The sequence below is a fragment of the Branchiostoma belcheri genome, unplaced genomic scaffold, assembly GCF_001625305.1.
Source record: "Branchiostoma belcheri isolate BF01 breed outbred unplaced genomic scaffold, Haploidv18h27 scaffold7, whole genome shotgun sequence".
Taxonomy (NCBI): domain Eukaryota; kingdom Metazoa; phylum Chordata; class Leptocardii; order Amphioxiformes; family Branchiostomatidae; genus Branchiostoma; species Branchiostoma belcheri.
Genome location: NW_017804353.1, coordinates 4,575,960 through 4,699,972, shown reverse-complemented (window position 1 = coordinate 4,699,972; position 124,013 = coordinate 4,575,960). Strand labels below are relative to the sequence as shown.

The window sequence follows — 124,013 nt, the reverse complement described above, 5'->3', positions numbered from 1 at the left end:
TTTGGGGGGGTGAAGCAGTAATCTTCCAATCATACTCCCCCCCCCCCCCAGTGGCCACTTGTATAAATTTTCAAATAGATTTTCAAGGATCATTTTGTAATAAGATGTGAAAGCAGTTCAATTTCTTTTATGGAGCACTCAAGGGAAAAGTGTACATGTACTTTAAAGATTAAAATGAACGACTGAAAAGAATAATCAGCTAATCAAGGCATTATGACTGTCATGTGTATGGACATATATAATAACTTTTATGGTCCATCATATCAAATGAGCAGCTGATTAACCTATGATTCATATCTGCTTCACAAAAGGGCCTCAAAACAGGTGTTTGTTGATTTTGGTACAACCTGTTATATGTTATACACTATTGAGTTAGTATATAGTCTTGTAACTTAGTTCTGACAAATGTTCTTCTAGGCAAAATATTGTTTGTGTGTTTGTGGTGTATATAAAAACCTGAGCGTTCTCAAGATTTCAAAGGAAAGAGCACAGCTGTGTGGAATGATACATTCTGTAGTGTATAAGATATACGAGGAGATTTGGATGCTAAATCGTTTCCTCCAGCCTGAACAGATGGCAGCAAATGTATTGCAATCAAGAAGGATGAGCACTTACCCATAAGTCACTTAATCCTCCCAGTGTTCCTAATTAAATGTGTACCTACTTATAAGACTGGTATTAATGGTTCGTTCGTGTACGGTGCTTCGTAATCTTACCTGGGAAAATTAGAGAATATTAAATAGGTCAAGGTGTTCGCAGCACTGCTTTTGTCGATACTGGATGGCAATGTTGCCTTATTTTATTGGCAACTTTACATTTTCATCAGGTTAATCTGTCTTTGACACTCAGGTCACCCATTTAAACAAGATTTACAATTTTATGATGTTATTAAGACATTTTTATTACCTTCCCATCAATCCTCTATGGTAGGGATTGGCTATTAAAGTGCAGAGAAAACTAGAAGACCTTTGCTTTTCTGAGGAGTTTGTGAGGGTTGTTCTTTTGGCCTTTGAATCATCAGTCAAGTCACCTATTCTAAAAAAATCTGCAGAAGTCAAGTTGCAGCTCCCGTGTTAGTATGAGTGATTGAAGTGTCCTTGTATTGGCAGAGATAAGAGCGTTTAATCTCCCCTCCTGGCCTAAAGCTCCCAGCATAATCCTGTCCAAAGCTGGCAAATCCTGTTTGACAGACGACGGGTCTTGGCGAGGCGGGCGACCCTCGTGGCCCCCGGGTCAAGAGCACAACCACAGCAATTGTTTCGGCTGACAAGCACCGAATGTGGCATTACACATTGTTTCAACAACCCTCCGGTTCCAATATCGACTTCCCATGGAGAAAGGATACTAGCAGGGGCAGCCGCAATTGCGATCAATTGTTCATCAGTCCGCGTATTGACAGCCCGAGCAAAGTGCCGGCTTGGGATGGGAATTTTCGATGTTCCCGAGTAATTCCATCTTCAGAGGAGAACGATTATCAAGATGTTGGAAGAGATCTCCGTCAATTCAGCCGGGTCGGTTATGGGAAGTCAAATAAATGATGTAATTTGAATTTTAGGAGTACCCAATAAACTCAATTGTTGTTCTAATTTGCTGGTATTGACTATGCATGGCCGGTCAAATTGCATACGCATCCATTTCTTCCACATGGCTGTGGTCATATTCTTTTCATATTCTCCACTTGAATATTTGATGACATTCCTTAAAATTTGCAGAAACGTCTTAAGAGAAATGAAATACCCATCGGCATGCTATTAATACCATAGCTAGTCAAATGCTATCACCCCTTCGGCCTTTTCTATCGGATATAAATGTTGAGGTCGGCTATCCTTCGATGCCAATTTTGTTTCGCAAGTAATTTGTTGCAATGACTGCTGCCCTCCTCGGTGATCAAATGCATAGAGGGAGGGCGTTAAGCTCTGTTCACTTCCAAGTTAATTAAGACCTCGATCATTTGCTGCTAACGAGGGCGAGGGTAACTCTCAATATGGTCAGGGATGTCTCCAAGTCCAAGAGGCCAATCCGCACAAATATTTTCACTGTTGATTGTCACCAAGCGTCAATATGTCGAGTTTGATTGCTGGCATTCGGTGCTCCTCTCTGTCAATAAAAATAGTGTGCGGAGTGAAGCGTTCCATATCCTTACGCAAACAGCACGCCAGACGGCGGTTAGAGAAGCATGGACTTTAAAGTGGGCTTCAACGGCAATTAGAGCCGTGAATATTGTAGGCCATGACTCAAGGCAGTGAACCGGGGCAACGATGGATTACCGTAAACCTGGAAATGCCTTCCAGCAGTGGCTTAAACTTAAGTTGTATCACAAAGCCTCAGCTACACATCCTTGTCTTATGTGGTGGAACCAGACTCAAGAACTGGGGCTTGGGTTAAGCTGCGATCAACAAGAAGGTTTAGTGTGGGAATCAGGCGTTGGAATTAAAGTGTAGATAAAATTGGACGACTTGTAAGATGAAGACTCGCCATGCATCCTAACTAGGACTCACTAATTATTTTGTGAGCCAGTACCTTGAAATTCAGCCAGTACATAAATGATGAAACTACTCGTACTTGACAGGAAGGATCTGTACTGCTATTCCTTCATATATGTCATGTGTGCATCTAGCATAGTTTAAAATTACACTATCAAAAAGTTGTGCAAAACCAATAACGATAGATACAAATATATATAGAATACAACACGGGGTATTCCGTATCGCCCGAGGTATCGGCCCGACCGCGATCCGACTCGCGGGAGGGCCGGGACCGAGGGCGATGCGGAATACACCGTGTTGTATTTTATTTATATCATACCCACCCAAGAAAACGCGCCTTTCAATGCAAGATTAGCCAAAAGTTGGGGCCCCTAAACCCTCAAATGCAACAACATCAGTTCCAACGTCCGGATTCTGTATTCGAATTTTCGAAAGGGGTACAAGCGGGTAGGGCGAAACGCGTTCGAATCGTTTTATGGAAGCCATGGCAGCATTCGATAACGGGTTCCGGACCGGGTATGATATAAATAACATAGCAGTAAAACAAACTCAAATATAGCTAGCATCTCAAATTACATAATGTATACAGATAAAAGTGTAATGCTGCATACAAACCAGGGTTGGACAAGTTTTCAAAAATCCTCTTGCCCTATCGGGCAAGTACATTGTCATTACCACTTGCCCTTTTCATGCATTTTTACTACCAGCATCTTATTTTAGAGATTATAATACTGCATACTTTATTTGTCAAAATAATGTGGTTTGAGACTTGCAATGGACTTTCTGACGAAAGGACATTAATATAATATCAATTTGGCAAAAGGATGTCGTAATTTTGCTCCAAACACCATAGCGGTTATACTTTGCATCCAAAAAAAATTACTTGCCCAATCGGGCAAGTACAGGGGGATATTCACTTGCCCGAACAGTACTTTTACTTGCCCTGGGCAAGTGGGCAATGGGACTTGTCCAGCAAATAATTACACACAACATAAACACAAAGCTTTTAGAAAAACTGTAACTTGTACACACATTAATTTAGTGCCTTTTAGTCCCATGTAGCAATTTTGGATGTGAGTGATTGCCTCCAGATTTGATTATATCACCGGTGTGGAAGGGAGATACATTAAGGGATTACTGTTTATGGCTCATTGGTAAACAATTGCTTGTCTGAGCTTTCCCTATCTCTGAATGACATGAAGGGGGGTGCAGACGTGCACATATATTTAACAGCAATTGAAGCATGCTTTCTACGTATGTAATCATCATTAGCATGCTGTATTGCTGCTGTGGGAGTATGAAAGTGTATTTGAGCGTCAGGGTGACAACATGTTACATAATTTGCTTGACAGAAACGGCACTGATCCAAAAATCCAATCAAAAATGTGCTCTAAATTATGTCAGCAATTTAGGTCTCATACATGTACATGTGCCTAGGTAATGATATCATGGTAAACTTACAAATGTAACATGCATGTCTGGGTATATGATGAAGCTTCAGGAATAAGCCTCAAGCGCCAAACCTTTGCACGTTAAAGAACCCAACACACTTATCGACAGGAGTAGGGGTGACCTGGTGTGATTGTAAATGCAAGCTGTAAAATGCACTATAATCATCATGCTTCACCTCATGATTTGAGGAAGACTGCTATAATAACATTAATTGCCTTTACCTTCCTGGTAATATTTCTGTTGAATCCGTTATGCAAAATTATTGCAAACAGGATGAGTAGTTGTTATGTACAAATCACAGGAAAAACAATGTGTATAATTGCAGTGTGACATGATATGGGATTTGTTCGATGAGTTCTCTCTAACTGGGTTATAGCCCGTGTAACAATTGTTTGCCATATATTGGTCTAGTGGTGACAGTTGTTTATACAGTGGAGTTCAGCATGTGTTGATCCTGTCAGCAGACTGTTGGTTCTGTGGAGTCAACCAGCCTGGTTTGGTTTGGGCGGTTCAGAGGGTCACTAGTAGCAACCAGGGATAAATTAACCTTCATCCTGCTGTCTAACCACAGAACCAATACAAATTTGGTGCCAGACAGCTACCTTGTCAGGCTAATGAGTGAGATGAGAAAATAGCAAGTTTATTTCTAGATTCTCAGAAAGTGTAGTAAAAAGAAGAACTAACGTTAACAAGTCAGTGACTGCACTTGCAGAAAAAAGGTCACATGCAATTTTTAACATTACATCCCACCATGGTTCAGTTCAAATCCTCTTGTTGTCCTTCAATTTTCCAGCACTTCTTCTTTTCTTATTTTCCATGTGAGATCCTGTTTCCCACTATAGATAATATTCACCACAGTGGAAGAGTTGCCCATTACATCATAACACAATGCACTCGAATTCCCAGAATACAGCCACAGCGTGTTATCATATCTGACGTGCTCCACCAAGCAAAGTTATTGCAATTACGGTCCCCTTCCCTGCCTATTTTCTCTACCCATGGAGAAATGGAGTTGAATTTATTGATCTTGGGGCCAGTCCAGAAGTAGCTAATAGATGTTCTTGTGTCTGGGGGAACATCGGAGCTCTTCATGAATTAGTAACTGCTCATCAAGGGATGATGTTTTCCTGTAATGCTAAATTGAATGCCTCTCAATGGTATTACGGCAGGAATATAAATTAGTCGTATCCTTGTCTTTCAGCTTCAAAGTCATTCAGACATAATCTCCTGTTATGTAAGGTTACAAATTGCTTTTAACCATGATAATAAGGAATAAAATTATCATCATTTTTCTTTAAAGAGCATCCTGCCTCATTCACGCATTATGTAAGACTTAGTAATAATTTTAAACTTAAAAATGTTACAATTAATATTTATGTATTTGCCACATTATAAGTTAACACCTTCTAATTGTGCATGGCAAAAAACTAATTAATAAAGCTAGCTGCTCCATTTTCTATAAATCTGTCATTTAATAAAAACCTATCTTCTTTCCTCAATGTGCAAAACTATGCAACATTAAAAGTTCCTGGTAAGTCGGCCAAGTATAAACTTTGACTTACTTACAATTTTCTCAGTATTCCATCATACCCTTGAGGTATTGACTAAGCCATAAAAAACAGCTTTTACTCTTCAAGTTCAAGGCTGAGTTTCGTAATGACTCGTTTGTGCACGGAATAAAGAAACGTGTCTTATCTTGTAGTACAGTCTGTATGCTACATGTTTTATGATGTATCATGAGACTGTACTGTACAACTTTTACATATACATTACTAATCAAGTTTCAGTTTATTTTTCCAGCAGTGTGCAACTTGCACACAGGCTATTCATTACCTTGTCTGTTGCATGATATACTATCCCCTTTGCCATTTTGCTAAAGTACAGACTGACATGTAATACAACTTCTTGACAAAAGACTATGGTATTACAGGATTTGGGTGTCAAATCTCTGTGTACATCTTTAATAAACTGTCCAGAATGTCATCTCGTGATCCAGACAAATTGATCACCTATTACATCTTCTTAGACTTATTTAGATGGATGGATTTTTGGATTATAGTATGTTCAAGTATTTATATCATGACAATATCACATGAAAAGTCATATTTTTTTCCCTGTCAAAATGTAGAGTTCTGTATAAATTAATGTACAAAAAGTGGAATGAATAACAAGTTCATGTATGTTCTTTTTTGTTTTTTCTTATGCAGTATGAGTTCAAAGCCAAGGCCATCAAGAAGAAGAAAGTCAACATCACAATCTCAGTAGATGGTGTGAAGTGTGCATTGAGGAAGAAGAAAAAGGTGAGAACTTTTATCCTGTACTTGTTGTATTGTTGTTGTGCCTTAATCTTAATCCCAAGAAGGTGGTGGTCATCTTGAAAACCTTATTTTATGATTAACCATTTTGGTCTTATACATGCCATTTTTATCTGCCAATATCAGTGGCTACTCTGAACATGTCTATTTTCTTCTCTCCTTTTTGAGGCGGCCTTTTGGAAGAAATTTGTATATATTATTAGTTAGAAGAAGGGAAGGGAAAAAAAGGTTAAAATACCTTGTGTAATGCCAAACCATCTTCAGCACCATGAAAACATATTGGCTGATCAAAAGTTGATGGTATTCATACTCCAGGCATCATTACGTGTATGTGCTGTCACAGATACATTTGTATTTGAAGGTATTATATAAGTCTGTGGGGGAGCATACATATTGCACATTTGTATCATCCACCTCTAATAACTACCAGAATGCTGGATTACCCAGACCCCCCATCTCTGGCATCTGCTAGACTCAGACGTATATCCCATGTTTGAGTAATGCCTTGCCATCAATTCTCTTTAAAGAACGTACATGTGCATGTAGTCTTATACCTCCTTCTCCGGGATTAAGGTCAGCAGGTGCAATAACTAGACAAGGTAAGGTATTCTGAGCACATCTTGTCGTTTATATTCATGCCACAGTCATGTCAATTGAAGAATACAAATATGTACACATGTATGTCTGCAGTCACGGTTTATTATTGCATTATATTTTCTCCACAAATTATAACGCTTTAGCAATATGAATGTTGACATGAAGCCTTGCAAGGTGAAATTCATTACAAACTTATTATCAGAACTTGAGCTAACATTTATAACATAACCAATGGTTAATAAATGCCATGGCTGGATGCATTCGGTGGCATATTCTCATAATTTCTTGCCTTAGCTTCTTTGTTGGGATTTTCTTTGCAATTAGAACTGATGGTATCTTTCTTACAGTTCTTGACACCGATTGTATATCAACTAAAAGCACTAAACACTTTCATTAAGCTTACACTTGGGTGTTAGAAGTTCATTATGGTTGTAGACCATTTAGAATGAGAAAATTTCCCATAAAAAGCAAATGTTGCCTCCTGTCTTTAGTTGTTGCATTTTCTGCATAGCATTGTTAATCCTTTTTAACTTTTTCCTTGTAACAGTTTTACACAGTTGCAGGTTAAAAATTGATTTGTATTCGTCCACAAGTTTTCAACGTAATCCAAATTTTTATCGAAATTGGAAAGCAAGTAGACATTAATAATGACTATAACGTATTAGAGCACACATTTTCTGGCCCATGTACCAAAACGTCAATAACTAATCATGGTGGGTGTTGCTGGCCATAACAGGAGCTCATCTCTTTTGTGTGTGTGACTATTTCTGATTCACTTCTCCTCTTTGTACTAACATGTTTAGTATGCTCCTGTAACTCCCTGCGAAGCGCACTGAATTTCATTCTCCTACTTGGTGAAGTCTTTAAATTCTGTATTTGCACAATCATTGATTGCAGGCTGCGAATGTAATGAAGAGTGTAATTGATGATGTTGCTTCTATGTCGGCTTCATGCCTCGGATATTGATCAGATCAATAAAATGTACGCCGTCATTTCATCTTGGGTAACCAAATTCAGCCTGGTGTACAATAGAGCATTGTCCGCAAAATACCTGACCAAGGATTTACATTCGGTAATTCTATCAACCAACCCCCCCATGTGGAAAGTTGGCCCAATCCTGCCGAATTTGGTTACAAATGTGTGACTAACTTTATCTTCTCTCTTTCCATGCTAATCTCTTCGCTCCTGGGCCAGCATCTATTGGTTTGTATACACCTGCCTTATCTGTTATCATGGCTTTGGTTGTGTAGTTGTCAGGCATGATAAGAAAGGAAAGTGGTGATGGTAGATTTTATTTGATGGTGAAGAATTTGAGCAGTTAAAGGCAAAAGGCAATACGTCATGATCATGAAATACAAGACAGTTTTTATGTTTATGACTCTCCCAACTCCTGTACATAAAGATAAAAGCCCTATTCTAGATGATTCAGATTGAAATACTTTACTAAAGCACTCGCTTTCAGGATACATCAATTACTAAAGAGTTAACACTGGTCGCATCAATTTTGGAAAGTCACAAGGCATTTGGAAACTCAAGTAAAAATTGATTTTCAACATTCAAGTTTCACATCAGTGTGTAGCTCTTGGTGTAATGAGCACAGTGATATGAAAATTATTGTTCTGCAGTGTTCATAACTTAAGATATCATTAATAATAAATACAAGCAGACCAGTGGTCTTTCCTAACAGCCCGTCAGGCCTAACAATTAGCCCGCAAGTTTTAATTACAGGACCTTCGGTCTAAAGGCACTAGACCACAGGTGTAGAATCCCAGCCCGCGGGCTGATTTACTCAAAAACCATTCAGACCGTCAGCCTAACTTCAGCCCGCGGTCTGGAATTTCTGGTCAAAGAGGTGCAAAAAGCCCAAAACAATGGCATGGAAGGCGTGAATTGATTGATGTTTGCAGACTGTCTGTGCCAATTTCAGCCTGGTGGGGTAAGGATTCAGACCTCACGGACTACATCTCAGCCCGCGGTCTGATCCAAGTGATGTGTAAAACTTCATTCTCAGAGCAGAAAATAAGGAAGGAGAGCATAATCCACACCCATCTGTTAACAGTGTTGTACATTTTTGCCGCTTTCAACCTCATTCACTCACTCAATCACTCAGCTTTGCATGCTCTTTCCACTACATGTAGACCACAAAAAGAAAGAAGAGCTTACAAACACGTTCTGTACCAGCTAGGGGTAGAAAATGAAACAATTTTTTCTCATGAGCATCCTGAATGTCATTGAAGTTCAGTTCAGTTCAGTTGAAACATTGGGAAAATTATGTTACAGACAGTTTTGCCAGACAAAATTCTAGTACTATATAATATGAGCAAGAAGCCTAATACATGCATTGCAACTTAAACCTGCTTTCAAGCAATGGAGTTATAAAATCCTCAGTCCATTTCTGTTCAACCATGGTTCAACAGTTCTCAGGTAATTATTCTGATCAAGGAACAATTGTTATGCGGGATGAAACTAAGTTTAGCTATTGTTCTTGACATGCAAATGCCACTGTCCAATTATCAAGTTGGACTATTGTTGAGTTACACGTCGAATTACAGTACCCCTATCTGGGCAGCTTGACTACTGGGTCACCCAGTAGGAGCCTGAAAAGATGACCGACTATCTTAAAAATAAAACTAGGATTCTCATCATTAATTTCTTGTTCATAATCTAAATCTAATCTAATCATAATACTACAAACTAGTTGAGGGATAGAAAGATTTGGCCAAGACATGGTTCTCAACGTGTGAACCCAGGCCATCTGACACTGTCATTATATACAATGTCATAAGGTTTTCTGATTGGATATTTTTTCGGGCTATTGAGCTACCCAGTGCAAGCTGCAAAGACCATGTCACCCATGTCTGGGTACTAGTAGCCCGACCAGACTCTCTAATTTGATAATTGGACAGGTATGAATGATAACATGCATGGAAATTAATTTTGAAAATTTTCTTCCTGCAGGAAATTTCTGCAGGAAAAACCTACTAAGACATTGTAGATTCCTGCAGATAGAATCCTTCCTAGAAATTTCGGCAGGAATGACTGTATAATAAATAATATACAACTGTTAGGCCACACCAATATACATGTAATGTAGTCTCCACCAGACTCCTTTGCAGGCTAAATAAATAGTAGCAATCGGCTAAGGCATGGAGGTAGCTCCATGACTAAGGGGAACATCATTGGCCAGAGGAGTTGGCCGGCCATAGAGACTAAATATAATGCCATTACTTTAGTACTTGTTTCTCAGACTCATTCACTTGAAGAAGAATCCTGTTCTATAGAATTACAACATTACATCAATATTCTCTCAAGGTCACCTTAGTAATTGATCAATGATCATCTGATTTTTTGTATGTCATGACAATTCATGCAGTCTGATAACTCAATGAATGCTTTTGCTTCGGAAGCAAAAGCATCCCCTTTCTTCAGCTGTAAACACGTCTAACATTGATCAGATTCTGACTGGAGACTAACTTCAAGTTGTTGCTTGGAAGTTAGAACTTGTTAATTTTATCATAATCACCTCCCCTCCCCTTTTGTCACCCATTTTTAAAGAAACTGTGTTCTTTGTGTCTAGGGGATAACAAGCCTTTACAATGTAATTCATGGGCTTATTGAGGGATGTCTATTATCACTCTATGGTGACATTTCCTTGGGCAAATGTTGGCCCTCCAGGAGCCAAGGAGCTAGCCTGGCAGCAGTCTGGTACCCATGTAACAGTGGGGGGGTTATAGGCACTAAAGCTCGCCCCTGTTTCTTACACCCAGGCTACCTGGTCTGCTATCATACATGTACATCCTGCGTTGTACAAGCATTTTACGTTCTGTTCCTAAATTTTTGGGAAATATCCAAACTGAATGAACAGCTCTTTTCATTATATATATAACCTATTTGAGATGTTTCACAAATATTGTAACAATTAGAAAATTTTCTACTTTTTTTAAATCATACTTTGAAATTATCTACTAGAAACATTGTGTTTTTTTTCAAAATGGTTACAATTTGTAATGTGGAATATAGCAATATAGAATTGACTCTAGGCCTTGGGCAAGCACTTCCAATTAAATTGTAATTACTTATTACAAATCCTGTAAAGATTCTCATCATTAATTTTTTGTTCATAATCTAAATCTAATCTAATCATGATACTACAAACTAGTGTGGGATAGAAAGATTTGGCCAAGACATGGTTCTCAGCGTGTGAACCCAGGCCATCTGACACTGTCATTACAATGTCATGAGATTTTCTGATAGGATATTTTTTCGGGCTATTGAGCCAGTGCCAGTGCACCCATGTCAGGGTAGCCCAACCAGACTCTCTAATTTGATAATTGGACAGTGGTCATTTGCATGCCTGGAACAATAGGTGACCTGAGGTATGACCCGCATAACAAAGGTGCAGGAACAGAATAATTACAAAAGAAAATGTAACATGAATTTCCTAAAGCATTGTACAACTCCTTGCACTGAAAGCAAGTTCATGTTGCAAATTGAGGATCGATTCCTTGCTTTTTATGTTTTCAGTGTACATCGGCTGAGGCTTATACATGGCAGGATTATGGCACACAAAACTCCAAATGTTTTCCTTTTGATTTAAATGTTTCCATGGAGTTATTGTTTATCTGTTAACCATGTCCATTCATCTTGTTTTGTTGTGACCTGTACTTAGCCAAGTCTTCATTCTTTAAAAAAAAAGATAAATTTCTACCCCCATGATGTTTCAAAGGGATTTGGCCAGGGGAGTTGCCCATCCATAGTAGGACAGATTGGACTATACCTGCCAAACAGAAACTGTAAGTGACCATGAAGTGTCCTCAAAAGTTGGCTTCCAACACCACAACCAATCAGGTCTAATATGAAGTGTTCTTGCTGAGACAAGGGTCTTTTATGATGCTATCTGATCTTTTTTAGTCATAACCGTTACACAAATGTTACACCCCGCCCAGGTATCAGCCCAGGTAGCACAGCAGGAGCAAAATCCACCTCCTCAAACATGTTCAAAAAGCTTTCTACTAGAAAGAGACTTTTTGCAGTCTTAATAGCAGAACAATTATTCCCATGTACAGGAAAAATTCTTCCAGTAGAAATTTCTGAAGCTTTTGCAGAAAATGTTCAAAATGAATATTCATGAAAGTTATCATCATTCATACCTGTACATCATACTTGTCAATAATATGTAATCACTTATTGAAAATATTAGCTGAAAATGTGAAGGGTGTTTATTAATATGAAGTGATATGAAGTGAAGTGTAAACCATCATCAATCTGGAAGCATCAATTTGGAAGCATATTTTTGTTTCCCACTTTCTGTTTGGTGTTTAAAGTCTGAAGGTTCTCTATCATAAGGCCTAATCATCAGCCCAGCCTGTCCACAGACCGACAGGCCTGTTCAGGCCCGCGGGCTAACCATTGAGCCCAGACCTCTCATGAATTTATCACAAACTTGTTAATTACACAGGTGTGAAAATGTGAATTCTCATTAATTCAGTGGTTTTCATGGGGTGTTCATGAGGCTAATTGGATGCGGTCTGGATGTGGGCTGGCTAACTCAGGCCGCGGGCTAAAGTTTAGGACTGCCAGGCTAAGCTGCTGGGCATGACGGTGTGTGTTCTAGACCGCCAGGCTTGCAATTTTTAAAGTCAAATATCTTGATAAATTTGTACATTCTGACCATAAAAAAAGCAACCTGGTACTGAAGATAGCATGATCTTTCCAATGGCATGCAAAAGTTCACTGTACATCCAGGAATAACAAAGTTGAAAATCAGGGGTTTCAACATAGGTGTCTCAAAATTCGGAAAGTGACATTCCAAAATTGAGGTGACCAGTGTTAGTTAGTTGTATGCACAATGTGTACATTGAAGCAAGTACATACATACAAATACAATGTTGCAAGTGCTTTGCAACTATTCAATAATGATCTTCCTTACCCTTTTCTACAATCATACATGTCCCTTTAGATTTGTATAGAAATACTCTGAAATGCAAATAAACCCACTGAAAATTAAGGATAAAAAGATACCTGTTTCTAGTTTATTACATTGTCATTGGGACCCATAACTCCTCCAATACACACGTATGCCTACCATTTTTTGCATGCAATTCCATTGCATTTTCAACTGCTGTCCAGACTTGACCAAGCTAGACTGATTGACGTAGATTTGGTGTTGCATGTATGAAAGTCTGGTGTATTACATATCAGGTCTGGAGGTCAAACCACTTAGAACCAGCCAGATGACCTGTTGGTGATGGGAATGCCCTTGCATGCCCAAATATGTTGATGCAATCAAATTTCTCAAAATAGTACTAGTCAAAACCAACTTATTGCAATGATTCAATACCACAATATATTATATTTGCCAATAAATGCATGCTAGTGGGTGAAAGGTAGTGAACATTGAAACAGATTTTTGTCTTGTTTTACACATGTATGATTTGAGATAAATTTTCACTAATGTTATGACAACTTTTCTGATGAACTTGTACCTGGACGTTGCACCCATGATGATTCTCCCTTGTCAATCACCCAGAAAAAGCAGTGGACCTGGGATGAGAGCAAGCTCCTGCTGATGTCACACCCTATCTACAGGTGAGTGGTAACATCTGGATGATATAAGACATCTATAACAGAAACTACCTGCAGTACATGTACATTGATGAATTACAATACAGTCATAGGCAATTCACATTTTACTACTGGATAGAGTAGTAAAAGCCATTTAGTGAGATGCTGAAGAAGAGTGATGGATGTCACTGGAATCATCCGAAACTTGACCGAAAGTTATCTCTGTAAGTGTAATATATCCAGGAGTGTGAATTGCCTATGAACACCTACCATACTTCAGGGCTCCAAATAGTTTTTTCTGGAAACCTGCACTGGTGCAGTGACATGCAAAATTACAAATCAAACAGTGATGAAAAAGTGAATTTCATGAAGCATGGATCAAACTCAATACCTGAACTGGTGAAGGTTAGGTGCAGGTAGACATCAGAAATACCTGCACAACTCCAAATGTACCTACACTTACCTGTATATGTATTTCGAGCCCTGTACTTGGTAAGAGAGATGTGCACACCCAACAGTGAAATAAAGAGAGATTCACTGACTTGAAAGAAATGTAAGTTCATAAAGAAATACCACAAAACCAGCAGTGTACCATTCCTACCACAGACGGACATAAATAATTCAATGCAGCACAAAGCCACAGGCAATTTTATCGACAGTGTTCAAATGAAAATTCCTCACATAACTTTCAGGATAACAGGTATAATGTAAAGGGTCTTGGTTTTATTTCACAGCACAATTAAATCGGATGGCACCACACTGACAACTAATTATATGGCTATCGACTACGCGTCTGTCATAAAATTTCCCAATTCCCGTTCATCCTGAAACGGTGCGTTTAACTTGTATCTCAGAGTGGTAAAGCGCTCCCGAATCAGCAGCACTATTTTATGGGTGATTAACATCGTGTATCGCATTTAGGATGAATAAATCGGTCTGCAGGGAAAAGATGTTTGTACCCATTTAGCATTGGAAATAAATGACTTGCAGTTTTCTACCCTATTAGTTCTCGGTAGATATGTCACAACAGGACAATCACCAAGGGTTCTAAATTTTAAATAGTATGGAAATGTGACATATTACTCTTACACTTGTTACAGTGATACGCTGATATAGAATCATGAGTCAAGCCTCATTTTTGTGTTGATTCAAACTGTAAAATTTCATTTTGGCAGGTCCATTTCATTTAGATTTTTATCGCTGTTGGGTAAAATAATTGCTTTTGAATTAAAGGTTACTCACTGACCTAAGTTTTACGTTGCCTTACGATAAAAATGAGGCACTGGTTGGGACATCATTAAACATGTTTCCCACCGGATGTCATAAAACCATGTGCTATGACCTTGCCAGGTGCTGCAGTCTTGTTCCGTGATTGGTAAAGTCCCTTGTGCAACTTGTAATGGGAAGATGCCTCTCTGATAAAGCCGACTAAACCCTCAACCCCACCATTGGGTATTGTCTTTGACATTTGCATGGTCATTATTTTAAGATGGCCGGGGTAGTGATCACCATTTTATGATGTACCTATCCTTGGCCGTAAAAAAGCTGGAGACAAGCAAACTCCCATTTGGATCATAAAAGAGCAGAAGCAATACAGGACTTGATTGCTACATGCATCCCCGATGGGTCCTGGGATGATTATATTTGCATTTGATGAGCCGAAAAAGCACGGAAGGAAGGCTAGAGAAGAGCTTATGATCACGTCCAGTCTGTACCAGTGAGCCTTGTCGACCCCTGGTCACCTTTGTCGTCCCGTGGACACCACACAACTGATCAGGATGTGCAGAGAAGCTATTGATTGCGTGATTACTTTCTGCCCATGTCAGACAGTTGTCTCAGTTTATCGCTTGCGTTTTCTCCGTGCCGCTAATCGAAAATATTGCTGTCTGTGATGAGCTGTCGGAAGTGTGATAAAACGTGACAGCGGGGTGTCTTCGGGGAAACTAGCGCAGCTGAGTTTGAGATTGGAGGAGGCAGGAAGGTGACCCATCCAAGGTTAACCTATTGATTGGTTGAATGGAGGGTATGATTGAGAACTCAAGTTTCTGTGTCATCAAGACTTAGTGTTTGAAAGAAACTACATCTTTCAGTAAACTTAAAGTTAGTGTATCCTTTTATGGAATCGACCAGCAAGGATTCTGTCAAGTTGCATGAAAATAAAGAAGTAAACCTGCACAACAACAGAAAAGGAAGAAAGAGAAAACTTTGTACCTTGAACTCTTGACTTGAAACTCTTGAAATTCCACCAATATCTTCACCAGCCCACACACAAAGGCACTTTCATAAGTCAAGGCATATCAGGCCCAATATCTGCCCACTTGCCCATAGAAGGTCTGTGGATCAATCCCAGTAACAGACTTCTTGCAAGCCATACCGTTTCTAATAATAGGCAGACATCCATTTTGAATGTCTGTGTGATACGAAGTAATGTTGCTTTTCCGAAGTGGCAATGTGAGAGCGAAGTGCTGGATGTAACAGTAAAAGGCATTGTCATATTCTTCACAGGCCCACTTTTCCGCACATTTTCCCCGTGCAAATTGTGATAACGTGTCTGCTCCATCAGTCTTGTAAAAGGACCGGCGCCTGCCTTTGTTTGCTAAGGCTTAAAACTTTGCTCAAGATGAATGAAACTAGCATATCTACCTCCAGCAGATACAACGCAGTCCTACATTGTAAGTATAGTTGAGCTGTACATGGTGCTAGCTGTTGATAACAGTTTACATGTAGAGCAGAACAATAGTATAGATAAATGACAAAATGGGGGGAAAGTGATGGCCATTTCTTTTATCAGTGAAATGCCGGGACAAAGAAGATAAAGATGAAGTGTTGTTTGTTCCCTCTTGTGTCAGAATAAAAAGGGTGGTTCTGGTACATCAACCATCATTCAGTGTTGTCCAGACACAGGAAATGGGGTGGAAACCCTGGCACCCCACAAATGAAACCATTTATCCTTGGAGAACTGGTCTCCCTCAAGTGGAAAACTGTCCAGAAACTTGGGGAAGATAAAAGGGACTGACAACTCTGAGTGGGCTGCTGATAGGCTCAAGTGTTCCATATTCACCCACCTGTCAGAATGAGTGATAATGGGGGAGGGGGGCTGTAATCTGGGGGAAATGACTGTTCACCTTTGGTGTTCAAGGTCACAGCTTGAGGTTGGTTTGGGTTTGAGAATCATGCATTTAAACATATACTATACTCTTTTTAGCACACTTCAAGGCCTTCTCATAATTACCTGAATTTATTTTCTGGTAAAGGTCACCTGCCAATGACCTTTGTGGTATATTTTTGCCACTGCAATTCTTCTTACATCATGTCTGATGACTTATTAATGCATGCTTCCTTCAAAGTTCTGAGAGGTTTACTTTCTTTTATCATTGTACTGTGAAATGATATGTTTCCCAAATTAGAGGTTGTTTCAGGAAGAGTGCCATTGAAAAATCACGATGGTCAGATTTGGGCCCAAAAGTCCCACTCCGCTACTATGGAGATCGAATCCCCCGAACCCGCGAATCTTGTTCGATATGACGTCATTCGAATAGAGCGGGCGTTCGATCTGGGGTTACCCGCGGTCATTTACAGTAAAGTCGCTACAACCGGCTACTTCAAGCTCTTTTTTACTTGGGAACCACGGAACAGGAAAAATCCACCTTTCCACAAACATTAACCGTTTTCAAAACATTACATCTATGCCGTGATTTTATTGTGGATATGTAACATGTAACGAAGCTACTGCCGTCGTCATGGGTGACCTTGAAGGTCAGAATTCTTGTTGACGCTGTTATAAAATCCAGGTCCCCATAACCAAGTGGCATAGCATGCGTGCAAACATGGTATTTTAACCATTCCCAAAAATCGCTCAAATTACCTCATTGAGGTCTTGTTTGGAAGAGGAACGATTTCCGCAGATTTCTGTCTTAGGGATTTTTTAAATATGGCCGCGATTACGAATTATCGGTATTTAAAGTTAAAACACTGCGTTTTTAGCTCTTCTTTTGACTGTAAGTCGAGTTTTAGTTAAAAAATAAAAAAATCCTAAGACAGAAAGTTTAAATTTACTGTAATATTTCTAAAAATCCAAAAATCTAACCTTATTTTTAATTTTCGGGGCCTCTTAAAATCAGTTGTTTGGTTCTCGTGAACCCTTTTTGAAATCCGAAATTGATCTCATTTGGAAGCAAATGTACACAAAGTGGAGCAAATGCAGTGCAAGAATAACATTTGAGGTAAACAAAATCACTTATTACATTTTATTTTGACGAGTATTTACTCTCCAATTACTTTTGTTTATTTTCAAATTTTACCCGTTACCCCCGGGCCGGCCTGGGACTCCCGCGCGGCCACGTTCGAACACGTTCTGTAACCCGATACCTCCCTAGTAATGCGACTTTTAGCCTAGCAACCGACCGCCGTGAATAGAGAGCTAGTTGACCTTTCGGCCTTTTACCTCACCAAGTTGAATAAGATTTGGTGAAGAAGAAAGCTGCAATTTGAAGAAAACTGCAAGGGGGTAAAACCAAACTTTTTTCTTTCTAAGGGTTTGACTTTTGAACAACCAATTAAATCCTAATTAAACCAAAAAATTCTAGTAATGAAATTATACATTTTAGCCTCCCTGCTGAGTTGCCTAGATAAAAGTTGTAAATGAATGTGTATAAAGAAGACTACATATGATGGTTTTAATTTCATGCTTAATCAAAACCAACCATGGAACAAGAGTGACAAGTGTTGACCATCATCAGTTACAGCTTGACCCTTTTCCATCTACAGGAAGAGATATGATGATAAATCGGTAACTTTATCTCTTCAAAACATGGTGATAATAAATTTTTTTGTCACAGGTTGTTCACACACACCAAAGTGATTTTCTCAGTATCACTAATGGAATGTTGCCTCAGATTCCAATGGCCAGGTGTTAATTAAAGAGCGGTTTACTAGTAATGATTTAGATCATTACTTCAAACCTAACCGTAGAGAAGTGTGGGGAAATCTATCAAAACAGCAACAGTGAAAGAAAGAACAACATCTTAATATCAGTTCCTCCCATCTTATCAAATCCAATCAATCTTAATGTGTCAGTTGGCAGGGTTTGTTGAAGCTCATAAGACTGTTGACAAGTTAAAGCAAGTAAAGTGTACATACATTACATAGAGTCTATAATCAGCATTCTAGACTAACTATACATTTGTCTAAACATTGTATGATTCAAACTGGCAGAATATTACATGTAAATCCTAGGCTTTAGACAATCTGGAGTAGATCATACCAAGATGTCTGGTGAAAGGTCCAACCTTTGGGGACCAGAATAACTTCCATATGTCTTGTATCTGCCACCTGAGACCCTCCATTTCCTGTGCCCCAGGCTGGTGGATCAACTGGGAGAAGGTTTGGGTTTATCTGCAACAGACTGTCCACCCACTCGCTCACTAACAGGACTGTCTGCACCTAACAACTTATCAAAAACAAAGGTTTTCAAACAACAACACCTTGGAAATTGATATTGTGGAGAAAATTTAGATACTCCTTGGGATTTCGCTGAAAGCTTCTGGTGTGTGTATATAGTTGTAACTTCTACATGACATTGTATTATCATACTATTGTACACTTATCGACCCACTCTGTTGTTCAACTCATTGTTGTTGACTTATGATCTCTCGATGTCAGCAGATGGTCTCCTGATTTCCTTCGTGCATCTCTCCTTTTCTCTTTTTCTCTCTCTCTCATCTGCTTTTTCTCCTCCTTTTGTGCTCTTCCATTGACACTGTCTACACTTCATGTCCGCCCACATCACATACCTCCAAAGGTTTTCAAATACCTGCAACAACACTTGCAATTTGATATTGCTAGATTTTCCTCTGGGAAATGCCCTGGAAGTAAACTTCTGATATGTAGTTGTAATGTATCACTCACTATCAGGAAAAACAACAGCCACCTACACACAGCGTCTGTCTACCTGTTTTCTACACCCACTCCTTGTGTATTGGGTGGCTCCAACATCTTGATAGTGCAGTCTGCACCTGCCACACACCCACACCTCATGCCCTAGATTGTACCAAAAACAAAGGCTTTGAAATAACAACACATTGATGCTGTGAAGAAAGGAAAGATGCCTACATGTAGTTGGTTTTCCACAGCCCCCATAGTAGCCTCTAACAAATGTATGTATAGGAGAACACTTCTCCATGAAAATGAAGTCAGCTCAGACACAAATTTCAAATTTTAAAGTTTGATGTTGATCAGTATCACCATAGCTGCTACATTACTAATGTTGCCTGGGGTAGCATTGCCATCTTTCATATCTCAGCCTTTCAGTTTCTATCAACCTTTGAAGGCGCCAGAATTAACTTTGACTTTAACGGTTAGGGAATTGATTTCAGTTCTGTCTAAAGAGCGTAATGGACATTGATTTATTCGGTTTTTGCCAGGCTGTAAAATATTGCTGTCATGTCTACTTAAAGCAGCTCCAATGCCACGGGGTAAGGTTGGTTCAATGTCAAGTTCAAATATGTAAATGATCCTTGAGTATCTGCCAAGGGCAGGTGAGTAATGGGACTCTTTTCACCAGTGAAAAGCTTTTAAACTTATCTGAAAGTTTTATCTTTTCCATTCCATTGGAACTTGGACACTTGATCTCAGTCCCTGATTTGGGATGATAGATGTACAACTGGAGAGCTGAGCAGCTATACCCTTGGCAGTGATGTTAAAAGCTTTGTCTTGTGTACCATTTTCTCTTTTTGGCAGTGTTCCTAGTTGGGATTTGGGGTTACAAATTCCTTAACACTACATGTGCATGTACATTTGTAAATGTATACATGTACAGATACACATACAGATACACATTGGCCTGAGGGGATGAACTTTTGCAAAGTTTTATGGAATTGTTTCCCAGTTGGAACCTAATACAAATGTTCATACAACTTTTTCCCCATCGATTCTTCAGCTTTGTGTTGTTGCCAGTATACTGTACAAATCTATTTCTAACTGATATGATGTCCATTTTAATGCCTGATTCCATAACCTCTTTTGGCAGCTTGCAACTTCTTAATTTTTTATACATCCAGATCAGATGTAATTGAAAGAGACAATGTGCCTTCCTTGTAAGTAACGAAGATTTTCATGTCATCAGCTTAAAGTGCTTTTGGATAGGACACTTCAGGCCGAGTCCTCAACAATCAGACTTTGTGACATTCAAAAGGATCCCAGTAAAGTTTGGATAATCGGTAAATGGTTTCCTTATCAGGCCCTGTTTTTCTTGCCATCTGCCTTCCACAGCAAATTGTCTAGTAGCCCTTATCCTTTATCTGGTCGTCTGCAGAGGATTTTTGGAGTTAGAGTTATCAGCGCAGAGGTTGGTTAAGAGCCTGGTTATCTGATGGTCCCTGTCTGAAAAGCTGTGCTTTCATGTAAATTGCAATGGCCAGTTTGTTTACGATAACCCTGGTCCTTTTCTTGACAGCCATGTTACATACACACTACTCTAACAGTAAAGTAGAGATTCCCAACTACTAATCTCATTTGTTAGAAGGCACCCATGAGTTTCAGCTACCATGGAGAAGGTCACAATATTTCTATTCCATTTCTTTGTTTGCGGACATTAAATTTAATGTCTCCTATGATGATACATGATATAATGTCCTTGTGTGCGGTATTACTGGTACCAAAAGTAACAGAAGTCAGCAACACGACTTTACTCAGTCCAGGGGTTTAGTTGAAGCAGGAAGTCATTTTCTGTCTGGCCATCAAGGAAAGTCACCAGAATGGCACTCTAACATCAGATCACCTCTGATGCGTCCCTAACTGCCAGTCAACAGGGGGGCTGTTGTCCCTCTCAAATGGTGCGGAATGGTTAGACTGCAATGTCATGCCTCGTGACCTCAACGCATCCAAGCGTTTTGAGATATTGGATAAGATTTAATATCAGGCCACTGGGCCGGACTTGAATTCATAAAATTTAAAAGTTAACGAAGCCCTACAAAGTCAGTGAACAAGTAACTCAACACGGTTGCTTCTTTACAATATAAGCAATGTCAGGGGCACAAAGTACATGTACAAACATGTAGTACCAACATACAGTTTTACACGTAAACTAGAGCCAGGCTTTGAAGTAGTAGCCACTCTAGTGTAATGTCTTCTCTGATGCGTTCCTAACTGCCAACCCAACAGGGTGCAGTTGTTCTCTCTCAAAATGGTGCCTAATGGTTGCCTGTATGCCTCATGACTACAATATTTGTGAACATTCAAGATATTGGATAACTTTCAATATCGGCTCTGAATATGATATTAATATTAAGGCCACTGGGCCAGACTTGGATGTCATGAAAACTTGACGAAAACCAAATCAATAAAACTTGACAAAAAAATCTGTGATTAATGATGCAGTAATGGCAAGTAGAAACAATGTATGCCTATCATATGATTATCAAAGCTCCCAATCAATAGAAATGAAATAAAGGATTTGTTGGCATCCGTCCATCTCAAAAGATGCCAATATGACGAAATATATGTAACAGAAGTTTTCGGCTAGATAACAGGCACAATAAGAGTATGATAAATCAAATAGGACAGGTAAATTTATCTTCCTGCTTCACTTCATTGCGACAGAAAAGTCAATACAAAATTTCGCCATGCCAATATTGTTCATATGAGATAGGCAGCCTATCACCACCATTATTTTGAAGTTATTGCGTTTGTCCCCATTTTCTGCTGCAACTGGTATGCCCAGTTTGGGGCAGGCAGATAGGATAGTGGTACATGAACGTTGACCTACAGAATGATGGTGCAGGTCATAGCCAATAAATGTCATGGCTAGTAGAAGTAGAAGAAACTTTTTGTGACTTTTCAGGTCATGGTAGCCGCGAAGAAATTTGATCAAAAGTTTACTTCGTCCTTGCAGGGAAAGTTTTATATTGTCAATTTGTTATTAGCAATTTACCCATTATTATTCTGTATCAGTACTGCAGTACAGTAAGTGTTGCAATCTTGTTACAACGAGACAGTATGTTTTTACATACCTGCTAAAGCTAATCCTTTATAAAAGAACATGTAATCCAATCCACCTGTTCATGGATAGTAAAAAGGAATCAAAATCTTCAGAATCAGATTACAGAAGCTAATGAGAGTGCTTTCAGATTAGGTACTTCTTAATCCTTTGATGCAACTGACAGAAACATTGCCATAAAAAGCATGAAACTTTTTCAGCATAAAATGTGGTCGTCATTTTATGTGGCTACTTTACATGAATGTTACATTGAATCACAGTTTGCTAGTTTTGAAGAGCTTGCATATGTTCATCTGTGAGATTTAACCTTGTCAAAACCATCTGCATTGAGGAGGAAAAGATGTGACAACCACAGAATCTTCCAATTTTGTAGAACCAGAATCAATCCCTCACACTGCTTACATATAGGAAAGATGGCCTGGATTTGCCGCTCGCAATTTGTAGCTACAAATAAAGATCCCAGTGAGGAAATGTGACAACTGCAGACAACCACAGCATCCTCCAATTTTGTTGAAGAAGAACCAATCCCTCACATTGCCTACATATAGGAAAGATGGCCTGGATTTGTCCCTCGCAATTTGTAGCTACAAATAAAGATCCCAGTGAGGAAATGTGACAACTGCAGACAACCACAGCATCCTCCAATTTTGTGGAAGAAGAACCAATTCCTCACATCACCTACATGTAGGAAAGATGGCCTGGATTTGCCCCTCGCAATTTGTAGCTACAAATAAAGATCCCATCGAGGAAAGATCCAGGGAAGATCAGAGGCTTCTCCGTCAGGAGGTGTCAGCCGGGCAGAACCAGTTTCCAACCAGCCAGAACCGGCAGACAGATGCGGTCCTGCTCCAGTGGGTTCCCCCTGTGTCTCACCAGGGATGGAGGCAGTCTGTCTTCCTTACAAAGCATGAGAGAGTGTGAGATCAGCATGTACTATACATTTGTATCCTCTCCCCTACTGCTCTGCTGGTCTAGATAAGGCAATGCATGCCAGGCAGAGGTGTTTTTTTATTGGTTGTTGGCTAGACAAGATTCAAAGAGACTGCTTTCAGCTATTTTCAATCATGAAATGTATTCAAGTATCCAATGATTTGTATTATATTAATCAAGTAAGAGGGACAAAAGATTCTTCAGCATATTCTATAGAGGTAGGATTTAAAGATTTTATTTGTTTAACAAAGATATCCTTATGAAACTAGAAAGAAATTTATCTGACTGTTCTGTAATGAATAAAAATTACAAAATTACCACAAAAACGTGGCTGCAAAATTGTATCACTCATCAAACCAGGGAACGGAATTGATGCTGCCTACTGATACACCTAATGACGCACAGGTCTGCTAGTGCTATCTCTACGATATGCCTTTGACCAAAGGCAGAATAAATGCCCGTTGAGTAGAGATTGAAAAGCCATTCAGGAGCTTTGCGAAAAGATTGCTCACCTTTAGCAGTAATGGAATGTCACCTCATGCCAAGCACAGAATAATGTGTGAAAAATTGGGAACATGTTGCGGATAAGGAATGCCATTAACATCGTAATGATACATAAAGTGCAAGCCATATACGGTGTTCTTTATCCCATAATGTTCCCCTTTGCATTGGCCAAAAGTTTCACCACTGAAAATGTCTTTTGTTTTATCAGAGTCCTCATAAAACCAAAGACGATTTTCAGGCAATGGTACGATGAGTTTGAAAATAATGTCTTAAAAATCTCCCATTAGCTTGAGGCTGGTTGGATGGTTAACAACAATACTTGCACGGCGTAAGCTGATAAAATGAAGAATTTTTGCTGAAGGGTGCGGTATGTTGAGCAGCAGTTTGTAAATATCACTGCATCAGCCATTTGTTTTATTGTGATGCACGGAACATAAGTTTATATGATAATGGTGGAGGGCTTTATCCCGTAAAGTTTCACATGTTCCATTCGTCAGTCACCTTGTGGATAGGTCACACCTGGCACGGTGTAATAAATGCAGATGCACTTTTATGAAATGAAAGGCAATTATATAGAACTTCTTAAAGCATATGCTGCATCTACATGTCCCCCGGTAGGTAAAATGTGAGAAGAAAGGGTGGTACAGGAAGACAGTTTGAAGAAATATTACTAGGAATACCCTTGGTTCTTGCTGTCAGAAAAAGCATTACTCGGCTGACCATGCAACATATTTTGGCCTTGCAAGCAAAGGTAGGCATTGTTACATCTAAAAAGTAAAATGATCGGAATCCGTGGAAAACCAAGTGTGATTTATTATTTTCTGTGGTTTTATTTGATGGCGAAAGCGTATATTTTCTGTGGTTTTATTTGATGGTGGAAGCGTATATGTACGATCAATATTCCCCCCATATTAGCTCACCTCAGCATAAAGTGTCGGATGGATGACAAACTTATGTCTGGTCAAGGAAATGATGTGGCCTCACATGATTCTTTCACTCCTGTGGCTGAGGCAATTTATTTGGTGGTTTGGTTTTAAGTTAGCGGCACGGTTTAAAGGTAATGTAGTGAAAGAAGTGCTAGCTGTAAATTAGGATTTCGTCAGCTTGGGTGGTAATGATTTGAAGCATATTAAATAGAAATGACTGGAAATTTAGATGAAGGGTTAACAAGATCTTGATACTGATAGCCTGCATGTAAAATATGAGCTAGACATCAATATCACAAGGTCATGTATTCCTAGCATAAAAAGGCGGCTGTATTAGAGGCCAAGTACGGAATCGTTTGTAAATTGCTGCTGAAGTAATTTTTCCTCTTTTCCTGTGAATATTGTAGAAGAAATTAGATGCTTGCACATACATTGTACTCTATGTAATCAAGCAGTCATGAATCAAAAATCCATCGCATCAAAGGGCTGAGGTCTGGAGATTGAATTGCCGGATCACTACTCACAGAAAATAAGGGGCCTGAGTCATTTACAGAGTTGCTCCAAATCTTCATGGCAAGATAAAGTAGTGGTCTATCAGATTTATGGCTGGGTCAGGCTTTCATCAGTAATGAAAGGACAGGAGGATGAAAGTATGGAGGGCAGCTCTCTCCACACAGAAGGAAACTTGTAACTAAGGCTCTTATTACTGCTTTAATGGTGGTTTCCTCTCACTGAATTGCTTCAGCACTGTACTTCATAGATAAAGTTGTCAACTTTGATAAGGTGTTATTACCACAGGGAACATTGGGATCAAAGGAGCAATCTTTTGATGTACAAATTACTGGAAAAAAACTCTTCCCACAACAGAACTGAATGGAAACTTTATATATACGTTGACCATTTCCCACTGGTGTGTTCTAATTTGCTCATTTTAATTTGGTACATGTTTATGTTACAATTTTTTGGATATCATCAACAAAAAAGTTAGATATACATTTGTACTCTACATGTATATTACCTTGCTTTAGGTGTGCCATAGTACAGAGCATGGCTATGGAAATCTAATGATGCAGGTAGACACATTGTGCATATACTTAAAATTGCCATGTATAGCTTTTAAAGTGGGGAAAATTACCTTCTTTTGGTGATTGACATCCAGCTATATTGCTATTGATCCACTTAGCTATGAAATGTTTGAAACAGTGCCAATGAAAATATTATGCTTTTATGTAACTGTCTCATGCTATCAAGGGCAGTGACAGGATTATAGTTTGTGTAACACAAACTTTAACTGTTCAGGGTTTATGGATTGCCCACTAGGGCTATGGCCGCAGTGGGGGCGAGGGGTACTTCTGTCATACGTCATTGAGTGATGGGTCAATGGAGTCATATTCTTAGATGAAATTGAGAAAGTTACCATGGCAGCTATGATATCAATTTTCATTCAAAATTTTTGCATTCAATTTTTGCTTCAAGACAAGACTGCAAATGACATAAGTCACTAGCGGTAAGTCAGAGGGATTTGAGGAAGCGAAACGTGGCTGACAAAACACAAAAGACCATTGAATCTGTACCACAAGAAAACAGGAAGTGTGTGAACAGACTTAAAGGAAATATTTTACATTCCAAGGGCACAACAAGGTCACCAGGAGGTGACTGGGTCATTGCCAAGTATTCTTTTCAGGAAGCTACCGTGCCCTCCCATGGTGCAACAGGCCTGACCTATGTCAGCACACTGTCAAGTCCAGCTTAGAAGATGTGGTCAGATCCTGGCCTAAGGAAATGATCTGATTTCCCCTGGAAAATGGAGAATTCTGTCTTCTGTAAGACGTGTTGACACACAGACAGGGACAAGAGGGGGCGTCTGAACTTGCTGTCAGGTTGAGAAGTGTGAATAGTTTTGTTTGGTGTTTTATTTTCTCATCTGTCTTGTAGTTTGAACTCTCTCTTTTCCATCAAACTGAAAGAAAAACACAAGGCAAAATGCTATTTTGGAAGATGATACTGATAGTGCAATATTGCTTTGCTAAAGCACAGTGGATCACCCCTATCCATCTACATATAGAGTGCTGGGTTCTTTCACCTGTGGAAATTTGACACCTGAATCTTCTGCCAGAAGCTCCCCCATACATCCCCACAACTTCAATATCCAAACTGATAAGTGCAATCTAAGAAACATATTACCAGGAAGCAATTACCAAATTGAATGTTGAATGATAATGGAGTGTTGCTGTCAAAAACCTGGAGTGTACCTTTGTCCTTGTATTGAATTCTGATATTCTCACAGTAGGAAAGCATAATTACCTTGGCAAAGATTTCCTTTGACCATTGATGGACTGTAGACATTTCACAAACGACACGTAGAAGTGGCACGTTTCATCTTACTCCTCTGCGGTAATTGGTTTCCGAGGGATCGGGTAATGACCTTTGTAATTTCTAGAATGTGCCTTTGGTTGACAAGGATCACCCAAATTAGGGCTGTTGATTTATTGGTTCGCCTGGGGTCAGGGCCACATGGAATATTCCATCCCTGAATTTCTGCCGAATCTTGACAATCTTTCTGCAAATGCAGAATGCAGACAGTATTTTGAACACTGGCCCCACTCCACAGAGACTGAAATCGTGACCAAGGGAATCTTTGGAAAAAGTCTTGTCACATAGATTTCCAGCATTCTTATATGTTATGTACATTATGGGATCTTCCAAATACTCTCCAGATATACTTCACTCACTCATCATTTTTGGTTTTGCAGTAAATCTGCCAGCAAATGTTGGCTTAACCAAGACAAAACTCTTCTGTTTAAGTGCTTTTGAGGCTAGCCACATTCCACTTTCAAGTTCATTGTCCTACTCCCACCCACCCTTGCTTGGCAAATGCTCAGTTTGACTTGCTTAAAAACTTTGTGAAAAGTTCGTAGGAACATATTGCTGTGTCATCAATTGGTATTACAGCACAAAAGGATTATAGAACTTCTGTTCAGGCGGAGGTCACCACTTTTACCTGGACACCAGCTGGTGGTATTTCCTCCAGCAAGTGGTTATCAATCCTACTTCACTTCTACTTCACCATTGTCGCAGTGGACTGGACAATTCCATTACAAAGTCAAGGGGACAAGATTGACCTTGAAGCAAAGAAGTACCAAGGAATCAAGAATGAGGGATACTTAAAAGTGCAATATGTATTTCAACATTCTCATTATTTTACAATTGATGGTTGAAGAGGATTTGTGGGTGCTGTGGACCGAATATCTCAATTACAAAACTTTGCTGACAGACATGATGTCAGTGGCAGGAAAAGGTTAGGGAAGTCAGGAAAATGTCATTGGGACAAAAATTGAATACACAGCTGGTTTAGTCTGTCTAGATCTCAGACACCAAAATTGATTTCCATATCCTAATAGTATGGTCTACCGTAGTTTTTGTTGCCTTTTCCAGGTGCTAGACTGGAAGTCTATACAGAAAATCCCTGTATTGTAATACCAATCAGTTGGACTTTCCAAGGAACTAGATACGTAATTACTGCGTTCTGGTCAGCTGGCAGGTTACGTATTCGAAGTTGATGACAAAACCATACTGCTCACTTGGCCGGCATTTCCTTCTTTCCTGGCAAGAAAGTATGTGGTTGGAATGTTAATAACTGAACGTCGTTCCAGCCAAGTGTTGAAGTCATAACAACTATGAGAAAAAAAAGATGTCTGTAAACTTTTGGGTCATTATGCACAGAAAACTTAAATGAATGTGCTTGTAGACTTGAGCATGGATAATGATGCTTATGGGACTTCTACTTTGGATGTGAGTCAAGGGTGATTCCGTAATGAGAATTGCACATTTTTTCAAGAGATCCCCCATGACATCTATTCCTGTAGGGCACCAGGTGGTTGGATTTGCGGGAGGCAGGGGTTGCAAATTTGACTTCCTATATTTTCTTAATACACGCAATATTTCTTAAAACAGCAACATCTTCCCCAAGTGGGCACCCCAAGGTCATGTACAAATGACACGAGGTAGACGGTGGGTCTTCTTAAGGAGGCTTAACGATGCGATATTGTGCACACACCTGTTCCGAATATGTCGCTGGGTAGCAAATGGTTTGTGAAGGTCGTTTATTTGGGAGAGAGTTTCTTGGAGGCACGCCATGTCAAAAGGTGGAGACGGAATATTGCCTGAAATCCTGGCTCCTTCACATTTTGTATCTGTGGAAGATTAATAAGAAAGGAAAGGAAAGGATGACTCGAATGAATATGTGGTGGTTGTACATTTTGTAGGCTAGACACACCCAGAAGTTTTGAAAAGTTACAAAGAAACTTTACAAAGTAGACTAATTTCTGATGTAAGTGAATATTTCGATCTTTTAGACTTGTCCTTGTGCTGGAAATTTTGTTCAAATGTATTATTGATTGGCAGTCCATGAACGTTATGATTATGTTTAGAATGGCACCAGATATCTACATAGGCTTTTCAGTAGGTAACCAACATAAGACCATGGAAGATAACATAAATGTAGAAAGACCCTGGTTTGACGCAAAACAAGTTTTATATACACCGTAGAAAGATGGCTGGTACAACACTCGTAATTCATTGGCCCGTCTGTAGCAAGAGATAAGAAACTGGTTCAATTCATTTTAGTTAGATTAGAATCTATATAGTTTCTCAACAAAAAGTTTGTCTAGACCCCTTTAAAGTTTCATCAGTGTCAGTCCAGACTGGGTCCAATATACATGTAAAAGTGCATTGTGTCAGCTTTAGCAGATGGGCTCAAACTACCTGTTTATGCTTGAGGGCTATTAGATAACACAATTATGACATCCATATAGATTTACAATGTAGCTGTAAAATATCTTCACCCCACACATAAATGTTTACTGCTTACATGAGGCCAATCAAACTTGTTGTAGATTTATTCATTTTTAGTGTCAAAGTTTGAAAATTATAGGTGGCAAATTCAGGGGCATTTTGACATGATGCCCTTCAAACCATATAGAAACAGAATGCAGAAATGTAGGTGCAATCTGCGGAAACAATCTACAGACACCAGGTGACATGGTGATCAGTTATGCACAAATTCCCATGTTCCCATTTGTCAGTCTCCAACAACATGAGCACTAATTATTGATGTCTCATTCCCCATTTGGGCAGCTCCTGTTCAAGGTAAAGTCTATCTGCTTTGCCTGTGGCAAGCATCCGTTTGGGTGTACTACAGGGCCCTTGTTTTCCTCAAACTCAAAGCGGCTGGCATTTTATGCCTGAGTGGGCAGCACCAACTGCACAACCCAGATAGGTAATTCAAAATTCACCTGCGACACAAGACTGACAAGTAAAGTACATTCAACTCTACTGGCGGCAATGGAGTGATTCATACAGCCACTTTTGTCCCAAGTTCGTGTCTAACTTTGAGACAAGTGCCAGGCTGTCATGAAATATTAGGTACAAAAAGTCAACATCGTGTGTAGAATATACTTTTTGTCTTTGAAAGGTATGAGTTCCCCTTATGCATGTACATCTGCAGGTGTAGTGTTTTAGTTCCAAGTACAAACGTGATGAAAGTGTACAATTGTCTGGAAGTGCTGGCTCAGCTTTTGCCTTGCATTTTGATCTCAGCACGCGACATAACCCCTGCTGATTTTGATGTACTTTGATATTGTTAGAGTTAGAAAAAGTGCAAAATTGCACTGTTGATTGAAGCCCCGGGGAGGGGGCTTATAGATTTCCTATAATGACACGCATTATCGCCATTCTGACAATGTGGGAAAAAATCAGACAGGCAAAACAATGTAATTTTCCTGACAAGATTGAAAATTGGTTGGGCAAATTGTCCTAACTATCTCTGCACCGCAGGCGATATTTTAAATTTAAGCTGTCGATAAATGGATTATAATGTTTCCTGGAGTTTCAATACCCCAGAGATAAATTACGGAATAATCAAATGCCAGTATCCATCACTTCTTCACCTTTCTGGTCCCTAGGAGACATTTACAAAAGATGCTGACTTCCAAAACCCGACCTTTTTATTTATAGTGTTCTGTCAATATTCATGGAATTGACGGGCTCTTTTAAAAGGTCATGTCTTCCACTTGCAGTATTCTTACGGTGATGGCTCAAAATAGAAGTTTTTTTCTTTAGTTTGATTTTGCACAGGTGTATTTAGTTTCTGTTATCTTTAAAGTAAGTTTATCCACTTTTCAGTTGCTATGTATTTTTGGTTGCTCTGCTAACTTGTGTTGCTGATGTACATCCCACATACCTGAAAACAAGTTTTGATAACATCCATTTTCAAGGGGTAATTGGTGGGTTCCAAATGCTTAGAAAATAACTACAAACTGTTATCATTTGATGCTGTTCAAATGCATGTAATCTAAGGAAACATGTTTGTAGTGATGTAATCAGAAGAAACATCATTTCTGATGAGGGGCATATTTTTCCTCCCTTACGTGATATTACATGTCAGCACAGAGGCATTAAAAAGTTGACCTATCTAAATGGTTTGACAGGTTTCTGAATGGAATTCCTCTCCGCAAACAATTAAACCAGCTTGTGGTTGCTCAGTTGAGGCTGGAAAAACCTTTTAAGCTAAAAGCATCTCTGCGGCTGGCAGGTGGGTAAATGGGGGGCACTCAAATGTCAACATCTTTAAGCACCTGCCCCTTCCCTGCATGTCTTGCTGTGTTTGATTACATGTATTACAGGTGGTGCCGGAAACTCTGAAGTGTCACCTCTGGCTCAGGTTCCCGCTCCGACAGACATCAAAGGCTGGACGTTTTTGTTCTCCTACGATAATTATAAGAGCGGTTGTCTTTTAAATTGTGTGGTGTTAAGTGGTTTATTTCATCACAACTTACTAGTACAATTGCTACTGTGACTTTTCACTGATGTTTATCTAGAAATAACTCTTCTAGTAAGTTCTACAGCTCTTAGGAGAAGCACTGAGTAGCAGTAAAGTTTACTCAAAGCTTTGCCATCACAAAAGCAAGACTGATTAACTTGTTTGATTAGTGATAATTACGACCCCCAGAGGCTTCCGCAGTTGTAATGACTACCTGAGAAGTGGCATCACTCAGAATTGTTCATAATGTAAACATTCCCCCTCCCCATGCCATGAACACACACTCTTGTATTAGTGTAAATGTATAATCCTCAAGCAGTTCCAATCATTGCAAGACAGTATACATGGTCTAGAGCTGTGAGTGACCATTATCCTCCCTGTAACCATTAGCCACTGGTGATTAGTAAGTAAATGTATAAAACAAAATATTTCTTCTCTGAAAGTCATCCAGTCTACTATTGACACAGCACATACCTTAGACTAAAATGTTTCTCCCATTCCTGTACCTACATGTAGGTGGCCAAGACAAAGATAAGCAGATAAAGTAGCTTAAATTTAGGAAGGGACTCCCTTCAGTTATGTTGTAGACATAAAAGACATCCAATTGCTCCTCAGGTGATCCTCCTGGAGAGATTCCCAGCCCTGAAAGTTTCATCATAAAGTGAAGTGCGAACGAGGAAGCTTTCAAGATGGTCTCTCTGGTGACAAACTGTACTTACGCACGGGGAAGGGACACTGGAACATAAATTTGCCGTGCAATTTGCTGTTTTATAGACGCGTGTAGGATTCATGTTGAGCCAAACTGCTCCATCCGCGATGGACACATCAAAAACGAATCCACTGTGAATGGAGGTCCTTTCTAGCCTGGTGGATTTACGGCCCAATCTCACATTAAGGGTGGACAAATGATCCCCATCACGCCGCATCCCGGCTGACAGGTCCTACACAGAAGTATGAGTTCTATTTTGGGTCAGCTGCTTCAAGGTGACCTTGTCCAATGTGTGAGAACCAATGCCCGGGCTTATTACCTGCAGGGAGGTCTTATTGTCTATGGATGGTATTACGACGGCAGAATGTGAGGCATCCGTCACTGGCACTGTCATTATCAGTACCAGTAGTCTTGCCAGTATGCTGCATCCAAGGGGGTTATATCTCCCCCTATAACCTCCTTGCTGCATTTTTGTAGTGTGGTATGCCTTTTACCTTGCACAAAGTACTTAACCATCATAAAAATTACCCCGATGATGGTAACAGAAAGAAGTTCAATACTGATAATGGTAACTCTGCCGTAAACACTGGCAGTGACATTGATACAAATAGTGATGCTTTAGGCAGTGACAGTGATAAGTTTACCGCTTGTTACAAAGTGACAAGTTTGTCGACTCTGATGACATTTAGCGATGGAAAAGGGAAAAGAGACAATTTGTCAAGTAATGGTTGGTCTTCAAACCATGGAAACAGTGTCACAGCACTACAACTTAATCCCAATCAAACTCCATTGAAAAAATGGTGTGCACATACTCTCTCTATAGCCTAGGTACAGTTACATTAAAGATTTTGTTAACAAAATTCACAAAAATCAAGTCTTAGCCTTAATTGTTGCTACCAGCATTTCGCTTTCTATATACATGTACATATGACCATACTTTGTTTTTTGTTATATTGACCGGAATTTCCCAAGGAATCATTTGTAATCACCAAATGTTCTTTTGTTATGTTTTCCAGAATATTCTACGTGTCGCATGACTCCCAAGACTTGAAGATTTTCAGCTACATCTGTCGAGACGGCCCCAACAATGTCTTCAAGTGTAACGTCTTCAAGGCTAACAAGAAGGTGAGTGATCGATGGTCACACTAAGGCTCTTCCTGCAACAACTGAAATTGTAAGAGAAAATGACAAATTACATTTCCCTTGAGTTGAGAAAAGCTCAACTGATTGTTTTAGGCTTTTAGACTCTTCTCATAACAGTTGAAACCAACGGAAGCACCAGCGGAAATGTTTAGGTAACTCAATTTTTAGACTGTAAGTATTTTTAGGCACACAATTGCTGGGAGCTAGGAAGCTTTTAGATCTCAGGAAATGAATTGATTAAGGACTTCCTGGATAAATCTGTTCACATGTCCAGATTCGGGTACAGAGTGACACTGAATGATCACTACGTTTAACCTTGGAAAATGACAGTACAGAGGCTCTAAAAGTTTAGTTCTAGACTAAGTGAAAGAACCTCTGCAGTTCTGATAATGCATGCTAGGGGGACATGCCCATCCTTTCTCCATCAGCAATACCCATCCTCCCAGCCAGCTGTCTTGTGCCATTTCTCCTGAGTGCCAAAAAGGTTGTGCATGAGGAATCGGGATATTGAGATGAAATGACCCTTAAAGGACACCGTTTGGGGATGGAGTAAAAGCCTATCGATCGTGCCTGAACCCCCAGTCAGCAGTGTCTCTTGCATGAAACATTGTGGGATTGGGAATACTTATCTATAGGCTCGGGCCAATCATAATGGCATGAAGGCAGCCATTATATTGGAGCGTGTCAGGACATGACTGGTACAGCAAGTGAGGCAGTTGGTCATGCATGACCTAATTTTATGGTGTCAGGTTGCATCATACATTAAAAGTTTGGTTACATCGATAACCTTGACTTTTTTGAATGGGAAAGAAAGTCAAGGTAAGGAAGCTAGACTTTTAACCAATAGGATGATATTGTTCATATTGCTGGCTAGTAAATATGATTTCATCAAAAATATAGGACAAAAGTGTGATAAAAGTTTTACTGACGTACTGATGTTTCTTTGGGCATTGCTGCAACTTTTTTGTCACATGCAGGCCCTCCCCTTTCCACCTACAACCCATTAGGACAGCCAATTTATTCCTTGATTTTCGGACTTCAAAATCAAGTCACAATAGGAGAAAAGCTTGCATCTAGAGATCTCGATGACAAATTAGCATTACCGTTACATTACTGACTTCTACTCTGAGACTCTCTTCTTTTCCAAGGGTCAAGGCCTTCCCTTTAGACTCTTTTTCTTGTTGATGTTTGAGTTCAGCCATATTGCAGTTTTTAGTCTCAAATGAAAGAACCATCATATTGAATTGGCACAGGCTTAATATGGTCTATTTCCGTGTTCTCTTCAGGAAGGGCAGGGCATGTATTCCCTGTCTGATGAAAATGAACCTCACATGTTCTAATCTTTGCCGGCCAGCCAACGTAATTGTGTCCATTTTTCTCACGTCGGCTTCTAACCTTTTTCATGAATGCTGATGCGAGATCCATCCTTTCAAAAGCCCATTTTTCAAACTACCAACCTTGAGAGTTTTCTTGTAAGGCCACACCGACTTAATTTTATGGATGACATCCTCTGAAGACCCCCAAACTAGTGCGCGCGGACGAATAAAATAAAATTCCGGCCAAAAATAAAAATGCTTCAAAACCACAGGAATACACAGCTGGTATTGTGAATTTGCGGCAGTACATAGCGACGTATACGACAAGCCGGTACATGCTGGCTTTTTGCGGAGTTAATGAATCGGCACTGTACGTATGCACTGCGTTGTTGAGTTGTGGAGCTTCGGTAGCCTATGTGCCCGGCTCCGAATTGTCGCTAACTACCATGGGCTACCCAGGCCTAGAGCTAGGCCAGAGCTTCGGTGGACGTGATCTTTTTTTTTTTTGAGAACAGGCGAAAATTAATGCGCGCGCGGATGTCATCCATAAAATTAAGTCGGTGTAGCCTAATAAGATGAATGAAACTGCCAAAATCTGCTGCCACAAATCGTCTCTGGTTGGGAGGGGAGGGCGGACATTAAGTCAATTTGCTGTAGGCCCTTCTAAAGGTTCCATGTTCTTCCTGCCCATTATCAGATAAGCTAGAAGGCAGAATATCAGTCTTGGGCAGATCGCTGTAATCAACATTGAGTCTGTTACAGGTATTGTACCTGCCGGGGAGGGGGGATTGCTATTAGAGGTCGCGAGGTCACAGCAAAGGTCAGACTTGCAGGTCAGGGTGAGGAGCCCCTGGAAGAGAGGGTTCTTGTTCAATTAGGAAGTATTGACGCACTAGATTCCAGGAGGAATGAGGGATATTTCAAGTCAGGTAATGGAAAAAAAGTTAGTTAAGCTCTGGATGTTTTTGAGAGGATTCAGTTTATTAAATAAAGTTTTGGTAATTTTCACTTTTGGGTATTTATGATGAGCTTTTATTGTGTATCAGACAACAAATATGTAGTTACATCATAATTGAGGTTGAGGCCTTGATTTTGCTCTGGGGAACTGGGAATCATCTGGATTTGGTTTAAGCATAACTACAATGCACATGACTGTACATGTGGCCTTGAAGTTATGGAATGGCCAGACAGACGGTCTAGTCATACATAATGGAGACATTCTCCCAGTTGATGAGAGACTCCATCCTCTCCCTTGGTCTTACATTTCCCAAGACAGATTGCTCTGTAAATAGCCAGGAGCCTTCCAGAGACTTCTAAAGGTGCCCCGGGGAGGGCTAAGGAGTATGGAGGGGAAATTAAGGACCTCTGTCAGGACATTTGAGAAGGTGTATTTACCAGACCTGAACTCTGGCAGGTCGAGACCTTGTGGTCAGAGTCAACACCCTGGTTAGACTCAGTTTGGTGAGAAAGCACTAGAAAGGCAGAGGGCTCCACACTGCCAAAAATGGAGCCGTGTTTTGGCACGCCGTGGAACAAGCAAAATAAAGAACATAGTACGTCAACACTCAAGTCTTATTGGCACTGTAATTCCTGATTTTTTCACAGCACATTAATGTTTTGCGGTCACTTCTGTGTACCACGAACTTATGTTAACAAATAATTTGGCGACCTCCATTTTACTAATGGCCACAAACTTTTGCTACCACTAACAGCGAACATGGAGTGAATTACAGTATTCCTCTCCAGTCTTGAGATGACCTGAAGAGAGATGGAAGAGGTCAATGTAAAATCTTTACAAAATTGGACCCTCAGGCCGCTCGATGCTTGGGGGGGGGGGCTTAAACGGACTTCCAACAGAGATAACTAGCCAACTGGAAAGCTGACGCACAAATGATCACCGTGCCATTAAGGATGGGGTAGTTTAAATTTGGTAAACTGGCAGGCTTTACCATTATGGCAAAATTTGTCTGCCTGTAATTTGCAGGCATTATAACCAGAATGGCCATGTGGTGTACATGTATTCTCAATAAACGACAGGCATATATAGGATATGCGTGCATAGATCCTATAGGTGTGAGTATTTCCCATGTGTTTCATTAAATTTTGACGCACGACTGAGTCCAATACAGAACAAGTGCCGGAATAGCTGCGTACCCAAAATGTACAAATCTGGTCTGCTCAGCATATTTTGCAATTTGTTCAAAATTATCGAAATTTGGTACACACTCCACTCCAATACCTGAAATATATTGTTACTCCAAAGCCAGGAGAATATCATACAAGAGGCCTTTATTGGAGAGCTTTACATAAAGAATTAACAGTAAAGTACAGATGGGACCTAAGCTGGTCTATTTTGTCAAATAAAATCGATAGCAACGACAATATATCTGGCTTAACGGACTCTGCCTTGTCGAAGATGATGGATAATGGAGAAAAATAACAGAGTTTTAAAATACTTGGTTCATAAATCTCGTAGGAGCCATAATGGGGGAAACATATTGCGGCAAGAAAGGGCCAATTAGTGCCCTGGATTGATTTGATTCGTTGTCACTTTAAGAGATTGTTGCATGGGGTCGTAGGATTGTGGCTTCGGGAAAATAGCGGCCAAATGGCAGTTTAGTGCCATGAATCAAGCGTGGCCAAATTTTAGCAATAGGAACCTCTTGTACTGTATGGATTTTGCCATTAGCCTGAGCATATCTTGTACAGTACAGCATCAGTACCTGCTGAAAATTAGGTCAGGGATATGTATAGATTGGAGATTGGGTTAAAGACTCGAAAAGGAATGAGGGTCAACTCGAAAAGGAATTAGGATCCGAGACCTTGGAAATGTAAAAAAAATCCGCACCATTTTTTTAATTACTAGTATTTACTATACATCGTAAGATTGAACCAATGTATTGGCACAAAATTTTTGTATCATATTTTTGGACATTGATGTGTTATCATATTCCATGAGTGGTACAGTCTTCCCAATGAAAAGCTCTTGAAAATGTTGATATTACAGTAATTTTAGTGTATTTGCCAGCAAACTATATCAATAGCTATACAATTCCTTTTGGTAAGAATAGAATTCCTATGCCCTAAGGTAGATCATGGCTATAAACAGGTGCCGAATTTTCACTGATTCAGATCATTCATCTTACATTTAAACAGTATTAGTGATTGGCCAGGCTGCACAATTCAACATGCTGGAAGTGCTATTGGGAGATGTGTATATAGTTGGGTGATGAATTGCCCTACAGTGATTACTGTTGAAACTGCAAAAGCCACTCTGCTTTAAAATATTGACGTTTCCAGCCTGAAATACATTTGTATTGTTGAGCTTTGCAGGATTGACTTTTTCCGATCCCTGGCAGCTGCAGCATATGTGTTACAGTATGGATAGGTCCATTCGTGTATTGAACTTTGGTTTGCTCACTATCGGAGCTACATGTATATTTCACTAGAGGATGGCAGAAACATCCATATTGTTTTCTTGAATTTATTCCAAGTTGCTATCATATGCTGGTAATTGAATGATGATTGGAATATTTTGGAAACATACTGGTAACGGTTAAACTATTCTTTAAGTTTCACTCATTGGGTAATATCGAAAATGTGTCCAAAAATTCACTTGTTCATGTATTATACTGTAATACTACTACTGTTCAAAGAAGTGCAGTACAAAAACTACTTTTCAATAAAATTCAGGGAAGTTGTTGTTGTCTAATACATGTGCTGCAGATTATAAGGTGATATTGACGAGCGTATATGTGTCTAGTTTATCAGAATGAAGTGTCACTCTATCTGTCATCAGCTTTCCCCCTGATTCTCTGCCTTCTGTCCTGACACAGCCAGTGGTGATGACCAGCTGTGCTACAGGGGAACATAAAGCACAACTGGGGTCACAACTGGGCTACTGTGTCATCTAGGGGCATGAGGGATGGAGGGGAGGGGGGGTAAAAGAATTTCTTTGGACAGAGAGCTACAGATGTGATGGAATAAAAAGAATCCAAACACACTGCACAATTTTGTGATAAACTTTCATAAAGGCATCTTTTGGCTCTGTATTTATTATAGTTTATGCAAGAAATAGAAAGATTTCTTTAGATTCTGTGAGTTCTTGAATGCTAGCAAAATTAATCTATCTAGCGTGAACTCATACCCCTGTACATTTAGTCCAAATTCATGATTTGAAAGGTAACTAACACTCACCAATAGCCTTACTCTAGTCTTGAGGAACTCATATTTCATGCAGTGTCAGCACCAGTCCCTGCCTTTATGATGGATAACGGCTTGTGATGAAACATGTACTTTATTTGTTCCATCTGGCAGCCACTTAGGCTCCAGACACCTTGTAGATGTTCCATCTTCATTGATTGTGTTCTGCCTGTTCAACTGACTGTGAAGGATCGCTTTTTCATCTTCTCAGTATTTCTCTCTTATTAAGAAGTCGATATGCTTGAGTTGAAATTACATGTAAAGGTTAGCATCTTGGAAAGAAAGGTTGAAGCGGTCGATACAAATCTTCTACTGATGTAAACCACTACAATTTTCGTTTTGGATAAGTGTAAGCACATGTTATAACAGAATTTTATCTGTACCAAAATTTTGCCAACTTACATACATATTGGAATTTTCAGTATAGAATATTCTCAGTATCTAGATCATTAGTCAGAAGAAAAGATAAAAGATGGGAATTGACAGGAGAGAAAGTGTTTGACCCCTACTGATGAAGTGACAAATGGAACCATATGATTGGCTGCTCAGCTAATCACATCATGCCTCCATTTGTGGTATCTGCTGACTACCATGTGTCAGGTTATCTCCAAAAAGATAAATCTGCCATTTGGCCAGACAAGGTTCCTCTTTTCTTAACTTCTCCCTTGAGACTCAATCTCTCAGTCTGTTTGTCAACCAAATTTTCTGGTGGACTTTTTAAAACTACCAGGTACATTGTACAGTCAAACCTGTCTATAGTGGTCGCTCAAATGTGACCACTATGGACACACCATATATTTATTTTTTTGGCAATAGATATCTTAAAATGTTGTAAATATCTTCCCTGAAAATGCTAAGCTGTAATGAGCTCAAATGTATACAGTATATTTGAAACATGTCAGTCACAAACTTCAAAGTACCTGTACCACATTCTGACTGACACCTTCCAAATCATTCCTTTGATCAGTACCCTATGTGTCACAGATGCCTAACTTTGTCAGTGTGTGTTGAAAGTTAGGCAATATGTCACACTAAGAGCAAGATGGTCACAAACGTACTGAGTTAGGCAGAGGTTAGTGTATTGTGCCCCTGTAATGTTGATCCGTATGATTCAGACATTGGTGCACAACACTGCACATGTTTGCACATTTGCCACACAGGGCCAGACAGTGTCGTAAAAAATGCCTCCTTCCTTTTTTGCTGGTATTTATTTAACTTTGATGACACATCTGCAAAACAGGAATTTTAGGCAGTAGGTGATCTCTGGATTTTTCCTTCCTGAAATACTACTTACACACTTGTGTGGTCCATCTGTTTAAGCATTGGCAAAATGTCACAAGTTCAGTGGGGGTTTTTTTGCAATTGTTTGATAAGTCTATAACTAGACGTACAACAACAAGAACAAGTCAGTGAGCATCTCAGTTAATCTTTGATGTGCACTGACATCTCTAACCTTTTCCTTGCTGCTGGGTTACCGCCTAATCCCATATCCAACAGAGAATCAAAATTTCTGCCAATCCTATCTGGTACACATACGTCATGTCACAGTAAATCACACTACTTTGTGTTTCCACAGAGCCAGGCCATGCGTATAGTGCGGACCATCGGGCAGGCGTTTGAGGTGTGCCACAAGCTGAGTCTGCTGCACGCCGCGGCACAGGGCGACGGACAGGCGGACGGGGAGAGTGACAAGGCAGAGGAACACAGTCCAGGTACGCAGGGCAAGAACGCTCTACCTGTTGTTATCTATTGAAAGACGTGTAACAGCGAGTATATAAGTGTCACTAGCTGCCCAGCCCAATGGGTCCTAGACCTTTTGATCTAGTGGTTGTGTGCTCGGTTGTGGACTGACACAGCCCTTGTGTCTTTCCCTCTTTCTCTTGTGTTACAAATGTGAAACTTCTCATAAGCTAGCACATCAGGGACTTGAAAAAGAATACAAAGGATACCAAGTGCAAAGGAGTCCTGTGACAAAAGAGATAGCACCCAGGCTATGAACAAAAGAGTGCACTATCATGTCTATATACAGTGTGTTGTAGATTGTTATAATGGAACATGACCTTCTTTTGCATCTCTAGGTCACCGAACGGTTGACGGGAGCAACGCAGTAGACGAAGATGAGCATGTCGGAGAGACGGACATCGATGCTGAGGAGATACCAACCACAGATTACGCCACGCCAGCCTCGCGGGGGGTCACCGACCTGGACAAGCACTTCGAGGCCAGGAAAGTCTGCGGAGAGGTCAGTCTTCAACGCTTTAATCTACTAGTATTAGCATCAACTTCTTCACTAACCATATATATATTTATAGGAATATGCATTTATGATAAATTGAATTAGTATTTTTATCTTGATGAACCATCAACAGTCACTAGGTCACTGATGACTTTTTTGAGGGTTGACAAGAGTATCACTGCAGTTTTGTCAAAATAAACATATTACTGCTAAGCGGTCTGTCACTCCTCTTTTTTTGCTCTTCTTCTTTTTCTTCTCGTGCTTCTGTCTTTACTTTCTTTTCTTCTATTTTCTCTTCTCTGTGTGTTTTCCCAACTCCTCAGATATATGAGTTCTTCTTACCAGAGGTGAGATTAGCTTCCAGCCAACCTTACTTTCCTGCATCTTTTCACTGTCATTTGTCTTGTCTCTGTAATATTTTTCTATAATTTCCAGCACAGTATGCTTCTAAACTCAGACGTACTTCTGCCAGGCCGATGCTACAATAACTTGAAATTGACACACCCCAATGCCTGTCCCTACAGGAGGGTGCCACCTTGTCCTCTCCTCTCCATACCCCCTACATGACGCTGCCCCAGGGGGCAGGGGACAGCCAGGCGTCATCCACCCCCCTCAGCATGCACCACCAGGTGCAGCTTCTCCAGCAGCAGCTGCAGCAGCAGCAGCAACAGACGCAGGTGGCCATCGCGCAGGTGCACCTGCTGAAGGACCAGCTGGCAGCCGAGACAGCAGCCAGGATAGAGGCTCAGGTGTGCCCCCTAACAACTATCTGTGGTAGTGCAGGCAGGCTGGATGATGTTGGATGTTGCTGGCTATGTCTGTCTGGAATAAATCTATTAAAACTGAACTTATGATGTTTACCTTTGCAGAAGGAAAAAAATGTTCTTTTTATTCTGTTTCTTATTCTCCAAACAAATGGAGTCAACAACCTAGACAAGACATCTGTCACCATGGACACACTGTGGTGTTAGGCTTCATTATGTAGCAGTACAGATCTGGAGGGATGATCAATATATACAACAAATGTTTGAATAAGAAGAAACTGAGTAGTACTTTGTTAGGCTAGGCCATGTGAAGGTAAACATGATGATGCATTTGCTTTCCTAGTTGATTTATTTATTCATTTTAAGTTGAAGATACAAAGTTGCATAGGATGCTAATACATCTATTTATCGTAATCCTATTGTCCTACAGGCACGTACCCACCAGCTCCTCCTGCAGAACCGGGACCTGCTGCAGCACGTCGGCACGCTGGTCGCCAACGTACAAGAGCTGGAGACGCAGCTCACGGGACAGAGCTACAGCGAGACCATCCCGCCCCTCTCCAACCCCCACCCCTCCAACATCCCGCCCCTCCCAGACACAAACACCCCCGCCCCGGGGGTCGTCATCCTCCCAGAGTTCCAGGATGTTGAGGATGCTCAGCAGGGCGGAATCTCGTCCCACGTACCCGGGATGTTCGAAAACACCAGCTTAGGTATTCAACCTCTTGTAAAAGAGCACGCTAGTAAAGGTACAGCATGCGCAAGTTGTCTTTTGTTTGGCCCCTCTGCTGTGTCTCTCTTCTGGTTTGTGTTTGTGGTGTTTCTCCTCTAGCTGTTACGTGAAGGCTGTTCCATTCAAACAGTGGGCAAAGGACTGGAAAAAAACAACTTTTGCGTATGAATATCAATCTGAAGATAGTGTTAGTGTGCAAGCCTTTTGACTGGAATAGCCTTGATGTTTATTCTGATCATTTTAACCCGCTGCCTTTTTTTGCTAAATACTTAAAAGCTGCATGCTTGTGCTGTAGATAACCATGCAATATATATATATATATATATAGTCTATTAGGCAAGTTATCTGTAAGAATTACATGTAATGCATCATGCTTGTAACTACATGTATGTTACTCAACTTTTAATTTCATCATCTTACAGAGTGCTGTTTGAATGATCACTAGATCACTACATTTCAATAACAGTTTTGAAACCATTTGAATGTTTGTTTGTGTTTGATTAAACTTTCAACCCAACACAAACTGCACTTTAGTATGTCGCTTGTATTTTTCTTTTTATTGGCTTGAGAGTTTATACATGAGTGGGTACTGAATAGATGTCTCATGTGGCTAGTACTGACTGTTCTCTCTCCCTGTGCCCACAGAACTCCTTTGTGATGGTGACTCCAGCCACGTACCCTCCAGTCCTGTCAAGGGTGGTGCGAAAGACGAGTCTTCCTTCCTCCTGGACTTGGACAGTGATTCTGGGATCAACGGAAACACGTCGGAGGTCGAGAGTGACAGGAAAGAGCTGTCTAATGAGTCCATCTCCAAGCCGAGACCGGAGCCAAAGAAAACCGTGTTGCACACCTCAGCAGGGCCTGATGGGAAGGTAAAAGTCCTCGTACCCCTTCCACAAGAAGGGTCGATAGACGGCAGTCAAGAGTTCAATATCACGCCCAAAATAGACCCCCCTCCCAAGTCCAAACGCAGCAGGAATTCTTTAAAAACCACGCAGGATCTGATGGTACCGGAGGGTGAGCTTGCGGCGGAGCAGCAGGGTGCGGAGAGCGCCGAGGCGAACGGATCCGAGTCGGAGTCGGCCATTTCGCCGAGCGAGTCGAGCGGGTTCGGCAGCAGCCAGAGCAAGTCGCCAAGCTTCGAGAATGACGGAAACTTGAACGATTTGAATTCGAGCCCGAGAAAGGGTCAGAAGTTGGGTCTGAACGAGATGAAGCTTCACATCAGCTTTTCAGACGACGAGAACACAGAACTGTCGGAGGATTCTGGAGTTCCAAGGGACAGAGATTCAGGAGGATTCAGACAAACCCAGACCATGGAGTCTTTGGGTTTTGAAGACTTTGATCCATTTAACTGATGATTGTAGAAAGATTACTATCCAATGTCATTTTAGCTTTTTTAAAGGTTTTTAATGTTAAGACTATTGAAACATTAAAAAAAAGTCACCAATACATCAGGTAGACAGCAATTTTAAGTACTTACCGGGGGTAATCTTTAAAGCCTGTTGTTGGTAAAAACAAATTTTCCAATATTGTGACAACCTAATGTTGTTCAACAAGACAAGACATCAAGGGGATTTCTACACAGATTTGGTGCACTTCTTGCAGTGTAGATAATATTTATGGTAATTAGGAAATACTGTGCCATGTTATTGGCCAGTTTCTGACCAATCAGGACCCCCATGTATGCTGTCAGTACCTGCTGTTTTGGTGACTTGGTTTGTGAGGTGTTTTCTACACGTAATAGAGTGAATCATGTCACTGAAATCTTTGATTTGATTTTCTGTGGGATAACTTTGGGTAGACTGGTAAAACATGACTTTTCAATCACAGTACTTAACATCAACACAATAGTGAAGTTCACACTGCAAGTACATATAGTTTTTTAATCATGGCACATTTTGACGAGCTCTTGGTCACTTACATAATATAGAGATGACTTAAGCATACCATATAAGAACCTTTACTGAAGCTGAGAGTGTTGAACAATTTGTACAGATTCTGATAAATTCTTTTATAGATGGCAGAATAAGGAATTTTGTGTTTGAATCATGCATGCAGTAATCTGTAACCATAATTTTTGTGGTGATCGTTTTGGGGAGGGCACAAATGGTTGATATTTTTCAAAATCATGTTTAATCTTGCCATAGAACCACTGTATACAACAATTTTCAGATCATGTGAAATGGTAGCATTCTAATTATTTAGGCTACATGAATTGATCTGGTGTTCTGACTTTTAATTCCAAAGAAAGCAACAATTTAGACAAACTGTTGTCATGATCTGCAACGGATGTACAAAAGGCATTTTTTCCAAAGAAAATGATCGATTTTGAAAACAAGATAGCAAAAATTTGCAACCAGAAGCCAAAAAAAATTGATGCAGCCTAAATGTGATTTGTGAATCTTTTTGTGCAGAAGTTGTGTATAGAACTGGTGTACATTGTATTATCTGTTGGTGTTTCTGTTGAAAACGGGTGCTTGTAGGACCAATGTATAGCAACTTTTCTAGTTCCGTAATGTCACAGGATACATGTAATGGCAGCCATGCTTGGGTACAGCCAGTAAGTATGCAAGTGTGGAGGACCAAAGAAGACGCTGTCATTATACAGAATAGCTTTAGACAATTACCCTACATTGTAGATGTTAGAATGGAAAGGATTCAATGGCCTACTAGTAATTACTATATACATGAGTGTTACCTCACTTTCTAGACTCCAACATGGCTGAGTGAAATGAGTTTACCAAGTGGTACCACCACCAACTGGACAGGACAGCATTTGTTGGGTTGTACTCAGAGAAGTTGTTGCATGCTGTTGGAACAGTTTACCAGATGCATGTGTATTGGTTTGTAGAACCGGGAGCCATGACAATACATGACAACATGAATAAAATTTTGGCTACACCTCAAAGTTTGAGCCATTGCTGTCAATGGCTTTGACAATGTTTACTTCAACCTCCATCTGTCCTGCACACCTCCCTGCAAACTTTTCATAATGGATCAGCCCTTTACTTCTGAATGTAGAAAGTAAAACTACTTGCTGCTGTTGTCATGGCTCCCTTGTAGAGGTCCGAGTTGCGTAGAAAAAAATTGTGGCGTATTGTGTGAAGTATGTTTTGTTTACAAAACCTATGGGGTGTCAGAATGTGGCAAAAAAAAAAAGATTTGTCAAGCGTGGGGAGAAGAATGTGAAGGAGTTGTCAGGAGAAGGAAGATGCCGGTGTGATCCTTATTGTTAAGTTTTGGCAGTGTGAATCCAGTGGGGAAAGATCTGTATCCACAGAGTGAATGATTGCAACAACCCTTAGTCTTAATCTCAGTAGATAGGTGGACGTTGTGTCTCTGTGTACTTATTGACATTCATGACCTGTCAAGCAAATAGTATAGACACTCATGAATTGCAATAATAATCTTATTATAGATGACACAGCTCACCTATCCCCATTATCTTCCCCTCTGGTTGAGCATTGCCAAAACTTAACTGCATGAGGAAAGTTGAAAAGTGTACTGCATGTGTTTTCTGTTAAAAATTATATGAGCTGTACTTACCCACTGTCCAACTTTGCCCTGTAATGTTAAACCTTTTGTGTTGGTTTCCAGCAAGGCAGAATCTATAGAATTTGACACAAATTTTCACCCGTTGGAACTCTGTAGTCTATATGTAGCTGTTGTGTAAGTTAAGAATTTGTAAATACAAAAAGGCTTGTTTATCCGAGCCCATCCTACTTAACGTAATGTGCCTTACAAATTCATCAATCAAGGTATAGAGAAGATATCATACTGATACTTAAAGGATCAGGGTAGTACAATGACTACACCGTCTTGCTTGTTTTGTCTGCATGTATCATGTAGTCAGTGTTATTGTGGGCAGTAGGGAAACTGGGCACCTAGTTTGAAACTCAGCCATCTTGTAAATACCTGTATTCTCTCGCTCTGAGTCGCCTTAGCAGTGAGTATGAATATATATTTTCCAGTACCAATAAACTTTTTATTCTTTTGTACTTAAGGCTGTCTGTCTGCGTGTCTTCTTTGCCTGCATTGTTACATGTAGGGTCGTTTTAAGGGGATGAAAAAATATCAGAAAGGTTTATTACACAAGATACTAGTATTTAATAGATCTCAGAAAAGACGACAAATAGTAATCACATCTTCCATGGGTAGATAGTGTTGATTAAGGACAATGCATAAGAATCTATATTTGGGACCATGAGGCCACACTTTGATAACCTTAAGAGAAAAGTCTTGCTATCCATTCTGGTATTAAAAACTCTCTATCCTGACAATTAGTAGGACCTCCCTCAACATCTGCTTGGAGATTATCCCCCTCTGTTGAAGTGGACCCGTCCGTTACGTCGACAACAAAGATGGCGGACTTTCGTTCAGGATGTTCGGTATTTTCTCGGTAAGTTGTTATTTTCTCCGTTTTTCGGAGATGTTCGCGCAGGAAATGGCCTTTTAAAGCTATGATACGATAATCTCACTCAAATTTTGCACGGTATTCATGTAAACAGAAGAGGACCGAGGTACAACGCGTTGTTGAACCTACAGCTGTGTCCCGCCCCCCTCCCACTCGGCAACTGATCTAGCGGACGACAATTTCTTTGCCCGTCTGCTAAGGAAAGGAAGCTACATTTTCTCCATACGTTGATAAACAGTTACTGATAACACGATGCCAGGAAAGCCGCTTCAGGGTTGGTTTACTGGCGTCTGGGACAGAGTCTGCGCCAAGGTGAACAAGGCGGTTGTTTTCTTGGACGGACCCTCGGCAGAAGTCTTGCACTGGTGCGGAGGAGCTGCCAGGCTCTTCAAGGCTGGTGCAGTCAACGTCAAGGAGTTCTCATCTTTTGAGGTAACGTTCAAGTTTTACCACCTCGCGCCTACGGCGCTCGAGGTCCCCTCAAGCAGTTTAAAGAACCCCCCCCCCCTTCAAAATCCTGGCTACGGGCATGCTCCCCTCTTTTATTTGTGATCATAAGTCTTTTATCGACTGACTTTCTTAGTATAAGCGTTAATCTTCAATAACTATCTTTCCAATAATCTTTAGTCATTTGGCGTTAACATCAACAACGTTTACTAATATCATCTGTTTCTTCTTCTGCCACTCTGTGAGGATAAGATTTACAAGATCTCTGAAACGGAAACGTCCTTATCTAGTCAGCTTCCAATTAACACTTAACCGGGCAAACCAATTACCATTGATCCCTGTTAGGCAGTTACTACCTATCTTTGGGAAGAGTTTAAATGCAAGAAATGAGCCATAATAAGAAGCATTGCTACTAATGACCATTGCACTTTTCTGAAAATTTAACTACCTGTAACATTTAGTGTTTAACAAAAGTTGCAGCCAAAGGCTATGTTCAATGTGAAGTTATATTTGGTAACTGTTTGTCCCAGTCTGCCAGAAGAGTTTGTATGAAAGAAGTGTGCTATAAATAAGAGGCATAATATTTGCTTAGAAACATTATACATTTAAAAGAAATTTAACTAACTGTTCAACAAACAAACAAACAATGAGAGTGAGTGTTCATGAAACAAAGTTGCAGCTAAAAGCTATGTTCAATGTGAAGTTATATTTGATAACTGTTTGTCCCAGTCTGCCAAAGATGACCAGCCCAAGGCCGTGTTTGTGCTGTCCTCGGTGCTGAAAGGCCAGGCCATGACTGTGATCAGGGACATCATCACGGCCAGCCAGTTCCAGTACTGTGTGGTGGTGTGCAGCGTAAACCACTACACACACCAGACTGTACACGGGGCACAGGAGAGCGAGAGCAGGGAGGTGTTCGACCAGTTTGAGGAGAAGATGTGTGAGTGGATGGGGAACATGGTGGGTACGGGTGCCTGTGCTGCTTTGGAAATCTGACTGTATCTATATTCAAAGACAATTCAAGCTTTACTACTGGATAAATGACGGAGATGACTTCCGGACGTTTCGAGTAACATTCGTCACTCTTCTTCAGTGTCACTTTTTTTAATTTTGAATTTTGAATTGAGTTTGAACTGTCTTCGAATATCATTTTACTTGGATATCTAACCTCCAGCAACTGACTGTATCTATACTTTTGGTGTATCAATTCGTCTGATATACAAAAAAAACTGTCCAAAAGTATTAGGGGCTAGCTTATGATTTGGCAACAGGCTGAGGTCATCAGAGTTAATGAGCATAACTCAACCAATTCTGTTGTTATTGATGAATGTAGTGTTCTTTAACATATTATTGGAATTGGGACCAATGACAGGTTTGTTTTGTACAAAATATTAGACTAATTTTTTTATGACTGTATGGTCAGCAAATGTTTGTGGCAGATAACATCAAAATCGATAAGGCGTCAAGCGCTGTGTCAACATAATTAACAACTGTGGACTTTTGTTTCAGAACTACACAGCAGAGGTGTTGTACGAGCCTGTGAGTTTTGCCCCCATCTGTCCTGGCCTGTTCACCACACCAGCCTACTCCTCCATGTTCCCTCTCACACCTTCAGACATGGACAGTATCAGGCAGATGAGAATAGCAAGGGTCAGTGTTATAAGTTCTTGATTATTATGAGAGAAGAAAGATTCATAAAGAGCACTTTCCATAGGAACTAAAGTGATAAAAGATACATGTATAATGTTTCCTTTAGAAAGTATTATTTTGTGAGATAGTATACACATGTAATAGAAATTACTAGAATGTGTCTGTGTGGTATTCTTGTTCTTAACATTGGCTTTTCTTTCCTTTAGGGTGAAGCAGTCGGGGATGACTCTATGAAGATAGACTTCAGCCATCTGTCAACTGATCTGCAGATTTGGATCAAGGTGAGATGCATGTCTCAACAGTGACACCTGCTGGTTTGCTTCTGAACTTCACATAGTAAGGGATTAGATACTAGTAAGTTGGTTGTCTAGATCAGTGCTCAATTTGTGTGTAGAGAACACTCACGTTTTGATACTTAGAAACTTGGATTTCACCCAGCCGTACCCCTGGTCATTGTTTGGTCTTAAAATTTGATTGAAACATTCCTATGTTACATTCCTATGTTTTTTGCATCATTCATAGTGTAACATAGTACATTATATCCCTGCTATCTTGTATATTGTTTTTGAACCTAGATGCTGGTGTCGAACCTCAGCAGCCTGTTTGAGGGGTTGAATGTCAGAGAAGACTGTTACGCTGTCGGCCCCTTCAGCAGAGTCATCGCTTCTGAGCTGGCAAATCTCAACTCTGCCAAGAACAGGAGAAAAGTAGGTGTATCAGGGCAAATTCTTCCATGTGTCAGTTCAGATGTTTTTCTAGATTCTAGATATAGACAGAATATAAAAGAACAACACAACTCATTGCTTACTTTATTCCTAGAATATTTCAAATGCAATCACAGGTTTGGCCAACAGTTCAAAAACATCAACCAAAGACTGGAAGTTTGAAGTTTGAAATGCATGTAGTGAGGAAATCTAAAGTCAATATTGTTAGTATCAAATGAAAATTTCAGTTTTTTTATTGTGTCCCTTCCTTGTTATATGTGTAACTCTTTCAGCTGTTGGGAATTATTTTTCAAACAAACCATAATAAATATTCATGCCCAGAGTCGACCAATAGAACTCCTCTTTGTATCCCTACAGACAGCAGCCAACAAAGCGTCCATCCTGTTTGTGGACAGGAGTCTGGACATGGTGGGTCCGTGTGGTCATCAGACGGACTCCCTCGCCGACAAGGTCATTACCCTGTTGCCACGGTTACAGGGACACACGGTGGACGTGTCCATCAACATGACCAGTCTGCTGTCCAAGGGAGCGTGAGTAAAACATCCATTTAGGGTTCTCCAGGTCAAACTATTATACAGTACATGTAGTAGCCTGGCTGCCTGACCCCAGCGCTTAGAATAGGGAAAGAAAAATCAGTGATGCCTCAACCGACTCTCTCCCAACATGCCCTGCTCCCAGAGTTGACACCCTTCATCAAATTATCTATCCTCGTGCGAGAAATAGAATTAGACCCTGGGTGCCTAACTCAAACCCCGGCCAAAGGGAATATCTGGTCGCGTGGGGTCTGGCACCCATTAAAGCATCCTTCATTCAGTATTCCACTAGAAAAAAATGTCTCAGTACAAATACACGTTAGGTAGGCATCCTTCCATCTCAAGGGATGATGGTAGCAATAGTGTAAGTCTGGTGTTGTGACCGTGTGCAGCATCTAGTGTGGCTATCTTTGCATGGCAGTCCTGACAACAGTTAGGACATGTACAAGCCTTCATTTCCACTAGTATAGTCTTCATCCTTTCTTTTCTTTTGTCCCCTCAGCCAGCTGTATCCCCAGCTGATCTGCCCAGGCACACTGAGCCATGCAGACTCAGCATCACAGGCTCTACTCAACTCATTTGTCACACTCAAGCAAAAGGTTCAGTACTGGGCTCTCTACAGACTTCATAAGATTCAAAGACAATTTGAACTTCAGGATAAATTACAGAGATTACTTACAGACATTTCAAGTGACACCCATCACTCCTCATTTGAAAAGTTCAAAAGTAATCTTTGTACTGTCTTTGAATATTGCTTACCTGGAGGTTGGATGTCTAGCCTTCATTCAAAGTACTTGATAAGATATCTCATCTGTTTTAAACAGTCACACCATGTATTTGATAAAGTTGGCATTTATATAGCAATAATCGTATGGGTCATGCTGATCCTACTGATGTAACTTCTGTCCCTTGCAGGAGTGCCTGATGGATGTAAACAGGCACCTGGTGGAAGTGGCGACCCAGGAGAAGCTGCTGGTCAGTCTCCCCACCAAGCCTGGCCGCCTGGGAGCTCAGCAGCTGGAGGGACATCTCAAACTCTTCAGGTAAACGGAAGGGGTAACAGTCCTTAGGACGAGACATTAATTAACAGGCTGTGGTCCACTGACACTGTTCATTGTGCTTCTTGAAAAAAAAGCCAGGGGAATTTTCCCGTTACAATGAACCTGTAAATCCTGTACTTACATGTAGCATCTGTCTTCTCTGTCACGACCAGTGGGAGATTAGCTCTTCAGTGAGCTAAAACTGGATTGAGATCACAATTCCTTTTTTTAATGTGTCCTTCCCTAGGGAACCAGACAGCACCAGGGCCTTTGTATGTAGCATGCCGGCTGTACAGACCCTGAACCACCCCCTCTACCCTCACACTGAGGAGTTACTGTAGATAACATGTATAGATGTGTCTTTACAGGGAACCAGACAGCACCAGGGCGTTTGTACAGCATGCTGGTGTCCTTCAGCTGGCCATGGCAGCTGTACAGACCCTGAACCACCCCCTCTACCCTCACACGGAGGAGTTACTGGGTCTGGAGAAGACTCTGATGCAGAACGCTGGAGACCAGGACTGTCCTACAGCACTGCATCAGCTGACACAGCTGTTACAGGTCAGACAGCAGTCAGACAAAATTAATATTTTACAAACATTTTTACGTTATGTTATTAAGTTATGCTAGTCTTTATTCTAACACAAAGGGTACACATGGATCAAATTTCCAATGACCACTCTTAGTTTCATCAGGATAACATATACATGTAATGACAAAAAAAATGAATCACTTCCATATGTACATGTAAACCCACAAGAGTTCATTCTTCAACATGTACATCAGAGTGCCAGCTTACATGTATTTCCTGGTAGATGCTTCTTTGATTCTATACCAATTAATTGCTTTCACATTGCCAGCATAAGCATGATTGCAACCCTTGTGTCTACTGTACATGTAGATTGTCAGTCTTTGCTGATTGTTGTTGTTTGTCCTGTAGGAGAGAGAAGAGTCTAAGGATCGAGGTGGGCGGACCAGGAGACAGAGGTGTAGTCTGGAGGACGTGCTGGCCCTGCTGGTGTTTGTGTACTCACTGTTAGGGGAGGAACATGTGGGAACAGCTGAGGAGGAGGGGAGGCTCAGGGTAGAGGCAGAATTTTTATTTTTACCTTTGCAGAAGGAAAACATATTGTTTTTGCTCTGTTTCGTCTTCCTCTTCTTTTACTTCTCCAAACAAAGAAAGTCAATAGCATGGACCAGACTGCTGTCACCATGGTAACTGGTGCGGTAGCAGACACCCTGTGGTGTCGGGTTACATTTTGTACCAGGACACAGCTGGAATGGCTGCTTCCATACATTATATGTGTGTGAGTAACATTAAACAGAGCAGTAATTAGGCTAGACCAATTGTGAAGGTAAGCATTATGCATTCGCTTTTTCAAATGTTACCTTTCTAGTCTTTATTCATGTATTGTTATCAGGCTCAATGACCATATCAAAATACATCATCAATAGTATACACATATAAAAAATCTCCTCCACTACTCAACACTACATAACAGTGAGGATGTGTTTAAAATATGTGGAAGAAAGTAAGAAATTGGGACATGTTTAGTATGAAAAATATCTTGTTGTTTTGTTACTCTTCAGTATGACCAAACCTTGTCATGCTCTAACTACTAACCCCATATCCATATAACATCTTTACATAAAGAACTGTGACTTTTCTGTCCCTAACTCACTGCCATCCAAAGGACTACCTGGTCAACCCTTCTGATGAAGAAGAGCTGAAGGTTCGAGCTGCTGAATAACAGTTTACTCATGAATCATAATGTTAATAGTAACCAAATTAAATGTAAATTTTATAATAATGAAAAAATTATCCTAAAATCATTCTGTTCTTAATCCTTCATCTTCAATCCTTTAATCATTCTTCATTTTTCAAGATTTTAAATCGAATCTGCAAGCTAAAGTAAAACGTAGCAACAAGAAGACTTGTGTGTGTGTGATCAAACTTTTGATATCAGAACAATGAAAAAAAATTTTTTTTTTGATATTCAGGTCACTAAATCTTGATCAATTGATCTATTCCACCACAATATTCCACCCATGGCATCACTTGTTACAACCATTTAACAACTAAAAGAAAAACAAAATTACCATCCTTTGAAGGCATGAAAAGTCTGCCAAAACTGATAGATTTTCTTTTTTTTTTCAGGAAACAATAATACATGCCATCCTGTCACAAGCAACCCTGTCCCCAGAGTTACAGTCATTGGGTAAGTAATGTTATTATGAGTGTTGCTTTTTCATTTGAAGATTGCATCTGTTGACTGGCTACTATCCACATAGTGCGTAACATTCCATAGTCAACTCAGATGAGTCTTTTAAATATGCGTATTAGAATGTAAGTCCAAACGTAACAGTTTCTTGGCTTTTGTAAATGTCCATGGATTCATGACACTGTTATCCATTCCTGTCTGTTTTCCACAGTTGGTGAGAATACCACAGAAGACAGAATACGAAGTGTCATCAACGATGTGTTCATCAAGTTGAAAGGGCTTGGTAGGGCCAGGACAGGACTCCAACAGTTTGGGTGAGTTTTTACAGCGTCGAACCTTCTCTCTTTGGGTTCCTTAACTATAGAAGTCCATGGGGAGAAAACTGTGTTCTTGTCACAGTTGTCTCATATCCGGGTCCCACAGGTCCCGGGTTCAATACTCACTGTACCCAACGTTGCCCTTGGGAAAGGCACTTTACATGACTTTCCTCCCTGGACAGTGGAGTGACGCCCACCAAGCCTCTAGTCTTTGGCTAATCTGTGTAGTAACTGTGTGCCAAAATCACACTACGGAATTTGTGCGCCAATGTGTCAACATCATTTGCCCCCGAGACCCTTAAAATTTTATTTTTTAGTCTCATACCGATGTTCCGCTCCCCAGTTCTGTGTTCACACCTGGCAGTGTGACCCAGGTAGCCTCGTACCGCCCCCTGGTGAGACAGCTGATGGAACAGATCTTCCACCCAGACAAACCTGACGTCCCCGACGTGGAACATCTGTCCTCGGGGCTCACTGACCTGCTCAAGAGTGGCTTCAGGTGAGCACTTCAGACCAGGCATAGCACGAGGCCTAGAGTACAATTAAAGTCTTAATTATCATACAATGTCAGATAAGACCGCTGAAGACAATAGAAAATTTGTACCATAAGTGAACTTTTGTGTTGTATTAACCTTAGTACAGGTGAAATTGGGACTGTACAGGTATTTCTGATGTGAACCTGCACCTACCTTGCACTGGTCCATGTACTGGGTGAAATTATATACAAATGTAGGTACACTAGTATGTGTATATTCATTTGCTGATGATACTTATGTTTTGTACATTCACCAGTATCATTATATACTAGTATGTCTGCCTTTTCTCCCTCTGGGCCAGTCTTTCATAAAAAAAGCTCATCTGTTGTAAAAAAAAACTTCAAAGATATAACTCCACCTTGTCCCCTCAGGATGTTCATGAGTGTGTCGAAGCCCCGCCCGAGTGACCACCCTCTCCTGATGGTGTACGTGGTGGGTGGAGTCACCTGTCAGGAGGTCCGACTCATCAGGGAGGCCGTGGCAGCTGCCAAGACGGAGACTGAGGTATGTAGAATGGTTTTATTATGACATCAACCATATCACAACAGTCACAGCCCAAAGGCTGAATTGATGAAGTGATATTACAGAAATTGACTGCCAAAATGAAAAACATTTCTACACAAGCTAAGTAAGATCGCTTACCCCCTCCCGAAAGGATCCCATGAACTTTTGAACATGTCCTCCATTGTTTGAAATGTGCAAACACAGCAAAGTATCGTTAAAGTATTAGTACTAGGTGAAAAATTGTTCTTGTTCAAGCACAGTTTTCACATTATATTCTGCTATAAGTGGTAGCCATCATTTCTGAGTGTCTCTCCTGGTTTTGTCTTCGATTATATACATCTGTTTCGTTTTGATGGTTGAACACGTGCTGATATCAGTATTGCATGTTTCCAGGTTGTTGTAGGCAGCACCAGGCTACTGAAGCCTTCAGACGTGGTTCACCAAGTCTTGTGTCAGAACAACCTGTTCCCAGACCTGGGACTGTGACAAACGTCACCATCAACTACAGTAGGAACTTCTATGGGTATATTTATGTCTTCTCCTTAAGTCTTAATCATGTAGAAAACAACAAGAGAGCAATGCCCTTGCAACTCAAACTTCAAGGTGAGCTACATTTTGTACTTTTGCCTGTGTTGAAGGAAAGTATCAAACTTCATCATAGGTAGATCTGTTCCATGTGAGTTTGCATTCCATATCGTAGCTAAGTTCGTTGGTCAGGCCATACAATTATTTTGCTACATGGAGAGGAGTGCCAGAATGCCAAAGTTCTCAGCATTGCCTGTAGCAGGCTTTGAGGCATTGCTAAGAAAACATCAACAGTGTATCTAAAGGTACAGACATAATGAACTACAAATGTATCAATATTAATATCTTACCCTACATTTGATATGATCTATAATTGTACAAAGTCATAGCAAAGTGTAACCACATCAAGAGCAAGACATACAAAATAACACATATGACAATTGTATAGAAATGATACTTCATATATAACTTGTGTGCCATTTTTTTGATTTACCAAGACATGCTGGATGTCGCCTACATGTATGTATATCATGATGTGGAAATGTTCCTGACATGCCACGTGTGCTTTATACGAGAATAATCAATGCTGTTCAGTTAGCAGTTTGTTGGAAAATACAAATTACCAGAACATTCCTACTATGTTCATTAGCACAGTACATGTAGGTTTGTATGGATAAAGTGCCATAGCAATGTACATGGTATCATACTTTGTAGGTGTGAAAATAGGAAGTTATACTCAGCATTTTCCAGACGTGCGATATTGTATTGCTAACAGAGCTATTTATTTTTTCAGCTGTCTTGATTGATGTGACAGAAGAGTTAGCATGATGTGATGTGCTTTTGTTGCAGGAGCAGCGTACATTGTATGATAGCCGGTTGTAATCTGTACCAGTCTCATAGAACAGCCCTGAAGTCACTCTGTGTGAAATACATGTAACATTACAAGAACCTCTGACAGACAGGCATTTTGAAGACGTTCAAGGAGTTTGGGAGTGTTGGGTCTTACTAGCGGTGGAACCAGTGTGTCCAGGTATAATGTGATGGAGCCTTATCATGAAGCAAATGGGCCAGGCACGAGGCCCTTCCTGCCAAAAGCATGGTCTGCATAAGAAAGAGGCGTATCACTAATTTGTCTTGGTTCAATGCTCACCAAATGTCAACACAAGAAAATGCAACCGTTACAGTATTTGTAAAAAAAAGACAAGTTTAATTCTTGATTGACATGAAAGACCTACATGTAAATACAGAAAATCGCAAATACATGTATCGCAGTACATCTGAAGCCTGTTTTACATATAGCTTTGAAAATAGATATAGAAATTTCTATATAGAAATTTCTATTTAGAAATTTCTATTTGTTGAAATTTCAATTTCCAGAAGAAAAAAAAGTTTACCAGGAAACAAATTTTCTGTGGTCAATCTTCACAGAAACTGTTTCTAGATGAACTTATTCTCCTAGAGTCTTGAGAAATGTTCCTTAGATAAACCCTAAAGTAATCTTGATTTTGAGAAAGTTCTGTTCAAAAATACACTTTAGCACCAGTAATGACAGAAATTACCTACTCTAGGGATTCGCAAAACCAAGGCTCTAGATTGTAATATAAAAAAAGCAAAAGAATATTCACAGCAGCTGCATATACAAGAAAGAAGATCATGATACTTAAGGTATCAACATTCAAAACGAAGAAGATACTGCTTGTACACAAATCACTACTTATTATACCATAAGGTTTGCTCACTTGGAAATACATGTATACTGGTCAGAACATATCATGTACATGAATTTGCTAAAATATACGTGGCATCTGTCCTGATAAAAGAAGAATTGTTAAGGTGGGCTTCAGCACATCAGTGCTGTTTTAAAACCATTTCATACCAAAGAGATATATATATAATGTTTTCTTTTCAAAGACCTACCTCAAGCATGTGTGAACAAGTTCTAGATACAGCAGTTGGAAACTTTTGTGAGTAGTAAATTTTCTAATGCACATTTTTGGCCCCAAAGAACACTTAAGTATTTTCCATTACTGGTTCATTAGCATGCCTAGATCTAACTAAAATCTACACGAGAGACTCTTTCTACACAAATTAAAACAAAGTATACAGGTAAGTGTAGGTTGGCATGTTGTGTGGACAGTCATTTCCCCAAAACTTACATATGCACAATAATATACTATTCTTAAAATACTGTGTAGTGAGAAATAGCACCATATAATCATGAGGTGACGGTAATTTCACCATACATGTTTTGAGGTCTTTAATACAATACAGGCAGTTAAATGCCATAAAATACAACAAACTTCCTTATTAAGACTAAATTAATTAAGTACACTGCAGCCAGAAGATATATTTATATATAACTTTCTCAAGTGACAGTGGGTATTCATCCTACTTAAGTAGCTTCATTTCTTTTTTTGGTATAAGAGTACATTACTATTTTTTCCTCATTGTCTCCTCCTTAGTAAAGGCATAAGTCACTGGAACACTATTGGAAGCAAACTTGGCCGACAGAAAAGCCAAACTCTTGTCCGTTTTCGTCCAGCTCGAACACCCCAAAGTCTCTAACAGGAACACATTCCGTGGCCGTTGTGTTGATTTCTATAACTGTCAGGTCCAGCTGGGGTGAAGCAAACTAGAACAAAAATTGTTCACATGTTGAGAATATAGTAATTCATGATTTATGAAGATTTTCCACATTTGTGTAAGGATTGACACAACAGGTAACTATCACCTTTTCAGGATGTAAAACCTGAGAAAAGACATGTAAGACCCCTGCTCTTTTCTACAAGTTTGGTGGGATCTTTCACGTGCTCGAGGAGTGGCCCTCCTTAAACACAGGACCTCCGGCTTTACGTCCTATCTTAGAGGACATTATTGTCATGATCAACTTTTGACCCTCCTTGCTCTGAGCTCCTAAACTTAATACAATTGTACAAATATACCGGTACTGACTAATAAGTCGGCATGCAGTATACTGACCTGGCAGCCATCATATATAGTCTTTACACCAGGGGTTCCGTAGGTCAGCACGTTTTCGTTGTTGGACAGGAGTCTGACGGCCTGGTCGTAGCCGTCCGTGTTCCAGTTGTACCATGCCACCGCCGACGAGCACTCAAACGTAAAGGTCTGCGTCGCGCGCGTGCTCAGGGCCTGGATGTAGTTCAACTGGATGGGGTCACCTTCATATTCAATCTGTTGAAAGAGAAACAGCCAACATTGAAGGAGAAATAGCCAACACAATCATTATAAAGTAGTCTACTGGTAAACAAGTGACATGTCTATACATTAAAAGTCTTTAAATTTTTTACTTACCTCAAATCCACCTTCTACTTCACTGAACCAGGTAAAGTTGTCTACTTTGTATGGACTTCTTGGGGACTGAAAAAATATCAAAGATCAACAAATTATGATGACAAGTAGTGACAAGTACAGAACATGTTTGTGACTCATTTGCTTCAGATTCAAGAATCAGCTTTAATTGGGGCACATCTTACTTACGTCACTGTTCTAAGTCCTGCCCTGTCTTGAGGGTATAAAAAATTATGACTTCATTACTTGAGTTGAGCATATCATTTGCTTCAGATCAAGAACCAGATCTGTATTTTACTCTATTGAGAGCACAATTCAGCCATATTATGCAGTTACAACCAGGATGTGTAAGACGAGTCCAAATATCATGCAACCACTTGCTGTTACTCACAGCCAGCGTGTCGTTGGTGGGTTGGAAGCAGGTCAGTCCTCCAGCGGTGAAGTTACAGAAGGCCTGGAACGCATTCTCAATACAGCCTCCATCAGGGTCTATGAAGTAATAACCTGATAACACAGAGGGAAATAGATAAGGACTGGTGAAATACAGTTATACATTGCACACAATGTTCTGTTCTTGGTATAAGGAACAGTCAGTACACTCACACACACACACACACACTTACTCATGCACTCAAACAAACACAAACATGCATGCACACACACAGTCACAAGTACACCCATACGGTAACAAACAAATGCACATGCACACAGTCACACAAACACACGCACTCACACATACACAGCCACACATGCACACTAACACACACAGTCATATGCACACACACAGGACTGACTCACCATTGATCCTGCACTCACACATATACACATGCAGTCACACGCGCACACAAACACACTTGCATGTGCGCTCACACATACACAGTAACATACACACATAGTCACACACACAAACACACACATACACACACACATCACATCACTATACACACAGTCACATGCACACAAACACACACCAACACACACACTCAACAACACACTGCCTCACCATCCTTCAGTCCTGGCTGAGCGAACATCAGGTCTTTACAGGTTTTGGCAGGGTACTCAGCCGTGCCCCATGGCCCTCCAACGATGGTCTTCACAATCCCCTGTAACCTGTCCATCTCTCCCTCAAAATAGTCCGTCCACTCAGCCGGCCCTACCCTACTTATGAGCTGGAACAAGTACAACACATTTGGATCATAAATTATATGGATATATTTTGGATATGTACTATTACCGAGTAGCACAAGAACACAACTAGTACTGGTGATCCCTGACATAGGAGAACTTTTCTACCATCAACAGTAGAACTTTGGAACAATCTTCAGGATGCAACAGCTATGATTAGAGACAGACAGAAGTTCAACTGTGAAGTTGATTCTTTCCTCAGCGCAAAACTCAGTGTTCTGTCTCGGCACAGTTGCTGCAAATGCTGAGTGAGAGCTGATAGACAAAAAAAATTCAATATGACTGAGGCTACAGCAACCTTTCTTTGGAAGACGAGCTGGGAAGAGTAGTTGTAGTCTACTCACAATCATCATTCAGCATGCTGTTACAGTAACTATTGTGACATTAAGGTTTTAATAAGGAAAAGTACAGAACATGGTTACCTTTTTCAGATGATCTATGTCTGTTGACGGAGAGAAAACCTCTGTCACAACCCCGTTCTCTTCTCCAAACCCACTGGTGGGGCCTAGACCATGGTATAAGACAAAATGGCTGTATGTTTATGCAGCAATTAGAAATATCCAGCAAAAAGTTGACACATCATGCAAAGTGAAAATTTCTATTTCAAACAATATGCAGTCAGCTTGGTAGAGGATCTTGCACAGTTTTCATGAAATCTGGCAAGTGTAGAAATCACTGCAACTCATCTTAGTTTATAAATATTTCTTTTAATGTGCAAGCAGCACTGATCTTCAACCTTTTCCCAACTGCTTTAACCCAACACAAATTTGGCAAAAAAAACTATCTCGGCTGAGAGGTAACTAACCAGTCATTAACCAGTCCTTACCTGTTCCTGTGCCTCCTGATGTCCCTGTCACAAAAACCGCCCCGCCCCCACCAGTTGTGACAGTCCCACCGGTTCCCGTTGTTCCCGTTACAAACACGGTTTCTCCCGCGCCGGCTGGGACTGTCCGAGAGCCACCATTCTGGTTGAAAGCCTCTGCAGGGTAACCGTTCCTTCCCGCCGTCTGGGAGGAGGAACCTCCTGAGCCTGTCAGGTTACTTATAGACCCGGCCTCTCCTGTTGGATCCAACATAAGATTGGCGGGTCAGTACAGGTAAAATGGCAAACTTGTAGCAAGCAAGGTTATACATCAAAATTATTTCATGATAATTGTTTCGTTAACTCGCAGTTCAGCCCCAAATTTTTGCTCATTAAAAAAAACAGGTCAAATGTAACACATATTGCCCAAAAGAGATGGGGGGGGGGGCACAAACTTTCTGCAACTTATGATTCACTGCTCACCAAGTAACATTGTGCGACATAACATGACATCACATAATGTGACATCATAGAAGCAGTGGATTACTCATTCCTTGACAAAAAGGAATGGTGTTCAAACTTTATTAGGTTTCACATATTGACTTCTACCAACACAGATGACCTTTCAAGCCAAAAGAAACACAGTTTGTGACATAAAATGTCTGGTCCTACCTACTACAACCATACCCAGGCCCAGGAGCCTGGCCTCCCCGGTCATGTTCAGGAACTTGCCAATAGGCATCATCTGTTCATCTCCTGCCAGCACTGTGCCGTTGGGGAAGATTTTGGTGCCAGACGACACATTGAATTTTCTGAAACAAGACACACAAGATTTGTCAGGTATACACTAAAACAAAAACAATGTGCAGCATGGCATGAAAAAAATACCATATAGCTACTGTACTTAACTTAGTATCCTTGAATGAAACTTAAGACAATGCAATGTCTTATGTATGTCTGTAAAAGGCATCAATGTATCAAGCATCTACAGTTTGTTTTGTGTCTTGTTGCTGATTGCTTGGTTAATACTTTTTTTACCCAGACACTGTTTCTCCTTCTTTTGCCACCATATATTAAAACGAAATCTATGATAAAAATGAGTATGTAAATCTACCTCGTAAATCCAGTTTCTGCATCAAACAAGATGGCTGCACCATCCACCACACGTATGAGGAAGGAGTTGGTTCCATTGGTGATGCTGAGGGTTGCTCCTGAGTAAAATATACATGTGTAGCAAAATATACATGGTACTTCACACTATATAGTCATGAATATATTATTACAATAACATCTCTTGAAACTTGAAAAACGTCCTTAAAATACACCCAAAAGCTATTTTTACACAGTCAATCGATTTTTCTGCTGACAAATGACTTGCCTTCTGAGACATTGTAGCCTGTTGCCTTGTACAAGTCCATGTCCAGTTCCTGTATGGTTTCTTGTCTCCCAGTCTCTCCTCCAGTTATCTAGGGCATAAAATAAACTTCAGGTCAAACTATATTTCTTATTCCACGAAATGTAGCTTAATTGAGTTGCCAAGCTGATGTCTTACATGTATGTACCATAGATTACCAAAGTGAGCCATCAAAAGCTGCAACAGAGTTGCCATGTGGTATCAGGCAAATAAGGGGAAGACATCCAAGCTTCTGCCTTTGGAGTGAGCACCGTCTGGAAACCTTTAAAAGCAGGGGATAAAATTTTAAGCATTTGGTGCCCATTTATCAGAGCAATGCTAATAATCCTTGGATCCTTGGGGAGTGAGAGTAGCAGTTACTAGCATGGGAAGATTACTGTGCTTCTAAGAAGGAAAAGAGGTAAAGGAAGATCTACTGTACAATCATGTACATGTGGTTTGCCATAGAACAGCTGACGTTGACTTATAGCAGGAAGATAAAGGGGTGCTGCATAAGTCAGCAATTGATGAGAAGATCACTCTCCTTAAAAATGAGATATGAAAAGAGTTTGCCTAAGTGCAGTTTATGCTGACTTTACAGCAGGAAGAGGGGTGCCACTACATGCAGAACCCTATTGAAGCCTGATGTTGCTGTAGGATGACAGTTCTCCATTCAAAGGGGGCCGTCAAAGCAGATAATAAGCACTGTCAGTCAGAGTGAATTCAGGAATGCCTACCACTTCCTCTCCAATGATAGGATTGTAGAGTGAGGTCATGTCGGGCATCTACAGTGGAAAGTGAGGTACGAGAGTCCATGGAGTCAACAAGAATCAAGGACTTGAGACTCAAAACTTTTAACAGTTAAAAGGTTAATTAAAACACTACAGAAGCCTTTAATCAGGTGTCTATTGACACTAATTAAGTGAGAAATGTGGAATAAAGGCTTTAGAGGTAAGAATACAAAATTTGATACAAGTTTGCTAAAAGGCTTATTAGTACATGTAAGTAACTTAAGAACTTTAAATATTCCCTCTCCTCTGATGCAGTAGAAAGATACTTACCCATCACTGTTTCAACCATCATACATTTGATCTCAGCACCACCACAAAAAGTTATAAATCTACGACTTAGTAAGAGTACAGAAAATGTATGCAGCCAGGGAGACCAAAAGGTCTTCCACAAACTGACTATATGCATCAGTCATTGGTTACAAGGCTCCTAAACTGCAATACGTACATTCTACCTTGCCTTTCAAAAGATCTGTAGTCATACTACACACAGATAGATACAAGGGATTGACAATGTGTCCAGCCATTGCTGAGTATGTACATGTATAGTTTTGTGGCAAGCATGAAAAGTTTGATCAGTATGCATCATGCACCAGTAGAAAGCATCATCTGCTGAATAAAAGCATGAAATTTTCCTATAAAGATTTCCCATTTATAGATGAATCAGTGAAGATGAAGAAAATGTAAGAACACCAGTGATCACCTCTCCATTTTCCATAGGAAAGGTATAGTTGGAGGTCTGGACATAGGCAGAGGAATGCCCATGGGCAGAGTTTGGACGCTGAAGAAGAAAGAAACTGTCTTGATGCATGCATGGAGGTAGAAACCTCCATGATGCATGTAAGACTACAAGAATATAAATTAACTACAGGATGATAAATGGATGTGCAGTGCACAATGAAAAGTAAGATGTGCAATAATTGGAACAGATGGAAGGAAAGAAACATTGTGCATTTAAAATAAAATTAAACATTGATTTGAACACACATTATGATATACATGTACACATGTAGTGAACAAATGCCACTCTTCCTCCTTGGTGAAACCAAAGAATTTAACATCGTTTTTATACGCTTGCAAGAAAATAAACAACAGAATCATACATCACACACAAACTGTACAATACGGTTTGAGGGTAGAAACTTGTACATTTTGTACTTATGAAGAACAAGAAAACAAAATGAGTACTGACCGGAGCACCTGCCCCTGCCCCTGCACCTGCACCAGGGGATCCTCCACCGGGAAAGAAGGTAAAAGTTCCAGGTGGACCCTGGGATATGGAAGGAGAATATTTGTAACACGACACAGTCATGTAGAACTGGTTGTGTACCTTTGGCAACATTTAAAAAGCACAGCAGTGTTAAGGCCATAATAATACGGATAGCTGTGAATTATGATCTGTAGAATTGTTACTTTTGATAAATGAGTGCAAACCAAAAAGAAACAAAATTTATGACACAATACTGATGTACAATATGTGTAACAAAACTTTTTTTTAATCAGAATTGATAGAGACTGTCAACTCCATAAACAAACTTCGTATCAACTTAATATTATTAATGATAACTTACCCTGTCTCCAGGAGGACCCTGTATGTAAAAGATAATGACAGTGGTTAGTCAAGGACCAGTAAATACAAATCTGACAATAATCCTATTGTTTAGCAGAACAGCAGAAATCAAGATACCAACAGCTGCTCTACTTCAGACTGAGAGAACAATTCAGTTATTTTTAGCTGAATTATTACAAAATAGGAATGCAACTGTGACAGCTAAGCTTACAAATTAAATTGACTGCATATCCCAATAGGATGAGAATATACAGTATACGTCACCATTTTATAATGGATTGTATGTACTATACAATGATACAATTATACAATGATAAGCGCCTATTGCTGTTCACCTTTCTTTCCGCTTGTTCAATTGATTTTAATACGTTAGATGCTATAGATAAATGCAACTACATTCTCAGGGGAGATAACCAATACAGTGTTCAAATAGGAAAATACATTAAAGAATGTTTCGATCTTAGAGAACACATGTTAGAGAATAGTTAACCTTTATTGTTACATTATACATACAATCATGTATACTCTGTACGTAAGATGACGTTATCCACACGTTTTTAGCTTTGTTAGATCTTTAGTTGTAGAAAACCATACAAAAGTCTCTGTACTTTTTTGTTGTGTCAATAAAGAATCTCTATGTAATTGATGCAGACTTACAGGTGGACCTGGAATTCCACGGGGACCAGGGGCTCCCTGTAGGATTGGTCAGATAAAAAATAAACAAGTGTCAGTGTGAAAATACAAATACTGATATTAATAAAATACATGGTATATAGTATCAGTCTCATATTCAGGTCAAAGAATTAAGGGAAATATATTACATTATATATAAGTAGCTGTAATTTAAAAGAGATATAAGGTAGACAAAACAATACACAAAGTACTCACTTGGATGCCTTTGGGACCCTGATAAAAAAAAAAAACAATTGAAAGTTACCTCACAGTACATGCACATTCACACTATTATGTATATCAGGGAAGCATAACTTACTTAATAATTAAAAAAGGAAGAAGTGACAACAGTACCAAAGAATTTAAGACTTAGACTCACCCTTGGGCCAATTTCACCCTGTACAGTCATGGAAGAATAAAACAAACGTTTGTCACACAACTTGTCTTCAAACAAGAAAGATCTATGAAATTATAAATAGTTGTGTAGTGGATACAGTTCTTATTCCACCCTACTGTGTAGCACCGGCATACATTTTAAACGAAAAGATCCGTGAAAAGAAAACTGCCCAGCATTATTATATAATACTTCATAGCTATCATATGTGTGCTGTAGGTTCCACAAATTGAATCACCTTTCTGCCCAGTTTGCCGGTTAGTCCTGGTGGTCCTACTGGGCCACTATCTCCCTGCAATGGAAAATAACTTGATCATAGTCTTAAACATACAAAAGATATCTAAGAATATTTTCAATTTACAGTTACTGTAGCATGTACATGTTGAAATGTGCACTCCACAGCTCACAAATCTCTTACGTACACACAAAATTTACTGATTACTGTAGTATTCTGTAGAAGATCAAAAGTCTGAATTCAGCATGACGAAAATCATGTAGAAATCTAGGTTGACTCACAGGTTCTCCTGGAAAACCAACTTGCCCAATATCACCTCTCCGTCCGTCTGGGCCCTGAGGAGAGACATCAAACCCAAAACTGCATCTTCAAAAATCATATCATCAATATTAGCCAAAATGATTGATACCTTAATACATTACAATGTAGTTGAATTTAGCATAGATGTTTTAAGGGTACACCCTGAACTGAACTGAAATGAACTTTTTTAAGGGTGGGTGAGTTTCAATACTAAAGACAATGTTAACTATAATCATTTAAAGAATGTTTGAAAGAACTCACCCTCTGTCCAGGTGGTCCAATAGGTCCAGTGAGACCCATTAGTCCCTGATCTCCCTGTGAAGAAGATTTGGTGTGTTTATAGATATCACAAACAGGTAGTACATGTACATAGCAATATCATACCTCAGAGTAAAGGTAGATTCTCAAACACACATCTCACATACACAATCATGTATTTCTATCTACATTTTATTTATTCATTTGAAATTGCAACATGGCAATACAATGTTGCCGCCAGGCAGCTGATAGCTGATATTGCGACATCATACACAAATATACACAATAGACACATACGTAAATACATTATCGGTCAAGTTACAATAAATTAGATATATGAAATACTAGGGTAACTAGAATTAAATCGATAAACATTAGGGCTAAACATATCTGTTAAAAAGAAACAGTGGCTCAGCTGGAAGTAAATCTTTTGGTAGATGCAATGTACATGTGGAGTGCATCTAGAAGTTCTATCTACATGAAAGCCTAACCTTGGCACCAGACTTCCCGAATGCTCCTTTCATACCATCCACCCCAGTAAGGCCCTGCAATAGATGGAACCAAGAACATTATATTCTGGGAATAAAATATCTTTACATTTCAGTTTTTGAGTATACCAAGTTAAAAAGATGAAGAAGATCATAAACAAAGTAATCCAAAAAGTATCACACCATGCCTCAGACGTAACTTACAGGGTTTCCTCGTAGTCCTTTAGGTCCGATCGGCCCTTGTGTTCCACGTGGGCCCTGAAAGGACAGTAGAAGGTACTTTGAACTCACACTGTAAAGGTGGTGACAGGTTTTCAATACTGGTACAAACAATAGACCTCATCAGGTGGTTTCATCAGAAATTGACTTACAGGAGCTCCGAGCAGTCCCTTCTTGCCATCTGGTCCTTCTTCTCCTTGTTCTCCCTACAACAGAGAAAAACAAAACAAAGTCGCACCACAAAATATCAAGATAATATGATGTTTATACAGTTTAGATCATCTCAATGGCAATCATACGTAAAATTAAATGTATCTGAAGAAATGTTGAATCCAAGCACAGTATTCAACATATATTGCTTATTAGTTAAGGAACTTGGCACATGTTACCTTAAACTTTTACAAACCAGCAAAATGGCCATTGGATCAATAACATATTGGATCAAATTTATCATCATTATCATTATCAAATTTATCATTTACTTTCATCAGTCATTGACAGACAAATTTTTGGTTTCCTCACTGAGACATCTAAATCTAATGAAATTCGGATGTACCTTTCCTCCTGGTTGTCCAGGTGAACCTTGAGTGCCTGGAAAACCATCTTCACCCTGAAACACAAGTACATCATCTAACAAAACAATTCACATACATGTAACGTCACATGTAGATCTTGAATCTAAGACTGAACATATAAACAAATTTTCAAAGTAGAAAATGTCTTTTCATCTAATTACCAATTGAACAAAGAGAAAATTTAATGACCTCTAACATTGTTAGTAAAATAACTCTTCCTGTGAAACAAGATGTTCATGTGAAGCACTCTAATGTGACATCTGAGTACAAACCTTCATCCCAGGCACACCTACTGGTCCCTGCACACCATTCACACCAGTTTTGCCCTGGTAATGGAAACAAACATGAGGAAACTTTGCATCCACTCTATAACAAGCCATATAAGATTGAATATGACTTCTGTATTCCATTTCATCCCATATTTACACAAATATCAAAATAAACTGCTTAAAACTTGACATCCTTAATTTTATCCATGTTTAGATATTCCATGTAAGTCAGTATCACATTTAGGAAAATCAAGTCATTTACACAATTTCACACTCAGACTGTTGTTCAAAGTGTTTACCATTACAAGTATATTGTTTTAAGAAGAACCAGAGATCTGTAACGTTATATTTCCTTTCACCCCGCTAGACTTACTCTGGGTCCTGGGTCTCCTTTCAGTCCAGGTGGGCCCTTCTCTCCCACTGGTCCCTGAAAAGAAATAAAATCACTCAATCTTAATACTCATGTAAGACCCTTACAACTGTTTAACAGCTCTATAGTAGAAATAAGAAGCTACATGTACATGTATAAAATTCAATTGTCCAGCTTGTGATTTTGTGATCAATGTATGTACACTGTGATTTTAGGAATACAGAAAGAATAGGTTTTCAAGTCTACTCTAAAATATCGAACATCATCGTAAATATCAGAACTGTAAACTACTTACAGCTTTTCCTGGTGATCCTGCAGGGCCAGCTGGTCCTGGGTTTCCGTTCACTCCCTGAAACACAAAACATTATCATTGTTTTCAAAGTAATAGAGTAGAAAGCAAGCTTTGGTTGATAAAGGCGTTGCTCAGCTAATCATATCAAGCCTAGCATAACTAAAAAAAAAAATTGGGTCAACATTTCACCAAGTGACAACATAAGGTCTGTCCTTGGTGCTGAACTAGTCCTGGACAACATTAATTAAGGTCAGATCCTTGAAGACTAAAACACAACTGTTACTTTTCCTTGCTATAATGTCATGATTGTGCTATCTTTGGATATTGTATAATTTTTTTTTGGGGGGGGGCTGTGTTGGAAATGGAAACAACATTTCAGAGAAGTAAAAGTCAGTACTTACGATGTCACCTGGTGGTCCTATGTCCCCTGGCTCTCCGGGATCTCCTCTGGGACCCTGTAGGTATACAAAAGTACAATCAGTAGGTACTACTAATTCTGTGCATTTCCTTACTTCCTTTATCATGATTGTCTGATTAGATTGAACATTTATCACCAATGCTATCCAGCATACAGTAATGAATCGGAAACTTTGAAAACAAGCCTGTCTAGAAGTAGAACATATCTGTAAACTGTCTCAATTTATAGCCTGCAACTTTACTAGCCTGCAAAACCAGTATGAAAAAATGGAATAGTTAAATTTGATCAGCATTACAATGTATTTGAAACAAGTGTACAGAAGTGAAATGTTACCGGTGGTCCTCTCTGTCCATCTTGTCCCTCTGTCCCTTCAGGCCCTTGTTTTCCCTGCAATAAGCAAGATAAAAACATCTAATGAACAATTTGATGATTTCCTGTTTTCCCTCGGAAGTAACACATTGGCAAGCTAGACAACTGTATTGCCTCAAATTATCAACTGAGAGACTATTGTCAAATAACTTGACAAATTTTTACATTAAATGATGTGGACAGACTCTTAGAAAAGGTACGATGTATTGATTTCCATGGGATACCTTCTATCCATGAAAATAAAACAGAATAGAATGGTAATTGTACCGGGGGTCCTGTCATGCCTGGATCACCCTGAGATCCATGTGCTCCTGGGGGACCCTGGGACAAGATTAAACAGAGAAAAAAATATTTACTTATTTATTTATTTCTGTCTTCTTTATACAGGGTAGACGCACTCAGTACAATATACTGCTTTACAGGCGTGCCCTGTACAGATAGACATAAACACCAACAACAGTAAACACAATAATCAAAAGTAACATATATATACACAACCGAGCATCAAAATCGATGGATCAGGCTGGGTCGAGATATGATTAAATGTCTCATAAAAGCAGATACAACATTAAAAATACTACAAGCAGAATCCATGTGTAATTCTATCATGGTGCTGTCCATGGTACTGAAGTTCTTACTAGTGTGCTGAAATCTAATCTACATAGCTAAAAATGAGTTCTGCCTACCGGTGGTCCAGGTGGCCCCTCCTCTCCTATCATACCCGCATCCCCGGGTTCTCCCTGTAAAAGTAAGAGAAGAAATGTCATAACATAGACATATGATAAGAAATACACTGATAAATTCATTATGGTAACTGTAAACACTAACTCCGATGGCACTAAGTACTAGTACATAGTGTACTTACCGGTGGTCCAGGTGCCCCTTGTCTACCCTTGTACCCCTCTGGGCCTGGCTCACCCTACATGAAGGAAAAATTGTATCATGGTACAAATGTACAAGGAACAAAGGAAAACAAACTAGGTCCTACGTGGGTATGAGCTATCAAATTCTACTGTGGATTAGAAAAATCAGGTGATATGAACAAATCTTATCTGTTGGACTCTATTGTAAAAAGATTAAATCCAAGGCTTACGAATGGTCCTGGTTCTCCTGCCTTGCCTTGATCTCCCTCAGGACCTCTTGGACCCTGTAGGAATGGTGAAGGTTAGCAAACAGATAAGGCTGCATTCAGCAAGATGTTACCTGAGTGTATGCTAAGAAATCACAATACACTCTGTGTGATAGATATATAAATTATGTTTCTCATAGATTAATGTCATCAAAAGTTAACATCATAACTTATCATACTTAAAGAAAAGAAATAAAACATTTGAATTAACAAACTCACCCTTGCTCCTTCTTCACCTGGCTCTCCAAGCTCACCATCAACTCCAGGAACTCCCTATAAAATATGTTCTTCTTAAGTGACCACTTAAACAAAATATGTTGTTAGAGCAACATTGTTAATCTTTTGTGTTGATGTTTGTTAAATATAATTTTGCTTTTGTTTCAGAATAGATTATTCCGGACCAGTGTCCATTTTTCCTGAAGATACAAAACTATTCTTTCAATGTATCAGTATTAAATGACTTACCAACAAAAGCAACATAATCATTAAGAGCTTACAGGTAATCCTGGAGGTCCCCTTTCCCCATCAGGCCCTCTTGGTCCATCATCTCCCTGCAAGCATGACAAGACAACATTTTAAAGAGATGAGAGGATCTCACTGATAACAATAATGATTTAATGTTGCTCAGTCCTTATACTAGTAATAGTTAATGTACACAAAAACTCACCGCTACACCGTATATGCCTGGGTCTCCCTGCTGTCCAGGTGGACCTGCGGGACCCTGCAGTGAACAAGTAAAAACACTTATATCCATTCACTCATTGGTTCAAATACAGCATAACATAGTCAAGGAATTCCAAATACATGTGCTGTCATCTTAAGAGCTAGGATTGAAAGAAGAAAACTCCATAATATTACATTGTAACACATTGACCTCAAGTTTCAAGTTTTTAACCAGGGTACATCTCAGATCTGCAGATCTGTTTTTATAAGTACTTATCTATAATAGTTATTGTGTAGTTGTACCATTTGTTTGCCTTTTAGTTGTCTATATATATGACAAAGTAGTCTGGTTTACAAACTCAATGTCAGACTAGATGTGAAAATCTAGTTTAATCTCACAGATGTTGTCAGATGGCATTTCAGCACCAAGGAGAGGAACAAAATCACTATTCATCTGCAATCTACAAAGTTGACGTAGTGTACAACATGTCCAGGGCACTACTCACATCTGGCCCCTGACTGCCTTTAGGTCCAGGAGGACCAGGTTTGCCAAGATCTCCTCCTGAGCCTCTGTCCCCTGCAGGCCCCGGAGGTCCCACAATTCCTTGGAGGCCCTACAACACAGTCAAAGTTCTTAAGAGCCTTGGAGGCTGATATAAAAACTCATATCATCTTCTTAGAATGTATACAAATCAACATCTTTGGCAGCATTGATGATAATAATGTGTTAGTGAGCCTACCGTTTCTCCTTTCTTCCCTGGGAATCCAAGGGGGCCAGGAGCCCCGTATATACCCTGTGGGAACACAAAAAGGGAACTGACATTACAGCAACAACTGGAACCATAAATCAAGGGCACCAACCCACTCTTTCTTTACTAATGCAAAACATGGCAGGAATACATCCACTTCATTATTGATAAACTGTAATTATTATATAATAATATTGCTGTCAGTAGGAATCATCTATCTCATAAGAATTTTCAACTTATAGGTCTTGGGGAAAATCTGATGTATCTCTAAATATTGCAGAACAGGAATGTCTACCTGTTGTCCAACTCTCCCCGGTGCACCTGGTGGGCCATAGTCACCTGGGTCTCCCTGGTCTCCCTTCAGACCCTGTGGACCTTCAGGACCGATTTTCCCTTTCTCTCCCTGTACAGATTCAGATTGAGACCCACTTAAACAATAAACAATATATGGCTGAATACATTGAAATCTGATAATACATAAGACAGCAAAATCTAGATCCATCAACTTCTATGCAGAACATTACGAAAGAGAACTAACAGATACTGCTTCACAAATATCTGGAAAACTCAACCAAACAGTGGCTCATTCAGACTGAACAATTTTACACATTTAGTTACAGGTGATTAAGACTTACTTCAGGTCCCTCTGGTCCAGCTGTTCCTTGGTCACCTGGTATACCTGGGATACCCTGCAGAAAATTCAGACATACAACACAAGTGTTAAAGGCCTTCTTCAAAAAACAGCTGCTACACAACTTGTGAGACTTAAATGCAATGGAAGCAAAAATTAGAATACTTACATTAGGTCCTGGTTTCCCAGGGGGTCCCTGGGGACCATCCACTCCTCTGGGTCCCTGTGATGAGGCAAAGAACAAGTTCACAGACTTGCCAAGGCAGCTCATGGTGCATAAGAGACACATGTCAGCAAAACTTTAATTGTTTTGGTCTTGAAATACCTCAACCTCTTTCTGTGTCGTGTGTCCACTCAATTCTTACATTTTACATGAACCAGAGACTTGGTATACATTTGTATGGAGAAATGTGATTTGGCATGAAAACCGCTTCCTTTTTAATAAATGTACACACAATATCATCATTTTTGAAAGCCAATCAATACCACTACGCCTGAAAATGAGAAAATATTTGGAAAACCCATACTTACTGGTGGGCCAAGGAGTCCATCGAGTCCAAGTTCACCTCTCTCTCCCTGAAAAAGGTTATCAACATAAGAATACTCCAACAGAATACACTTAACATGACTGCTGCTACATTACTTTTGCTATGCTGAAAATGACATGTTTAACTGTATACAAGCAAAATGTAGCAAACAGTAACATTATAAATACTGTCCCTTATATGTGTGTCAAAATTATTGTTATAGCAAAGCAAGGCTATGTAATAATATATCAGGCCACACCAAGTAAATTTTATGGATGACGTCCGCGCGCGCATTGATTTTAGCATGTTCCTAGAAAAAAAAACAAGAAATTCCGCTTCCTGTAACTATGACCAAAGAGTCACGACAGTGCCGCAAATCGTCAGATTGACGTGAAACCTGTAACGCGAAGAAAGTGTCTATTACCATCCTGTCAATATTATAACATTTTTCACTGTCTACTGTTCCACTTGATTTATTGCTGTTTTGATGATGAATAAAAGACTTCTTGCTTGTTACACTGTGTCACCTCATTCAATTTGTGCCCTAACATTTGTTGTCTCTTAGTATATTTCTAATCTAGGCATCTTGTTTTTAGGGCCCTACTTGTTTTTTTTTTCGCCCTCTCGCATTAGATTTAGGGTCTCCAAGGGACGTCATCCATAAAATTTACTTGGTGTGGCCTCAGAACAAAACTGAGGAAAAATAGTAACAGGCATGTCTCCAAGCTGGCTTTGTAATATAATTAATGTACGTACTGAAGGACCAGGTAAACCTGGCCATCCGGGGACACCTCTGGCACCCTAGGGAAGAACAGGTTTATATCTTAGTGATAGAGGGAAGACCACTCAAGTTGATAGTAATCCTAATTCATTTGCTATTGCTATGTTTATGATGCCTTGTTTCTTCATATCATTAGGTTATCCAGATCATGTAAGTCAGGAGAATGAAAATGTCATTAAAATGAATACATGAAAGAAAAAAGCAGAGTCTAGGTTCTCACAGGTAAGCCTCCTTGTCCTATTCTTCCATCTTTACCCTTGGGGCCAGTGCGGCCCTGAAAATGACAAAAAAGTAAAAGCTCAGTCTCACAAATGTTGTTTGATGGCGTTTCAGCACCAAGGAGAGGAACAAAAGCACTGATCATGCGCAGTCTACAAAACATTCATAAACATGTTTTTCTCTTCTTCAGAACTATAGATTGAAACACTGCACTAAGTACAAACCCTTTGTCTACCAATATACTACCTGAACTACTGATTTTACAAGGGGTCAAACTTACAGGAGGACCCTGTGTTCCCATCTTGCCTATCTCCCCAGGCCAGCCTGGAATGCCCTACAAAAATTCAACACATAAACTTTCCACTCTTTTATGAAAGATAACATAATTTTGGATTGGAGACAAATCTCATCAAATGTACATTCCATATATAGCACGACAACGAAATATCATATTACATATATCAATAAATCTAATGTAAAAGTTATAGAAACTCACAATGGGTCCTCTAGGCCCTGGTAAACCTGGAGGGCCTACCCTACCAGGAAACCCCTGAAAACAACATTGTGTTGTAGATATTTCAATGGCTTAAAAGATCATTAAGTAAACATATCCACAAGAAACATAGTATGAACTCTATATTGCTTCATAATACATGAGTCTGGAGTGATACACCAACAGTTAGGTCCTACTAGAAAATCCTTTTGGATACTTTGTGCGAAAATGATGTGTTACACGTGGAAACAGAAATGAAATCACCAATGACAGTCTTACTTTTCTGCACATGTACAGGAAAAATACAAGAATTCAAGTTCCTATTTCCTACTCACCACAGGCCCTGCAGGCCCTCTTGGTCCATACTTGCCATCTTTACCATGTGGACCCTGTCAGGACAAGAATCACAACATTAAGCTAGACACATACTTCACACATAGAGATCAACTTAAGTCAGTGACATATGGTTATGAAACCCTAGCTGTACTTGTTGTACATGGGGAGACTTACAATGCCTCCAACCTGGCCCTGTGGACCATCATCTCCTCTGTCTCCTGGCTCTCCCTGAAAAAAAAAAAACATGTATTGATTGAGAAATCTGAAACACAGCCTGGGAAGAGTTATAAACTCTGCACACCAATATGCAATCTATGGTTATACTGATCGATATATGCAGTAGAAGAACATGCCAGAACTTAGTAATGTGTTTATAATGTAAAATGAATACTTCTAAGAAGTATCTAAAGTCTTTCATTGATACCTTGAAAGGTGCAATATGCAATAAACATTATGTTAACTCACACAGAAGATAGAAGGGGAAAACATACCTTTAGTCCGTCATCTCCCGGTGGACCAGGAGGACCTTGTTGCCCCTTTAGAATAATAACAGAAACATTAGATTATGACAAAAAAATATTTTCTTCTGCAGATATTTGTATCACATGGAAGGAGGTTTGTGAAGCAAGATGTGGCCTATAATGGTAAACTCTGACTCAAGATATTTCTTTGAACTAACTACTTTTTTTACAAAAAAACAAGACTACTCAACCTTAGGCCCCGGCAGTCCTGGTGGTCCCTCTCCTCCCCGTGGTCCAGGAGGGCCCTACAGAAAATAGGCATCATAAACAAACACATCTATTAGAATATTACTCTTCTACCACTATCAGTGTATATTATGATGTAGGAAGGACTTGAACTCTTTGAAGGGTTTAAATGGAAGTTGGCAGCTGGTCATTCATCTTACCCTTGGACCTGGTAGACCCTCATGTCCCTGCATGCCATCTGCTCCCTGCAAGATTAGGCAACAGAAATGTGGTGTCAGACAGCAACAACTGGAGACAAATAAAGGCTACCCTGTTTACTCAGAGACCAGGAACATGCTGGTACAGCATTTTATACATTCAATACAGTTTGGTTCATAACTGCACAAATACAGTTTGGTTTGTAACATTCTGAGTAAAAGATTCCAGCACATACTAGGCAGGTACATGACCTGCCAGTATTTCATGTCTTTGTAGCTGGTTATGCTGGTGTTAGTTACAGTTACCTACCTTCTTGCCTCCAAGACCTCTAGGTCCACGTGGTCCTCTGCCACCATCTTTACCCTGAAATAGTGAATACCTGCCATTATGTATCATTCAGGCTTTTAACTTGGATGGGAATGTACATGTGCAGACTGAAATGTACTTTGTACATCACCCACTTTGATCATCTTTATTATTGTAGAGCAGATATTATAATTCTATTGTATACATAGAACATTATATCATTTTCTGTTCTACTTGTATGGTGACAGGTGATGTACCTTTTGGCCTGGCCTGCCGATGTTCCCAGGGATACCAGGTGTTCCTTGTTGCCCCTGCAATGCAAAAGCAATACATTAACAGTAGTTAACTGGTATATATTAGTACGTCTTGCACAAAACCCTGTACAGTGACATTTTTTTCTTAAAGTGAGTTATACAACTTTTGTTCCAGCCATATTTTCATTCCTGTACATGCAACAATATCTCTACATCTGTGACTTTTCCATCTAACACTTTTTAACTTTCCAGCAAATCACTTTTCTTTATTTAAATCAAACCGCAAGAAAACTCCAACCTACCGGATCTCCCTTCAGACCGATCTCCCCGTGAGCACCTGTCAGACCCGCCTCCCCAACTTCTCCTTCATAGCCCGGAGGACCAGGCTTCCCAGTTGGTCCTAAGGCTCCCTGCAAAGAACAAAACATGTTAGTTAGTTGATAAACATTCACTGTCATCTTTCAGCATAGGCCTATGGTTCTTTCTTTAATACTGATTGCAAGTGTATATTGCTAGAAGGAGCAGAACTTCCACATGGTCATAGTCAGATTGTGTTGATTGTAATGAGGAATGCTGAAAACAAAGATACTGGTGAAGGATACTTTACCTTGTCTCCCTTTGGACCAGCATTGCCTTTGAAGCCTGCATGGCCCATGAAACCCTGTGGAGAAAAATAACAAGAACGTAAGATAATCACCCAAGTTTTCTGGCAAATTACAAGTGAATCAAAACATTACAAAAAAGTTAACAGACTGTTATTACTACAGTAACATACTTACTGGATCACCAGGCTTTCCTTTCTTCCCTCCTCTTCCAGCTGCTCCCTGGAATGAACAGTTAATTTCACTCTTAGCCAGAAGTATTGATACAACCCACTATGTTTCTGATAACAAAAGCTAACAGTCATATATGTACATGCACATGTATCAGTATTTGTGTTGTCAAAACATATCTATCTTATTCTCCATCTACCTACCTTTTGTCCTGTTTTTCCAGCAGGTCCTCTATGTCCAATTGGTCCCTCTGGTCCCTAAATAGGAGAAAATGTTAAAGTTTGAACTTTAAAGTTTGAACTACATGTGGTTAGTCATAAATCTAAACTAATTGGATGAAACACTAATACCATCCGTTTCAATTATCAGGCATACATGAACACAAATTTTTACTATATCCAAGTGATGAGGAATCTATATGTAATTCCATTATCAAGGTTTAACGGGGTATCAAAGGGAAGTAACCAATCTTACTCTTTCTCCTTGTTCTCCTTTTAAACCAGGATGTCCAGGAATACCCTAGAAGAAAAGAAGATTAGCTTTGAATATTCGTACTCTAGGTACACCAGAAACATGGTAGAATTTCATTGATTTAGGCTTAACTTTAAAATCTACATGCAGCTACTTGTACAGTCCCTCTGCTACATGTACATAAGACTGGTGCATTAAAGAATATCTCCAGACAACAACCAGCAGATAAATTCAATGTAGTCACATCATTGTAAAAAAAAGTTTAACTTAGTACATTGCAGCAAGACAAATAATGAATACAATGTGGGCACTAGGCAGCTTATAACTGATAAGGTGATCATGATGACCACATATTTCATACAATCATACATACATATGAACTTAGCATCTCTACCAGGATTAGCAATGAAATAGACATCAACATGTGAGTACAGGTTTCATGCAGGACATTTGGATACACATTAAGTAATTACCGCCTTGCCTATGATGCCTCTTGGTCCACTCCTCCCCGGCGGGCCTTGTGTACCCTACAGAGAATATAAAATCACGGGAACTCACATCTGTATAATCTCATCATCATCATCATTCATCCTCCGTAGAGGTGGAGCATACAAAGTTAGCTCGCCACAACTGTCTGTGTAATAATCTAATATTTCACAATCAACAGCACTAGTTTTTCTGCTTCTGTTTCTTTTTGATAAGTTTGTTTATTGTAGCAAGTATGGTACATGGTAAACAGTATCAATATATTATTGTATAATAAATACTTTGCGTGCAATTTTTTGTATCCTTCTTATATGAAAAACAGATTAGTAATCTTATTCTTATCCTTCTTCTTCTGATGATGATGATGATGAGGAATGCATACAAGAGGCCTAAGTTTGCATCCCCTGGAGATTATAGCTTAAAGCCACACTTCTGCTCAACTGTGTTGGTACATGTGGAATACCATATTATATATCATATCATAGTTTTACCATAATTATCATAAGACAACAATAAGGACCACAACACTTACTGTTCTGCCTCTGATGCCAGCAAGACCTGATGGTCCTCTGTCTCCCTACACAGCAACACAGGGATAAAACAGTCAGTCATGGTCACTCTCCTTGGTGCTGAAAAACCTTCCTCTGATGAAGAAACAACCAAACTACCTTCATAGCACTAACACTACATACTAGATAAAGTGTACACTTGGCAACTACAGTATTAATTTTGTAGCTTGAGCTAAACAGATGTTTATATTGTAAAATTTCTAAGAGCAGGTCATTGAAAATAACTGTAACCAATGTAATACAAATTTGTCTTACCAATATTAACTTTTGCCGAAAATGCAAACTGGCCACATTTTAGGTGCTGAAATGCCTTCCATTGTCCTTCCCACATAGGTTTAACTATCACCTACATTCCAAGCAGATCTAAAACTGAGCATGCAAAGTCTGTAAGATATGAAAACACATATTAAATCAATACTGCAAAAGAGATGCATATCCAGACCTTCGGTCCCTTCTTCCCCTCCTTGCCAGCTGCTCCTGGCAGCCCTCTTGGACCCTAAATGGGATATAACACATACCAAGAGAGGATCATGCACTGAACATCCAGACTTTTGCTTTAAGCACAACTGCAATATTACTTTCCAGGTCAACAGATTTTCACAATGTATGTCCTTCCAAAACACATCCAGATGTTTCTCTTCATACACCACAATATGTCGCATCGACTTAATCCAATCTTGTCATTTCTAAAACTAGGAAATCGGTGTGTTTTATTTGTATAGCAGTTGTTTACTGACATTTACTAGTCCCTGCTATATAAAGATTAGGTTTAAACAAACAAACAAACAAAGATGATATAATGATGCCTTACCCCTGGTCCAGCTGGTCCAGGTAAACCCTGTTGTCCAGCAGAACCCTGTAGAGCAACAGGAAAAAAAATGGTAGTCTTATACTGGTGGCCATGCTATTCTATAGAATTGGATGTTTAATGTTGTCCTGCAGTCCTGGGCGTTTATCTACTTTCATACCAAGAAAGCTGCCAAGTCTTTAGATGCAATATTGGCTAGTGTAGCTTCAGTTCTCAACCAATATGTATCATTTCTGCACATGGAAGTACTATATACTCATTAACAAAAGAAGCAACACTGTGCTTTTGTCGTATACTTTTGTTGTTTAAGGATAAAGCAACCAGTTTTCTTACTGGAGGTCCTTCATTTCCTCTTGGTCCTCTGTCTCCTGGATCACCTTGCTCACCCTGGGGGGAAGACGAAGGGAACCATGTGTAAACTGATGTACAAATTTCTTACATGTCTTGAAGTCTTTATCAATGATACCACATTCATAGCCTGGGTACCATCCGGATTTTCGCTGCACAACGTTGCGGAGCAAAAATCCGGATGGTACCCAGGCTACCACATTGAAGACTTACAAAATTCTGAATTGCATTGGTATTTATTTTCAGTATGTTATATGTTGCAGACTGTACATGTGACCTTAACTACAGAAGGGTTTAATCAAAGGCCATAGTAAAGAAAAAAACTTAGTAGCTCCTTACCGGAAGTCCCGATGGTCCATCCATACCTGGGATACCTTTGTCTCCCTTAGGATTATAAAAGAGAGATATTAAATATGTTATAATGTCTACAAAAAAGGATGGGCATAGCAGCTCAGTACAACTTTGATCACAGGTTAGGTAAGTATGTGTAAATTTTGTTTAAAGTTTCACCTTGGGTCCAGGTGCCCCTGGTATTCCTGGTCTCCCTGGCTTCCCACTAAAACCCTGAAACAGAGACAGTTCCACATGAGACAGTCATAACAATATGACAATTCTAATCAATACAGAATGCATAGACATAATACTGTCTGTTCGTCAATCTTTGTGCAATCAACATTTGTGATCTACATTTGTTAAGTTTAAAGTTCTGTGTTCAGGTTCCAGAATCTCTACCAGCACATACCTGATTCCCTGGCATTCCAGGTAGTCCCATGTTTCCACGGTCTCCATCCTTACCCTATGGGCACAGACATGATGGGTTAATTTGGTCTAGGCCATAACGTTAGTTCTTATTAATTTTAAAGATATAACTTTTGTCCAAAGTCCACAGTTGACTTTTGTACAGTCAGTCAGGATCTTCCAAACTTTACTTTGTGCCCAGGGTCATGATGGCGTGTGTAGATCTTTTTCATCATCACAAAGCACATTCACAATACTCAGCAAGTTTTACTAACAATATACACATATTTTACAAGATGTAAACCACCTGTGACTTATTAAATACATGTATATCATGCATCTCTGCCCAAGCCTGTACCAACAGTTTGAGATATACAGTTCCGTGGTCTACCAGGATCCAACATGCACTGATGTTGCCCACCTCCTGCCCTCTCTCTCCCGGGTCACCAGGTGACCCACGTTTGCCAGCAGGTCCCTTCCTCCCTGGTCTCCCTGAAATGCCTCCTGCACCCATCATGCCCTGTGGGCCCTGTGAAATACATAAAATATTTCTTTCTGTTATATTCCATATTTCTTGCATATTGGTTGGTTGTTTGTTTATCTGTCTGGACTTTTATTTCACCTAGTTGGTGGCCCCACTCAAAAGCTTGGGTTCACCTCAAACTACATGTATCAAATTTATATCACAGGGAAAGTATAATAGTCAGTGAATAGTGCATGAAAAGTGTCATTTTGTCCATGTAAACTTGTTGACCTAAAACCCACCGGAGGTCCGGGAGGTCCCCTCTCTCCCTGCCTTCCACGTTGTCCTCGTGGACCCTGGGGATAGCAAAAAATAACTCTTTAGACTACCACATCATTTTTTGCTGCAAACCTTGATGTACTTATGTTGAACTTCTTATATTCGTATAATGTTTTGTAATTTGAATATCAAGTTATTGCAGCACCTTATCAATAGCCAAACAAGATCATTGAAGTAGGACTGACCAGACAAGTCCCTCTTTGAAGTTCATATGGAGTACAAAGATATCTGGATATGCCTAAGGTCTATCATGTATGGCAGGCAGTTGCTATGTCATCTTACTTACCCTGACTCCTCTCAGTCCCTGTGGCCCTGGTTCTCCTGGCATCCCCCGAGGACCCTGGACATGTACATCAAGGAAACAAACAAGTCAAACAACAGAAACATCATAATTTCAAAACTTTGCAACAAAGTAACTCCTAGTTAGTTGGTTGTTAAAAGTAACATTCAAGAAAAGACAGCTAATAGTTACGTTGGAGTTAGAGATACATGACTTGTACAATCATACAAAAACTGAATCTATTCCCTTAACCTTTCAGTATGTGATTTTAGGCCAATATTAAGTTAACTTATGGATGAAGTGGAAAACAGAATCTAATACAGTATTGTGAGTATCATAGTCTTCATCTGAAATCACTGCTATCATGCTCATCATCACTGGGCTATCTGCAAAACAAACTCTAACATACCCATTAGTATTTAGTACAAATACTACTTAGTACTTTATTAACACACTTCACATGTATGTCTGAGCACAAGTGTTTTTAGTGATCTCTGTCATAAATACAACATATGGTACATGTGTGTCATTTGGCATTAATTTTGTAGATGAAACAGATGTCACGTATTAGTAGTAGTATGCACAAATGTATACTACAGGGTATGGTTAGATACTACATGTAATACCAGCAAACACTACACAAATACCTTGAACACAAAGCAACTGTTGCAAATGATCAGTTTGCATTATCATGATTTATCGATTGGCATCATTGGATATCTAGCGAAGTCTACAGAAATCTACCCATATGCAGTCACACATATTGAAACAGATAATATTAAGTTGAAGCCCTACTGACCGGTACCCAGCTTCCCTCCAACAGTGAGATGTACTCTTCTCTGGAGAGCTGCCAACAGAATGTCAAGTTTTTTGGGCTTTAGTGAAAGACATCTTAGTTGTATGTCAAACATCATATACATTGTACATGTACTCAATGTTAGACATATATGTAATCTATTTGATGTAAAAGTTTCTTTCCATTCAGTTTTTCTCACTTACACAATGTACAATACAATTTCCTTCCAATCCTTCAAGTGCAACTTTTTCCCTTTAAAAACATAAGTATAAGTAAACACACCCATTATAAGTTTTGCTTCTTCTCCCTTTGTTTTACCATGCTACTCACCCCTGGCCTGGCTCCTGGTGGGATCCTGGGTCCTGCTCCTGGGCCTGGTGCCACAAACCCCGGCGGGTCAGCCCTGCCACCGTACCCGTGAGCACCTGGAGCAGGCATGCCACCGGGGTAGCTAGGCACCACCGGCGGCACGCCAACCTGTGTGGGGTATAATGGATAACCATCCGGACCAACAAGAGAGGCGTCCGGTCCAACTGGATATCCATCTGGTCCAACTGGATACCCGTCCGGTCCAACTGGATACCCGTCTGGCCCAACTGGATATCCGTCCGGTCCAACTGGATACCCGTCTGGTCCAACTGGATACCCGTCTGGGCCGACTTGACCTGTTGGATCGACGGGATGTATGAGAGGGTAGCCATCCGGACCGATCACAGGGCCTCCGTCCGGTCCTATGACCATTGGATACTCCTCTGGTCTGTAGGGCTGTCCGTCGGGTCCTTCCACCGGTACTGCGATGGGATTCCCGTCCGGTCCCACGACTCGGCTGCCATCCCCCTCCACCAGAAAACCATTAGGATTTACGTACCCGTTCCCGACGAGGGTTCCGTTTGGTAAGACACTGAAGCCACCGTTGATGTCGACCGGTTCACCAGAGGCGCCGCCGGTGATAACTGCAGGGGGCTGCGGCTGTCCTTCTGGGCCTTCGATTGGTACCGGGATGGGATTGCCGTCTGGTCCAATGACTCTGCTTCCTTCTGCGTCCACCAGGTAGCCATTGGGTTCTACGAAACCGTATCCAACAATGGTGCCATTCGGTAAGACTCTGAATCCGCCATCGATGTCTACCGGTTCGCTGGAGGCGCCGCCCGTGACAACTGACGGCGGCTGCGGCTGTGCTACCTCACCTGGAGTAAAGGGAATACTGCTCTCTATGACACTGCCATTTGACTCTACTTCTACAGCAGATACAACCGTCTCATCATCAACTACTGGTACCTGGCCAGCTGGGAAACTGCCAACCGATACCACGCCCTCTCCAGTTCCTGGAGCCAAGAGAACACTGTCTCCATTTCCAGGGTCCAAGTCGACCTGGCCTGCTGGGAACTGAGGCGGAGGTGCTACTTGTTCCTCGAAAATCGAAACATGTCCGTCCGTCGGATCCCCTTCTGTGTCAAACACACCTACTCCCTCCTCTACGTCAGGGTTAGTTTCAAACGTAACAGACGGAATACTACCTGGTATACTCGTGGTACCGTTGCGAGTCCTTGTGACTATGTTTCGTGTTGTTTGGTTCAGAAGGTTGTAGAGCGCTCCGCCGGGGACGTCACCTGAGGTCGTGTTCGTGTCCAGTGTGTAGTTCTGCTGCAGATCCCATCCTGGGGACTTGGGAGAGAAATGTACATTACAACATTTAAAAGTAGGATTAGGCCACACCGATTTGATTTCTTGTTGTTGTTGTTGTTGTTTTTTCAGAAAAAATATGGGTCGACAATGAAAAAAAGTTAAAACAAACCTAGGCATCCTCTGATAGCCCCAAAATCTACGATAGGGGCCATGACGTCAACATACGTCAATCTGGAGTTGATTCAGAACCTGAATCTTTTTTGTTTTTGCAAGATAGAATTGATTGGTGTGGCCTAAACATCAGTTGGCCTGGAAAATTTACAGCTACCAAAAATTATTAACCAAATTTTGTACCTTGTACAATTGTGGGATAAAGTTTGTCCATTCATTCATGACATAGAGGGAGGATGGGCATTCAGAACATTTTACTTTAATCTTATTATTGACTTCATATGTTGACCCACAAAAAATTGTTTCATTATAGTGAGATTAGAACTTAAGCTTTTAAAAATTATCATCACATGGGAATAATTACATGGTCCCTGATCCAAAGCCTGCAAGTTTTTAAGTCTGATGCCTGGAGCTACTTGGAAACTGACCTGAGCTCAGAGCTATGTGAAAACATGGTCAGTCTAGAATTGGAAGGAATGATCACAAATTTTCTCTTCATAGCCCTAAGTCTAACTTCAGACATATGCGCATCAGATCAACAGGTATCATAACCAGTGCACTGTACCTTAAAAAAGATCTGAAAACTGAAACATAGTCATTACTTTCTAAAGAACTGAAAGTAATGAGACATGACATTGAGAGTGAAATAGTTTTGTACTGCAATGATGTCAATCAATTGGACATACAAAGAAATAATTACATTGTATTAAAACAAAATGTTTATGCCCCAATCAAGACCCAATCATAAAAGAATTATCAGCAATAGAAGAATGGAATTCTGAGACCAACAATCGAAGAGTGAATTCCTACTCTGCACTTCAACAGCAGACCAGTTCAATTAAAGCATTAACTGTGTGGTCAACTTTGTCTGACGACAAATTTCACATCATTCTGTCCTCATTATTTGATTTATCCAACAATAACTCGAACCAAAATAGTCCAATCTTAGTATCTTAGCAACACCTTCGAAGCCTGACACTGGATAAAATGTTGTTAGGTTCCCTAGGCAAATTAGCATTCATCACATGCATTAGATTAGCACTTAAGAACATGCAAGACACGCAAACATTCACCAGCAGTTATAGATAAGAAACAGGTAGAAGACACCTACGCATAAGTACATGTACGTCATACAGCAGGGCAGGAACACCGATAAACAATTCTCTGGCATCGTTGCAAGAAGTTTTGCCAGGGACCATTTTAGAAGGATGACACCAGGCTCGGGTTTAAGGTACCCTGGTCAAGACAGTGACCTTCAGCATTGACCTCGTGTCGCTCTGGCCCAGCCAAGACATTCAATGATCCACTTGTTTATGAATAATCTTGACCCGAAGTTGACTATGTAACTGATACAGCCATTTTTCTCTGAATGTCCTTGCTTCATCTGTCTCGGATTTAATCAATGCCCTGAGGGATTCACCATCCTTAGATACAGATACAGAGATTAGCTTTTGCTGTGGTTTCAGTAGCAGGATACATCATTATTGCAGGTGAACTTGAACTTTGATAACCCAAAGCTTTTCTTAATGTTTGCTTTTCCCTTAGCCTTTGGAAAATCTTGTAATATCCTGGTCTTTAATCAAGATATGTAAAGATACATAATGTAAAACTAGAAAATGTAAACAGATGCACATGTAATGTTAATCAAGTTTCCCACACAGTACGATACAATAAATCTGACATCCATACCTGTAAATTTTGAACAAGTTCCTTCTGTACACAGCTTCAACTACTTAGAACAACTTTTTTCCACGTCCTTCTAGTTATGGAGTAAAGAAAAGGCCGCATAGCCTGTAGGTAGAATCCTGGAACACTTTAACCTCAATGACATTGTCCAGGAGACAGGACTTACCCATGATGACCCTCTGACAAAGGCTGTTAGCAGCCTGGACCACGGCTATGTTAGCCTTCCCTCCAGGCCCTTAACAACAATTTATTTACCAGTCATGACTTTGGCACATCTCCAAGCCTCAGGGTTGTAACAGAGCGATCTGTATCTTTGTTTTCTGTCTCAAAGCCAAGAGCAGCTTTTTGGAATGGCTCCTTTCAACATTTTACAATCATTTTGGTGGACATTGATAGGTTATAGTTTATAGTTACACCCCAAAAATTGCGTTATCCCACTTAATTCCAGGTTCAATCAAGTTTTTAATGCACCTTGTAATCCTTGGGTAACTGATGCGAATGGCAATTCCTCAAGGCCCAAATTTACATTCCAACAATTACAATGTGCCTTCTCAAAGATGAAAAGAGCTATGAACAATACAAGGTAACACGCCCCCTTCTTCATCTTCACAAGTATACAAACTGAGTAATAACAATACTGCTCAATCTATTTTGCCCTGAAGACAAAATGCTACAACCCAATTCCGAAATTTTCAATGGCTATTAAAGACCATAACTCAACTGACATTATTTGACGTGTATCCCGTATACCTTGAAAACAAAAATTGAGTGGTTTAAGGCTAAATAGATAAGTTGGAAATGACAATATCCTTCTGATCATGACCCATCATTTGTGGAATTACTTTCATCATTCGTCTTGCATTCCTGAGTGACAGACCTGTCCACGTTAACTGCCCTCTCACTAGATTATCACTTACTCTGGAAGGCTGTTTTCACATGTTTGCTATCAAATTTTGTGATAAGAGGATTTAGTCTGGAACTACACTGACTGGCAGCACTGAATTTAAAACTGCCTTCAGAGTTTGTAATCTCAGTGAAACAACTTACTTGTGTCTGTAATGAAGCTGTGCACTCAGGGAAAGTGTTTGCACATAAAACCACTGGTCAACTATAAAAGAGTTTACAACGTTACTCTATAAAAGAAAGAAATCATCCTCCATGCATCACTAACTCTTTCTTTGTACACATACATGCATGTAACTTAATAAACCTATCACTCCTTTAAAAAGCACACCATTGTGCTACATGCTGAGATATATAAAAATGCAAAAGCAAGCTAATTATTAGAAGCTGTATACAGTAACAGGTGTATCTTAAATTAAGTGTGATCACCACAGAAGGCATCTAACAAGAGTATTTGCAGTGATTAGTTCTTGGTATGGAACCTTTTACCCCTTTCTTCCTGCATTATTGAACCTGTAAGTCAAGGGACCTACTACCTGTAACTTTCTTAACTGCCTGATTGAAACCGAGTCAGTTTGAGCTTCGCCTTTGAACTTGTAGTTATCTGTTGCATGTGTGTTTTATTTGGTGCCTGGGATGGGGTCAGCTCGGCAAATTTTTCACAGGCATCAGAGTTGCTGAACCAAAACATGGTCAAGTCAGGCAATCTGACACAGGAATCGAAAAACACAAACACCTACTAGGAAAAGGATAAATGGGCTTAAGAAAGGCTAGATAGCTTTCCTAACCAACTTATAGTAAATGTTGCTGTTCAATACCATTAAGCCTGTTTTAGAGTCTCAGCAGTTAAAAGGGCTAGAAGTCATATTTAAGTATCACCTGACAGAGGGAAGTCATTTTGCAAGTACTCTATTATGCTGTCTTCTTCTGCCTTATCATATGCAGTGGAAAAGTAGATGTTAACAGGTGGTTTATTTCGCAACAACAGTGGAAAGACTTACCTCAGATCCAACTGGGTCTCCAACAATTTCTCCTATCTCTTTTATGACAAGTTTTGACACATCCTGTGGGAAAGTGACATCCACATCAGCAATTCGAAGAACAGCAAATGATGCCATATTGAAACAATGTTTTGTATCAGTCCCTAAGTTCACTATACCCTGTAGATTCAGTAGTCACAACCTTGTGACAATGTGATAAAGTGCTACTAGCTTTGGAATAAAGTTTGAACTTTTTCCAGACTTTGGAGCCAAGTCAGACTGGCTACTGCCAAGTGAACTCAAATGTTTGCAGACTCCTCTAGCAATCAATATTTTTATAACAATGTGTTGCTGTAACCTTGTTATTTGTGGGGAAAGACTGTCTCAACCTTGGCTGGAAATTTGCATTGTTTTGCCAAACAGGAGAACATCTAAAACTTCTGGCACATAGCTGTTGTGCAATGGCCACCTATGTCGATCCAAGGATAAGACAGGGTCCTCATAAATGTTTGGAGGCAACTGAGTTGGAACTTGGATAACTAGAGGCAAGGAAATTACCACATATCTGGCAAATCATGCATAGATGAGGGCCTGCATGGGGGGGGAGTGATTACAAATTACACGACATTTTTGCCCCTGATTACGAATTACGTTTAAGTCTCAGAGCTGATTACGACTTTACACTTTGCAGGTAATGTACTATAATTACAAATTACGTTGACTTTTGGGAAGGCTGCCTACAGATTATGAAGACTAAAAAGGCCTGATTACGCCTTATAAAAAAGGGTATGCAGGCCCCCATAGATGATATGACGGATGCTGCAGGCTACTCACATGTCCGGCTTGTTGCGCTGCACTGTAGGTGATGCCTGGCTCGGACTGTCCCTGGGCCTGGTGGATCACGAAGGATCTAATTAGAATGTGAACGAAGCACGACTTAGCACACTTTAACTCGCACCCATGACTACAGCCCCCTTAATCTACATCTCCTTGTGTATTTTTTTTTTGTATTTCTCTTTTTCATTACAATTGTAATGTTCTACTATATGTCTGCTATGTTGTAAAATTATACCATGACATAGGGTTTACTTTCAAATTGTAGGTCACAGAATGTGTTGTTTCAATGTATTCCACGAATTTAGCATGATTATGAAACCAAAGTCTACTTCATGACTTTCTCAGATCACACACTCACAAAACACATTTTGTATTTTGACACCTTCAGTTGGTACTTTACAACTTCATAACATATATATATATATACCCACAGTACAGTATGTCTGACATACATTTTTCTCAAGTTTATAAAGGTTGCAAAGGTTGCACGAATCTTGGTCTAACCAGGTGGCAATACTTTTGATCATGTTGTAGTTTATAACTTGCAAAGCCATAGAGCAAGAAAGGTATTTGACCAAGTCAAGGTGTGGTCATGTTGAATTTTATTTGCACACACATTTTTGACAGGAGGGACCCAAGTAATTTAAGTGTAGGGCCTTTTCTGAGAGTGCAAAGAAAGTCTTCAAGTAAGTCCAGTTCCTCCCCACCCCAATATAATGTACCCTGTACTATTATTTCTCAAGCAATTCTACAATCGTGTACAAAAAAATTAAAACTATCTCCAGTACAGAATATCATGATAACACATTTATCTCTGGAATTATACTACGACTAAGAATTGTGAAACAATAAAAACACAAAGGTCTTGGAATGTAGTGATACGAGATTTTCTACCTACCGTGATATTTTTCAGTATGAGAGATGAGAGCTTGGAGTTAGCAGCTGGCTGCACATATAGGGAAACAGACATGAAATGGAATGTAGGAAACTAACCAAACTACAAAATGCACATGTATGTAGGTGGGTAATAAAGAAATAAACTACAAAATGCAGATTACTAAATACACTAACAAAACCACAAAACAATACTGTTTAATGTACAAACAAACAAGTATGTAAAATGGAAGGGTTGTTTTCTTTCTTTCTTTCTACATTTCATGCACATCAGGCACATTTCATACAGTTGTTCATGCAAACCATGTCAAATGGCAAATCTACAAAATTGTTTTGCTTTTCAGTGTGGTAGAAGGCAGAAATGCATATCAACAAGAAAAAATTCACCATAGGTAATAAGAAATTTGCTCATCTTACCAATCTTTGGGCAGCAGAAGCACCTGAGATAAAATTGTAGTCAGATTTCACCTGATCAAAAAGAGAACAATATGGTCAGATTTTTAATGTTACCGGTTTACCAGCATATGATGAGGACTCAAAATTATTTTCCCCATAAAATCACATTAAATTTTCAACTCAGGTGACCAAGCATCAAGTACCAAGGTACTATATGAATACTTAGGGAAATGTGACTAATTCTTAACAAACTTTATTGAATGAATGGCATGCTTCCATTCCAATGGCAATTTTCCTCACATCTTATAAATAAGTTGATCTGTTTTAACCTTGCCCACAGCCTGTTGCATCTATGGTGAATGCTACCTACTTCGTGTTCCGAAACATGTCTGACACTGCCCTTACAAATGCTCTGCTTGGCAAAGTATGACTTGTAAAATAGATGCCAACATTTGGCAGAGAATAGAACATTGTTGACAGTTGGCAAATGATGAGAACAGGTGGGTGCTACATAATCTTTTGCCAAGTGGGTCAACTGTGCAATGTCAATCATTAATGTCAATCAATTGGCTGTGTAAGGGAAATTGGATCTTTTCTTGCCATTTTTGACCTCAACTTTCTTGTACAACTCTTTCTCATTATCCGTGCAATTTTTTTATTACTCATATTAGATAAAATGTTGAACTGCACGGACCAAAGTGGTCAATTTTCCTAAATACAATCTATGTAACAGATTCCTATCCCAGCATTGGCCAAGTCTCCATACATACCTCCAACCAAGGAGGTTGTGGGAGGTGGTATGATTCATAACTAACAGGTTTTACTTTCTAGAACTTTGACTTTCTCTGACCCTGATTTGCATGAGTGGGAAAGTCACTTCAGTTTATCCGTCTTGCCTGTTGTGAGAAGCAGACGGGCAGCACAAGTTTTCCCACTTCCGTTGCTTATCAAGAACTGGCAATGGTACAGATTAGCCAATAAACCCTAGAACAATAAAACTTGATCTAGAAAGGCTGGAGGTGCTTTTTCCAAAGCTGCCTTGTGTTATGTGCATGTTGCAGTGTGTTGGATGGAATGAGTGTGATGAATCACTGATCAACCTCAGATCTAGTTCACTGATATGAAGATTAACTATCAATGCTGTTTCATATTAGCTTAAAGTTAAAGCCATAGTCTGTCACACAAATTTGATTTTAAGAATGACGGCCAAAGTGCCTGAATTTTGAAAATGAAGAGATTCATGGCAACTATTAAAGTATAGGACAACAACAAATACATGTACAGATGAGCTTTCAAGCTACTGTTTGACAACATTAAAAATAGGCTTATCTAATAATTTCTCAATTTGTAACAGATTCTCGCAGGGCGTAAGCACCTTGCAATTGTAATTTGCATGAGGGGTCAATGTCCTCATAAGAAATCAAGATAGTGTGGCCTTAACCCTCTCCCTGTCCACTTACTAGAATGTGCATGCATTGTATTGTATTGTATTGTATTGTATTATATTGTATTCTTACAAGTACAAAATGTATGTCAGCAGCTACATGCATATGTCAAGTTAGATTGTCCTATTTCAAAGTACAAGTACACATATGTTCAGCATGGTCACAGTCAAATGTCTACATCTGTTTTTCTACCTTCATGACAATTGCCAGAGAAACAGACTTTGATTCGACAGTGACTTTGACAAGAGACACCTGTTACCTTTGTCTTTTTTCTGGGTCTTCTTGTTGTGCTGCCTGATATTCTGTTATCTGTTGTTTCTGAATCCTGCAAAAGTACAAAAAGTCATTATGTGCAAATAGTAGGGAGAGGTTGTGTCAGAATGGTAACTGTGTAAAAACTTCTTTACTAATTTTTCTGCTGACATTTCTTTTTTTTGGTCATGTACATACCTTTAAACCAGTCATGCTTATGTGGAAATGTCCATTCATTCACACAAAAAATCTCTAAATTCTGGTGTACAATATCACAAAAGTTGTGTGAAATTTCCAAAATGCTTCTGTCAGATGCTGGGCCATCTGTTTGGCATATGCACTTCAATAATCTCTTTCTGTGGTATGTGAGATGCCATAACTTTTCCCCTGCCCTAATCCAAACCACTCCTACTAGGGACAGTGAGTAAGCCTTCTTCTTTGGAACTAATTGTTACAAGACATTAAAATTGAGGCAAATACGTTTATTACAGCTCATAGAATCAGATCAACAGGACTATACCATTGATAAGGTTTTTTTTGGTTTAAGACAAAAAAAATCAGGAAGAAAAGAAGAAAATGAATATATTTTTTCTTTCATGATAATGCCCCTCCCAGCAAAGTTGAAAACACATTATGAATTGTGACACTATGGCTTTAGACACACATCTGGACTATGGATTTAGACATCAATATAATTGGAATTCTCATTGTCAAAACAACTCTTATCACACATGGACCAATTTTCCAGCTGTTTCACCAAGGTTAAGGACACAATACAAACATGAAATGGATACTGAATGAAGAGATTATTGGGACCAAATCTTTACAACCTGATTTTACCTATTAGTTTTCATGAAATTTGAAAATATAATATCTATCATTAGCAAAAGACCAACTGTGTTCAGCTGAATCCAGGTCAGGGCCCATTGAAAGTCAAGGTCTTACCCAAAAATAACAGTCTGAATGACACCTCTGGTTAAACATACAAACCATAAAACTGAATTATAGCAAATGGGGCCTGCAGGGATTTTTTTCCACAAGGTATAATCAGTTACTTTCAGGATTAAGTTATATTTGGACTAAACTGAACCCTGTGGCAAACCAGTTGTTTTCCTGTTGATACTTAAATAATTGGCACTTAACTGTGGGTTCAAGCCAACCATGTCAACCTCATCATACCTGGCATTTTGTGTGGGCTTTCCTCCATAAAAAAAAAAAACATCACAATAGTCTTTACAAAACAAAACGTTTCAAAGAAAAGGAAGGAACTGCACATCCCACCAGTTGATTTTGCCCTAGCACAGGATCCTGTTTGCAGTTCTGCAGGAATACTGAACACTGGACAGCTCCGACTAGAGGGTCGTCAAATATCATCAGCTGCTGTATGGAGCCCTGGAAAGTAGAATTTACAAGAAATATTAACGTTAAACTTAATTATCTGAACAGGAACTACATACTGTTGTTTGATACCATGATCTAAAGGCTTGAAATATGGTAGTTCAGAAACAGTAAGAACACAAAGAAATGCTTTCTACATGTAACTTACAACTGACCAATTAGGGGGTTAAATTGGCCCAACAGAACAGTTTCGTAATTACCCACTTTACACAACAATGGCAAATATGCCTTGATTGTAATTATAAGTTTCTACTTGATAAGAGTTGATTAAACACTGTCTAGGTACTGGTAGGTAGACAAAATTCTTCTCATGCAAGTCATCACAATCTCGTGCAGACAGTACCAAGGGTAAAGCCATGGCCCCAAGCCACAACAGTCTCAACTGAGTTGTTTGATCGAGAGAGTAAACAAATAGATCAAGTAGAAAGAAATTGACCCTACAACAGGAAGAGGGAGAAAATCTGTGTCTGCCCCATCCCCACTATCATCAATGGACCATCCCAAATTTCGACCACCTGTTTATCTATGTATGGTAAACTGATTTGGGATGGCTGACACACCCTGGGAGGGGGGTACAGACATCTGTCAATCATTATTGTTAATCAGGCCAGACATATCTTGGAACATGATAGTTTTGTACTGGTGGATACAAGTACTTTCCCCTAGTATTACTTTCACTGCTATGTTTTGAACACTCAGGAGAAACTTGGCAAACTAACCTTGGTTAAATTGGATAAGTTTGCCAACAGCCAATTAACCAAAGTGACACCGATGATGCATCATACAAGACTAACCTTCCTACCACTTGACACTTCCAACACACCTTTTTGTCAATCAAATGAGCTGTTTTTTATATGTACCTGCTTAGTACTTTTGCCAACAACAACATCGTTTCTAAACCCAAGCAAGGTACATGTAGAGTCTCAACAGAGCAAAGTGACAAGGATTCCAGGTTAAAGAAGCAATGCCAAAAATGTGAAAAATGTCGGCATTTCCGTTTATAAGTTACCCATTTCCGAAAAACCAAATACTAACCACGAGTTAACCAACCCATGCTAAATACCAATAGGTGCTTCCTTTTAACCTGAGGCATAGATTTAATGTGAGAAATGCACGACAACATATAGTCAAGAAATGGTCTGCTCTGAACTCATTGTTTCCACACTGACCCATCCCCCATTACATGGCTGCTCACATTGACAGCACCTTACTTCCCCAGCTGTACTGTATTAGCCCTGCAATACAAGGACTTTTAATGCAGATTAGCCTGCTGTTTGTCCCACGCCACTACAGTCTGGACTATTCTAACCTTACGACTTAAAGAAGCATTATTTCTGGCTTTTTAGCAGTGGTATCTACTTCAAACTGACACGGGCACTCTTAGCATGGAGTGCTGGACATGTGGGTCACCCTCATCCGCTTTGGCATGGGCAAATTACTCGGATATCAAAGTCTTTACACTAAACCCAAACAAGAACCTGGATCAGACAGACTTCAAAGTCTAAACCTTAGCCAGATTTCCACATGGCACGCTTTAACAGAAGACAGAACACAGATTGGGAAGTGTACTCACGTAGAAAACCAGAATTATCCACCGTTGCAACCACGCCATAATCCAAGAGCCTGGCAACACGACTAGTAAAAGTGGGGAGGAAGGAGACCTGATAGTCCCATGAGAAGTGACTTGTGAGGCCTTCAATCTTTCCCACCCTGCCTCAGCTGCTCCACCTTTTCAGACTTGACTCCAAGCCAAAAAAACAATACCAAAACCTGCTTGTCAACTACGCGACGTTTAGGATAGTTGCTATGGCAATGCAGGATATACAGGATGCCCTCCGTTGCTGTGTGTTGACATCAGAAAGGCTGCAATCTTTTCTGGTGGGTTCTATTATGTTAATGACACAGGCCTTTAATTGTGGACATCTGCTGGGGAAAGTTAGGAGGAGCCAACAGTTTGTCATTCATCTCCCTCAAAATTACACTGTAGGAGTGTCAGTCTCAAGGTGGTTATGATTAGAACATGTTTACGAGTTACAACTGGTTGTTCTTCCCCACAGTATAAAGGCACTGATAAGCATGTGTATGAAACAACGTGACACATGGTACTGTACTTCTTATCTTGGCATTGATGCTGGTTAAAGTCTGTAGCCACGGCAACAGCTGGTGATTTAAGGTAGACATGGTCCTCTTGGCTGCTGCATGTGACAGGGGGACCGATGTCCTGGGGTGTTGGAAGATTTCTTGTACAATGGGTTACTAAGGAGGTAAAGTGGCTGACAACAGGGGCTTGAACTGAAGGTTTTGACTCTTCAATCAGAGACAACAGACTGATAGAGAAAAAGGACTTCACTGATAGATAAAGAGAACTTCAAAGTGTTTGTCTCCTCTCTAGTTCACATCTTGTTTTAACAGACCAAAAAGCTTTGTGTAGTTTTTTTTCCCAACATTTCCAAGAAAAAACAAAATAATGTATAGCCAATAGACCAGGACAAAAGTTGATCTTATCCCTCACTTGTCTGGATCTCTGACTCAGTCCTCTACAGGGGTTCTGGGGGAGTAAGGCACTTCCTGGTGGCATTTGAACTTTCAGTGGCACTGGGCAACTTAATGATTTTGACTCCTGCTCTTGTTGTAACATAAGAGGCCCTGGTCCTATCACTCCCACAACTCTGTCCATCTACTGTACCAGCATTTAAAGATAATAATCACCCATTCTACTATTCACATTATGTATGTACACACACACACACAGTCACACACACACACACACACACACACACACACACATAACATGTACACACATACTCACTGACACAGACACAAACACACTCACAGACACATGCTTGCATCTATAATCAAAACTATGCATGGCAGGGGTGACAAAATTTATCATCAGCATGTAGGAACCCTATACTATCCAGATGACCCTCTTGCACCAGACCTTCAGATGGTCTTTCAGTACTAAATCATGCAGGTTGAAAAGGGGCTGACAGAGGCATAGCTAACTACAGACTTATCAGGTATCATTGGGAACACTGGGACTAATTATTTGGATAAACCCAATTACGCCTTTGTGTTTCTTTCTAGATGCCAGGGAATCATGCATGTCATTGGTCTGTAGCAATTTTCTAATGAAGGGAAGGGAAAATGCATTTGTATGCCAAGCATCAATAGCTTGGAAGAGAACAAGCAGTATCTCTCTGTCTCAAAGGTAGACCACCCTGAATTCATTCCTCCAAATGTGCAATGTACATATGTAGGTCGCTCAGCTAGAAATAACTTACAATTCACCCATTCAGAATGACTGCTATCTACATGTACAAGCCTGTTCGCTTATCAGTTCTTGGAAACAATCCCAGGATCCAGGTATAGTTTATAGTTGGGCAAAAGGCATCCTAGGCAGAGAGTGTCACATTCAATGCCTTTTATGTCGTACATTTGAGAACAGGTCACCAAAATATTATCAAACCACAGTTGACTGGAAATCGTCCAGCAGTTGCGGTGGGCAGGAGTGTTCTGGTTCATGGCCAGGGACAATGTGACTGTTTTATGTATGGAATGATGACAATTTGCTAAGAAATGGCAGTGAGTGTAATATTTGACAGATTTCCTCATCCAGAATATTTTCGTTTTGCCGCCATGAAATTTCATTGGATGCCTTCAATGGGATGAAAACTAAGCTAGGCACCTTTTCAGACAGCTGCACCTTACAACTTACTTGGAAACAAAGTGGAATCTTGGAGGAAAGTCAAGAATGAAGTCTGTGGTTTCACATATCCTGAATAATTGAAAACATACATAACCCAATACCAGAGGTTGCTCATACTCATTATATGAGGATGCTAAGAACACTAAAACTTTTTGTTAGTCTCTTGTATTGATGTCAATGACGTAGAAATATCTGGCCTGTCCTGCTTTGACATTTCAATGAGATGAAAGCAATACGTTGATGGATTCATTAATAGGTGGATGGGTAGATAGGTAGATAGATGGATGGATGGATGGATGGATGGATGGATGGATGGATGGATGGATGGATGGATGGATGGATGGATGGATGGATGGATGGATGGATGGATGGATGGATGGAAACCAGTATTGGTGGTATATGGTGTAACTCCCTCCAGATCTGTTTCCCCAAACACGCACATGTGACAGTATCTACACCTGCAACTCAGTTGTTCATGCTGCTGTTGCCATTACTGCATTAGCTCATTATCTGGGTCCTGACCCCTACAATCTCCCTAGGGATGTTTTGTCTGGGTTTGAAACACTTTCCAGGGTCAGCTATAATTAAAAAAGAGGGAAAACAGGTTTGAAGGTGTGCCAAAAATAGCATATCTACTGCCTTTCTACAGCTATGTCAGCATGGACATTGATACAGCCACATCACATCAACCAGAGCCAGTACATCTGCACCAGTGTCTGTCATCCTTCAAAGATTCTAATGATCTGACATAATCTTGCCTGTAAGCAAAATACTATTCAGTCCTCTAAACATGGCCTGTGTACATGTACCTCTCTTCAATGACTCTTGCATGTGACCTGTGTGGCTATATGTGCATCTGGAAGATTGCTGACCCCCAGGCAGTTGAGGTTGAAAGCATAGCTAGAATTCCATTGTTGCAATTAAACTATTTATCTCATCTTTTGACACTTCCTCATCTGGGTCAGATGTTCAACAAGCCCCCTCCCCCCCCCCCTCCAGTCTGATGCTACACTTGTGTTTGCACTCATGGTCAGGTCAAGAGGTCGTAGTATAGTTCAGACACTTGTAGTTTGAAAGGCCATCACCTTGCAATTGAGATCAAACACAACATAGTCTTTTCTATCCCATGAGATAATTCCCAAGACCTTGAAAGCACACAAAGGTCTTGCTCAGTTACCTGTATCTGTATAGCTGGTATAACCACCCTTTGGCGTAACACACCAGTTGCTGGGTCTCTGATGACATCATTATATACATGTACTTGTACATCTGTTCAACATGCCTAGTCTGTGCGCAGTCAAGGACAAACAAGGCATAACAAATCATGCATGGCTTCTCTAACTTACAACATTGTATCTACTCTTACAGAAAGCTCAGATGACCTTCTTCTGATGTAAGACTAGCTTCTTCTATCTCTAAAAGAAAGCAAACTTAAGTTCATCAGATGTAGTTTATTTTATTTCTTCAAAGTACCATCCATCAGATTTTGAAAACTTGCTAAAGGTTTATAAATTAGTCCCTTTTTGCCCCTTTACAAGTCACCAACAGCGAAAACTGGCCTGCCAAGGCTGACTTCTGCCCTGGCATTTCCGTTTTGGCGGGACTTTCTCCTCTGGAGTTCTGTGCCTCAAGGATTATTCTCACTTTCTCCACTTTCACCACACATTATCTACCTCTGTCCCAGTCATTAATCTTTCCCATCCCACCTGCCACATGCTGGCCTCTAGTTAAACATGTCTGGCCTGTATCTCATTTACAAACCTTATCCACAAAGTTTGTTCATCTTATCCTATCTCATCTTCATCTCTTCAAAAGAAATGACAACAATGTCTACATCTCACCAAAGTACACTACTAAGCTCTCAGTGGGTTTCAAGATGTTCAAGGCCAATTTGAATGCAGCATTGGGTGACTCACAATTTGAAAATATTACATTTTATTTCCGAGACACATAAGCAAATACAAGGAAAGGGACTGTCCAAAAGATGTTGAGTTTAACACTAAGAGACTTGGTGACTTTCCTCGCTTAGTGTTAATCTTTGCTCCAAATGACATTGAGAAAAGTCTTTTGTCAAAAGACAATCTTAGCTCCAAAAGACACAGCTAAAGAATCAAAATGATGTCCGTTGTTTCAAAGGCTAAAAATCCAGAAGTGTCCATGGTTGTGGAAGGGACTTATAAACTAGTAAAAACTGTTGTAACAGTTATAGGTCATTGACCCTGTGACCCAAGGCTGAAATGGTAAAACTGTTACACTGAGCATAGCAACAATTCAAGGGATGAATGTAAAGCAATGCCTACACATACAATGCATTGATAACATTTATATGTGTATCATAGAAAATAGATGACAGACCAGCAAAAGTATATATGGCTTGTTGGTGGCCTATGCCCTTTCCATTTTCTGTTGAACAGCTTTTTGATCAATATCGGCTGGGGCAAAGACCACCCAACCCCCCTCATGTGCTAAGCATTAAGGGTAAAAGAAAAACAGTAAATGACCTGACACTTGCAACATTCTGCCCCAATCATGGGGTTAGCCCTCAGAAGTACCGTTGCCTTGAATTTAGCAAATTACATTACATTCAGAGCTGCAATAAAGAGACATGGCATCACCTTTTACCTTTTGACTTCTGAGGTCTGCTCTGTGATAACCTTAGCAAATCCCGGAATATAAACTTTATTGTTTCTGCCAGTTGTAAAATGCATACAGGTGTAGGAATTAAGTTTAACGTATATTAAGACACAGTTACATGATTACAGCAATAAACTGTAGATGAATTGAGAAGACAAAAAAGATGAAGATGTTGAAGAAGTGGGTAGATGTGAGTTCAAGATATGAAAAATGGAATTTTGAGATTCTCTAATATAACTCATCTGCTAGTACCTACATGTACAATTTAGATGACTACCTGTTTATACAGGGGAAAATGATAGGAGCTGCCATATATCCCATACTTCACATAACTGACCACACCCTTTCTCCTATGGTGCTGCTTACACAAAGCATGACAAAGATACCCTTAGGAGATTTCACTATGTCAGAAAGAGATACATCACCTGGACGGAAATTGAACAAACAAGACTGATATGCACGCACACCTGTCTGTTCCATTAGCCTTATGGAGCCTCTAACACCAAAAGTCCTTGACATCTCTCAGAAGTATGTTTCAAGAGTTGGGAAGATGTCAAAGACTCAGGGCAAGTGCAATCATGACCAGCCTAAGAGTATTTATTAGATCAGGCTACTAAGTACTAGAAGTATTACATAATGCACGAAATACAGGCTTAGCCTTCTTAATGATAACAACTGTTACTGTAGGCAACTGGGGATGCAGTTGGATGTGCTAAAAGTGACATATCATTCTCCATCATTTTTTTATGGATCCCCTGGGTCCTTTGATGAGACCATCTTCATCCTCGTGATTGTGAAGGGCTGCCTATATACCATATACCTTCACACTGATTCCAAGTTGGAACCATTTCAAAGACTGGTTAAAGTGTAACCTTGTTTTTCCTGGTAAAGCTCAATAAGCTTCGAGATCTGGCTACTAATCTGTGCATGCTGTGAAGAAGCACCATGGACTGTCACAGGTCAACCAGGCTCTGTTGGCCATGGAATCAACCTGAACCAAAACCAATCAAGGGTCAGTAGCATGCAGCAGCAATGAAGAACACGTCCAAAATAAAACCAAGAAAAAACAGGACATCTGACATAAAAGTATTACTAAAAGTGTTAAGAAAAAACCCATTTTGATCCATCCAAATTCATCCCAACCTTGGCAAAGAGACCTTCTGGAAGTACTCAGTTTTCTCCAAACCATAAACCAGATGGCTATAACAAACTAGTGCTTGCAGCTGAACCCATTCACCTGCGCTATCTTTGCCCACGTCAAGGTGGATGAGTCTTGTGTCACAGACTGACAGGTGGAGAGCAAAGGTGCCAGGGACAACCAAGATCTGAGGGCTTCTCGTCTGGTCCCAATCTTAGTGGCTGTCACAATCCATGCTCTCCACTAGGAAAACTTGCCCCATGCAACTTCCTCATTTCAAGGCTTAGCTAGCTATAACAGCTCCTAAAATTTCTTCCACACTTGCAGAAAATTTCTACACTTGGGAATGCATGTGTTAGGAAACGTTTAAGGACTGTAAAAAGAGTAGCTGATCAATAATTGCTACTCTTGATCATGAGTAGTTTCTATATGTTCTCCTTTTCTCAGCAAGACTGTCTCGTCTGTTGGTTTGTCGACAGTGAGGTCCTGGGTCAGACATGTTACTGAGGTCTTTGATGGATTGTCTGTCAGGAGTTCCATCTACTACTATGTGAAGCAATTTACAGCAGCCACCTTTGTCGTAGGTTTTATACCAGACAGTCTTTGACAAAGGTGAATTGTCTGCTAGAGCTGCTGAGTTCCATTTGCCAAAGTGTGAGGGAATTTCCCGCCATTGGAAAACATTTCCTGACTACAAACTATTTTCCTGACTACAAACATTTCCTGACACAAACTATTTTCTTTTCAAGCCTTGCCTAAAGCATGATCCAGAAAACTGCAGGCCACATGCAGTGGTTTCAGGAAAGCGACCTTTTCCCACAGTGATAAGAGGACCATAACTACTTCCTTCACAGTCTATCTGCAATGCGTCACACCCTAAGGCCTGCCACAAGTTTTGTCTGAGTTCACAAACCTAATCCCCTTCTGTGGGGTTATGTTCTACCACAAGTTCCAGGCAGAGCACCATCTGCATCAAGGTTTTAGGATTAGAAGGTTGGCTTAAACCCCCTCTTAAACCATCATTGCACTGTAGGAGCTGCCAACTTGGCTTCTACACAAGCCTCTCTTCCTCTTGCAGCTCACTGTCTGAACATCTGCCAACTTCTTAAATGGGTAACATTTGTGTTGATGGTTGAACTAGGGACAGTTGGCAGTTTTGCAAGATATGGTCACTTACTGCACATAGATAACAACTGTCCAACTTTCTTACAGACCATCATCAATGGAAGCTGACACTGACAGTCAAGATCATGACAGGCCCAAACAGTACTTTCAAAATATTTGTTATCATTTCGAAGAAGCTAACTGCAGGGGAAGAACTGTCAGAGTAGTGACAGTGGAAGACAGTGGAAGCCATTGCAACATTGGGCTGCTGATGGTAATCATCATCATTGCAGTGGATCACGAGTGTCAACGAATAGTCATGACAAACAACTGCCAGCCACAGCTGCCAACTACCATTCAAGCACTTAATTTGGCATTTTAAAGCAATTTCCCAGTCTGTTCTTATTGCTCACAAGTAGATCTGAGTTCTACCTATCTGTTCCTAGCAAATTTGATTCAGGTATTAGTGACGTAGAATAAATCTGAAGATGTTAGAGAGTTTTTAAAGACTCAAGATGCAGGATGCTAATACAGTGTACCTTAAGTGGATGAGAATTATGGTTTTAAGTACTGAAGTGAACAGCATCTAAATATAGGTTTTAATGTAGACTTAAATGAGAAAACCTGGCAAGAGAGTGGGAGTCAAGTAAGGACAAGCTAGGGAGATAACCACACTGTAGTAAGACAACTTCCAGACACCTTGTACATGTGTTACGTACAAGGCCAAGGTATATCCTTCTGGCAAGTCGCTGCCAAAAAGGTCATCACTGAGCTTCAGGACAAGGGGCACATTCCAGGTGTTTTAAATGATTGGAACACATGAAGATGATATACAAAAATTAAAATATTCTTTTTAGATATCATCATTATCAACAAGATAAATCATAACTATTATCATAGTGACTTGGAAATTTTATTTGGTGCTCTATAGCATAATGTACATGTGGCTAAATGCAGTGTGAAGTGTGAAACGTGTAAAATGAGTTGTATTTAGTAAGTCTACATTTGTATGAACCCGATAAACTACATGTACACGTATAACTATTTACAATACTATACTTTACAATGACTTTATATTTTTTCTTTTGGAATTTCAAGTTTTTCTATCTTAGGTTACCTCAAATGGTACTTCACTGAAGTCAACCTGGCCTCCCAACAGGGTGATACCGTCCATCTGTATGTAGTGGGGGCTGGGAACGATGTGTAACGTGTCCATCCACTCACAGTCAAAGTAGAATACAATCATGTCGTAGGTTGCAGATACTGCAAAACTGTGCCACAACCCATCGTCTAGGTCTGGAACCGACACACTGGAGAAATAACGGCAGGGAGACAGTTAGTGAAAAATCTGCAGGAACAGTGAGAGACTGAAAATTCTGAGATGACAATAAGTTTTAAAAAAATTTAGTGCTCCATTATTGACACAGTTGCACCATAATAATTGATAAGCTGACTGTTACAGCTATAGAACCATTTCTTTCAAATTATACACATGTGCATCTTCATAATTCACTGTTTACAAGAATGCTACTTGTCAAGTGGAGAGGGCCAAATCATCAAAATTCAAATGGTAAGGAAGACAGTATTCCATTCTCATATTACCACTAAGAAGAGGTAATTACTGTCTAAGTGCAAACATCATATACAGTATTTCATCTGTACTATAACTATAACTGAGACAGTTAGTTACTAGTACAACAGTGGGTCACATCCACCACTAACAAGGTGATCCTAAATACAGGCCAGGTGCAGAGAGTCCCTCCTCTAAATTGCTTAACTCCTTGAGCCTTCTCTCATGCACAGGGATCAGTTAGGCAGAAAAGGACACTGCCTGCATCTGACAGGTGACTGTTTCTCCTTCGTTTCCCCATTTGAGAAGGGCATTATGTATGGATGGTGGATGCTGGTTTCTTTGAAAAAGAGATAACCTCAAGGTACAATGCGTTACCAAGAGAGTAAGAAATTGAACATTACTTGGCGGTACAGATTTCCTGATTTTTATGGATTTTCTCTTGTTAATATGAGTTCTGATGGAGTGACAAACAACTGAGTTGATGATGAGATACCTGAACATGTAAAGTTATGTATGTATGTATGTGTGTATGTATGTATGCATGGTTGTATGTATGTACAGAGCATATCCTATATACGAAAAGTCAATGCTACTGAGTCATGATTGGACATCTAGATCTACATGTAGCTATATAGACAGAACTGCATGAGACCCCACTCTCTTTTCACTTCACTTTCACTTTATTTATTTATACAGGAAATTGCGCTCAGGTCATTTGACCTGTTTTTCAGACAATCCTGTTTTTCAAAACAACTCAATACATTCACAAATCACAATAACAACAGCTACACAATATACAGTTATTCTACCAGATACGTTACATATCATGCATCTTTGTTAAGCGACGCTTAAATGTCCGGAACTCAGTCAGTGTTCTCAGTTCAATGGGAAGGTCGTTCCACAGCTGCGCGCCGTAGTGCTGTAGGCTACCACGATATGCTGCCACTCTTGCTGATGGACAATGAAGCTGGTGGGGGTCATAGTCCCGTAAACGTTTAGCTGCTGAACGTGTGTTAGCCCTTAAGGACGGAGGTGACATCGGAGGTGACTCTCCCTAAAATCCGACCACCTTTCCCTGTGCTGACAGTTTTGGGGCACCCTGGGCTGAGTCTGTCAGACTTGGGACAGCTGATGTGACCCCAGTCTCAGGGTTATCATCCCTGCCTTGATGGGGGACCTACACACAGGAGCTGAGGTACATGTGGAGGTGGTTGTGTTGTTGTTTACGGTAAACAAACCTGAAGAGTCAGTCTAGACAAGAAGAATCTTCGGGTTACTTTCAAAGTGCATCTGATTCTGAAACGAATCTTCAAGCAGATTATGTGGGGCAAAGTACTGTACTGTATTGGCAGCCAATTGTTACAGGTGGCCATTGGTTACAGACAGCCAAGAATGAGAAGGAGAGAGAGGAAAATATTGCTAGTTTAAGTGGTGTATCAACCCAGTATCGAGATGTTAAAAGATTTCCCCTTTACTTGAACCATTGTAGAGTGTCACCAGGTTTTTGAGACAGATCTGAATGTTTATTTGAAAGTTTAAAGTAACAATACCTCAAGATAGAAATGTTGGGCCTTAGCTTGTTGTAACAAAAATCATTTGATGCAAAATAGCTAGCCACTATTATACACACGCAACAAAACAGATACAGATACAGATAGAGAACTTACCTGTATATTCCCTGACTAGGTGTATAAAGCTCTATATCCCTGGGTGAGAGTTTGATTGACAGTTGTAATCTCCCAATAGGGTCCAATATTGCAAATAGATTTGAAAAGGACTTTCTGTAGTACTGCAGCTTTGCTGAAATAGTGAACTCTGTAGGAAACCTGCAAGAGAAAAAGGAACATGCAAACATGTCAATTTGGAGTTTAGCAAGAAAGAAGAACTTAATGTTTTTAGGAATCAGTAACATGTATGTGTATACATAAGTGTGTTGACTCCATTAACTTCTTCAGCATTAACATCACAATATTATGTTACTTCTGCTACAATAGAAGTGACAACTCAGTTGCCAGAGACACTGAGCAGTTCTATGTAACATCATTGTAAAGAATCATTATTGGTAACATGTTAAACAGACTCACCCCTCTGGAAAAACTTCTTCTGTAGGTGCACTCAACATTGCATAGGGTTCAATGTCATAGGCCAGACAGTCAACGTCATCGCACGTCTGCCTGATGCCGTGTGGCAGGTCTGGCACTCTCAGTCTCTCCAACAAGTCATACTTTTTGCCTGGATGTAAATATGAGCATATTCTTAGATACAAGCAAATTTGTGCCAATGGAATGATTATTGTAATAGTATAAATTATGATTCACTGCTGGTTATAAAAGGAGATTATAATTGTCACAGTACAGGTTCTTTAGTCCAGTATATCTCCCTTTGTCCATTCTTTTTTACCTTTACCTTTACCTAGTCCCACCCTCATGTCTGAGGGTCAGGGACTATGGTGGCATCCAGGATTGTTTTTACTGCAGCATAAAAAACGTGACTAGCCTTGTTTTGATAGAGTTACTGTACCATACAATAGATTTGTGTTTTAAGATCTTATATCAAAGACTGACATTGCGATTGCAAACCCATTGAAAGGATACAAAAGAGGAGTCTAAGAGTTCAACTTAAGTTTACAGCCAATCCTTTTCATCTTTCATTGCCATGAATTTGGAGTTGACACAATCCAGTGACCTGCAGCTAACCTGCACATGCCAGCGACCCATTAGGAAGTATTGTCCACAAGCTGCTTTGTTTTGTGATTATAAGCAGAATAAACTCAACCGTTCAGCTGGCCTGCTTTGGCTACAGGACGTGTCATTCCAAACCTTTTGATTTTGCTGCCACAACATGACAGCATTGTCACCGACAACACAATCTGTTTGGTAAAGGTGCCTTTTTGCCGTAACCCGAAGTTTAAAACTGTTATTGCCATGGAAGGTCAGACTAAACAATGTTTTCCATCATCAGAAACCAGCGTGGATAGCTTTGTGCAGGTCCAGCTATCAAATTCCCATTAATCTTGGTTGACAGAACTTTGCAGAGACAGACAGTGTGAAGTAAATATTGACATGATATACCTGGCAAGGTCAGATTATCGCCTGAGGTGTTGACTGCCACAAGTAGTGATTTGTCTTCATTTTATTCTATTGGTTGGGCTGACATGAAGCCAAGGACGTAAAGCTAGCCAGAGGCTTATACTAACCTTAAGTTTAGTGCTAGCCAATCATTCAAGAACTGATAGATTTTAATCTTTTGCCCTTCAAACACTTGCATACAACATAATTTTTTCAAGCGTAATAGCTCTCCCTACACATATAAGTTGGCTAGCTACAAACTGAATATAGACAGAAAAAAATTGAATTGGAGGAAGATTTTCTCCAACACTATACTGTTCACATAAAATGTTTAAAACAAGTACTCGTGTCTAATATTCCAAAATCACTTCATCTGTAACTGCTTGCAGACAGACAACATTATTCAGCTAGAGCACTTAAATCTTGGGAGTTCATTCAATTTTCCTTCAATTTGTCTCTTACTATTTCCAAAACTTTAAAACACTTTGCCTTAGAATCAGTCAGATCACGCAATACAGTAATCATGGTGTTCTACATTCAGGACTTCTGGCATTGAGACAAAGAAAGTAAAATGGAATTCCCAAATTGAAGTGAAGCATGTTAATGGAAGCTAAACCACAAGTCAGAAACTATAAATCTGCCATGCTGAGGCCATTGTGATGTTCCAAGGTTGTGACTGTGTTGAACTATATTATTGCCAAATGTGGAAATGCTCACCCCGGCTAGTTTAAAAACACCTATAAACCTTTACTGCCTTCCAGAAAAATCATTCTGAAACAGTGAAAGGGACAACTGCCAACAGCTAAGAAGGTACATGTACATGTACATAGATGGAGGTTAGACTACCAGGTAGAACAGTGTAATGGAAAATAAATCAAGCAACTGGTTAATTTCTCTAAGGAGGTCCTGACAATGCTCTGCGCAAAATTTTGAGAGCAGGCTACATAATTACTATTATGCTGAATTCAAGAAGGCTCCCTATTACGATTTACGTAAAGAAATTCTGGGTAGCTACAACGCATTATGTAGAATTAAAACAGCGAATTACGCTCTATGCAAAAAGCGCCAATTATGCTCTATGCTGAATAAGAGCGGTCCGTCGATGTAGAATTAAAATGGCCAATTACGATCTATGGAAAAGGGCATGCAGGCCACCTCTGATGAGTCAGATGTTTCAGATAGCATTTCCTATCAGGTAGTGTTTGTGGTGACTGATAAATTCACTACTTTAATCAACCAAACCAAACAGATTTGGATCAATCAATGCTAAGCTTTATTTATGCAAGAAATGTTCCCATACAAAGAGATCAACTGTCTAGTAGACCCATCCTGTACCCATTTGGCTGTTGGGGCAATATGTGTAGGTGTTGACTGGACTGATACAGTTGGACTGTCTGACCTTCCTTTGCCAAGATCACAGCCTGGAGATGTTGGCATTACTGAAGGCCTGATAGCACATTTATCATGCTGTGTGGGTCATTGACTGACATTTCCCTGCATTCAGAGTAAAGGTACCAGAAAAAGTTCAGTAGTACTGTGTAAAAAAAAGTCCTGTTCCACTCAGAGCATAGGGGTGGTGCCCATCTCCATTTTTGTTGCCCTTGGGCCACACCATTGTGCAATGACTATAGCAGGGGGCTAGCTAGCCCGCTGGTAGTGTTGTGTGTTTGACCTTCACATACTTTTTCTAATAGATGCTGAGAGCCAAGCAGAGAAAGCAGTATGTACCAGTGGTATGTACAGTGTACCATTAGCATTAGTACTATGTAGAAGATAATTATTTCCTTTCCAAAGATTGTTGTATATCAAATCCCAATGATTATTGCAGTAATGTTATATTTTGCACATTTTGTCTTGTAAACAGTGGTAGAATGTGGTTGATAATATGTTCAGTATTGACATTTATTTATTAGTTCTTGGTAGATCAAGTGGTTTTGTCCTTTATCTGATAAAGCCATGTCAAAACATGAGTAATTTTATCTGACCACAATGTCTGGGTACTTGCTAGGGTCTGTAGTTGCCATGTCAACCGCATGAAGACCTGTTCCACTTTGAACTTCATCTCATAACGTTGTCCAGACCCCAATTATACCATTGACTCTGAAAGCTAGAATAAGTCCCTTGATCTTGGCCTGTTTCTTGTCTCTTGTCAAGTTCAAAAGCAAATTAAGGGGGCAAAAACATCCACAGACAATTCAAAGCTCAACCTTTCACACATCTACAATCAATTAAGATTTAATTGTCATTTAGATGTATACAAAAGATAGAAAAAGTATGACTTAGAGGAAGCCTTGTTTTGGCATAAAACACGATGTACTTGATTCCTTCTCAAATTTCTTGGCTAAAATTGTACTAAAATACATACTATTCAAAAGCCCTCTATCTTAACTGGCGCAAGTTGTGAGCAACGTGAATTTCGTACATACATGTAAATGAGCGGGAACAAGGAAAGAAAAGTATGAAGAAGCAATATTTGCAGATTAAAGAAATTCTCCCTGAAGCACTGATAGGTACCTTGGAGACATCACTCCGCCAGCATAATGTATTCCATTCTTTGTGCCATGACCGCAAATCTGCATGCAGCCTAACCTTGAACTTGAACAGCCCCATGCTTTTGCATTTCAGCTGTCAATAGAATGAAATCCTGAATTCAACCCTCCTCTTTTTAATTGCACAAATGAGCCGTGTATACTCTTTCCTGGTACACATTAATTGTTCACGATCCCAAGAAAGAGATCTTCCCGACAGTAGGAACAACAGGTGGGACCTGTCCATCCTTTACATTTTGACTGCATAGCAGGTAACCACAAGTCCACTTTAAAATCAATCAAATTTTAAAGCCAACACAGCACCTATTTGCTCTTGGTATCTTAACCCTTGTCCTGCTGGCATTCCTGGCACAATATTTTTCAATAATTTCATGTCTTAATTAGATCATAGACCCGCAATTTTTTTGCCCTGCAGTGGCATACAGTAGTTACTTCCGCATTCGTTGCGTTTTGCTGCGGTGTGATGCGTTGCACGAGAAATACCCCCAAATCGTACCTATACAGGGTGTTATATAGATGGTACTGTATGTGCCGCGCGACATATGTCGCGCACAGCAGGACAAGGGTTTTAAGCAGTTCCTATGCAAAATCATCCATATCATAGATTGGCCAGCATCCAACCATTGTGGTTACTTATCTTTGACTAGTTGATCTTCCTTCTCTGCAACAACACAGCTGACCTACTGACTCCCACCTCTGTTTATTTTGGTTGGACACTTCTAACTTCACCACTCATTATCTCCAATAGTCTGGGACAAGTTTAAACAGATTGTCACAAGTACACACACTCCACCTGTGTTACATGGCATCCCAGTGATATCCAATATATTCTTTGGTTCTGTGTAGTTTATCTGAATTATTTGGTTCTTTCGATTTAATCTACATGTAGATAGCAGCTAGCTCTGCAAGATTTTAGTTTGAATCTCTCCATAGTCACTTGGAGCCAAATGAGAAAGGTAGTGTGGGGTTAGCCTCCTTTATAGACTTATATGCTACCCGTTTAGTCCCTCAAAGGAGATTTGGAAAAGAGCTCTTTTAAACCTCCTTGGTCCCTCCATGGCATAACTCCACGATCCGTACCTCTAGCCCAGTACCAGTGGAAAAAACGAAAATGGGTTCTTGGATAGGGACCAGGTAGCTAAATATACATGGATACATGTATATTACATGCATGTTAAATTTCAATCAGCCTACTACATGTACAAAATGTACTAAACCCTATAGCTACAGTGTCAAACTTGTTGTAGGGGCTGACATTTGTCTCAGACAGTGGGTGGTATCAGTAGCCCTCTGGAGTGTTTAGCCAACACAGGGACACCGCAGGAGGAAACCTACCCCTGTGTGACATCACGTCATGAGAGCCCACTGCTGTGGGGACTGGCCTGCTGAACTGTTGGCTCAACAACCTTGATACATTATCTTCCACACTCCACTTCCTAATGGCCCATTTGTGCAAGGGCTATGTAAACTTTGTTAGGAACTTACATTGTATACCTTAGCAAATGGTTTCTAATGATGAAATACAATATGTTTGTTGCTTTAAGGTTATACAATCAGAAAAAGTTACCTCATGTCTGAATAATCAGCTACCAAGAAGAGGCACTGAGATTGAGCTTGAGGCTCTGCGATCAAGTATTTCAAATATTATTAATTATTAATAAGGTACATCAGTCAAACAAATTATGACAATATAGTTGAAAGGTAAAAAATAGGTAAAGGACCTGTTAGGCTGTAGCCTGTTAAGTATAAGTATCATTGGTAGTAGAGCACTATTAGTTTACAAAATAAAGCTTAATTCTTTGCAACAACTCATGTTCTAGTAAATACACATGATATCAAATTAATAACTCTAAACGTTTAAACAAAGTTTAAGGCCACTGTCCTTATAACCATGATTTTTGTATGATAAAAAGTTGATACATTCTTGGGATGTTATGCTACTTTGGTGATCAGTCTTCTTATTACTGTTTCTTCCTGCAGTGGGTCCATTTAGAAATTAAAATGTGAACTGGGAAGAGCAGATTCTGAAGTCAGCAGGGAGAGGCCTAATCTGAGAAAATCTTCTCCATCTTTACAGTCAAGGACCACCAAGCAAACGGGAAATCTCTCCTTAGTTTGCCCCCAAATGTCTAGTACACAATATCTTGTTAACAAGCATTGCTTCAAAGTTGCACTTTGTACGGGTCAAAAAGGGTTAATCAGTTATAAGCGGCATTACTGGGGTTTTGGAGACCCACTGGGTTGGACTCTCCTGAGATCTTGTTATAATAACTGCTGCAGAGGACAGCTGGGCACAGGGGGAAGATCTAGAAGCTTCACTGTTGAACATGACTCCTCATTAACAGCATTAATTTGTAGCCACAACTCATTAGAGGCCTCCCAAGTCGTGTAGGAATGGAGACTTGGGTTCAAGTGGAAGGTCAGTCTGGTCTAGTCTTCACAGTGCCATACCAGACAAGCCATTTCCTCACCTTTAGGTCTTATACATCAGTAGAACGTCTGGGTCTCAATTCTGGCATAGCCCTTGCATGGTTTTGCCCACTACTAGTGGCCATGGGGACTGTAGTTCTCTAGATGAATGGGATGTGAAGTCATTCACATTGGAGAATGTTATCAAAGCACCAATGACTTTATATTGCAAGTTCATATCCAAGTGCTATAGCTAATTGCAAACTGACAAAGGCAATGCATACAGAATGTATTGAATGTGTTAACAAGTTCTACTTCTACTACTACTACAGTTACTACTACTGGTACTACTACTACACTATCTTGTTGGTCCCTCAGATAGTAAGATCCCCCTCCCACCTTGGCAAAATCTACCTATGGGTATATGCATGTTGTACAGTACTGCACATGTGCACAGTTTTAACATGTGTAGAAAGACACAGCGAGGCAGTATGCTTGCAATATATAATCTGTGGAGACAATATCGAAAACATCAAAATGACCTGGATCCTGAAACATATTGAAATTCTTTTAAAGACTTTTCTCCAATTTTTTCTCTGCTAATTCAAGGTTCTCTACGGACAAAGTCTGTACCATTTTCTGTCAGGAGGAGGGTCAGGTTTAATAGATATATGAGTGGTGATGGATTATTTTGGCGGTGAATGACCCATGACTAAATAATTACTGAGGAGGGGAGGAAACATAAACAAACCAGCAGGGGGTGGTGATAGGAGCCACACTTTATTAACTGCCCAGTCAATATACCAGCCTGGGGTTTTGTACTCATATCAACTGATGCATGAATATAGCAATAAACAGTCGGTTGGAACTCACCGCTCTCTGAACTTTACACAACATGGTACAAAAGATTATCCGACCGCAAGAGGAAATCACCTTCCTATTCTTGGCTTATTTTTCTTTTCAGCCCATCCTGTCCGGTATTTTACAAAAAGATCAAGAAAAGAAACAGCAGGCACTTAGACAGCCTTATGTTGCATTGGAAAGACCTAGAGTGAATGCAGTAGAGAAGAAGGTAAAGGGCAAGGCTGTTGTGACAAGGAATGGTGGATAATGGTGCACTGATACAGGACCTCACAAGTATGCAGTAGGATTTTACATGTACAGACCAATGGTTTAAGTTTTTAGTTCAGGAAAAGAAACAGAAGGCACTTCAAATTGCCTGATGTCCAACTAAAAACACATTCAGAAAAGGAAGCAAACTGAGCAGATGTTGCAAAAAGAAGAGGAATGGTGGTAGTTAGTGTAACTCTACAACAGCCATGTGGTAGAAAGTGTTAGTTTAACCCTCCAGGTGTCCCCTGTGGATTAGTTTGCATCTCCCACTCTGGGATATGGTGACAGATATATAAGTATTAAAGTTAATTGAGCAGGTAAAAGCGGTGAGACAGGAGGTAGGAGGAAAGATGATAGTGGCAATTGAGAATACAGGAATGTGTGGAAAGTTGTTTGCAGATGAAGGGTATTGTGGGGACAAAAGGATATGAGAGACTGTTAAGACCGTGACCTTTGCTTACGAACAAATTTGATGTAACAATTTTCAAGATACTAGTATATCATTCACAAGGTGGAGAAGTGGTAAGAAAAGTGTACTGACCACCCCTCCCCAAGTCTTTTACTGGAACAGCCCCTGACCTTTTCTACAAGTTTCCTACTCTGGATCTCAGACTTGACCTTGCTGGAAGAGTTCACTGACCCTCTGCTATCTACACACAGCTGTAAATCATTGTCACCATCACCTACCAAACAGGTGTGGCCCCAACAGGCTCCGTCAGATGACAGACAAGAACACTTAACAACCTTCACGTGTCACATGTAGGCCAAGGCACGACACAGCATTCCAGGAATACAAGCAATGGCAAACAGTCATCCTCTATATGGTGAAGCGTCACATTTTTTTCTAATGGCTGAAAATGTTGTGGAGCTTGTACTGTAATATTGTTTTTTTAAGACATCTAAGTCCACCCTGTTATAATCCTGTTATCAGTTGTTTGGTAAAAGAAACAAGTACCAAAAGCACATCAGTCACTCCTCACTCCACCCTTCTCTCATAAGTCCTTGATCCACTCCTCATGGATTAACACTGTTGTGACTATTTCTGCTGACCTGACTTACAATGATCCAGCCTTTCCAGCTAAGTATGGAGGTGCTGTCATAGACATCCTGGTTTATCACCTGTTCTGGACCTACTTCTGTTGCAGTGGCAACAAACACGCAGATTCACACTTTTCAGAACAAACAAAAAAGTCATGGCCAGGGGCCTGGCTTCCAGGCTGTTCCAAATGACCTGATCTTGACAAAATATTTCTGTGCCCTAGATGTCTGGACATGAACTCTCATGTCAACCAACAGGTCTTGGACCATTAAGTCCCTACATAGAATGTATAGAAAGGGAGAAAAACTGTAGAATTAAGGTTTGGGTGACTGACTTAGGTTCAGTGGGCTACTATACCCCTGAAAAAACAACGGGAATATAGCATGAACGTCATCCTACATTCTTTTTGATAACTACAGCATCTGTTCCAGCTGACCTTCATTACTAGTACTTATCTTTGAACTTACTACTACTGATAAAACCTAAGACTAAGTAAAAACTTTTTACCCATGTACATTACAGAATATCCCACAAATTCATAATTTGATTGTTATATACTAACCAGACAAGTGGAACAGAAAATGCTGAGATAGGTGTATTAGCTAGCCAGTATTAGAACACTCTAGATGGACTGTGCCTAAGTTCATGATCACTGCCATAGGTTAGAAACGGGACAGACGTTTATGTAAACACCAGATTAGGAAGTCTGGTGCCGCAGCTGGCGGACATAACCTCTCAGATTACCAAGGTCAAGCAACATTGGTCTGCATTAGCACTGGGACAGACCAACATGGCTTTACTGGGCCACCGAGGTGATACATCTCAATAGAAGAGGGCCTGCAAGCCCTTTTTCGTAAGGCGTAATCAGGCCGTTTTAGACTTCGTAATTCGTAGGCAGCCTCCGCAAAAATCAACATAATTCGTAATTGGACATTAGCCAAAAATCGTAAAGTCGTAATCAGCTCTGAGACTTAAACGTATATAATTCGTATATAGGCGGCGAAAATTTTGCGTAATTCGTAATCACTACCCCCCCTTGCAGGCCCTCATAGAAAAGGTGAAGACTTCCATGTCCCAACTGTCTAAACATGTAGAACAGAGTGTGCCCTAAATTTGTCACTGGTCACACAACTTTGTCACTTTGACTTTACTTTGATTAATCTTTTGAGAAACAGGTCTTAAACAAAAGTGGTAAATAAGGGCACTCTCAGTACCAAATCTTAGAATACTAATATGCAGTGATATATACAATTGGTAAGAATATTAGGGTTCTGATGATCACTTGGTAAATTGACAAATGAGGAATATTTTGATACCAATATAAATGGGAAAAATCCTGCATTTGGTAACAAAATTGACCTCAGTATTTTTCTGGCCAGCTTCTCAAAGGACTCTTTCTGAGAAGCCATGATCATTCCACCAAGAAGCCAGTTGTCTGGAGAAGCTGTCTTCTCCTAATCAATATTTACTCTCCACATTTCCTTATCTAATCATTGTACTTAACCTATAAGTGTGGGAAGCAAGGTCAAGTACCCTTAAGCAAAGTGTACATGTAGGTGGGGCTTGGCTTTACCGGCCATCCTGTTTGTCTATAAAGATTTATTCTTTCCTTGACCACCTGACCTTTTCAATAGAAGACCTTTAGAGAGTCTATGTTGATGGCAGGGTCTTAACATATTAAAAGATGTTAAGGTTACGGGTTGAGACTTCTTATCTTAACCATGAGGACATTCGCTCAAGGTCATGGCCCTAGAGGTCAACTTTAATGTCCTGAAAGAGGCATGGTAAGGAAGAAAGCAATGTTTCCGTTATATGAAGGTGACATTAAGGAAATTAAGTTTTAATGAAAAGCATGTTGGCCTTCTACAAGGTCATATGTAAGTTAGGAATCTTTGTCAACCTTGTTTAGGCTACAAGACAGAAGTGACCATGATACAGAGGACCAATAGGGTTATGACCTATTCAAAAGTTGAGAAACCCTCTTAGATGCAACTTTTTCAAAAGCTCTTTATTCAGTGGTCCATTGTACACTTCAAGACTTCACTTAAGAGTTCAAGACTGACCTAGAAGTACAAAGCATAATTAGAGAAAGTTGTGATGGGAGAGGAAACATGTAGGCAGAAGTCCCTCTCAATAAATGTCCTACCAGTATTGGTATCCCAAGTACGGTATACTTCGTGCAAACAGAAATTGTCATAAAGACCACCTTGTTTTATTGGGTATATTCATGTTCCATGAGTTACAAGTATTTTTGTGACCTGGGACCTTCCAACCCATCAAGATAAAGTGGACTCTTTTGCCTTGTATTTCGTCCTCTTCAGAAATTGACATGTGGAAGGGATTTGCATTGTGATGACTGACATTACCCAAAATAAGTGCTGAATATCAAGACAGCACTTGGGTGATACAAGATCAAACCTAGGCTTCAAAGTCAGTATGTTTTGAGTGTTCAGTCAATGTCAATGTTGAATCAACATTGTCAATGTAATTTCTGACAGTTTTTAAAACTCCAAACATGTTATATAGCTATCCTTCTTTTCCTTTTCTATTTTATGCTTCACCTGACAAATCTGTTCCCGTTTTGTTACGGTACTAGTAACTTAAGTTGTAAAGCCTTAACAGTCGTACCTATTACCCAGTACACGTAAGGACACTAAAACGACATTTACAGGAGAAGTTTGGGCCAAAACCATACAAGGTTACTTACAGTATAAGTACTTCCAAATGTTGAGTTCGGGTAAACGGATACAGATGGATTTTAAAAAAAGCACTGGAAAGATGAGAGATTTATCAGCTATATCTGCAGTACCATTCTGGTTATTGGAGTTAATTACATCAAATTAGGACATGCTAACTGACAAAATCAATGAGCTACATGTAAATAAATTCATAAATCAGCCAGTATTGAAATAAACCAGGAGATTGTATGATCTGTTGACCTCCTGTCATTCTGCCTGTCAATCTTCGTTTCCCCTCACCCACATGCTGTCAACCTAATCTGTCCAGACAAACATACACACAAACCCACAGACAACCCATCCAAAACAATACATGTACTTCCATACCCGGAAGTACCAAACTTTGCAACATCTCATCAGCACATGAGAGTTGCAATTTGGCAACACCAGTGAGTGAGCAGAAATTTTAGCATGATGAGACAGGACCAGTGATCTCCATCAAAACAGATACATTCAAGAAAATGGTAAGGGGAACATCGATCGTTGACGACATGTAGCAATACAAGAATTGCAGAAGGTAACGATTATGAATCGCCACAAGCTTTCAAGATGTCAGTGGTTAAATTGGGAGCCTTACAAGTTGTAGACCTGGAGTCTGGCTTATTCCCATGAGTTATGGTCATAAACATTAACCTTCACAGTGCTAAGGCTGATTACCCAGGTGTTATGATTAGCCTGAGGTAAGGTTAAACTATAGTAGACATGATGGTTACCATTAGTGGTCTGCTGTGTGTCTAGACTAGATGACACTGTTCAAAGTCACCGCTTTTCCCACTGTTTGGGTAACCCCGGGGTTGAGTCAAGAGATGAACTTTCTCTTGAGGAAAGGATGAAAAGTGTTTAACTCTAACACCGTACACGGGGCCTGAACATTCCAGCACCTGATGCCACAAAACTCTTGTTCCCGTCCCCTGACCCAGGCCTGCTCTGGAAGGCACAGTCTGCCCTACTGCAACCCAAGAAAGGCTGGGGACTGTTTGAGGGGAGATCTAATTGAAAACACTTATCAAGGACTGTATGAAAGGACAGTTATGGAAGGATGAAAATAACTTATACCTTATTTGGAGTGAGCCTGGTTAATTTCTCATATGACCTTAAAGCTCAAAAGAAATATTTGGGATAGCTAATGAGACAAGGCCTGCCAATCAGGCCATTTCTTCTGGGAAAGGTCTAGAGTCTAGAGAGGTATGGAAAATTCTACATATGAAAACAATATATGGACATGAATAATATCATTTGAGACTAGAACCCAAAAGGTGGCAAGTATATGTCAAGTTCAGAGTTCAAGTTCAGAGTAGAAGTTCAGTCTAAATTCTAAACTCCAGATGGAAGTTTAGACTAGACCAAGAGCAACAACCACTTGTACGTCCTTGACTCTACTCAGTTTGCCACATTCTTTTGCCAGTGAACTCTAAAGAGGACTGATAGCAAACCTATCCTGGGAGGATGTTGTGCTTCATGTTGGGACACAGAAGCTGTCCACCATGATATGCCATATTACTAGAAATATCTGCTCATAGATTTCAACCTTCTCCTTGCTTATACCTTCAAAATGCTTCCTTGGCAAGAAGAGTACCTTACACTTGTATGTATATCAAAATTTACAAAATAGAGGCATTGGCTTTGCCGTTACTTAAATCGGTCATTAGCTATTAAGAAGAACTTTTCAGAATCCCCCTACACAAGAGAGAACTTTTCTGTGTGTCTTCATTGAAGATATCTCCAGCATGCGCAGCCAAATGTGATTAATACTGCGGACATCCTTATTGATAGATCTGCATTGTAACAAACAATTAGATTGTTGCATTTAATTATGAGCTTAACAATCAGATCATCCCTGTCAATTTCAGTAGTCTCACACTGGTCAAAATTGGCTGGGGATAGGTCCTGTTTGTTGTCTCTCACAGATTGGAGTTTTCTGGAACCAATCACGAGAAAATGTCCTGGTTTACCCTGGGTGACAACCTTTGGTTTGACCTTGTGCAATGTTTTAAAACAGTTGTTCTAATAGGGTCAGGTGCAGGAAAATGGAAAATAGGCAAATAACAGCATTTCAGATACAGTTTTACAGATGTCACTGATTAAGGTTTATGTATATATTTAACTAAACTTATGATTTTCTTTAGAAAATGTACAGTATGTCAAACTTTCAACAAAAACTATCTAAGTTTGTCACCTACTCCTTATCTAAGAACGAAAGGTAACTTGTTGCATGCATACCATGTCCACATCAATAGATGGCAAAGAGGTGTCTACTCTGTTCTTTGAACTCCTAGACCAAATTCCTCGACCAGAAGAATGCACTTGTAAAGATTTCTCATTCCCCACAAGACTACCAGTCTGGCCAAAGCCTGCAGTTGCACACTTTGATTTACATCCCAGCACTTAGACTACTTCAAACTCTTCCCTCACACAGCTGTCTGTAGCCAGCAGTCACAAATTGGAGGAAATACCTCTTCGGGAAGTGGACCTTATACAGACTAATTTACTGCGCACATTGTACAAAGGACTGTCGTGAACTGTTTCTTAGTAGGATGGGGTACTGACACTACATCGTTTAACGTGTCTACAACTGCTCAATAAGGGCTAAACATGATCTTTTTAACGATCACAATGCAGTAAGTTATTACCTAAACATTTTTAATTTCTCCTAGAATTTTGCCATCAACCCTCAAGCACCACACATTCTACATGAACTCTTACAGGGGACTTGCCATTCACTTAAACTTAAACTTCAACTTTGGCATGCTCCTAACAATTGACACTTTCAGATTTGTACTCCACAAGAGATAATTCGTCACTCTCGTCTGGTGATTTCTGAACCAGTCACTGGGAAACTTTCGTCCCATCGATGTACTTGTCCATGTCAATAGAAGACTGCCAAAAGATCGTTGGCAGAGACTCAGAGAGATGAACCACTGTTGTCAACTCTTGGCACCATCCTTCAGTACTAGTGATGAAACAGTTTCCTGTTTTGTATAAAGACCGATAAGGACAGATTGTGACAGAGAATCAGACAGATTACCCCACTGCTTGGGTTAAGAGATCATAGCTTCTACTGCAGCAGGGGAGCCGCCAGTCACTTTCTTAGAGGTTTCTGAGTAACAGGGCCCCTAATAGAAGCTCAATGGAAGATTTGAAAGAAAGCGCCAAACATTCAAAAACGTTCACAGTTTCCTAAACCTGAATCACACAGATTATTACATGTAGTTAACTGCCACCTGTTAATGCACACCGCAAGTTTCTAGGTGCAAGCTGCATTTAATAGGCCTGGGTCATATAACGTTATACCTACTTTCATGTTAAAAAGATATAGATTCTTTTAATGCAGCAACTTTTCACAGGACCAAAAACAATCTCTCAATCAGATGACAACAACCAGTAGCCTGAATTTCATGACTCTGATCTCTGCTGACCCCTAGGTCAGAATGTGAACCATCCTCCTACCCCCCACCTTGTGATCCAGAAAAGGACTTGCTAACCACATCACTGCAGTTATGTCTGTCTGACATTTAGGCATCTACAAGTGTACCACAGGCAACTTGGTGAAAGCCATTATCCTCGATTTCCTCTGCCTGGGCATCAAAAGAAACTGCTGGCAAAATGTGCGTCACACTTTTTCTTTGTAAGCAAAGACTGTCTGTCGCAGTTATTTTCATAAGACTGGAGCCTTGGCACTTATCCCAGATGAAGCAATGTTGGTTATTCCAGTGCAACATGGACAGGATGACCTACTTACTGCTAAGTGTTGACAACATTGTAATCCTAGGAGGTTTCCAGAGACCAAAAGTAACCATCAGGAACCACCACAAAGAAGACAAGACATCCTCTCTGTCAGGGACAACAAATAAGGTGACAATGAAGAGTGTAGATCTGGCAGGAAGACAACATAGGGGAACCTTTCACTTCTGGTGACTCAACTTGGCACTATTCTCTGACAGGTTAAGTGATAGTGTCTTTTAGGCATTAACATTTTCTAAAAAATGCTTATACAAGACAATCATGACTTCTGCATTGTTACACATGTTGTAATTATGTGGTACAGTTATTCAGTGAATAACTCAATAAGCCCTTAAACATCCATCCTCACTTGCTCTGTACTACTCCATCAACTCAGTTGTCAATGATTCAACACCAGTGTCTTGGTGCATCCCTATCCATCATCACACTCTCTAGTGCACATTTGCTCAATGGTGAATGATTCTTGGATTTTTGCTATACAGTTGCACACCATCACCAAAGCATCAGACATGTCAGAGGAAAAAAATAATATCTCCTGTCACATCAACAGTTTGGTGGATAATCCAGAACACAAATATATTATTGTAAAAAAAAACTGGAAATGCAGATACAAACTCAGCTGACTCTTGAATCTGTTTTATGTTCTTTCTGGCTCACACAGTGCATTTGCCAAATGTGTAACAACAGCCGTCAATCCCATCTTGTACCACACAGCATCCCTGACCCACTGTTCTGCACTACATGGCTAATAAAGACAGACCTACGTTTTAAATAGGAGTGAGGGGCTGACCTTGCATACTTCCACAGTCAATGTACAAAGGACTAGCCAAGATTTCGCATGGTCACGGAGACTTGTACCTGCCCCAGGTTTAAGGAAGTTGATTCAAATCAGCTGTGAAAAATGCTAGGTGTGAAGTGACACAGGTTATACTCCCAGGAGGGCAAAAAACTGCTTCAATTTTATCTCAAACCATGTGTGAAGGGGCAGACAGTCATTGATACCTTGCCCTCATTCTGTGCTTCTATGACATGTGTATGATGGACAATCTGAAATCCAAGTGCAGCAAAATCATTACTGCTTTTAATTTTGATAATAATAATGAGACTTAGGAGCTCTCAACAGAGAAAAAAAACAGGGGCTTTAACATACAAATATTTAATCTAGACATGTAAATGTATGTCTTCCAGCCCTTGCTATAACTATAGAGAGATACTGGAAATGTTCAGGAGCTGCATAAGTGAATGGCATATCTTAAAGTCTGTGGCACATCTAAAATGATCCAGTAGTGGTGTACTTGACAGCAGTAAATTTCTTACAAATGTGGCCTAATTTCCGACCTGTCTCTTTTTCACTAGAACAACACCAGAGAGTTACTCGCCTCTGATCTTTAATGAGAAGGTGTAAGGAAATGTAGGTCACCATCAACAGGTGCCACTCATGATCAGGATGATGTTACCAACAAGAAAATAACTGGTGTGCAAAGCTTAAAGTTTTAAAGAGTTGTTTGTATAAAGAAACCACCGCTATTTAAGAAAATCAACCAGACAAAACCAGTAAAAACTAATTCTGTTTTCAAATTTCAGCATATAGCACATAGAATGCAACCAGATAGGCAGTTCTGTCAGGCATAAATTGCTTCCTAAGCCTGTCCTTGAAATGTTTGAAATGCCAACAGTTATTAATTTATTGAAGTTAGAAATGCCAGTCTGGCTTTCCTTGACAATTGTCACATTGAACAGAGAAATGCATGCTGTTTCACTGGACAAGGTCAAAATACATGCACTAGACACTGAATAGGTAATGGATTTAGTTTGTAAAAGGAATAAAGGAAGCCATCTACATCAGGACCACCAACCGTCATTTAACTTTTCCCCTTGTTATAGTATTTCAAACAAGTCATGCGTGACCTTGAAAATGTTGGTTGCAAAAATCATTGGCTGTTGCAAAAGAATAGTTGGAAAAAGGCAGCTTTTGTTAAATCGTGCATGAACAGAACAGTCTTACTGATGAACTGTGTCAGTTAACAAGATTATCTTAAGCATCTAATGAGCTTGCATTATCAACATTCCTCCTCACTTATCTTCTTAAAACTCAATTATTTCTGCTTATGTTTGACTCTGGCGTGGAGTCAGGTTTTTGGGGACCTGAAACTCATAATTACCGGAGACAGACTTCAGGAGAATCCCTTAAGAGCGTGATCCAATTAGTTTGGTACCCAGATGATTGGAGATGATATGCCTGATTTTCTGCAATCATTAGACATAAAAGGCCTGTTTTAGAACTTCAATAGGTGCATTTAGAAGAACTTGAAAAAGCTTTTAGAGACTTAAATGCTAGGATTGTGCCCAGGAGCAGTGGGACAAACAACTTTGACGTGGTATGGACTGCGTTGCCACATATGGGAGTGGATATTAAATGCTATTGTTGGAAACCTGCCAGGAAGCTAGCTATTTGAGTGGTCAACAGGAAAATGTGTACAAGCACATGCAGATGCCAAGAGCAACGAATATCTGCATTACACTAGTATTAAGAAAGGTGGCTAATAAAAGGGTTTACACATGGACAATATCAAGTTTTTCTTTTGTCACAAAATCTATAGATGAGATATAAAATTACTCAAGCAGAATACTGTAGTCATTTTAAAATCAATGAAAATGTTCCTGTACAGTACAGTAGTGTATTGTTTAAACTTTTGGAAGGCTGTATTATGAACTTTCTAGAAGTCAGGCTACTTTGTACTTTGTCACGGAAGTTCATATGAGGTCAGACACAAGGTTATATTCTATTTACAAAAGGGATATACTTTCCAATATCGCGTTGAGCCCACGAAATCTCTAAATACCAACCAATGCTCGGGTATCAACTTCACCAAATGCGCTAACAAAAACACATGGCGAAAGAGAAGAAAAGCAACAGGTGTCAGATCTGACACCTTCTCACTTCCCAACACTGGACACACAACTTAAAGCTTCATCGACCCCTCTAGATTCTTGTAGGGCTAACAGCTGTGTTTACATTTTATACAAACGTCTATCTGTAGGAAAGGGAAAGTGTGTACTCACCTGAATACTGTATGGGCTCGCTCTCTCCGCAGGCGTGAGCCAGGAATATCCTGTGCGCCCAGTAGACGGTCAGCGCCAGTAGCCGGCCCCACGGCGCCATAGCGCGGCGGGCGGACACACGGCTCTCCCTGACCGGGCACCTCTCTACACTCCTGCCGCACGCGTCGAGTCTAGGTCCTCGCAGATCCTATCAGAAAACCTGCAGGAAGGCAGAGTGCGATTGTAGGTCAGGCTTCAGTCCAGACCTCGCCATCTGTTAGTTCACAAACTGACAAGAATAATACACACGAGGTAAACATGCGGAACTGTCCCCCATCAAGTGCAGTAAATCTGCAGGCCCGAGCGGCGCCCATGTGCACATTTATTTCGTCCTATCTCGCTTGATTATTCCTAAGAAAATACTCACAAGGCGCAAAAACATGCTGCTCTCTTGATAAATAACAGGGCACAGCAGCCAATCGACTTGGACATAAGTAACTAGGACAACATGTTTCCTACAATATTCCCCGACTTGGCGACCACGTCTCTCCATCCTGACTTGTTGCCAAAAGTTTGCCTGTTCGGGACGGTCCATGTTTGGGATGGGGGTGTCGTTCCGAACCTTTTCTTCCTACTTTGGTACTCTCCAAGCAGAGGTTTGGGGTTTGGCTTATTTTGGGCGCATTTTGGTATCTTTTTACGCTTTGGGTTGGCGTAAAAAAGATATCAGTGCAAAAAAAGAAAGACCTATAAAAAAGCCTGAAAACACACCAAAACCCAAACCTCTGCTCGGATATTATTTTGTTTTCTTTGGTTATTTTTCTACTTCACCACTAAGGAAGTGAAGAATTATATTGGCGTATCTGTCTGTGTCTGTAGTTTGTGTGATTAAATATGCGAAGGGGAAGTCAGCCAACTTTGCAATAATTTCCTTTTCTATCTTACATTGTTTTGCCTTCAAGGTCTTCAACGGAGATAGAATATAGGCC

At 40.0% G+C, this 124,013-nt stretch overlaps 3 protein-coding genes across 4 annotated transcripts in view; 2 read left to right on the top strand and 1 right to left on the bottom strand.

The window, feature by feature from the left end:
• Nucleotides 1-44,186, top strand: part of LOC109484485 — an 80,041-nt gene extending 35,855 nt beyond the window's left edge. Inside the window, exons 8-15 of the mRNA XM_019787754.1 lie at nucleotides 6,146-6,238; nucleotides 13,380-13,438; nucleotides 33,315-33,423; nucleotides 40,537-40,672; nucleotides 41,039-41,202; nucleotides 41,721-41,945; nucleotides 42,391-42,709; nucleotides 43,339-44,186. Coding sequence (XP_019643313.1) covers nucleotides 6,146-6,238; nucleotides 13,380-13,438; nucleotides 33,315-33,423; nucleotides 40,537-40,672; nucleotides 41,039-41,202; nucleotides 41,721-41,945; nucleotides 42,391-42,709; nucleotides 43,339-44,051 — 1,818 coding nt within the window. The 3' untranslated portion in view covers nucleotides 44,052-44,186. The remainder of the gene's footprint in view (nucleotides 1-6,145; nucleotides 6,239-13,379; nucleotides 13,439-33,314; nucleotides 33,424-40,536; nucleotides 40,673-41,038; nucleotides 41,203-41,720; nucleotides 41,946-42,390; nucleotides 42,710-43,338) is intronic.
• Nucleotides 44,187-47,041: 2,855 nt separating this feature from the next.
• LOC109484754 (sec1 family domain-containing protein 2-like) lies at nucleotides 47,042-55,631 on the top strand. Of its 2 annotated transcripts, XM_019788123.1 has the most exons (16): nucleotides 47,042-47,542; nucleotides 48,287-48,517; nucleotides 49,067-49,207; nucleotides 49,414-49,488; nucleotides 49,783-49,914; nucleotides 50,290-50,462; nucleotides 50,968-51,064; nucleotides 51,381-51,508; nucleotides 51,874-52,066; nucleotides 52,446-52,589; nucleotides 53,200-53,238; nucleotides 53,664-53,724; nucleotides 53,939-54,041; nucleotides 54,388-54,543; nucleotides 54,952-55,084; nucleotides 55,478-55,631. In XM_019788123.1, the coding sequence occupies exons 1-16, from the start codon at nucleotides 47,363-47,365 to the stop codon at nucleotides 55,568-55,570; spliced, it is 2,079 nt and encodes a 692-aa protein (XP_019643682.1). In that variant the 5' UTR covers nucleotides 47,042-47,362; the 3' UTR covers nucleotides 55,571-55,631. The 2 variants fall into 2 exon arrangements, with proteins under 2 accessions (XP_019643682.1, XP_019643683.1); XM_019788124.1 differs by lacking the exon at nucleotides 53,200-53,238 and having other exon boundaries at nucleotides 55,478-55,625.
• A 2,463-nt stretch (nucleotides 55,632-58,094) lies between these two features.
• On the bottom strand, nucleotides 58,095-123,590 carry LOC109484390 (collagen alpha-2(I) chain-like). Its single transcript, XM_019787639.1, has 80 exons — nucleotides 123,452-123,590; nucleotides 123,046-123,244; nucleotides 105,410-105,557; nucleotides 104,993-105,151; nucleotides 102,870-103,062; nucleotides 93,051-93,161; nucleotides 91,777-91,842; nucleotides 90,094-90,144; nucleotides 89,681-89,728; nucleotides 88,780-88,836; nucleotides 87,967-88,029; nucleotides 82,910-84,244; nucleotides 82,583-82,630; nucleotides 81,790-81,843; nucleotides 81,467-81,520; nucleotides 81,123-81,230; nucleotides 80,706-80,759; nucleotides 80,474-80,527; nucleotides 80,303-80,347; nucleotides 79,949-80,002; nucleotides 79,619-79,663; nucleotides 79,250-79,303; nucleotides 78,771-78,815; nucleotides 78,226-78,279; nucleotides 77,756-77,800; nucleotides 77,485-77,538; nucleotides 77,288-77,332; nucleotides 77,116-77,169; nucleotides 76,811-76,918; nucleotides 76,512-76,565; nucleotides 76,258-76,311; nucleotides 75,951-75,995; nucleotides 75,756-75,809; nucleotides 75,535-75,579; nucleotides 75,218-75,271; nucleotides 75,043-75,096; nucleotides 74,711-74,764; nucleotides 74,495-74,548; nucleotides 74,216-74,269; nucleotides 73,971-74,015; nucleotides 73,219-73,263; nucleotides 72,857-72,910; nucleotides 72,692-72,745; nucleotides 72,352-72,459; nucleotides 72,048-72,101; nucleotides 71,814-71,921; nucleotides 71,312-71,365; nucleotides 71,142-71,195; nucleotides 70,864-70,917; nucleotides 70,609-70,662; nucleotides 70,381-70,434; nucleotides 70,202-70,255; nucleotides 69,783-69,836; nucleotides 69,480-69,533; nucleotides 69,130-69,183; nucleotides 68,732-68,785; nucleotides 68,440-68,493; nucleotides 68,070-68,123; nucleotides 67,779-67,832; nucleotides 67,375-67,428; nucleotides 67,208-67,261; nucleotides 67,007-67,060; nucleotides 66,519-66,572; nucleotides 66,239-66,292; nucleotides 65,961-66,014; nucleotides 65,708-65,725; nucleotides 65,545-65,562; nucleotides 65,314-65,349; nucleotides 64,658-64,675; nucleotides 64,279-64,356; nucleotides 62,284-62,371; nucleotides 62,020-62,116; nucleotides 61,578-61,717; nucleotides 60,930-61,163; nucleotides 60,526-60,608; nucleotides 59,922-60,087; nucleotides 59,310-59,422; nucleotides 58,922-58,987; nucleotides 58,589-58,801; nucleotides 58,095-58,241 (listed from the first exon to the last, which is right to left on the bottom strand). Exons 2-80 carry the CDS (start codon nucleotides 123,143-123,145, stop codon nucleotides 58,095-58,097), a joined length of 6,837 nt encoding a protein of 2,278 aa, XP_019643198.1. The 5' UTR covers nucleotides 123,146-123,244; nucleotides 123,452-123,590.
• Between the last annotated feature and the right edge of the window lie 423 nt (nucleotides 123,591-124,013).

Coding starts and splice junctions, on each gene's coding strand:
- LOC109484754 (XM_019788123.1), top strand. CDS start 47,363: ATGCCAGGAAAGCCGCTTCAGGGTTGGTTTACTGGCGTCTGGGACAGA. Junction 50,463..50,967: donor AGTCTGCTGTCCAAGGGAGC/GTGAGTAAAACA, acceptor TTGTCCCCTCAG/CCAGCTGTATCCCCAGCTGA. Junction 52,590..53,199: donor AGGAGGAGGGGAGGCTCAGG/GTAGAGGCAGAA, acceptor TGCCATCCAAAG/GACTACCTGGTCAACCCTTC.
- LOC109484390 (XM_019787639.1), bottom strand. CDS start 123,145: ATGGCGCCGTGGGGCCGGCTACTGGCGCTGACCGTCTACTGGGCGCAC. Junction 82,631..82,909: donor CACCAGGAGCCAGGCCAGGG/GTGAGTAGCATG, acceptor TTCTGTTGGCAG/CTCTCCAGAGAAGAGTACAT. Junction 66,015..66,238: donor TTGGTTTTCCAGGAGAACCT/GTGAGTCAACCT, acceptor TTTCCATTGCAG/GGAGATAGTGGCCCAGTAGG.